Genomic DNA, 144,179 nt, shown 5'->3' with positions numbered 1-144,179 from the left:
TATACGTGGCTGTGCCTTGGCCCCGACACATCGCTCCTCTGTATACTTCTCCATATACGTGGCTGTGCCTCGGCCCCGACACATCGCTCCTCTGTATACTTCTCCATATACGTGGCTGTGCCTCGGCCCCGACACATCGCTCCTCTGTATACTTCTCCATATACGTGGCTGTGCCTCGGCCCCGACACATCGCTCCTCTGTATACTTCTCCATATACGTGGCTGTGCCTTGGCCCCGACACATCGCTCCTCTGTATACTTCTCCATATACGTGTCTGTGCCTCGGCCCCGACACATCGCTCCTCTGTATACTTCTCCATATACGTGGCTGTGCCTCGGCCCCGACACATCGCTCCTCTGTATACTTCTCCATATACGTGGCTGTGCCTCGGCCCCGACACATCGCTCCTCTGTATACTTCTCCATATACGTGGCTGTGCCTCGGCCCCGACACATCGCTCCTCTGTATACTTCTCCATATACGTGGCTGTGCCTCGGCCCCGACACATCGCTCCTCTGTATACTTCTCCATATACGTGGCTGTGCCTCGGCCCCGACACATCGCTCCTCTGTATACTTCTCCATATACGTGGCTGTGCCTCGGCCCCGACACATCGCTCCTCTGTATACTTCTCCATATACGTGGCTGTGCCTCGGCCCCGACACATCGCTCCTCTGTATACTTCTCCATATACGTGGCTGTGCCTCGGCCCCGACACATCGCTCCTCTGTATACTTCTCCATATACGTGGCTGTGCCTTGGCCCCGACACATCGCTCCTCTGTATACTTCTCCATATACGTGGCTGTGCCTTGGCCCCGACACATCGCTCCTCTGTATACTTCTCCATATACGTGGCTGTGCCTTGGCCCCGACACATCGCTCCTCTGTATACTTCTCCATATACGTGGCTGTGCCTTGGCCCCGACACATCGCTCCTCTGTATACTTCTCCATATACGTGGCTGTGCCTTGGCCCCGACACATCGCTCCTCTGTATACTTCTCCATATACGTGGCTGTGCCTTGGCCCCGACACATCGCTCCTCTGTATACTTCTCCATATACGTGGCTGTGCCTTGGCCCCGACACATCGCTCCTCTGTATACTTCTCCATATACGTGGCTGTGCCTTGGCCCCGACACATCGCTCCTCTGTATACTTCTCCATATACGTGGCTGTGCCTTGGCCCCGACACATCGCTCCTCTGTATACTTCTCCATATACGTGGCTGTGCCTTGGCCCCGACACATCGCTCCTCTGTATACTTCTCCATATACGTGGCTGTGCCTTGGCCCCGACACATCGCTCCTCTGTATACTTCTCCATATACGTGGCTGTGCCTTGGCCCCGACACATCGCTCCTCTGTATACTTCTCCATATACGTGGCTGTGCCTTGGCCCCGACACATCGCTCCTCTGTATACTTCTCCATATACGTGGCTGTGCCTTGGCCCCGACACATCGCTCCTCTGTATACTTCTCCATATACGTGGCTGTGCCTTGGCCCCGACACATCGCTCCTCTGTATACTTCTCCATATACGTGGCTGTGCCTTGGCCCCGACACATCGCTCCTCTGTATACTTCTCCATATACGTGGCTGTGCCTTGGCCCCGACACATCGCTCCTCTGTATACTTCTCCATATACGTGGCTGTGCCTTGGCCCCGACACATCGCTCCTCTGTATACTTCTCCATATACGTGGCTGTGCCTCGGCCCCGACACATCGCTCCTCTGTATACTTCTCCATATACGTGGCTGTGCCTCGGCCCCGACACATCGCTCCTCTGTATACTTCTCCATATACGTGGCTGTGCCTCGGCCCCGACACATCGCTCCTCTGTATACTTCTCCATATACGTGGCTGTGCCTCGGCCCCGACACATCGCTCCTCTGTATACTTCTCCATATACGTGGCTGTGCCTTGGCCCCGACACATCGCTCCTCTGTATACTTCTCCATATACGTGGCTGTGCCTCGGCCCCGACACATCGCTCCTCTGTATACTTCTCCATATACGTGGCTGTGCCTCGGCCCCGACACATCGCTCCTCTGTATACTTCTCCATATACGTGGCTGTGCCTCGGCCCCGACACATCGCTCCTCTGTATACTTCTCCATATACGTGGCTGTGCCTCGGCCCCGACACATCGCTCCTCTGTATACTTCTCCATATACGTGGCTGTGCCTCGGCCCCGACACATCGCTCCTCTGTATACTTCTCCATATACGTGGCTGTGCCTCGGCCCCGACACATCGCTCCTCTGTATACTTCTCCATATACGTGGCTGTGCCTCGGCCCCGACACATCGCTCCTCTGTATACTTCTCCATATACGTGGCTGTGCCTCGGCCCCGACACATCGCTCCTCTGTATACTTCTCCATATACGTGGCTGTGCCTCGGCCCCGACACATCGCTCCTCTGTATACTTCTCCATATACGTGGCTGTGCCTCGGCCCCGACACATCGCTCCTCTGTATACTTCTCCATATACGTGGCTGTGCCTCGGCCCCGACACATCGCTCCTCTGTATACTTCTCCATATACGTGGCTGTGCCTCGGCCCCGACACATCGCTCCTCTGTATACTTCTCCATATACGTGGCTGTGCCTCGGCCCCGACACATCGCTCCTCTGTATACTTCTCCATATACGTGGCTGTGCCTTGGCCCCGACACATCGCTCCTCTGTATACTTCTCCATATACGTGGCTGTGCCTTGGCCCCGACACATCGCTCCTCTGTATACTTCTCCATATACGTGGCTGTGCCTCGGCCCCGACACATCGCTCCTCTGTATACTTCTCCATATACGTGGCTGTGCCTCGGCCCCGACACATCGCTCCTCTGTATTCTTCTCCATATACGTGGCTGTGCCTCGGCCCCGACACATCGCTCCTCTGTATACTTCTCCATATACGTGGCTGTGCCTCGGCCCCGACACATCGCTCCTCTGTATACTTCTCCATATACGTGGCTGTGCCTCGGCCCCGACACATCGCTCCTCTGTATACTTCTCCATATACGTGGCTGTGCCTCGGCCCCGACACATCGCTCCTCTGTCTACTTCTCCATATACGTGGCTGTGCCTCGGCCCCGACACATCGCTCCTCTGTATACTTCTCCATATACGTGGCTGTGCCTTGGCCCCGACACATCGCTCCTCTGTATACTTCTCCATATACGTGGCTGTGCCTCGGCCCCGACACATCGCTCCTCTGTCTACTTCTCCATATACGTGGCTGTGCCTCGGCCCCGACACATCGCTCCTCTGTATACTTCTCCATATACGTGGCTGTGCCTTGGCCCCGACACATCGCTCCTCTGTATACTTCTCCATATACGTGGCTGTGCCTCGGCCCCGACACATCGCTCCTCTGTCTACTTCTCCATATACGTGGCTGTGCCTCGGCCCCGACACATCGCTCCTCTGTATACTTCTCCATATACGTGGCTGTGCCTCGGCCCCGACACATCGCTCCTCTGTATACTTCTCCATATACGTGGCTGTGCCTTGGCCCCGACACATCGCTCCTCTGTATACTTCTCCATATACGTGGCTGTGCCTTGGCCCCGACACATCGCTCCTCTGTATACTTCTCCATATACGTGGCTGTGCCTTGGCCCCGACACATCGCTCCTCTGTATACTTCTCCATATACGTGGCTGTGCCTCGGCCCCGACACATCGCTCCTCTGTATACTTCTCCATATACGTGGCTGTGCCTCGGCCCCGACACATCGCTCCTCTGTATACTTCTCCATATACGTGGCTGTGCCTTGGCCCTGACACATCGCTCCTCTGTATACTTCTCCATATACGTGGCTGTGCCTTGGCCCCGACACATCGCTCCTCTGTCTACTTCTCCATTGGAGCTCGGCAGGTTTCTCTGCTTTGAGGTGAGCGGGTTGGAGAGAAGCCATTCCAGGACGCAGCAGGGACAGAGGCGCCATTGAGCCCATGAATTCACCCACACAGGCATTTATCGGTCAATTACAGACCCAATGATTCATGGCCCAGAATAGGCCGGATTGCATCGCTGACCGCGGTTTTCCATGAGTAAGACCAGGACATTTCTCTGCGGTGTCGGTCACTTTTCCATAATCTGCTTTCAATGGTCAGGTAGGCCGTCAGCTGCTGAACCTGTGATGACAAAACAAAGATCCCACGTCTCCGTAGCTCGGTGTCCATTGCTTCCCCTCACATTGCTAATGCATGCCGTGGGAAAAACTGCGGTGTTTCTTAAAAAAAAAAAAAAAAAAAATGCATAAAATTAGTTTTTGTTTTTTTTTATCTCAAGAATCATCTTTGCAATTTGTTATGAAAGTCCTCTCTCTTCTGATCAATAGACTTTTTTTTTTTTTAATCTTTCCTTTCATTGCAGAGGTAGCCGCCTCCGCTGTGGCCGTTCTCCTAGGAGACGACTGCAGCGCTGACGGGCTCTTTGCTATATGGCTTGTCAGCGCTGCTCTGAAGCTGGCCGGATTCTGCTGCTTGTGTCCGCAGAGCTGCTCTTCCTCTTCTGGCCTGACTGCTGACATCTCCACAGCTGGGGAAACGGGCAGCCAGCTGTCAGTCAGCTGTCAGTCAGCGTGACATCGGCAGTCAGGCCCCGTCAACTAAGCAGAAGAGAAGCTGTCGCTCTGTTGGCATGACGTCCTCCGAATCACCGGCAGGAGCCACCTGTGGCCTCTGTGCATCGATCGAGACCTCTGCTGGGCAGAGCAGGCAGGTAGTAAGCAGTAGCCTGCCTGTTATTTCACAGATGCACAGTAAAAAAAAAAAAAAAAATCAAATCGTTCTGGAAAACTTTTTAAATCTTTCACATTCAGTGGATGTCACTGTGCAGTGCGGGCTCCAGAGCTGCGTCACTACATATGTGATGGGTGCCAGCTGTGCTATACAGCCAGCCCCTTATCTCAAGACACCAAATATAAAAAAAAATAATAATTAAACCCTCTTTGTACCACCATGGCACCAAAGTTCAATCTATAAAAATATAAAATTAACCCATATGATTTTTGTTAAAATAATCATTAGAACTACAATTCTACTTCACTGCAAAGTCCTTGGAAGGGGGATGAGTGAGTAGAGGGGCCGGGAGTTGAAGAGGAGGAAGACTCACGAAGGAAAGGAAGTTTAAATCAGGATTTAATGTTGCATACATTTTTGTTTTCATTTTTAAATGTAGTTTGGAATTTTTGGAGATTGTTTTTTTTTTATTAGAGGCAGAACAACAATGACTGATAACACCTCTATATACAGCTGACAACACAGGATCCACCATTCACAATAGGTGATGTCACAGCTCACCTCCTCCTCCTCCTGTACAATGACTGATAACACCCCTATATACAGTAGATAACACAGGATCCACCATTCACAATAGATGTCACAGCTCACCTCCTCCTCCTCCTATACAATAACTGACAACACCTCTATATACAGTAGATTAACCTAACGATCCCTGTGTGGCCTATTTATAATAAAAATAAAAAAAAAAAAAAAAAAAAAAGGTTCCTCGCATCATGTTCTCATACACTTTATGCAGTATTAGCCCTCTGTGTCTGTACTGCTACATACTTAGGCAGGTAACTGGTTCATGCAGCTTTACATGAACACCTGAGCCTTACACTATAGCCGGTCCGAATAACTAAAGCAATTGTTATCATCCACCTCTCGTGTCTCCCCTTTTCCCCATAGTTTGTAGCTTGCGAGCAGCAGGGCCCTCACTCCTCCTGGTATCTGTTTTGAACTGTGATTTCTGTTATGCTGTAATGTCTATTGTCTGTACAAGTCCCCTCTATAATTTGTAAAGCGCTGCGGAATATGTTGGCGCTATATAAATAAAATTATTATTATTATTATTATTATTATTGCACAGGATCCACCATTCACAATAGGTGATGTCACAGCTCACCTCCTCCTCCTGGACAATGACTAACACCTGTATATACAGTACATTCAGGGTCAGATTGGCACACTGGAGAATTCTCTGGTGGGCCCAGGCACTGACACCTGCTGGCACACAGGGTCGGCAGCTGCCTAGGGTCCTTGCTGCTCCAGGGGCCCCCAGCCAGTGGCGTGTCGCTAATAGCGGCACACCATGAAGCTGCTATTGGGCCCCTGGGTCAGGTGTGCCCGCCCGGTGCCAGCAGAGCAGCAGTGGGAGACAGGAGGCAGAAATGAACATTCACTCTTCCCCGCTCCCCCATGGGCGTGGAGAGGGGTGAATATTCATTTCACTGTCAGCAGCTAACATACCGCATGTAAAACCGGTGCTTCTAAACAAAAGATTGCGGTAAATGTGTAATTTCCTTAAACTGGAAGGTAGACTCTATAAAAACCGCAGTGGCCGTTGTGTGAAATTACAAGGTTTCCATTTTTACTGCACATAAATGTGACCCCCAAAACCTGATTTGTACAATTGTCCATGTGATGATGACTGTGGAGCAGCTGAGGATCCGGTGACTTCTTGATGTGAGATGTTCCCGATTCATCAGCACATGATACAAATGCAGAACTTGTTACTTTGGGTTCCGCGGCCACCACTGTGTCCACAGTCACGAGAATGCGACAATTGCAGGAAGAGTCCGATGAAGTGTTGGGAATTGTGAGATTCCGGGACCTCGCGAGCTGCCGGACGAGTAAAACCGGTTCACTTCAAGGACTCCAAAGGATCTAACGAAATCCTTATTCCTGTGCTTAAAGGGAACCTGTCCCCTCAGATATCGCTGGTTCACGGGTAAGCTGCTTTACAAGGCTCCGGGACCACCGTACTGACAGTGTGGCTACATGGGGAATGTGTCCGGTCAGTATACCGGGACCGTGCTGGCGCGCAGACTGACGGTGTGTACAGCTGCCGCACTCGGATGGCCTCTGACTGCAGCCTGATTCTCGTGGACTGACTGAATGGAGAAGGTGGAGAAAATGACTTATTTTAATTTTTTTTTTTTCTCTTCATTCTGAGAAAATCGTATTCCAGTCGGATGGAAAGAAAACCGCAGTGACCCCGGCTGCTGAGAGAGGAAGAGATAAGACAGGAAGCTAATTTCTGGGTAAAACCTCAGCGTGGACTCATCGTTATAAAAGGGGAACCACCAGGATGAGTCGTCATCAGCGCCACTATAGAGCCGCAGCTACAGGATGGGGGTCTCCTCCTTCCCACTGTCATGTGCTCCGGGACCTTCACTGCACGTCACATCGCAGTCGGGTTTTCGCCAATGTCCGGACAGAAAACGTTTTCCCTCCGAGCATGAGCAGAATCGCTGCAGGTTTCTATATTGTGTAAGTAATAATTCTCCGAGAAAGACAAACACGAGCGCCTGCTGCTTCCTGTAAATATCCGGCTCTGCGCAGCGCTTCTGGCTCCGTCACCTTTGCACAGAATAGGAGAGGCGATCGTCTGCGCCAAGATATTCCGGCCCTTTAACCCCTGAGATCTGCGCTCTCCTGGGAGTCTGTCCACGTCCCTGCCCAGAGATAACCCAGGATCCTGGGCATTCACTCTGCTCCGGGACTGGAACCATTAAGGACTTTCCACTGCTCCTGGACTGGAACCATTAAGGACTCTGCTCCTGGACTGGAACCATTAAGGACTTTCCTCTGCTCCCGGACTGGAACCATTAAGGACTTTCCTCTGCTCCGGGACTGGAACCATTAAGGACTTTCCTCTGCTCCGGGACTGGAACCATTAAGGACTCTGCTCCTGGACTGGAACCATTAAGGACTCTGCTCCTGGACTGGAACCATTAAGGACTTTCCTCTGCTCCTTGACTGGAACCATTAAGGACTTTCCTCTGCTCCGGGACTGGAACCATTAAGGACTTTCCTCTGCTCCGGGACTGGAACCATTAAGGACTCTGCTCCTGGACTGGAACCATTAAGGACTTTCCTCTGCTCCTTGACTGGAACCATTAAGGACTTTCCTCTGCTCCTGGACTGGAACCATTAAGGACTTTCCTCTGCTCCTGGACTGGAACCATTAAGGACTTTCCTCTGCTCCGGGACTGGAACCATTAAGGACTTTCCTCTGCTCCTTGACTGGAACCATTAAGGACTTTCCTCTGCTCCGGGACTGGAACCATTAAGGACTTTCCTCTGCTCCGGGACTGGAACCATTAAGGACTCTGCTCCTGGACTGGAACCATTAAGGACTCTGCTCCTGGACTGGAACCATTAAGGACTTTCCTCTGCTCCCGGACTGGAACCATTAAGGACTTTCCTCTGCTCCGGGACTGGAACCATTAAGGACTTTCCTCTGCTCCGGGACTGGAACCATTAAGGATTTTCCTCTGCTCCGGGACTGGAACCATTAAGGACTTTCCTCTGCTCCGGGACTGGAACCATTAAGGACTTTCCTCTGCTCCGGGACTGGAACCATTAAGGACTTTCCTCTGCTCCGGGACTGGAACCATTAAGGACTTTCCTCTGCTCCGGGACTGGAACCATTAAGGACTTTCCTCTGCTCCGGGACTGGAACCATTAAGGACTTTGCTCTGCTCCTTGACTGGAACCATTAAGGACTTTCCTCCGCAGCTGGAGCATGTTTGATTTCCCTTTAATGAACGGTTCGTCTCTTCCTGAAGACGATGAAATGCTGGAAATGTAAGTCAGAGAATCCACGGGTGGTCTTGTGATCACATGTGCAGGGGGCGACCGTCGGGTGCATGCCCGGGACACCGGTGAAGGCACTGATGTGCTAAACTGCTCTGGTCGGTGCGTTTTTTAAAGGGGTCTTCCAAGTGCATTACAGTGAGAGCAAAATTCCCATGATTAGAGAAGACCACCAGCAGAATATGTGCGCCCTCCTGGTGGTCTGGAATGGTTTAGCAACTATTATTATCTTCCATTTCCAATTATTACTGAGGTTAGTCGGTCCCCTGGGACCCCCTCTGACCCCTGGGACTCCTCCAATTCTGGGAATGTCTGCAGCCAGCAATGGTGTAATACTCTGAATTCTTCTAACATTTATTTATATGGCAGCACTTGTGGTCTCCTGAATGTGCAGGGAAATGACACTGTCCAGAATGGGGTCCATGGGGGTCCCAGAGGTTGGACCCCATTGATCATGAAATTATCTATCCTAATAATGGGCCCCGGCTTTATGAAAAATAAGAATAATATTATTTATATAACGCCAACATATTCCGCAGCGCTTTACATTATAGAGGGGATTTGTACAGACAATAGACATTACAGCATAACAGAAATCACAGTTCAATACAGATACCAGGAGGAGTGAGGGCCCTGCTGCTCGCAAGCTACAAACTATAAGGAAAAGGGGAGACACGAGAGGTGGATGGTAACAATTGCTTTAGTTATTCGGACCGGCCATAGTGTAAGGCTCGGGTGTTCATGTAAAGCTGCATGAACCAGGTAACTGCCTAAGTATGTAGCAGTACAGACACAGAGGGCTATTAACTGTATAAAGTGTATGAGAACATGATGCGAGGAACCCGATTATGGTTTAAGTTTTTTGAATGGGCCACACAGGGATAGTTAGGTTAATGCGTTGGGGCGGTAGGCTAGTCTGAACAAATGCGTTTTTAGGCCACACTTAAAACTGTGAGGATTGGGCATTAATCGTATTAACCTAGGTAGTACATTCCAAAGAATTGGCGCAGCACGTGTAAAGTCTTGGAGACAGGAGTGGGAGGTTCTGATTATTGAGGATGTTAACCTCAGGTCATGAGCGGAGGGTACGGGTAGGGTGGTAGACTGAGACCAGGGAGGAGATGTAGGGTGGTGCTGAGCTATGGAGGGCTTTGTGGATGAGGGTAATGGTTTTGTCCTGGATTCTGGAGTGGATGGGTAACCAGTGTAATGACTGGCACAAGGTAGAGGCATCGGTGTAACGGTTGGTGAGGAATATGACCCTGGCAGCAGCATTCAGGACAGATTGGAGGGGGGAGAGTTTAGTAAGAGGGAGTCCGAATAGTAGAGAGTTACAATAGTCCATGTGAGGATAATGTATAATATAAGTTTAGTTTCTCTTGCCAGCACATATAGGGTGGGCGTTGACCCTCCTTCACTCTGTGTTTTGCTGGGGTTATTGCTTCTAGCTGCAAATTCCACGTTCTGAGCAACTTACTCATTCCCTCCCACAAAAGGAATTTATACGACTGCTGTAGTTGCAATAGACAATTGTACCAGCTAAAACTGGTCTGATATCTCTCTCAAGACATGAAGTCCTTTGTCCCATTATAATAAGATATTGGGCCAACGATTTAGGCTAGGAAAATAATAAGTCCATTTTGCGAATCTCCATCGGCGGATCTATCAGCCACTGTAAGCGTGAGCCTCTAATTCCAACAGGTAAAGTACGGAATTCTCCGGAACTGTGTCCCAACTAGCCCAAATTTGGTACCAATAGAAAGCCAATTGTAAAATAAGAAGAATGAGGGGTGTGCTGGGAATGGGATTCTGACATGTTCTGGAGCGGAGATACGAGCATTATACAAATTTGTGTTAAATTTGGTAAGTCTTAGGAGAGGGGAGGGGCTGGGGAAACCAGCCCTGTTAGTGATGTCACAGGGCTGCAGTTTTTAAGTTTTCTGCCAGGCACCCAGCAGTGAGTCTTACCTAAGGAGCTGTTCCTATCCAGACCTCCTGATGCACTGGGACATTTGGGGTTCCGCCTACCAGCATGGTTTTGCCTGAAATGAACTGACAACATGTAAGTTTCACCTTTTCTCATTTAATCCCTTTATTTTATAATTACCTTGTACATATTTTCAATTGTCTCTTTTGTAACATCCTTGTAATATTTTTATAAACACTGCCTTCTTTCGGAGTAAAATATTCAAATTACTAGTTTTTGTTCTTCCTGCTCTAAAACGTACCCTAAGTCTTCTGAAGGGAATTGCGCTACTGTTTTGGGTTAGCTTCGGACCCGTTAATCGAAGCTGGTGGCAGCATACCGTGTTCTGTGCCTTTTGGGAGTCGTTGTACCGACTGCGGCGTTAATAATTTTGTTCCTGCCTGAGTGGGAGTAGTTATACCGCCTCGCTGCAGCGTGCCCAATAGCCAGTACATAGCAGGCAGCCTTTTTGGCGACTAATTACCCTCGGTGCAGTACCTAATCTGACCTGAGGGTAAGGGGGGCGCCAGAGAGCTGCAAGTTCAAGCGGAACTGTAATGCGGGATATACATAAATCCCAACAGTTCGTGGTATATTGAAGAGCAGTGGGATACCTAAAATAAGCCCCTGCTGTAAACTAAGAGGTCAATAGCCTTGTTTGTGTTTTCATCACAGTGTAGCAGTGGAGGGATAACTAAGATAAGCCCCCCTGCACATGTGACAGCCGTCTGCTGGCCTAAAGTCACCCCTATCTGTGACGTAGGGGTGACAGTCACGGTGTGAATCATGACAGTCCAGATGAGAATGAGTAAGTGAAACCGTAAGAGTTTTTGCAGAGTCGAAAGTAAGAAAAGGGCGAATTATAGAAATGTTTTTGATAAGCGAGAGCCAGTGATCGGATGTGGGGGTGAATGAAAGCTCGGAATTAAGTATGACCCCAAGGCAGCGGGCATGTTGCTGGAGAGTAATGGTGGAACCACACACAGAGATGGCAATGTCAGGCAAAGGTAGGTTAGTAGAGGGAGAAACACGAGGAGTTCAGTTTTTGACAGGTTCAGTTTCAGATAGAGGGAGGACATGATGATAAGGTAGCGTCACATTAAGCGACGCTGCAGCGATCTCGACAACGATGCCGATCGCTGCAGCGTCGCTGTTTGGTCGCTGGAGAGCTGTCACACAGACAGCTCTCCAGCGACCAACGATGCCGAAGTCCCCGGGTAACCAGGGTAAACATCGGGTTACTAAGCGCAGGGCCGCACTTAGTAACCCGATGTTTACCCTGGTTACCATTGTAAAAGTAAAAAAAAAAAACACTACATACTTACACTCCTGTCGCGTCCCCCAGCCTCAGCTTCCCTGCACTGTGTAAGCGCCGGCCGGAAAGCAGAGCGGTGACGTCACCGCTGTGCTTTGCTTTACGGCCGGCCGGCGCTGACGCTGAGGAACGTGACAGGAATGTAAGTACTCGTATGTAGTGTTTTTTTTGTTTTTTTACTTTTACAATGGTAACCAGGGTAAACATCGGGTTACTAAGCGCGGCCCTGCGCTTAGTAACCCGATGTTTACCCTGGTTACCAGTGAAGACATCGCTGGATCGGTGTCACACACGCCGATTCAGCGATGTCAGCGGGTGATCCAGCGATGAAATAAAGTTCTGGACTTTCCCCAGCGACCAACGATCTCCCAGCAGGGGCCTGATCATTGGTCGCTGTCACGCATAACGATTTCGTTAACGATATTGTTATGTATGACGGTACCTTTAGAGACAGCAGTAAGACAATCACTGGTGTTTTCTAAAAAAGGTCGGCGTGATAACAGGAGAAGAGGTGTATAATTGGGTGTCGTCAGCATAGAGATGGCACTGGAAACCAAATCTACTGATTGTTTGTCCAATAGGGGCAGTATATAGAGAGAAGAGTAGGGGGCCCAGGATTGAGCCTTGTGGAACCCTTACAGTAAGGGGAAGGTGAGAGGATGAGGAACCAGCAAAACATACAGTGAAGGATCGGTCAGAGATGGGAGGAGAACCAGGAGAGAACAGTGTCCTTGAGGCCGATGGAGCGGAGCATAGTGAGGAGGAGCTGATGATCCACAGTGTCGAATGCTGCAGAGAGATCCAAGAGAATTAGCATGGAGTAGTGACCATTAGATTTAGCTGTTAGTAGGTCATTAGAGACTTTAGTGAGGGCAGTTTCAGTAGAGTGTAAAGAGCGGAAACCAGATTGTAAGGGGTCGAGAAGAGTTATCTGAGATATAGCGGGTAAGACGGGAGTGGACCAGGCGTTCGAGGAGTTTAGAGATGAAGAGAAGATTAGAGAGCTTTCTAGGTAAGTTCCCACGATCTATGAACAGCCAGCAGAGGGCGCCTCACCGCAAATGAAGCTAAATATATATCATTGATCTATATTTAGCCTCATTCCCCGGGGTTTTGCAGCAAGGAGCAGCCTGCATTAGCGGAACTCCTTGCTGCAAAATGTTTTAACCCCTTCAGAAGGATTTACATCGTTGGACGTTACAGATCTGCGGAGGGTAAGGATATTGTTGGTTTATTATGTTTTTTTACTTGCAGAACGAGGGTCTTCAGTGACTGGATTGGGCGTAGAATAAAATACTCCAACAACCATTGTTTTTATTTCATTAAAATAATTTTAAATAATGTTTTGTGTTTTATTTAACCCTTTACTACAATTGGATTAATAATGGATAGGTGTCATAATTGACGCCTCTTCATTATTAATCTGGCTTAATGTCACCTTACAATAGCAAGGTGACATTAACCCTTAATTACCCCATATCCCACCGCTACACGGGAATGGGAAGAGAGTGGCCAAGTGCCAGAATAGGCGCATCTTCCAGATGTGCCTTTTCTGGGGTGGCTGGGGGCAGATATTTTTAGCCAGGGGGGGGGCAATAACCGTGGACCCTCTCCAGGCTATTAATATCTGCCCTCAGTCACTGGCTTTACTACTCTGGCGGAGAAAATTGCGCGGGAGCCCACGCCAATTTTTTCCGCCATTTAACCCTTTATTTTAAGAGCTAGAACGGCCAAATTTTGCAGATACACACTACTGACATTAGTAGTGTGGAATCTGCAAAAAAATGGAGAGAAGACATGGTTTACTGTATGTAAACCATGTCTCAAATCATGTCAGGTTTAGGAAGGAGAAAGAAAAAGCCGGTAATTGAATTACCGGCTTTCAAGCTGTATAGCGCTGGAAAAAATATTAATATATATACATATGTGTCTCACTGATATATATATATATATATATATATATATATATATATATATATAATCTCTATTCTATCTGCAGACATTTATTCTACTGGAAGCTGTCAGTGTGATTTTACTGTACACCGCACTGAATTACCGGCTTTTCTCTCTAACAGCGCTGCGTATTTCTCGCAAGTCACACTGCTTGTCCGTGTGTAATCCATATTTTTCACGCTTCCATAGACTTTCATTGGCGTATTTCTTGCGCAGTATGGTGACAAACGCAGCATGCTGCGATTTTGTACGGCCGTAGAAAGCCGTATAATACTGATCAGTAAAATGCGGCAGATAGGAGCAGGGGCATAGAGAATAATTGTGCCGTATTTTTTGCGAGTTTTACGGACGTAGTTTCTGCGCTCTTACGTCCGTAAAACTCGCAAGTGTGAAGCCGGCCTTAGGTACCTGGATGTAAATGTTATTTGTGATACTGACTAACTCATGTTTTTATTTGTTAGGAGCATTAAAGGGGATGTCCAGGTTTGTAATGAGTCTGCAGTCATTCTTTGTGACTGCAGACTTCTGACTTCTCGCAGTGCGCCCTGCACACTGTCAGGATTCTCGTGCTGGCGATTTACATACATGCGGTCACATGCTGACTAGATGTGTGGCCTCACTCTATGAAAATGAACTGAGAGAGTCTAGTCGGAATGTGGCCAGAGGTATACAAATCGCATACTTGTGCTGACATGACCGTCCACCGGCAAGGGAGAATCCTAAAAGTGTGCAATGCATTAGTTGTGAGAATTCAGAAGCTGCGATGTCAGGATTCAGCTCTGCAGGTTCCAGTAGTTGTCACATGGACACTTCACTCACATGTGACTTTCATACTTGTGGTCCTCTGACATCGAGCTTCTCTTCTGCTTCTCTGTTTTTCACTGAATATTGAGAGTATTAGGGAGAGGAGCTCGTGGGTACATGACTAAGTGTGCAAATCACATATGTCCTGGGGGGGCGCCAAAATGTATTCTTGCCCCAGGTGCCAGAAACCCTAGATACGCTTCTGAGAAGCAGCACCGCCATCTATCTGCAGTGTAGGGAAGTGCAGCACAGCCCCATGTATGTGACCGGAGCAGCTCCCTGTACAGCAGTGCCACTTTGAGAGTAAGGCCGGAGTCACACTACAGAGAGATACGGCAGAGTCTCGCAGGTTAAAACCAAGCTCTGGCACCACTCCGGAGCGGAGCGTGCGGCTCCATGTATTGCTATGCGGCCGCACGCTCCTCTCTGGAGTGCCGGTGCCAGAGCTTGGTTTTAGACTCTGCCGTATCTCGCTGTGTGATCCCGGCCTAAAAATGAGGAAAGAATTGACCCCATAACTGAGCGTATTTACACCATTGTATCATAATTGGGAATATCCCTTTTAAAAAAAAAAAAAAAAAAAAAAAGTAATATCTGCTGATTATTTTACACTTTTTTTTTTTTTTTCTCTACGGTTGGATTTTTTTTTTTTAATTTTTGCAAGGTTTTTTCCACCAATCTCTCCCATTGGGAAACAATGTACAGTCTGAGTTATGTCACCGCTGCAGTTTTTTACTTGGAACCAGAGGTGACTCTAGGTCACCAATAAGCTGCAACCTTAGAAGGAAGAGCGACTTTTCAATGACTGTCCAATAATACGGAAAATCTGATGGTTCAGAACCTGTCCGGTCCCTTTTAGGCTGCATTCATTTATATCTTCAGTTTTAAAGCTAAAGTCATAAACGGGTAAAGTTTTACTTTTATTCTGCTTCCACATATGTAGCAAATATTTTATATGTATCTGCCTGAAATTGGCTGGGCAAGGAGTTCGGCAAGCTGGAAAGCCCCCAAGGCAAATGTTAGGATTTGTTTCAGCTTTGTGGTATTGTGCTTTGGGGTAGTGTGGTGCCACCTGCAGGTCATTTTTCCTTACTGCAGATTTATGAAAATTAATGTTTAAAGTGTACCGTACTTTGTGATCACATCGTGGATGTGTGGTTTGTTTGGCTATTTTCTTGCTGAAGGGGACAAGTTTACCTTTCAAATGGTGTATCATTTGTGCGTGGGTGCAGTATGAACGGAGACACAAAGGAATCACCGAAAAAGAGTGTTTTGAAATAATATAGAAGGATTATGGGGTCCGGCCTCTGCTTTCTCCGTCACTTTCCTCAGTTCAGCCTCCAGTCACAGGAGACCCCCGGCCTGCAGAGACCATGGACTAGAGTCCTATGGGAGCTGAGGATAGAATAAGATAGAATTCTGTGGCCAAAAAATGTCAGACCGTCCGGCCCCCAACTGTGAGACCCTCTATAGAGAAACTGCCCGGTCTGTAAATTGGGAACAGACTTTTCTTCTGCCGTCGTATGGAAGATTCCGGAATATCTGTATTATTCCTGACCGGTCATGTACTCCTTCGCCTGACTTCAGACATTACGGAAAACATACTTTTATATTCCGACTTTGTGGCCAAGTTAAGGTCGTGTGTGCCGGGGGCAGGTTTATATTAAAGGGGATCTCTGACCTCCAGCAGCGGAGACGATAGAATGCAAAGGTCTCCCCACCCCGACAACGTCTGCACAGCTTCCATAGTCCAGATAATATTTTTAGTAATCAGAAATGGGTCAGTGCATGATAGTTGTCTATTGTCCCTGGTGGTGAGGGGGGAGGTTAATGGTACTATGGTGACGCCAGTGTCCCTAGTGGTGAGGGGGTAACGGTACCACGGTGACGCCAGTCAGGGCCGGCGTCAGCACCCGGCGCACCTGGGCAAATGCCGGGGCCCTAGAGAGAGAGGGGGGCCCACTCACGCTGTCATAGATACAGCTGGGAGAGCAGAGCAGGAGAACATGTTCTCTCCGCCCACAAAGTCACTGCTGGCTGAGTTCTCTTAACCCCTATGTGCCAGCTCTGACACAAGCATCTTCTCACTCAGTCAGTGCAGCCAGGCAGGCACACATAGGGGTTAAGAGAAAGCAGCCAGCGTGACATTGTTTGTGGGCGGAGAGAGCACGTTCTCTGCTCTGCTCTCCGCCCCTGGCTGGCTGCTGAAGTTATGAGGCAGATTCAGGAGGAGCTCCTAGTCCTACCAGTGCCTGAGTGAGTGGCGCTGCTATATACTACGTGGGCTGCGCTGCTATATACTACGTGGGCTGCGCTGCTATATACTACGTGGGCTGCGCTGCTATATACTACGTGGGCTGCGCTGCTATATGCTACGTGGGCTGCGCTGCTATATGCTACGTGGGCTGCGCTGCTATATGCTACGTGGGCTGCGCTGCTATATGCTACGTGGGCTGCGCTGCTATATGCTACGTGGGCTGCGCTGCTATATGCTACGTGGGCTGCGCTGCTATATGCTACGTGGGCTGCGCTGCTATATGCTACGTGGGCTGCGCTGCTATATGCTACGTGGGCTGCGCTGCTATATGCTACGTGGGCTGCGCTGCTATATGCTACGTGGGCTGCGCTGCTATATGCTACGTGGGCTGCGCTGCTATATGCTACGTGGGCTGCGCTGCTATATGCTACGTGGGCTGCGCTGCTATATGCTACGTGGGCTGCGCTGCTATATGCTACGTGGGCTGCGCTGCTATATGCTACGTGGGCTGCGCTGCTATATGCTACGTGGGCTGCGCTGCTATATGCTACGTGGGCTGCGCTGCTATATGCTACGTGGGCTGCGCTGCTATATGCTACGTGGGCTGCGCTGCTATATGCTACGTGGGCTGCGCTGCTATATGCTACGTGGGCTGCGCTGCTATATGCTACGTGGGCTGCGCTGCTATATGCTACGTGGGCTGCGCTGCTATATGCTACGTGGGCTGCGCTGCTATATGCTACGTGGGCTGCGCTGCTATATGCTACGTGGGCTGCGCTGCTATATGCTACGTGGGCTGCGCTGCTATATGCTACGTGGGCTGCGCTGCTATATGCTACGTGGGCTGCGCTGCTATATGCTACGTGGGCTGCGCTGCTATATGCTACGTGGGCTGCGCTGCTATATGCTACGTGGGCTGCGCTGCTATATGCTACGTGGGCTGCGCTGCTATATGCTACGTGGGCTGCGCTGCTATATGCTACGTGGGCTGCGCTGCTATATGCTACGTGGGCTGCGCTGCTATATGCTACGTGGGCTGCGCTGCTATATGCTACGTGGGCTGCGCTGCTATATGCTACGTGGGCTGCGCTGCTATATGCTACGTGGGCTGCGCTGCTATATGCTACGTGGGCTGCGCTGCTATATGCTACGTGGGCTGCGCTGCTATATGCTACGTGGGCTGCGCTGCTATATGCTACGTGGGCTGCGCTGCTATATGCTACGTGGGCTGCGCTGCTATATGCTACGTGGGCTGCGCTGCTATATGCTACGTGGGCTGCGCTGCTATATGCTACGTGGGCTGCGCTGCTATATGCTACGTGGGCTGCGCTGCTATATGCTACGTGGGCTGCGCTGCTATATGCTACGTGGGCTGCGCTGCTATATGCTACGTGGGCTGCGCTGCTATATGCTACGTGGGCTGCGCTGCTATATGCTACGTGGGCTGCGCTGCTATATGCTACGTGGGCTGCGCTGCTATATGCTACGTGGGCTGCGCTGCTATATGCTACGTGGGCTGCGCTGCTATATGCTACGTGGGCTGCGCTGCTATATGCTACGTGGGCTGCGCTGCTATATGCTACGTGGGCTGCGCTGCTATATGCTACGTGGGCTGCGCTGCTATATGCTACGTGGGCTGCGCTGCTATATGCTACGTGGGCTGCGCTGCTATATGCTACGTGGGCTGCGCTGCTATATGCTACGTGGGCTGCGCTGCTATATGCTACGTGGGCTGCGCTGCTATATGCTACGTGGGCTGCGCTGCTATATGCTACGTGGGCTGCGCTGCTATATGCTACGTGGGCTGCGCTGCTATATGCTACGTGGGCTGCGCTGCTATATGCTACGTGGGCTGCGCTGCTATATGCTACGTGGGCTGCGCTGCTATATGCTACGTGGGCTGCGCTGCTATATGCTACGTGGGCTGCGCTGCTATATGCTACGTGGGCTGCGCTGCTATATGCTACGTGGGCTGCGCTGCTATATGCTACGTGGGCTGCGCTGCTATATGCTACGTGGGCTGCGCTGCTATATGCTACGTGGGCTGCGCTGCTATATGCTACGTGGGCTGCGCTGCTATATGCTACGTGGGCTGCGCTGCTATATGCTACGTGGGCTGCGCTGCTATATGCTACGTGGGCTGCGCTGCTATATGCTACGTGGGCTGCGCTGCTATATGCTACGTGGGCTGCGCTGCTATATGCTACGTGGGCTGCGCTGCTATATGCTACGTGGGCTGCGCTGCTATATGCTACGTGGGCTGCGCTGCTATATGCTACGTGGGCTGCGCTGCTATATGCTACGTGGGCTGCGCTGCTATATGCTACGTGGGCTGCGCTGCTATATGCTACGTGGGCTGCGCTGCTATATGCTACGTGGGCTGCGCTGCTATATGCTACGTGGGCTGCGCTGCTATATGCTACGTGGGCTGCGCTGCTATATGCTACGTGGGCTGCGCTGCTATATGCTACGTGGGCTGCGCTGCTATATGCTACGTGGGCTGCGCTGCTATATGCTACGTGGGCTGCGCTGCTATATGCTACGTGGGCTGCGCTGCTATATGCTACGTGGGCTGCGCTGCTATATGCTACGTGGGCTGCGCTGCTATATGCTACGTGGGCTGCGCTGCTATATGCTACGTGGGCTGCGCTGCTATATGCTACGTGGGCTGCGCTGCTATATGCTACGTGGGCTGCGCTGCTATATGCTACGTGGGCTGCGCTGCTATATGCTACGTGGGCTGCGCTGCTATATGCTACGTGGGCTGCGCTGCTATATGCTACGTGGGCTGCGCTGCTATATGCTACGTGGGCTGCGCTGCTATATGCTACGTGGGCTGCGCTGCTATATGCTACGTGGGCTGCGCTGCTATATGCTACGTGGGCTGCGCTGCTATATGCTACGTGGGCTGCGCTGCTATATGCTACGTGGGCTGCGCTGCTATATGCTACGTGGGCTGCGCTGCTATATGCTACGTGGGCTGCGCTGCTATATGCTACGTGGGCTGCGCTGCTATATGCTACGTGGGCTGCGCTGCTATATGCTACGTGGGCTGCGCTGCTATATGCTACGTGGGCTGCGCTGCTATATGCTACGTGGGCTGCGCTGCTATATGCTACGTGGGCTGCGCTGCTATATGCTATGTGGGCTGCGATATGCTATGTGGGCAGTGTTATATACTACGTGGGCAGTGTTATATACTACGTGGCTAGTGTTATATACTACGTGGCTAGTGTTATATACTACATGGCTGTGTTTATATGCGATCATGAATCGGGGTATGTGTTAAAGGGGGGGCCCACTGAGACTCTTTCGCCCGGGGCCCTCAAAAACCTGGAGCCGGCCCTGACGCCAGTATCCCTGGTGGTGAGGGGGGGGGGGGAGGTTAATGGTACCATGGTGACACCAGTATCCCTGGTGTGTGTGTGGGGGGGGGGTTTGATGGTACTATGGTGACGCCAGTGTCCCTGGTGTGGGGGGAGGTTACTGGTACGATGGTGACGCCAGTGTCCCTGGTGGTGTGGGGGGGGGAGGTTACTGGTACGATGGTGACGCCAGTGTCCCTGGTGGGTTAATGGCCCCTTCTGGCGTCACCATAGTGCCCAGTCGCGCAGTGCGATCCTCTTGTCTGGGGATAATCATGGCGGTTTACATTTCTTCTTTGTTTCTGCCTAGAGGAGGCGCCGTGGAGTCGGAGGTGGAGAGAGAAGGCGTAGTGTCCCTGGTGGTGTGGCGGGGAGGTTAATTGTATGATGGTGACGCCAGTGTCCCTGGTGGTGAGGGGGGAGGTTACTGGTATGATGGTGACGACAGTGTCCCTGGTGGTGAGGGGGGAGGTTACTGGTACAATGGTGACGCCAGTGTCCCTGGTGGTGAGGGGGGAGGTTACTGGTACAATGGTGATGCCAGTGTCCCTGGTGGTGAGGGAGGGAAGGTTACTGGTATGATTGTGACGCCAGTGTCCCTGGTGGTGAGGGGGGAGGTTACTGGTATCATGGTGACGCCAGTGTCCCTGGTGGTGAGGGGGGAGGTTACTGGTATGATGGTGACGCCAGTGTCCCTGGTGGTGAGGGGGGAGGTTACTGGTATGATGGTGACGCCAGTGTCCCTGGTGGTGAGGGGGGAGGTTACTGGTATGATGGTGACGCCAGTGTCCCTGGTGGTGAGGGGGGAGGTTGCTGGTATGATGGTGACGCCAGTGTCCCTGGTGGTGAGGGGGGAGGTTGCTGGTATGATGGTGACGCCAGTGTCCCTGGTGGTGAGGGGGGAGGTTGCTGGTACGATGGTGACGCCAGTGTCCCTGGTGGTGAGGGGGGAGGTTACTGGTATGATGGTGACGCCAGTGTCCCTGGTGGTGAGGGGGGAGATTACTGGTACGATGGTGACCTCAGTGTCCCTGGTGGTGAGGGGGGAGGTTACTGGTATGATGGTGATGCCAGTGTTCATGGTGGGTTAATGGCCCCTTCTGGCGTCACCATAGTGCCCAGTGTATTCGCGCAGTGCGATCCTCTTGTCTGGGGATCATGGCGGTTTACATTTCTTCTCTGTTTCTGCCTAGAGGAGGCGCCGTGGAGTCGGAGGTGGAGCGAGAAGGCGTAAAGCTGCGCGAAGATCTGCAGTTTTATTTCATGAGTCCCTGTGACAAGTACCGAGCGCGGAGGCAGATCCCATGGAAACTCGCTCTCCAGGTCCTGAAGATCGTCATGGTGACCACGCAGGTACGTGGCTGTGTAGTCAGGTCCTGGTGGCCACATGGAGGTCTCCTTGCCTTCATGGTGGTGTCTGTGACTTCTTGTGCCCCTTCCTCTTTAACCCTTTCTTGCACCATCTGTATACTGCCCGGGAGGGTCCTGATGAGCGACTGGACATGTTGGTGCTTAGTCTGCCCCATCATCAGCAGGTATCGGCTGTTGTCAGAACCTGCCTCAACCCTGGCCGTTTAACCCCTTATGTGCTGCAGTGACGGCGGCACCTAAGCGGTTATACGGAGCACCCATCTGATCGGTTCCGGGCCCCATTGTCTTTCAGCTCGTTCTCTTCGGGTTGAGCAATCAGCTGGTCGTGTCCTTCAAGGAGGAGAACACGATGGCGTTCAAGCACCTGTTTCTTAAGGGTTACACCGGCGTTGATGAGGATGACTACAGCCGCACAGTCTACACCCAGAGAGACCTGTATGACAGCATCTACTATGTGATCGACCAGGTAAGAATGTGGTCCGACCCCCGTATACTCCGTGTCTGATCTCCTGGAGTAACCGAGGGGCTCTCCTGTACCGGACCCCCATTTGTGAGCAGTCGGAGGGCGTCTCCCGCTCTGGAGGACTCAGCACTTACTGATTTGTGTAATACTACATTTACCCTGTGGTGGCACTGCAGGGGGACTAAATATATTCCAGCCATTCTCTGGGGTCACAACGACTGACCGCTGCCTATAGTGGGAGACCTGGGGCAGAGCGGACGCTCTGGATCTGCTGACAACCCTGGGACAGACTCTTGTCAGAGCAGCCGCACCATCCAGTCTGGGGGTCTCCGCTCTGATACAGCCGGCATTTCTGTGTCTTTAGTTTTGTGGGGTTTTTTATCTTTTGTCACAAACTAAAAAAAAAAAGTGTTAAACTAAATTGTCGCTGTGCCGCGGCGGCTCGGTACATATTCGCTTTTCCTCATCAGCCTACAATATTATCCAGGTTGTTCCATTAATCGGGTGGAGAATCTCTGGTGTTAATCTACAGCTCAGATCAGTTAGCGGGAAGTCTCATCCATTCCTGCTTTTTTCTCCTGGCCTCATTGGGGGACACAGGACTGTGGGGGGTACGCTACTGCCGCCAGGAGGCTGACACAAAGTAAACATAAAACAGGTCAGCTCCTCCTCCGCCGTCTACACCCGGACACTGGCCGAAGGCGAACCCAGTTCATGTTTAGTGTCTGAACGAGGCACAAGTCTGGTTTCCAGACCTCCCATATTTTTCCTCTTCACCTTGGAAGCGAGACAGGGGCGACGGACCCTTTCGAAGGGGTCCGATCTCCCCAAACCATCAACGGGTGAGCACGTGGAGTGTCGCCTCCACGTATCTTTTCCCACAACGTGGGACCACTTGCCGGACATAGCCCTGACCACCCTAAGGTAACGAAACCCTAGGCTGTACAGGTGCATATGTGCTGTCCGTGCGGCCCCCACTGCATCACCAATGCTCAGAGAGCGGTGATGGAAGGAGGCGGATGTTCCCTCTCATCCCCTGAAAGGAAGATGGAGTTTGGGTGCCTGCACCGTCCTTTATACAGTTCCCCCCCCTAACCTTAAGATCCCTCGTGTGGGGGGGCGGGAGGGCTCCTGGTGCAGCGCGCATCATAGAAGGGCATCTGGAGAGCAGCGGGCGCCGCGGCCTTTCTGCTGCTGGCGGCGGCGCGTTTTTTTGGCTACTGGCGGCCCTACGCTGGAGATTCTGGCGTCAACTGCGGTTCGGACGGGTGCCGGATAATCCCTGGCTTCTGACAGGCTAGGCCGCGGGCGGAACCCCTGCCCTTTCCGGCCGTGTCATCTTTGGCGGGTCCGCTCCCTCATTCTCGCCGAACGCTGGAGAAGAAATTTAGGCCCTGGATTCAACCTCCTATAGGCCGCAAATCCGCCATTTCCGGCGCTACCGCCCACCAATGGAGCGCTCTTTATAAGAAGGTCAGCGCTGACACGTCGCCCTGTGACAGGTTCTACAGGACGGACCGGGACACAGGACTGGGGTAAGTTCTACTCTCCCCAGCCTGACAGCTGCAATATCTGTTTTTTTCTGCAGCCTATCTAGAAGCTCTGATTATAGCATTTGCAGGGCACCATGTCTAGAAGGACCAAATCTCAGACGGTTTTATATACCGCATGTGTAGCCTGTCGGTCCGCTTTTCCGCATGCCCAGAATAATTGTCTGTGAGGCCTGCGATTCCGAACGCGCTCAGGAGCCCCCCCTGCGACTCAGAAATTGTTGTTTCACCCTCAGAATAGGTCACGTCCTTGTCGCAATCTATGGCATCCCTAACAAAAGTGATCGAGTCCCTTCAGACCCCGGGGGGCCAGGGACAGCAGTTCATCTGCCTTAGAGAGGTCCTCCGACTCACAGGAGCCTTCGGCCTGCAGGGGCCGCACTCGCACTAGGCAGACGCGGGGGAAACGAACCCACACAGCGTCTCCCGGTCCATCAGGTGCATCCGCATCCTGGAGTTCCGCCTCTCGTTCACCCTCACCAGTGGAGAGTAGTGAACACGGTTCGGACTACGAGTCCGAGGGGTCCCTCAATTTAGAGGCACCTGATTACCAGGAGTCAGTAGACAGTTTAATTGAGGCCATCAACCAAACCCTGAGAGTAGAGTATGAATCCGCTTTGGCCTCTGGTCATAAGGTATCGTATAAGAGAATCAAGCAGCCTCATAGGGTGTTCTCCACTCATCCTGAGTTTAAGGACTTGGTCCAACGTCACAGGGAGCGTCCGGACAGGCGTTTCTCGGGACAAAATCCCCTAAATGCCAGATACCCTTTCACCCCTGAGTTGCGTAAGAAGTGGGCAGAATATCTTGTGGGCCATGATATCTTGGTCAGAATCTTTGACTTAGGTTCTACAGGAGAGGGATCTACCAGCAGAGTTGACAGAAATGTCAAATCGGATAGCTCCAGCTGGGAGCTACCTGATCAATGCGTCTTTAGATGCTGCGAACTGTGCGGCATTGTCGGCTGCAAACGCAATTGCCATTAGAAGGGCCCTTTGGTTGAGAACATGGCGGGTGGATTCTACCTCGCTGAAATCCCTTACAACTCTCCCATTTCAGGGGGGCCGATTATTTGGAGAAAAATTGGATCAGCTCATTTGATACCACAGGAGGGAAAAGCAATTTTCTCCCACAGCAAAAGATTAAACAGCCTTTTTGTCGCCAGTTCCAGACTCGTTTCAAGTCCTTTCGTAATACCAGGTGGAGCCCAGCGTCAAACCCCGTTGGCCTAGGTCGACCTAATCAGGACAGAGATCATCAGATCTCCTACAGGGCCAACCCCGTTGGAAAGAATGCGGTCCCAGCTGCCAAGATCAAGGGGATCTAGGTCCCATAGGTTTTTGGCCAAATGACTGGAGGCGGTCTCCGATCGCCACCGACAGAGTAGGCGGCCGTCTACTCTTTGTTTTATCAGTCCTGGCTCACAGTGGTTCACGACAGGTGGGTAAGAGAACTGGTGTCCTCAGGGTACAAGATAGTTTGTCAGCCATCCTCCATGCCGGTTCTTTCCCTCCCGCCTTCCCAGTTCAGAATCCCGGGTACAAGCCCTGTTCAAAAGTGTAGAATCCCTTCAGCTCCGCGGGGTCATCACTCCAGTTCCAAAGGAAGAGAGATTTCAGGGGTTCTATTCCAACCTGTTTATAGTTCCCAAAAAAGACGGAACTGTAAGTCCCATTTTGGACCTGAAATGTTTAAACAGGTTCGTCAACATAGTAACATAGTAACATAGTTAGTAAGGCCGAAAAAAGACATTTGTCCATCCAGTTCAGCCTATATTCCATCATAATAAATACCCAGATCTACGTCCTTCTACAGAACCTAATAATTGTATGATACAATATTGTTCTGCTCCAGGAAGACATCCAGGCCTCTCTTGAACCCCTCGACTGAGTTCGCCATCACCACCTCCTCAGGCAAGCAATTCCAGATTCTCACTGCCCTAACAGTAAAGAATCCTCTTCTATGTTGGTGGAAAAACCTTCTCTCCTCCAGACGCAAAGAATGCCCCCTTGTGCCCGTCACCTTCCTTGGTATAAACAGATCCTCAGCGAGATATTTGTATTGTCCCCTTATATACTTATACATGGTTATTAGATCGCCCCTCAGTCGTCTTTTTTTCTAGACTAAATAATCCTAATTTCGCTAATCTATCTGGGTATTGTAGTTCTCCCATCCCCTTTATTAATTTTGTTGCCCTCCTTTGTACTCTCTCTAGTTCCATTATATCCTTCCTGAGCACCGGTGCCCAAAACTGGACACAGTACTCCATGTGCGGTCTAACTAGGGATTTGTACAGAGGCAGTATAATGCTCTCATCATGTGTATCCAGACCTCTTTTAATGCACCCCATGATCCTGTTTGCCTTGGCAGCTGCTGCCTGGCACTGGCTGCTCCAGGTAAGTTTATCATTAACTAGGATCCCCAAGTCCTTCTCCCTGTCAGATTTACCCAGTGGTTTCCCATTCAGTGTGTAATGGTGATATTGATTCCTTCTTCCCATGTGTATAACCTTACATTTATCATTGTTAAACCTCATCTGCCACCTTTCAGCCCAAGTTTCCAACTTATCCAGATCCATCTGTAGCAGAATACTATCTTCTCTTGTATTAACTGCTTTACATAGTTTTGTATCATCTGCAAATATCGATATTTTACTGTGTAAACCTTCTACCAGATCATTAATGAATATGTTGAAGAGAACAGGTCCCAATACTGACCCCTGCGGTACCCCACTGGTCACAGCGACCCAGTTAGAGACTATACCATTTATAACCACCCTCTGCTTTCTATCACTAAGCCAGTTACTAACCCATTTACACACATTTTCCCCCAGACCAAGCATTCTCATTTTGTGTACCAACCTCTTGTGCGGCACGGTATCAAACGCTTTGGAAAAATCGAGATATACCACGTCCAATGACTCACCGTGGTCCAGCCTATAGCTTACCTCCTCATAAAAACTGATTAGATTGGTTTGACAGGAGCGATTTCTCATAAACCCATGCTGATATGGAGTTAAACAGTTATTCTCATTGAGATAATCCAGAATAACATCCCTCAGAAACCCTTCAAATATTTTACCAACAATAGAGGTTAGACTTACTGGCCTATAATTTCCAGGTTCACTTTTAGAGCCCTTTTTGAATATTGGCACCACATTTGCTATGCGCCAGTCCTGCGGAACAGACCCTGTCGCTATAGAGTCACTAAAAATAAGAAATAATGGTTTATCTATTACATTACTTAGTTCTCTTAGTACTCGTGGGTGTATGCCATCCGGACCCGGAGATTTATCTATTTTAATCTTATTTAGCCGGTTTCGCACCTCTTCTTGGGTTAGATTGGTGACCCTTAATATAGGGTTTTCATTGTTTCTTGGGATTTCACCTAGCATTTCATTTTCCACCGTGAATACCGTGGAGAAGAAGGTGTTTAATATGTTAGCTTTTTCCTCGTCATCTACAACCATTCTTTCCTCACTATTTTTTAAGGGGCCTACATTTTCAGTTTTTATTCTTTTACTATTGATATAGTTGAAGAACAGTTTGGGATTAGTTTTACTCTCCTTAGCAATGTGCTTCTCTGTTTCCTTTTTGGCAGCTTTAATTAGTTTTTTAGATAAAGTATTTTTCTCCCTATAGTTTTTTAGAGCTTCAATGGTGCCATCCTGCTTTAGTAGTGCAAATGCTTTCTTTTTACTGTTAATTGCCTGTCTTACTTCTTTGTTTAGCCACATTGGGTTTTTCCTATTTCTAGTCCTTTTATTCCCACAAGGTATAAACCGCTTACACTGCCTATTTAGGATGTTCATTCTTCACTTTCGAATGGAATCCCTCCGGTCGGTCATTGCGGCAATGGAAAAGGGAGAATTCTTAGCTTCAATAGATATTCAAGATGCCTATCTTCACATTCCCATATTTCCTTCGCATCAAAAATTTCTACGTTTTGCCGTAGGCAGTCTATGGAGCGCCCCCCAGTAGGGCAGTGGGGTACTCTGATCCGGGCCCTTCGGTTCTCTGCGGGGATGTCACGGTGGCTGACCCGGTCCATGGCCCTAGGGCACGTCCGTTAATAAATGGGAAAGGTCTTTAAAGGGATAGTGTTTGTGGTATTCGGTCAGGGTGACCGACGCTGCTTAGGGGTCCACTGGGGTGATGTTATGGCAGCTAGATGGTGTACCTTCCCACAGGTGAAGTGTATCCCCAGGGCTTCCCAGAGTGTAGATGGAGAATAGGGGATGTTGTAAGGCGCAGTGAATAACAAGGACACAAGGTTGCAGTCTCTTTTCCTTTACTGAAGGCTTCAGCGTCCACAGTCCAGAGCACCAGATCACAGGGCAGGCAGAGTCTGGTCGGTCTGAAGGCAATTCCAGAGTCCCCTTATCCAGGTGGAAATCAGTAGCCTTCCTCTAGCTCCTGAGTGTTGTAGTACCTCCCTGCTGAGCTTCTCGGTGAGGTCCTCACAACTGATGTTGGTGTTCTCGATGTTATGTCTTTCTCTCTCTCTCTCTCTCTGTCCCCCAGATGGTATGGATAGGACAAACCTGTATGACTGATGGCCTGAGGCTTTTTACAGGGACCCTACGACGCCCCAGCCCCCACAAGTTGCCACCGTGCCTCCTGAGTATATGGTCGGGCAGCTAACGTGGAGTTAACTGTCCTGCCAGTCTCTGAAGTAAAGCATAGAGTTGCTTACTCCCTCAGTGTTCTGGCTACCGGCTTCTGCGCCTCAGAGGGAGGCAGGCTATTGTAGAGCAGAACTCCCTCTGGATTCCTCTCCTTGTGCTATGACTTCGTTTCTCACTCTCAGCAACGCAATTCTCTGTGTCCTTTCTTGGGATGCTGCCGCGTGTAGGGCAGGCGCAGCTCCGTAACCCTCTATCTAGGCCTCTGACAGGATCCCACCCCTGTCAGGGACCTCTCTGTCTGCAGCTGTTTGATGTTCCTCCTTTCCCCTGTCTGCCTGACAGGTGCTGCCTGGGTGAAGCCCAGTCAGATTCTGCCTCGGTCAATCCCCAGCCAGCTTCTGCCTGGGTCAATGCCCAGTCAGCTTCTGCCTAACTTCCTATCCAGACCACCAGTTTTACCTAATTGTGAGGAGTGCCCTACTAGATAGGAGCATAGCTCCCCCTGGTGGACTGGAGTGTGTTGTGTGGTTTGTGATACCTGGTAAGGTGATCTCCTTTATTGTCATCAGACGTAATATCACTCCCCCTGGTGGAAGAACGACATTACTGCAACGACCTGGACCCTGGGGCGCTGCATCTACATTTCCAGTTCACAGCCTTACCTTTCGGGCTGGCCACCGCACCCAGAGTGTTCACAAAGGTCATGGCAGCAGTGGTGTCCATCTTGCATTCCCGGGGCATACTCGTCTTGGTATATCTAGACGACCTCCTTATCAAGGGGCCTTCTTGTCGGGGAGGAAAATGTCAGCATTACTCTGGATACTCTTTCTCGCCTAGGGTGGCTGGTGAATCTAAAGAAATCATCCCTTGTACCATCTCGGAAAATCTCTTTTTTCGGGATGATCTTCGACACCTCACAAGGTTTGACAATCCTGCCTCGGGACAAGGTCCTGACCCTCCGGCAAGAGGTGAGGGTCCTTCGCCGGCCGATCTACCATACAGTCCGGTTCTGCATGAGGGTCTTAGGAAGGTGGCCGCAATAGAGGCAGTGCCATTTGCGCAACTCCATCTTCGTCCTCTCCAACATGCACTTTTGGCAGCATGGGACAAAAATCCGTGCTCTCTCCACCTCAAGTGCCATCTGTCTCCCCAGGTAAGACAGGCTCTCGCATGGTTGTCAATGAGTCCTTCTCTACGACAGTGGAAGCTTTTGGCTTGTAATCACGACAGACGCCAGTCTTCTTGGCTGGGGAGCAGTGTTTTGCCACCACAGAGCCCAGGGACGCTGCTCCTCCCGGGATTCAACCCTCCCGATCAATCTTTTGGAGATTCGGGCTGTTCGGCTGCTTCTGCAGCATTTTCATAATCTTCTGGCAGGCCGCCCTGTCCGGATTCAATCGGACAATGCCACAGCGGTGGCATACATAAATCATCAAGGGGGTACCCGCAGCAGGGCGGCCATGCACGTGGTAAAACAGGTCATCTACTGGGCCGAGAAGAATCACACTGTGATTTCGGCAGTCCACGTCCCTGGCGAGGAAAACTGGGCTGCGGATATTCAGTCGTCAGGGCCTTGCATCTGAGGAGTGGTCTCTCCATCCCAAAGTTTTTGGGCAAATATGCCAGCGCTGGAGAAACTCGGACGTGGACCTGATGGCTTCCAGGATGAATGCCAAAGTACCCAGGTTTGTCGCCCGGTATTGAGATCCACAGGCGATCGCCGTGGACGCGTTAGTTCTACCTTGGAACCAGTTTCGTCTCCCATATCTGTTTCCCCCTCTGGCGCTGCTCCCGAAGGTAGTCAGGAAGGTCAAGACAGAGGAAGTCCCAGCAATCCTAGTTGTCCCAGATTGGCCTCGTCAATCATGGTACGCAGACCTAGTGCAGCTGCTCGCCGAGGTTCCTTGGCAGCTTCCAGAGCACTCCGATCTACTGTCTCAGGGCCCGATCTTCCAACAGAACTTAGGGGCCCTGTGTTTGACGGCCTGGCCATTGAATCTTGGATTCTGACGCAGGCCGGGTTTTCCCAAAAGGTAGCCGCTACCATGATTAGCGCCCGGAAATCCGTCTCAGCGCGTATTTATCATCACACCTGGAAGGTTTTCCTTTCATGGTGCAGAAAGCGTGAGCTTCCCCCCACTACAGTTCTCCATCCCTAACATTCTAGCTTTTCTCCAAGCCGGCTTGGATTCAGGGCTTGCACAAGTATCCTCAGAAGACAAATATCAGCCTTGTCAGTTCTTTTTCAGCGCAAGATCGCTACCAATCTACAGGTGAAGACTTTCTTACAGGGAGTCGCTCACATGGTACCGCCTTACAAGCCCCCCTGGATGCTTGGGACCTTTAATCTGGTTTTGAGTGCCTTGCAGGAAATTCCTTTCGAAGCTCTTCAGGATGTCTCTTTAAGTTGCCTTTCCTGGAAAGTCGTGTTCTTGGTGGCCATAACTTCCATTAGGCGGGTCTTGGAACTGGCAGCTCTATCCTACCGAGCTCTGTATTTACGGTTCCATCAGGATAAGGTGGTGCTCAGGCCAGCACCCTCTTTTTTGCCAAAGGTGGTTTTCTCGTTTCACATTAACGAGGACATTGTCTTACCTTCCTTTTGCCTGGCGCCAACACATCGTGTGGAAAAAGCTCTCCATACGCTAGACCTAGTGACAGCGCTCAGAAGGTACATTTCACAAACTGCACCTTTTCGGCAGACTGATTCGCTGTTCGACCTCCCTGAGGGTCGCAGGAAGGGATTCGCTGCATCAAGATCGACCATAGCCAGGTGGATACGATCGGCTATTCAGGAAGCCTACTGCGTCAAGGGCATGGTCGTTCCAGCCGGGATCAGAGCACACTCCACTCGGGCAGTGGGGGCTTCCAAGGCGCTTCGGCAGAGCAGGTTAGCAAGGCAGCAACCTGGTCTAGTTTGCATACCTTTTCCAAACACTATAATATTCATACTCTGGCTTCTGCGGATGCAAGTCTGGGTAGAAGGGTTCTTCAGGCAGCGGTAGGGCACCTATAGGCGGCAGATACCTGGATGTTATTCCGGTGAGTAAAATTCCCACCCAGGGACTGCTTTGGGACGTCCCACAGTCCTGTGTCCCCCAAAAAGGCGAAGGAGAAATAGGGATTGTTGTGTTATTCACTGTAAAATCCTTTTCTCCGAGACACTCATTGGGGGACACGGCTCCCTCCCTGTTAGCCGACTCCTTTTTTTTTTTTTTTTTTTTTTGTTTCATTTTTTTATTATTTGACTCTATTTGTCGGTGGGTTTGTTTCTAGACATGTTGTTTCTGTATTAATGCTGATTTATTTGTTTTTTTTCTTGTTCTTCTTCTCCTACTGCTTTTTACACCAAACTGGGTTCGCCTTTGGCCATTGTCAGGGTGTAGAGGTCGGAGGAGGATCTAAACTTTTTTTATGTTTACTTAGTGTCAGCCTCCTGGCGGCAGTAGCATACACCCACAGTCCTGTGTCACCCAATGAGCGTCTCGGAGAAAAGGATTTTACGGTGAATAATGCAAAAATCCCTATTTCTTTAGTACCACCATATCGGAAACCTGTCGCTTGGTACAGTCAGCTATGAAAATGAGGAAAAAAGAAAAGGTCTGAAGATCTGCAAACAGCATTACCACCGGGGCTTCATACACCCGTCTAACGACACCTTCTACGTGGACCCTACTGTGGAAACAGGTAGTGACAGGTTTCACCCTAGTGATGAAGGGAGTTGAGATGACTTTCCTAATCTGCTGCAGCAATGCGCCCAGAGGTGATCTCCGTTACCTTAGACCAGGGCATTATGTATGTTTTATCATCAATATATCACCGGCTTCTTTACAGTTACAGTAGTGGTAGTGTAATCCTGACATGAGCCACCCCAAGGCTTAGTAATGGCAGACACTCACTATTCTTACTACCAGCACTGAAGTAATAATGACCATCGCGCACAGTTTCCCTTATCCAGCTCTTGGGCGCCCCCTATGGAGGGAGTCTTTCCCACCCCCATGCTGACAGTCACTGGAGTGCCTTTCTTCCTTACCCTCCCATGGTATTCGATGATCTGTCCAGCTTAAATACCAGGAATGTTACTAGATTTGGGGAAACCAGAGGTGTATATACAATGGGTGCAGGGGCAGAAATTGTACCTGGAGGCTATGGGGGGTAGCGGGGGTGAGGTCACAATGGCCGTCTCCCTTTTTCAGAAGAACAATATTGAAGGCTGGTAGTTGTTGAGTCCCTGTTTTGAGATTGAGGCCTATAAGCTTCAAATGGGGGGAAAACCTGAGTTTTTTGGGGGGCAGCAATATGACTAGGGATTGGTTGTACCCTGCTGGAGCCAAATAATCCTCGCCATCATGGGACGTGGTAGATATAACTGGGACCGGCCCTGACTGACAGCTGGTGCACTGATCTGGTGATTTTTTTTTTTATTTTTTAATTTTTTTATTTTTTTCCTGTCTCTGGGTAGTGTGTGGGTGCATGGTCCGAGTGGCTGTCGGGCAGTGTCTCGGGCGCCACCTGTGGGAGTGCGCCACCTGTGGGAGTGCGCCACCTGTAGGAATGTGCCTGGCGGCTGCTGTACTCCAGGGACTGAGGAGCTCTTGTGTGTGGGTGCATGGTCTGAGTGGCTGTCGGGCAGCGTCTCATGCGCCATCTGTGGGAGTGCGCCATCTGTGGGAGTGCGCCACCTGTGGGAGTGCGCCACCTGTAGGAATGTGCCTGGCGGCTGCTGTACTCCAGGGACTGAGGAGCTCTTGTGTGTGGATGCATGGTCTGAGTGGCTGTCGGGCAGCGCCTCGGGATGCCACCTGTGGGAGTGCGCCACCTGTGGGAGTGCACCACCTGTGGGAGTGCGCCACCTGTAGGAATGTGCCTGGCGGCTGCTGTACTCCAGGGACTGAGGAGCTCTTGTGTTTTTAGAGTGTTTACACCTGGAGCCGGAGCTGCCGCCTCGGGACCGCGCCATAAATTCCTCTTTCTTCAATCTGGAGTTTTACAGGTAACCTTTTGTTGGGGCCGGAGATGATGTAACGTCTCGTTCTACGTCTTATTGTGGTTTTGCTCTTATTTTTCAGGCTTCTTAAGGTTGAAATTTCCTTTAGGCTGAAAGGAATCGATCTGCAAACGATCCGAGTCCGAGAGCTGCCCGACTGCTACGTGTTCCACAATAAGGCAAATAACGCAGCGTTACGCCGGCTCCTCGGCTGCACTTTCTGTTTTATGTTCTGATGATTAGTTGCGGGGAGATTACGGGCTCCGGAGTCTGTGGCGCTAAGCTCGTCCCATGAGGATGGAGCCATCACAGTCACACAGATCTCTCGCCTTCGTCCGTCTGCGCCGGGAACAATCCTGATTTATCGGTGTTGTCCTATAAATATAAGACTTGTGATGGTTTTATCTTGGGTCTTCGATGCGGTTATTGGATCGGATAAATCTTTTGTTTCCAGATCACGTTCAATAATCAGGCGCACAGCGGCAAAGTGAAGATTTTCTTTGAGAGCGATGCCACCATTCAGGACTGTAAGGACTGGCAGATATCTGGCTCCAGTAAGTCACCAGAACCCGGCACGTGCCGCACCGGTCCACGTTTACTTTCTTCTGTGGTTTTTTCATCTTTTCACTTGTGCAGATGTAATAATTGTAGGTTAGACATAAATGGCCGACAATGGACTCCGCAGGTTGTAGTTCACACCACCGATGGGGACGCGGTCTGGGGTAACAACGGCCATGTACTGTAAGTAGCGGCTCCCGGACTCCATCACTGAGGGGAAAGGGGCTTTTATTCCCCACCTGCTGGGGAACGACGTATTATATAGAATTTTTCTGCTCCGTACAAACAAGCTGCGGTTCTTCTGTTGCACAAATGCCGGTGACGTGTCAATTTTCAGTGTAGAAAAGGAAAAATCCCAATGAATCTGCAGCTTTGTCCGGCTCTGACGTGAGGACCTCCATACGGACTAGCTTACATTTACATGGTGCTCCTCGCCGAGCACTGCACTTGGCTTTTCATCTAAATCTCCGATAAATGGCAGGCATGATGGCATGGTGGACTATGTAATAAAAAAAGTCCTCCACCAGAAAGAAGGCGAAACGAACTCTACTCCAGTACCCTGCATGGTTTTGTCAAGGGACCTGTCTGGTTCCATTGTCTTCAGGGATTCAGATGAAAACCCAGTAGAGCGCCGTGTACGCGTGAATTTAGCCTTAGTGGCCAATGGTGGCCGTGACCCTTCTCCTCTTCAGAACCCTGGAAGTAACGAAATGTGACCGCTACAGCCCATGGCATGCTGATCAGTGTTGGTGGCGGCAAAATTGGGACCTTTAAGTCCTGGTTCTCTGACAGAACGCAACCAACAGACTGGGGCGCCTGCTTTTGGGCCGGGAGTGGGGCAGTTATGGCCGGGTGACACATTTCGTGGTGCGATTCGCCATTTACAGAGTAAAATGAAAGTTGTGCCTCATTACGACTCTGTGAAAAGAAATTTTGGGATGGAAAAGTTTCCCGACTCGAAAGGTCGCTCCAGGCAGAAATGTTTCAGTGCCGCGTGTGGATTAATGGTGGCACACAAGGTTTTGCTTCGCCCCTTCTTATTTCTGCGTGCTGAGACTCTTGTGTTTCTTCGCAGTTCAGAAGAACACTCATTACATCTTGGTCTTCGATGCGTTTGTGATCCTGACGTGTCTGACGTCGCTCATCCTCTGCTCCAGGTCCATCGTTCTGGCCATAAAGCTGCTGAGGGTGAGTGAATCATCGCCCGCCCTGCTATCTGTTGGGCACACATACGTAACACGGCCGCCCGCATCACCTGCTTTTCTGGTGACCCCTAATAGCTCTGGGCCAGGGGCACGGGCCCCTCTGTTCTCCTTTTGGGTACAGCCCCCGTAAAGAGATTGTGAGAGTCCTGATGTTTGAAGAGCCGTACGGCCACTCTGTCCTGTGAGGGCCCTTTAGTTTGGCCCTAATCATGGAAATTCCTCACATGGAGGAAGGACAAAATCTGCTGCAGAACCTCCATATTTCGCTCCGCCTTTACAAAGTATATGTGTATATAGTACCGTCTGTGACCTCTGACACATTCCCTAGCTTGGCCTCACACTGTCCCTGGACTTCCTCTGAGTCAGACCCACGCTCAGGGACTTTCTTCATCTTCTTGAAGACACCGTCACTCTCCCTTCTCCCCTCATCTGGGCAGTCTCACACTCTCCATCGGTCGGCAGCACTCGGGTGCTAAGTTCACGCTCGCCCTTCATGTGGCTCCATCTCTCCTCACTGCTGTTATGAACAGGTAATTCAGAACCACAATGGACCTTGAAGTTCAGAGCACACAAGGTGACCTGACATTTACCAAAAACATAGGACAAGCTCTGAGACGTGGAAACTCTGCTGACCGCAATCCCTAATCCTATCATACCACACTAGAGGTAGCCGTGGATTGCGCCTAACGCTCCCTATGCAACTCGGCACAGCCTGAGAAACTAACTAGCCCTGAAGATAGCAAAATAAGCCTACTTTGCCTCAGAGAAATTCCCCAAAGGAAAAGGCAGCCCCCCACATATAATGACTGTGAGTAAAGATGAAATACAAACACAGAGATGAAATAGATTTAGCAAAGTGAGGCCCGACTTACTGAATAGACCGAGGATAGGAAAGATAGCTTTGCGGTCAACACAAAAACCTACAAACAACCACGCAGAGGGGCAAAAAGACCCTCCGCACCGACTAACGGTACGGAGGTTCTCCCTCTGCGTCTCAGAGCTTCCAGCAAGCAAGAAAAAACCAATATAGCAAGCTGGACAGAAAATATAGCAAACAAAAATAACACAAGCAGAACTTAGCTTATGCAGGATAGAGAGGCCACAGGAACGATCCAGGAGGAAGCAAGACCAATACTGGAACATTGACTGGAGGCCAGGATCAAAGCACCAGGTGGAGTTAAATAGAGCAGCACCTAACAACTTAACCTCATCACCTGAGGAAGGAAACTCAGAAGCCGCAGTACCACTCTCATCCACCAAAGGAAGCTCACAGACAGAACCAGCCGAAGTACCACTCACGACCACAGGAGGGAGCTTGGCCACAGAATTCACAACACACTGCCTTCCTGAGACCCCGGAGCAGGCCTCTGTACGTGTGACTAATCTCCCCTCCTGGGTCAGTTACAGAAACCACCACCCCTCGGTGACCGATCCTGGACACTCTATTGGACTCTCCCTCTGTAATTGACCCCAAGAGTCGGGAATATGGGCCACATGTAGGAGGCCCATCTGCCGTACCCGACTCGCACACGTCTCTGCCCAGAGTGAGCTGAAACGATCCGGCTTGGCTGTGGCGAGGACCCCCTGACTGCTGTCACCCCATAGTCATACATCGGTAGAGGAGCCCCTGGTGCAATGTTCCCCTCGCTCGTTTGCCTTCATGTGACTTATGCAGCCTCGGTTCCTGTGCATCTACACGTAGGTGCTGATGTGTAATGTTCTGTGATTTTGGAGGACGTCTCCACATTGCAGTTTTTTAGGTCCTCACGTTATATGTAATTTTACAATTCTCCCCTCCACCACTTGGGGGCAGCGTGCCTCACACTGACGTTTCCTTCTTTCTTGCAGAGATTTGTACGGTTTTTCCTGAATAAATACAATCTGCATGTGAGCTCCGCCGATCGCTGGGAGTTCGTAAACGGCTGGTACGTCATGGTCATTATCAGTGATTTGATGACGATTATCGGATCTGTGATGAAGATGGAGATAAAAGCCAAGGTATCGCTCCAGTAAGGGGTATCTGGCGTTCTACAGGATTTATGGGGCAGACGTGTCAATAAGGGGGACTGATGTGAGAACGGCTGAATTTGGCAGGATTTGCCTTTTGTCTTAGTGGCATGCCCCTTTAAGTGACTTCACCATATTGCCTGCCCCTTTATCTGCGGGGTTTATCTCTGGGTGTACTAATTCTGCGCTCCCTCTTTGATTGCAGAACCTGACGTCTTATGATGTGTGCAGCCTCCTCCTCGGTACGTCCACGTTACTGGTCTGGGTCGGCGTCATCCGATATTTGGGATATTTCCAGAAGTATAACGTAAGTGTAAAAGACGTGACCGTGACCCAAATGTAGAGGGCCGACGAAGCCCCCCGTCTGCAGCACTAGGGAGAAGGCTGCCGGGGCGCCACATGTCCGCAGCGATCCCCAATTATCGGATGTCTACAACCATACGTTACATTAAAGGAGTATCCCAGCATGAGCCCATCATCCCCCGCTCGCCGCCCACCGCTCGTCACGCACCACTCGCCACCGACCGCTCGTCATTCACCGCTCGTCACGCACCATCTACCGCTCGTCACCCACCACTCGTCACCCATCATTCACCACTCGTCACCCACCCGACTCCCTCCTAATTCCTGCTCTGCTCCCAGTGGTGCTGTGTAAGGACGGCCTCTAACACATCAGATGAGTCGGGATCCTAAATACTGGCTATGGTGAGCTGGCAGCGCATCCGACGGGGAGGGGGAAGAGGTGTCTGATCAAGAGCCGATAGGATGTGTGCAGTGCTGTAGAACAACCATTGCATGAGCCCAAGAGCCAATCTACAGAAATGAAGGGGTGGGAGAAAGGTGGCCGAGATCAGGGGCTGGGGCGCACACTCCGGAGATCCCTGCTGGCCTCAGTGCACATGTTTGGCCACCTCTACAAGACAGCAGTGGCGGCCGGTCTCCTAGGCAATGAGCAGTAACATAGCTGAAAAGATCTCAAAGCAGGAGATCGGAGCAAGATGGAAGAAATAATTACAAGCTCGCTCACTTCCCACGGTCTTCCTGACTATTCCTATTACTATTTAACATGAGATTTGGGTTCTCACATCTGGGACAGTTATGGCAGTTCTGGGCTCTGTCAAACGCCGCCAGGACTGGGCGGGGGTTGGGGGAGATGGTCGTGCCGCCAGGATTGGGCGGGGGATGGGGGAGATGGTCGTGCCGCCAGGACTGGGCGAGGGATGGGAGTGATGGTCGTGCCGCCAGGACTGGGCGGGGGATGGGGGAGATGGTCGTGCCGCCAGGACTGGGCGGGGGATGGGGGAGATGGTCGTGCCGCCAGGACTGGGCGGGGGATGGGGGAGATGGTCGTGCCGCCAGGACTGGGCGGGGGATGGGGGAGATGGTCGCGCCACCAGAACTCAACAAGGTGTCGCGTCTGTGCTGCCTCCTTAATTTATTTTTACAGAAACTGGAAACTTCAAAGAAAGCAGCACATGCACGACCACTTGTCCACTTCGGGCAGCACGACGGGGCCCCATTCTCGACCTTAATGCGGGTCCCAGTGGTTGGGACATTTATTGCATGTCCTATCCACAAATTTCCCAGGTGGGAATACCCCTTTAAGGTGTGGACTTTGACTTGCCCACCAACATCTGATATCTGAGATATAAGAGAAGACTTCTGTCTTGTTTTTTCTTCTGCAGAAACAGCGCCACTCTTCTTCATGGCTGTGACTGGTATTGCACCACTAGTCTTCCGCTGCGGTCATGAACCTGAGCCCCCGATGTTTCTGGGGAGAAAGAACAAACTATTTTTGAAGATGAATGGATACTCCGATCTTCATTCTCTGTGATTTGAGCCAGTGATAATCTATTACTTTGCAGAAATGAATAAATCCTGCGCTTCCCTCCGTCTGTCTTCTAGGTTCTGATATTGACCATGCAGGCGTCTCTCCCCAAAGTGCTGAGGTTCTGCTGCTGCGCAGGGATGATCTACCTCGGCTACACGTTCTGCGGCTGGATCGTGCTCGGACCTTACCACGAGAAGGTAGCGCTTCCCTGTAGTCACACTTCTCTTCAATCGCAGCAGGAAATCTCCAAGCGTTTGTCATTAAAGGGGTTTTCCGGTTTCAGAAGACCTCCAGTTTGCTTTAAGAAGCATTCTCCCCAGGTCCAGCCACTGTTCAGTGCTGCAGACAATAATAAGCGCTAACATCATATGAACATTGCTTCAGCCAAACGATGAGCTCGGCGGCACTGCCCTAATAGACAGCACAAGTCACTCAGAGCTGCTGAGCTCACTGATTGGCTGCAGCAATGACATGTCAGCACTGCAGACAATAATAGACACTGGGAGCAGCAGAGACTCCGAGCTGGACCGGGGGAGGGTGAATAAACAACCATTGTTCCATGTTTTTTTAAATCAAACTGTAGCCAGGGAAGAGTGGTTTTCTGAAATCTGAAAAACCCCTTTAAGGCAATGATTTCCTGATTGCAGGAAGCACGTACTGTAAGATGATCCTCGGTCTGTTCAGATCCATGGTCTCATCCATAGGGGAGATGCTGCTGCTGATGCATAAGACAGTGCAATATGGCAGAGGATTATTTGTGGTTTCACATCACTGATCTGCCTGCAGCAGGCATCAAGCACGGCTCCGCTCTGCACTGTCTAGTAATTGTGGAGGATTGCAAGAGAGTTGAGCTCTGCTAGAAACCAGCTAATGTAAAACCAGTCTGCAGCTATAGTGCTGTAGATGACAGAAGATAAAACCGGCCAGGCAGGGTCCTGTACAAGAGCAGAAGGTGAATGCAACACCTAGAGCAGCTTGGTTATGGCTGAGAGTTGGGGCTTGTCTGCAGCACTGAGGAGGGGAAGGGGCTGCAGCACTGAGGAGGGGAAGGGGCTGCAGCACTGAGGAGAAGCAGGGGCTGCAGCACTGAGGGGAAGCAGGGGCTGCTGGAGATGTAGTGTTAGCAGTGTAAGAACCGAATCGTTCATTAGCCCTGTGACGCTGGATGCACGAGAGGCGGATAAAAATGAAAGGGGCTTTATATTGGGCTTAGAACAGTAAATCAAACCTATTGTTAATACACAGACTATGCGAAACATTGTGATTGTGAGAATAACCTTTTAACGTCTGTCCTCTATCATGTGAATGTCCGAGTTATCAGTGACCGAAATCTTTGTTACTGCTGCAGAAAATCAGCAACTGAAAACTCCATTTCCTTTACTGCACGGTAATTTGTTGCTAGTGTTCAATATACTGTGAATCTGTCCGAACAACCACTGCGAATCTTCCCCGTGTGCAGATTAGTGCTGGAAGCGGCTCGCAGAGTGAATACCGCCTGCAGCCGGGAAGAACAGCGCACACGTAACGGAAGAACATGGAACCCTGATATTCACCCCCAGACACAGAGATCTGTAAGGGTTAAACCCTGGAGCCCGTGTATTCTGGTGAAATCCCCTCCGTCCTCCTCGCGTGTCCATTACTGCAGTAATTAATGTCTAGGAGGAATGCTAAACCTTGCAGATCTATATCCTGACACTTAGTGATCCTCGCATTTCTTCCACCCGCTTAGCGCACAGATCATCACTAAGAGTCGACTCTTTGGGGACATTACAGGGGATTATAATGGTTCCTTAACAGAAATAAGAAACCAATAATGAGACGTTGTCTTCAATCTTCAGATCCAGAAACAAAAGGAGAGGAGAAAATAAGACGAGATGTAATTGGTTTACATATCTCAACATAGCATTGATATCAGCCCTAATTAATAACCTCCGGATCATGGACGAGGTTTGGTTGGAATTTCTGATTATAAAGGAAACCTTAAAGGGAACCTGTAACCCCCAAAAATCGTACCTGAGCTAAGCCCACGGCAATAGGGGCTTATCTCCAGCATTCTGTAATGCTGTAGATAAGCCCCCGATGTATCCTGAAAGATGAGAAATAAAGGTTAGATTATACTCGCCTACGCGGGCGGTCCGATCCGAGGGGCGTCACGGTCCGGGGCCTCCCATCTTCTTACGATGACGTCCTCTTCTTCAGGCTCCGGCGTACTGATCTGTCCTGTTGAGGCGCTGGGCCTCTCTGACCTTTCCCGACACCTGCGCACTGCAGTACTTTGCTCTGCCCTCAACAGGACAGATCAGTACGCATGCGCCGGAGCCGCAGCGTGAAGACAAGAAGAGGACGTCATCTGAGGAAGAAACGAGGCCCCGGACCGGACCGCCCCTGGGTGAGTGTAATATAACCTTTATTTCCAGGTCGTCCCTCATGACAGCACCACAGGAGGTTGCTCTTCATATCCTTGATAGGGACAGGAACACAGAAGAGGTTAAATAGCCCCTCCCCACCTCCACCCTTCAGTGTTTTTCCTGTCCCTATCGGGGACGGACGCAGGAGAGAGATCTCCAGGAAGATTGGATTTACCTGTGAAGTCAGGTCTCTCAGGTCTCGGTAGAGCAGGAGCTCCTGAGTGCGATCCCATCCTCCTGGAGGGGGCTCTGGCCGCGAGAGTCTGGAGACTCCCCAAGTCGCAGGATACCGATGAAGGTCCCTCCGCGACTAGATAGAGCTGTGTGCTCCCATGGGCTGCCTCATCCCCTCACAAAAGGGGCTCTGAGACAGCAGCTGCGGTGTCCGGAGCTCCCTCGGGCTCCACGTGTGGCCGGTGCTGGCGTCGTTCCCTGGACTTCTGGTGACGACTTCCGGGGGGCGTGGCTGGATTCCCGGGGTCGGCGGAGCCGATGCATCTCCGGGTGCACCGGGAAGCTGCGGGGGAAAACAGAGGCCAGAACAGCGACCGGGTTATGCGCCAGAATCTAGGTCCCAGGCTGGTCGGCGTGCGTTCCAGATGACGCATGCGCAGTACAGCTGGGGACCTGAAATCACCGTGGAAGCCAGCAGCTGAGCTCGGAAGGAGGACGAATCAGATGTCTTGAAGCTGGGTAAGGCTGACTACTTAATGATGGACAACTGACAGCACACTTGACTCAGTAAGATGGAAGGTGCTAGTCGTCCAGACGTCCAATCCTTAGAGCTACCCACGGACCACGTGAGTAGTACGTGGTATGGGATGCATTACAGAACTTTAGTCCTGTAGCTACAGGGATCTCCTTTACATTTACAGGATAAGGACATTCCCGAGAGGTCAACTTTTAAGAAAAGGACTATTAGATGTCCATTGGGCACCTCCAAGCTCCCAGATGGCTATAAAAAGAAATTATGCGAAAAATGCATCGCTAAACTTCTAAAGGACGAACAGGCTTCGTTGTTAGATAATATCAAATCTATGATTAGAGACGAAGTCCAAGCTATGGTGTCTACAATGGTGCCACCCCAGTCTCCGCGGCCTAAAAAGCCTAGATGGGATATGGACTTAAGTTCTGAGGAAGGAGAGGTCTCAGGTTATTCCGATCCGGGCTCAGATGAAGAGGGTAATACATCGGCTGTGCTTCCAGAAGAACGGAAGAGATACCTGTTCTCGTCCGAAAATACGGATGTGCTGCTAATAGCACTTGGGAGCACTATGAAAATAGAAGACTCGTCTGAGCCACTATCGGTTCAAGACGAGATGTTTGGGGGCCTGAGAACTCACAGAAATAGAGTTTTTCCGGTCAACAACCACATAACAGCAATGATAATGGAAGAGTGGGAAGGCGTGGGAAAAAAATTAGTAGTCCCGAGAGACTTCAAGTACCATCTTCCCTTTGATCCAGAAGAAACTAAGGTCTGGGAATCTGTTCCAAAAATTGATCTTCCTGTGGCCAAAGTCACAAGGAAAACAGCTATTCCCTTCGAGGACTCGTCGGGGTTAAAAGACCCAATGGATAAAAGGTCAGAAGATCTTCTTAAGAAAGCCTGGGAGTCATCAGCCGCCATTGAAGACGAACATAGCGGCTACCTCTGTAGCAAGGTCCATAAGTCCTTGGGTGGACGAGCTGGAGAGTCATATTAAAGACAGAGCTCGAAGGGAAGAAATCCTTAAATCTCTTTCAGTTCTGAAAATGGCGACTGATTTCATGGCAGATGCTTAAGCAGAATCAGTGCGTTTTGCTGCCAGGAATAATGCGCTGTCAAACGCAGCAAGAAGGGCCTTATGGCTGAGATCGTGGACGGGAGATACCCAATCCAAGAACAAGCTGTGTTCGATTCCATTCTCAGGATCTCATGTCTTTGGTCCAGTCCTTGACGAGCTACTCGAGAAAGCGTCCGATAAGAAAAAAGGCTTCCCTGAAGAGAAGCCAAAGAAAACACAATTCTTTCGGAAAACTCGCTCCCACCCAAGACAGGACTACAGAGTGAAAGGGAAGTCCGGTAAATGGAGCTACCCTAAAGGGGGCAGAGGAAGAGGTTCCTTTCGAGACCAGTCAACAGGACCCAACAAACAATGACGCCAACAATGTAGGAGGAAGACTACAATACTTCCTAGAAGGATGGCAGAACATTACTCAGAATCAGTGGATTCTACAGACAGTTGCACAGGGGTACAAGATAGCATTTACTCATCTACCCCCCAAGAGATTCTGTTTGACACAGACTGAGTTGTCCGCAGTACATCAAAGGCTGCTAACAGACATACAGGAACTCTTAGAATTACAGGTCATAATACCGGTACCCCATCATCAACATTTTCAGGGGCATTACTCCAGTCTGTTCTCCATAAAAATAAAAAAAACGGAGAATACCGTACAATAATAAACTTAAAACCATTAAACAAATGGCTGGCGTACAAACACTTCAAGATGGAATCTCTCAAATCAATTACACCGTTAATAAAAAAGAACTCGGTAATGTGCACGCTAGATCTCAAACATGCATATTATCATGTTCCCATCCATCCCTCAGATCAAAAATTCCTCAGATTTGCAATAAGAGACCACAAGAAGATACTTCATTTCCAGTTTGTGTCTACCATTCGGTCTCTCCTCTGCCCCAAGGATATTTACAAAGCTCATGACGGAGGTCATGGCCCATTTAAGAGAAAAGGAAGTTCTCATCGCACCATATCCGGACGATCTGTTGTTGATAGCAGATTCATCTCAACAGATGGAAGAATCCTTAAAAATTACCATGTCACTCCTGAAGCATCTAGTGTGGATAATAAATTCAAAAAAGTTGAGTCTCGAACCAGAAACACAGAAGATATTTCTGGGAGTACTACTAAATTCTGAACTGGAATACTCCTTCCTACCAGACCAAAAACAACGGTCAATAAAAAAAGAACTTCAATCAATAAAAAAACGGAAATACATTTCCATCAGGAAAGCTATGAGGATTCTAGGACTGATGACCTCATGCATTCCCAGTGTACAGTGGAGCCAGTTTCACTCCAGAACGCTTCAAAGGGAAGTTCTTTCGGTATGGAACGGAAGAAAAGATTCATTAGACAACAGGATGTGGTTACCCAGCGAGGTAAAGCAGTCCCTCTCATGGTGGATCAACATAAAAAAACCTCAAAAGAGGAAAACCATGGAAAATATCTCCATGCATAAACATAACCACCGATGCAAGCTCAAGGGGCTGGGGAGCCCACATAGAAGTATGATACCTTCAGGGGTCATGGCCACCATCGGTACGCGACAGTTCCTCCAATTACAGGGAACTCAGGGCGGTCTGGGAAGCACTAAAGAGGTGCCAACACGAGATTCAGGGACACCACATCCGAGTCTTCTCAGACAACTCGACCACGGTAGCTTTTCTCTTACATCAGGGAGGACCAAGGCACCGTCCACTTCAAGCACTAGCAGAAGCAATATTCTCCTGGGCGGAGGATACCGTGAAGTCCATCACAGCGGTACATCTAAAAGGTTCACAGAACCAAGTAGCGGACTTTCTCAGCAGAGAGAAAGTACAGCCGTCAGAGTGGTCTCTAAACGGAGAAGTCTTTACTCCGCTAATTCAACAATGGGGCACTGCGCAAATAGATTTATTCGCCTCAAAGGTCAATACAAAAACGAAAGAATTCTTTTCATTAAATCCAGGAGACAATCCAACTGGCATAGATACCTTGGCTCAACATTGGGACATGGAACTTGCATACGCATTCCCTCCACTAGCCCTAATTCCCAGAGTTTTGAGGAAAATTCAGGAAAGTCTAGCAGTAGTGATCCTAATAGTGCCATATTGGCCCAAGAGGAGCTGGTTTCCTCTGCTGAAGTGGATGGCGGTGGAAGACCCAGTGCTACTACCACTGAGGTGGGATCTTCTAATGCAGGGACCGCTGGTCCATCAAAATCTAAAGATGCTACAACTCTCAGCATGGATCTTGAAAAGGAGATCTTGAGATCAAAAGGACTGTCGGAGTCAGTCATCTCAACCATGAAAAAAAAGCAGAAAGCCGGTGACCTCGACTATATACCAGAAGATTTGGAAGAAATTTTGTGCACAAAGCAATACTCCAATATCCGTTCTCCAAGAACCAGATATTCCTCAAATCTTAAATTTCCTCCAAACAGGTTTTGATATGGGCTTGAGGCCTAGTACGCTAAAAGTACAAATCTCAGCTTTAACTGCCTTTTATGATTATCCACTAGCGAATCATACCTGGATAATGAGATACATCAAAGCTACACAACGTATCAGACCAACAATACGAAGCTCAGTACCCTCATGGAACCTCACTTTGGTACTAAATGAGCTACGGAAAGCTCCATACGAGCCACTTGATCAGGCAGACCTAAAGTCTGTAACATTCAAGACTGTTTTCCTCGTCGCAATAACGACAGCAAGGCGAATAGGCGAAATTCAAGCCCTGTCCAGAACAGATCCATACTTAAAGATACAAGAAGATTGCATCGTTCTAAAGTTGGATCCTTCATTTCTTCCAAAAGTTGTGACTGACTTTCACAGAAACCAGGAAATAATTTTGCCTACGTTCTGTCAGAACAACAATAATGATAAATAACGTTCTCTTCATTCCCTGGATGTTAAGAGAACAGTATTGCAGTATCTAAAACTTACAGACAGCTGGAGAATTGATTCAAACCTCTTTATCCAGATGTCTGGGAAGAATACAGGCAAAAAAGCCTCAAAAGCGACTCTGGCCAGATGGATTAAATCTACCATTTGCGCTGCGTATATTTCATCCGGTGAATCTCCTCCAGATCACCTAAAAGCCCACTCACTGAGAGCAGTATCTGCTTCATGGGCAGAGAGTGCGGGTGCATCCATGGGCCAAATTTGCCGGGCGGCAACTTGGTCTAGCTCAAATACCTTTTGCAAACACTACAAGCTGGACGTTCTGTCAAAACAGACTGGCTTTGGGAGGAAAGTCCTCCAAGCTGTAATCCCGCCCTAAATAGGAGTTATTTGGTATTTCTCCTGTGGTGCTGTCATGAGGGACGACCTGGAAACTAGGAGTTAGTCATACCGGTAACGTCATGATGGACTCCTGGAAATACCAGCACCCATTATTTACCCTCCCTTGAACTCCTGTCTGATGTGTGATATGAACATGTATAGAGAGGAAGTTCAATAAAATTGTGTTGTATCCATCCTGGTGTGGTACTTTGTAAAATCACTGAAGGGTGGAGGTGGGGAGGGGCTATTTAACCTCTTCTGTGTTCCTGTCCCTATCAAGGATATGAAGAGCAACCTCCTGTGGTGCTGTCATGATGGACTCCTGGAAATACCGTTACCGGTATGACTAAAGGTACCGTCACATTTAGCGACGCTGCAGCGATATAGACAACGATGCCGATCGCTGCAGCGTCGCTGTTTTAGGTCGTTGTGTGGTCGCTGGAGAGCTGTCACACAGACGGCTCTCCAGCGACCAACGATGCCGAAGTCCCCGGGTAACCAGGGTAAACATCGGGTTACTAAGCGCAGGGCCGCGCTTAGTAACCCGATATTTACCCTGGTTACCATTGTAAATGTAAAAAAAAAAAAAAAAAAAAAAAAAGCACTACATACTTACATTCGGTGTCTGTCGCGTCCCCCGGCGCTCTGCTTTCCTGCACTGTGTAAGCGCCAGCCATAAAGCAGAGCGGTGGCGTCACCGCTGTGCTCTGCTTTACGGCCAGCGCTGACACAGTGCAGGGAAGCTGACGCCAGGGGACGTGACAGACACCGGAATGTAAGTATGTAGTGCTTTTTTTTTTTTTTTACATTTACAATGGTACCCAGGGTAAATATCGGGTTACTAAGCGCGGCCCTGCGCTTAGTAACCCGATGTTTACCCTGGTTACAAGTGAACACATCACTGGATCGGCGTCACACACGCCGATTCAGCGATGTCAGCGGGTGATCGATCCAGCGACTAAATAAAGTTCTGGCCTTCTAGCTCCGACCAGCGTTCTCACAGCAGGATCCTGATCACTGCTGCGTGTCAAACACAACAATATCGCTATCCAGGACGCTGCAACGTCACGGATCGCTATCGTTCTAAAGTTGCTCAGTGTGAAGGTACCTTAACTCTTAGTTTCTCATCTTTCAGGATACATTGGGGGCTTATCTATATCTACAGCATTACAGAATGCATTACACAATGTGTAGATAATCCCCTGATGCCAGTGGGCTTAGCTCAGGTACGATTTTTGGGGTGACAGGTTCCCTTTAAGTATAAAAATATATAAGGCACTCTTTAACCCCTTAGTGACAGAGCCAAATTTTTGAAATCTGACCAGTGTCACTTTATGTGGTAATAACTCTGCAACGCTTCACCAAATCCCAGTGATTTTGAAACTGTTTTTTCGTGACACATTATACTTTATGATAATGGTAAATTTAGGTCAATATGTTTTGTGTTTATTTATAAAAAATATCAAAAATTTGAGAAAAATGTTAAAAAAATGGCAATTTTCTAAATTTGAATGATTATCCCTTTAATCCAGATAGTCATACAACAGCAAACCATTAATAAATAACATTTCCCTCGTGTCTGCTTTACATCAGCATCATTTGTAAAATGTTATTTTATTTCCTTAGCATTTTAGGAGGTTTAAAAATGTAGCAGCAATTTTTCATTTTTTTTCAAGGAAATTTACAAAATTAATTTTTTTAAGGACCTATCCATGTTTGAAGTGACTTTAGGGGTTCCATATATGGTGAAACACCCAAACGTGATACCATTTTAAAAACGGCACCCCTAGACATATTGAAAACTGCAGTCAGATAGTTTATTAACCCTTCAGGTGCTTTACAGGAATTAATGCAAAGTGACATGACAGAAATGACAATGTGTATTTTTACCACCTAAATGACGCAAACTTCTGAGCAGGTTACTACAGCCGTCAGACTCTAAGGCCACTATTGGTCGTGAATTGCCATCGCAAACATCAGGACCACAAAATCATGATCTGTGGGCACCAGTTTGGATAAAGAGGAAACCCTCACTCTCTGTTAACCATTTATAATGATGTAGTTACTATTGACAGCAGCATCTAAGGGGTTAAACAGATTTGGGAGGTGCAAACACTGATCTTGGCTGATACAGCAAGTTGTCAGCTATAGTGTACAGCCGACAGCTGCTGGATTGTCACCTGTATGGGGAGGCTATGCTCTTATATCTCAGGTCAGTTAAAAGACGTATTGGCGGTCATTAAGGGGTTAATACGTCTCATGCAGTTTTGGTTTTCCTTCTGCAACCAATAGAGGGAGCTCACTGCACTCTGATTTCAATGGGATTAGTATGTAGTGAGCTCCCTCTAGTGGCAGCTTTATGAATCTGTATGTAGTGAGCTCCCCCTAGTGGTGGCTGTATAATCTGTATGTAGTGAGCTCCTTCTAGTGGTGGCTGTATAATCTGTATGTAGTGCGCACCCCATGTTGGTGACTATAAATAAGGTGGGTTTTCCAAGAGGAGGGGGGTCGGCCATGCGGAGAGAGAGAGAGACGCAGCAGCTTGCACTGGCTGTAGAGAGAGAGAGAGAGAGAGACGCAGCAGCTTGCACTGGCTGTAGAGAGAGAGAGAGAGAGACGCAGCAGCTTGCACTGGCTGTAGAGAGAGAGAGAGAGACGCAGCAGCTTGCACTGGCTGTAGAGAGAGAGAGAGAGACGCAGCAGCTTGCACTGGCTGTAGAGAGAGAGAGACGCAGCAGCTTGCACTGGCTGTAGAGAGAGAGAGACGCAGCAGCTTGCACTGGCTGTAGAGAGAGAGAGAGACGCAGCAGCTTGCACTGGCTGTAGAGAGAGAGAGACGCAGCAGCTTGCACTGGCTGTAGAGAGAGAGAGAGAGAGACGCAGCAGCTTGCACTGGCTGTAGAGAGAGAGAGAGAGACGCAGCAGCTTGCACTGGCTGTAGAGAGAGAGAGAGAGAGACGCAGCAGCTTGCACTGGCTGTAGAGAGAGAGAGAGAGAGACGCAGCAGCTTGCACTGGCTGTAGAGAGAGAGAGAGACGCAGCAGCTTGCACTGGCTGTAGAGAGAGAGAGAGAGAGACGCAGCAGCTTGCACTGGCTGTAGAGAGAGAGAGAGAGAGACGCAGCAGCTTGCACTGGCTGTAGAGAGAGAGAGAGAGACGCAGCAGCTTGCACTGGCTGTAGAGAGAGAGAGAGAGACGCAGCAGCTTGCACTGGCTGTAGAGAGAGAGAGACGCAGCAGCTTGCACTGGCTGTAGAGAGAGAGAGAGAGACGCAGCAGCTTGCACTGGCTGTAGAGAGAGAGAGACGCAGCAGCTTGCACTGGCTGTAGAGAGAGAGAGAGAGAGACGCAGCAGCTTGCACTGGCTGTAGAGAGAGAGAGAGAGAGACGCAGCAGCTTGCACTGGCTGTAGAGAGAGAGAGACGCAGCAGCTTGCACTGGCTGTAGAGAGAGAGAGAGACGCAGCAGCTTGCACTGGCTGTAGAGAGAGAGAGACGCAGCAGCTTGCACTGGCTGTAGAGAGAGAGAGAGACGCAGCAGCTTGCACTGGCTGTAGAGAGAGAAAGACGCAGCAGCTTGCACTGGCTGTAGAGAGAGAGAGAGACGCAGCAGCTTGCACTGGCTGTAGAGAGAGAGAGACGCAGCAGCTTGCACTGGCTGTAGAGAGAGAGAGAGAGACGCAGCAGCTTGCACTGGCTGTAGAGAGAGAGAGAGAGAGACGCAGCAGCTTGCACTGGCTGTAGAGAGAGAGAGACGCAGCAGCTTGCACTGGCTGTAGAGAGAGAGAGACGCAGCAGCTTGCACTGGCTGTAGAGAGAGAGAGAAAGACGCAGCAGCTTGCGCTGGCTGTAGTGTGCACACGCCCTTACAGATTAGCTGATTTCCCACCTCTGGCTTTGTGAGCTTGTGACCCACCAACGTTTCAGTTACATTGGACTGAGTGCACGTTATTAGGGGGCACAGATGTCCTTCATGTTTCCTCTAGGCTTGATCTATCCTGAGATGAGCAGCTCTGGATAAAAACATGATTTTGTGATACTCTGTTGGGAGAGGTTTATGCTATGTGTCCTTGTAGCCGCCCAGTGGTTGAGATGTGAATTGCAGCCTGTACCGAGGCACTTCTGTAGTAGAACAGGTTTTGGACATTAACGAGGTTTTCCACTATTTGATTACCTATCCCTAAGATAAGTCGCCTATGTCTGATCGGTCGGGGTCTGGCACTCGCCGATCAGCGGTTCTTGGTGGCGGCCTGAAACGCTCACTTGTGGAGTGCGCCGTCTTCTGATAGTGGCCACATCTGGTACTACACAATCAGAAGACGGCGCACTCCACAAGTGAGCATTTCGGGACGCCGCCACCAAGATCAGCTGACTAGCGGGTGCCGGACCCCGACCGATCAGACATAGGCGACTTATCCTAGGGATAGGTAATGAAGTAGTGGCCAACCTCGTTAATGCCCCCAATAGAGGATCCGAATGTTGGGCGCCGTCTGCACCCGCAGTAAATTACTTCCTGCACCCTTGTCTCCTCCATGACGACCTGGACTTGTTTATTACAGTTCGAGGATCTGAACACTGTGGCCGAATGTCTCTTCTCACTAGTCAATGGTGACGACATGTTTGCTACTTTTGCTCAAATCCAGCAGAAGAGCACCCTGGTGTGGCTGTTCAGCCGACTCTACCTCTATTCCTTCATGAGCCTGTTCATCTACATGATTCTCAGTCTGTTCATTGCGCTCATCACCGACTCCTATGAAACCATTAAGGTGAGTTTATCATAACCTGGAATACAAAAAAAAAGAATTGCATGTAAACTGGATTACAGCTGGGGGCGCTGTTGCATAGGCTTCTATTGGTGATGGCAGTGGTGACAACCGGTACTGCAAGTCCTAAGCGTGGAACTTGTAATCATGTGGCGTAATCGTCTGCTGGGAATATTGGCCCCAAATTCTAATTATTAAGACTGGATGTGGAGCGTGATATAAATGAGTGACAGTACACACTGGATAACTTACTTTATTATACTTGTTTCATAGAATTACCAGCAGAACGGTTTTCCAACCACAGATCTTCATAAGTTTCTTCACAGTGGCGATGTCGTATTCGAAACACAGACTTGTGAAAAAAGATGGCTGGATGCGGTTCCTGTGATCTGCTGCTGTTCTCGGTGAGTTTTCCGCCTGGTCTTCCCATTACCTGTGCCTCTTTACGGCACCTGCGCTGCGCCTACGCGGCTTTGTAGCATAACCTGCGCGGAGGCTCTGCAGTGGGTAGCGGTGCCCTCCATCCCGGCCGTTTAGCCATTTGATGGCTGCTGTCGATAGGTGACTGGTGTGATAAATCTCGCCCTAACAATCGCCTGTGATTACAGCGCCACGTGTTATAATCCAGGAGTATAAGGGTATGTGCACACGATGCAGAATTAGTGCAGATCTGCAGCAGATTTTTCATTGATGTAAATCAATGTGAAAAAAAAAAAGAAGCTGTGCAGAAACGCTGCAGATTTCAAAGTGCATGTCACTTCTTTTGTGCGTTTCTGCACCCCTCCATGATAAAAATCCGCAGTGGTAAAAACTGCACTAAAATTGCACAAAAAATACACTAAAACCGCATAAAAAGCGCGTCAATAACGCACCTGCAGATTCTGCCAGGAGATGCAGATTTAGTGCAGAAAATCCTGCACCCCATTTCCTACGTGTGCACATAGCCTTAATGTACAATAAACACCGAAGCCACAAGCCCAAAAAAGAAGAATAAACCTTCTAAATATAATGTATGTAATTGGGCAAATATTATATAAAACAAAAACACCAAAGAAAATCACTTTATTCCCTATATTTGTTCCACAAAATCTATAATCTACACATAACATGGTAGAAATAGTATTCGTACAATCATATAGAAAAAGGGGGAAAGCTGGATATAAATGAGGAGCGGTCGCGCACCCAGTCTATTACGGATATGGTGTAAGAGCCGCCGTTCTCCTGAATCCAGCTTTGTTGTTTTTGTTCCTGGGAAATGATGTTCTTGTATATAAATTGTCTTTCTTTTTTTATCCAAGTGGGTGTGGTCTTTTAGGAGCATCATCTTGAGGACCATACCCATTTGGCTAATAAAATTAGATTTATATACAGGGAAGAAGGGGCCCGAGCTTGGGAGCTGGAGTGCTGGAACAAACAGGAAAATGGCGGCATTTTTATCGGGTGAAAAAGTAATATGCATTTACGGCAAACGACAGGTTAATATTACGGGGTTAATTCATAGCAAACCTTGCACGTGTCCGGCAGCTGAGCGCAGAGGGTCCGGGGTGGGCATAATGCATCTCCTATTGTGTGGGGATGTGTCTGGCACCAGGGGGACCCCAATAAGATCCAGGGAGGGCTACAGATGGTACCGATCATTCTATATTATTCTGCTGTATTTCCAGGACCCGAGGAGACGACGACTCCATCCTCATACACTGACGCCGGACCCCCTACACCGGACCCTTCTCTGGTCTTGTGCCTCGATCTAACTCCCGATCTTCTGTCCATGTGACGGCCGCGCTCCAGGAATACGCCGGCTGCTTTTCCCTTTGGAGCAGTGATGTTCGGTCGCTGCAGCGCTTCATCTGCCAGTAATGCGTTGTTCGCGGTTTCGCCGTGTCGTCCTCACTCCGGCTGCGCTCAGTATTGAATTCTGTCATTTACAGAGAAACCTCTTTATTTTTATGACATGAATTATTTATAAAAGTGGTTTATTTTCATATAATGTGTTTACCTCTGAAATAATAATAATAAAAGTGATTTATACTGACGGCGTGCGATGCGGCTGATTGCTACATTGTTACTTATACCGGCATTTCCTGGCTGGATGAAGGGTCCGACCTGGTCTTGATGGGCACCGTGCGGGGGATTATTGGGGCGCTACTGATCGCCTGCTTCCCCATAGGTCACACGTATAAATCTAATTCTCAGCAGTGGGGTCTTAGATCCTAGGTTACTGGTGGTCCCTCGCCAGCCCAGTCCGACACTGCAGTCAGCCGTGGCCTCCATTTCCCAGGAGCTCCGCACACTGCCTGGTTGGGTTTTAAAGGTTTTCTACATAACTATATGTAAGAATTCTCCTGTAAAATAATAAAAATAGAGAAAAGGCAAATTGTATTAAACCGCACGTTAAATGTAAAATACGACCGGACGGCGCTTCCTTCACTGGACGTCCTGGTTCCAGAACACCTTTGTGTGGCTAGTGCCGACCCAGCTCCCTTTACATGGTCCATGCAGTTCTGAAAATGTCACTTATATTTCACGAACTAATGGATGTCGCCGGCGCTCCTGGACTTCACAAACTGCCCCGAAGTTTTCAGAAACCATAAACTGCGTCCTCCAGGCCTGACATGTCGTGAGGTCGTCCAGCACAAGAGCCGCTGTCAGTAGCCAGTCCTGGACAGAGACCCCCTCGTATGATCACCGTATGCCACAGAGGGGGACACTGACCCTTGTAATCCAGAGACCACCATTAATCATTGTAATATTAATCTACATTCCAGAAATATCCCAGTTGTTGCTAAGTTCTCTCCACCCGTCCCCTCCTATCTCTTCACAGTATAATGTCTCATTGATTCTCAGTTTGTCATGTTGGCGGGGTGCGGGCGGCCCAGAACACGCTCAGGTTGTGGCGCGGGCGGCCTGGGTCTCGGTTGTGGTGCGGGCGGCCCGAATCTCGCTCGGTTTGTGGTGCGGGCGGACCGGATCTCGCTTGGGTTGGGGCGCGGTTGGCTTGCATGTTGCTCGATTTGGGGTGCGGGTGGCCCGGATCTCGCTTGGGTTGGGGTGCGGTTGGCTTGCATGTTGCTCGGTTTGGGGTGTGGGCGGCCCGGATCTAGCTTGGGTTGGGGCGCGGCTGGCCCTCATGTTGCTCGGTTTGGGGTGCGGGCGGCCCGTATCTCGCTTGGGTTGGGGCGCGGTTGGCCCGCATGTTGCTCGGTTTGGGGTGCGGGCGGCCTGGATCTCGCTCGGTTTGGGGTGCGGGCGGCCTGGGTCCCGGTTGTGGTGCGGGTGGCCCGGATCTCGCTTGGGTTGGGGCGCGGTTGGCCTGCATGTCGCTCGGTTTGGGGTGCGGGTGGCCTGGATCTCACTCGGGTTGGGGCACTGGCTGCCCAGAACACGCTCGGGTTGTGGTGCGGGCGGCCTGGGTCTCGCTCTGTTTGGGGTGCGGGTGGCCTGGATCTCACTCGGGTTGGGGCACTGGCTGCCCAGAACACGCTCGGGTTGTGGTGCGGGCGGACAGGATCTCGCTTGGATTGGGGCGCGGATGGCTTGCTTGTTGCTCGGTTTAGGGTGCGGGCGGCCTGGATCTCGCTTGGGTTGGGGTGTGGGTGGCCCAAATCTCACTCAGTTTGGGGTGCAGGCGGCCTGGGTCCTGGTTGTGGTGCGGGCGGCCCGGATCTCGCTCGGTTTGGGGTGCGGGTGGCCCGGATCTCGCTTGGGTTGGGGCGCGGTTGGCCTGCATGTCGCTCGGTTTGGGGTGCGGGTGGCCGGGATCTCACTCGGGCTGGGGCACTGGCTGCCCAGAACACGCTCAGGTTGTGGTGCGGGCGGACAGGATCTCGCTTGGATTGGGGCGCGGATGGCTTGCTTGTTGCTCGGTTTAGGGTGCGGGCGGCCTGGATCTCGCTTGGGTTGGGGTGTGGGTGGCCCAAATCTCGCTCAGTTTGGGGTGCAGGCGGCCTGGGTCCTGGTTGTGGTGCGGGCGGCCCGGATCTCGCTCGGTTTGGGGTGCGGGTGGCCCGGATCTCGCTTGGGTTGGGGCGCGGTTGGCCTGCATGTCGCTCGGTTTGGGGTGCGGGTGGCCGGGATCTCACTCGGGCTGGGGCACTGGCTGCCCAGAACACGCTCAGGTTGTGGTGCGGGCGGCCTGGGTCTCGGTTGTGGTGCGGGCGGCCCAAATCTCGCTTGGTTTGGGGTGCGGGGGGCCCGGATCTCGCTTGGGTTGGGGCGCGGTTGGCCTGCATGTCGCTCGGTTTGGGGTGCGGGTGGCCTGGATCTCACTCAGGCTGGGGCACTGGCTGCCCAGAACACGCTCGGGTTGTGGTGCGGGCGGCCTGGGTCTCGGTTGTGGTGCGGGCGGCCCAAATCTCGCTTGGTTTGGGGTGCAGGCGGCCTGGATCTCGCTCGGGTCGGGGAGCGGGCAGCGGGCAGCCTGGATCTTGCTGAGGTGCGACCACTGTCTGTCCAATTAACTTATTAACTGTGAATGACTGCACAATGTTGGGGGCTGCAGATGGACAAAGCCTCTGAGAGCGACCGCTGGGCCCCATCCAAGGACTGATGAATATTTAATGGCCCCTCTCTTACATTCAGCAAGTTCCACGTCGTCCATTATAAACCACCAATGTCTGGGAGAGCCGCGGCTGCAGACGGATCCATTATAAACCTGCAGATCCCAGCAGATTATTACCGCCTCGTCCTGCACAACATGCGTATAGCACATAAAGCGAGTCTGGTTATCCCGCGGCCGCAGCTGATGGATGCTGGGAAAGGACAAAGCTTTTACCTCGCACTTTGTTCCCTGATTTTGCTTTCCTGGTCACCGCTTGCTTTTGTTAGCGCTTTTCTTTTTATGCCTTTTTCCAGCAATATATATTTCTAGGGGGAGGGGAGAAGGGAGATTGGATTATTACTGCTTAACTGTAGACAATGCTAACACGAAAAACAGGATTCAGAGATCCTCCAACAATTCAAAAAATAGCAAAAAGGGCAGGAGATGCTTACCTGCCCAGGCCTCCAAACAAATGCACTCATGTGGTTAAGATGGCGGCAACACGGGTGCAGAAATCCCGATGAGGCAGCCGCTCACAACCTACCAAACTAATGGAGGGGCGGCTGCTGGCATAGGACTGCATGTTAGAGACTTGTATGTGGCGCTGTTCACACCATGGGAATGCCCAGCATCCAGGTTATCAGCCTAGTAGTGACCCCTTCTATTAGCTCAGGCCGGCTGCACCCCATGGGAACAGACACCACAGTTTACAAGACAGAATGGGCCCAACTGCACCCCGAAAAAAAGCAAAAAACACATATCTTTGAATCCTGTTTTTTGTGCTAGCATTGGCTAGAGTGGGACTCGTAAGGGTGGGGACCCGTGACGTTGGGTTACGAGCGTATATATTTTGGCCAGAATATAAGCTAATACCTCACATATTTTTTTATGGCGCATCTGAGCTGGGGGCCATGTGTCTGCTATGGCGCATCTGAGCTGGGGGCCATGTGTCTGCTATGGGGCATCTGAGGCTATGGTGCATCTGAGCTGGGGGCCATGTGTCTGCTATGGCGCATCTGAGCTGGGGGAAATGTACCTGCTATGGGGCATCTGAGCTGGGGGCCATGTGTCTGCTATGGGGCATCTGAGGCTATGGGGCATCTGAGGCTATGGTGCATCTGAGCTGGGGGCCATTTGTCTGCTGTGGTGCATCTGAGCTGGGGGAAATGTACCTGCTATGGGGCATCTGAGCTGGGGGCCATGTGTCTGCTATGGGACATCTGAGCTGGGGGCCATGTAGCTGCTGGGGGCTGTGTGTCTGCTGTGCTGCATCTGAGGCTATGGTGCATCTGAGCTGGGGGCCATGTGTCTGCTGTGGTGCATCTGAGCTGGGGGCCATGTGTCTGCTGTGGTGCATCTGAGCTAGGGGCCATGTGTCTGCTGTGGTGCATCTGAGCTGGGGGCCATGTGTCTGCTGTGGTGCATCTGAGCTGGGGGCCATGTGTCTGCTGTGGTGCATCTGAGCTGGGGGCCATGTGTCTGCTGGGGGCCATGTGTCTGCTGTGGTGCATCTGAGCTGGGGGCCATGTGTCTGCTGTGGTGCATCTGAGCTGGGGGCCATGTACCTGCTGTGGTGCATCTGAGCTGGGGGCCATGTGTCTGCTGTGGTGCATCTGAGCTGGGGGCCATGTGTCTGCTGTGGCGCATCTGAGCTGGGGGCCATGTACCTGCTGTGGCGCATCTGAGCTGGGGGCCATGTGTCTGCTGTGGTGCATCTGAGCTGGGGGCCATGTACCTGCTGTGGTGCATCTGAGCTGGGGGCCATGTACCTGCTGTGGTGCATCTGAACTGGGGGCCATGTGTCTGCTGTGGGGCATCTGAGCTGGGGGCCATGTACCTGCTGGGGGCCATGTGTCTGCTGTGGTGCATCTGAGCTGGGGGCCATGTGTCTGCTGTGGTGCATCTGAGCTGGGGGCCATGTGTCTGCTGTGGTGCATCTGAGCTGGGGGCCATGTGTCTGCTGTGGTGCATCTGAGCTGGGGGCCATGTACCTGCTGTGGTGCATCTGAGCTGGGGGCCATGTGTCTGCTGTGGTGCATCTGAGCTGGGGGCCATGTGTCTGCTGTGGTGCATCTGAGCTGGGAGCCATGTGTCTGCTGTGGGGCATCTGAGGCTATGGTGCATCTGAGCTGGGGGCCATGTACCTGCTGGGGGCCATGTGTCTGCTGTGGTGCATCTGAGCTGGGGGCCATGTGTCTGCTGTGGTGCATCTGAGCTGGGGGCCATGTACCTGCTGTGGTGCATCTGAGCTGGGGGCCATGTGTCTGCTGTGGTGCATCTGAGCTGGGGGCCATGTACCTGCTGTGGTGCATCTGAGCTGGGGGCCATGTACCTGCTGTGGTGCATCTGAGCTGGGGGCCATGTGTCTGCTGTGGCGCATCTGAGCTGGGGGCCATGTACCTGCTGTGGTGCATCTGAGCTGGGGGCCATGTGTCTGCTGTGGTGCATCTGAGCTGGGGGCCATGTACCTGCTGTGGTGCATCTGAGCTGGGGGCCATGTGTCTGCTGTGGCGCATCTGAGCTGGGGGCCATGTACCTGCTGTGGTGCATCTGAGCTGGGGGCCATGTACCTGCTGTGGTGCATCTGAGCTGGGGGCCATGTGTCTGCTGTGGGGCATCTGAGGCTATGGTGCATCTGAGCTGGGGGCCATGTACCTGCTGTGGTGCATCTGAACTGGGGGCCATGTGTCTGCTGTGGGGCATCTGAGCTGGGGGCCATGTACCTGCTGGGGGCCATGTGTCTGCTGTGGTGCATCTGAGCTGGGGGCCATGTACCTGCTGTGCTGCATCTGAGCTGGGGGCCATGTGTCTGCTGTGGTGCATCTGAGCTGGGGGCCATGTGTCTGCTGTGGCGCATCTGAGCTGGGGGCCATGTACCTGCTGTGGTGCATCTGAGCTGGGGGCCATGTACCTGCTGTGGTGCATCTGAGCTGGGGGCCATGTACCTGCTGTGGTGCATCTGAGCTGGGGGCCATGTGTCTGCTGTGGGGCATCTGAGGCTATGGTGCATCTGAGCTGGAGGCCATGTGTCTGCTGTGGCGCATCTGAGCTGGGGGCCATGTACCTGCTGGGGGCCATGTGTCTGCTGTGGTGCATCTGAGCTGGGGGCCATGTGTCTGCTGTGGTGCATCTGAGCTGGGGGCCATGTACCTGCTGTGGTGCATCTGAGCTTGGGGCCATGTGTCTGCTGTGGTGCATCTGAGCTGGGGGCCATGTGTCTGCTGGGGGCCATGTGTCTGCTGTGGGGCATCTGAGGCTATGGTGCATCTGAGCTGGAGGCCATGTGTCTGCTGTGGTGCATCTGAGCTGGGGGCCATGTGTCTGCTGTGGGGCATCTGAGGCTATGGTGCATCTGAGCTGGAGGCCATGTGTCTGCTGTGGTGCATCTGAGCTGGGGGCCATGTACCTGCTGTGGTGCATCTGAGCTGGGGGCCATGTGTCTGCTGTGGGGCATCTGAGGCTGTGGTGCATCTGAGCTGGGGGCCATGTACCTGCTGTGGTGCATCTGAGCTGGGGGCCATGTGTCTGCTGTGGTGCATCTGAGCTGGGGGCCATGTGTCTGCTGTGGTGCATCTGAGCTGGGGGCCATGTACCTGCTGTGGTGCATCTGAGCTGGGGGCCATGTGTCTGCTGTGGTGCATCTGAGCTGGGGGCCATGTGTCTGCTGTGGCGCATCTGAGCTGGGGGCCATGTACCTGCTGTGGTGCATCTGAGCTGGGGGCCATGTGTCTGCTGTGGGGCATCTGAGCTGGGGGCCATGTGTCTGCTGTGGTGCATCTGAGCTGGAGGCCATGTGTCTGCTGTGGCGCATCTGAGCTGGGGGCCATGTGTCTGCTGGGGGCCATGTGTCTGCTGTGGTGCATCTGAGCTGGGGGCCATGTGTCTGCTGTGGTGCATCTGAGCTGGGGGCCATGTACCTGCTGTGGTGCATCTGAGCTGGAGGCCATGTGTCTGCTGTGGTGCATCTGAGCTGGGGGCCATGTGTCTGCTGTGGTGCATCTGAGCTGGGGGCCATGTGTCTGCTGTGGTGCATCTGAGCTGGGGGCCATGTACCTGCTGTGGTGCATCTGAGCTGGAGGCCATGTGTCTGCTGTGGTGCATCTGAGCTGGAGGCCATGTGTCTGCTGTGGCGCATCTGAGCTGGGGGCCATGTGTCTGCTGTGGCGCATCTGAGCTGGGGGCCATGTGTCTGCTGTGGCGCATCTGAGCTGGGGGCCATGTGTCTGCTGTGGTGCATCTGAGCTGGGGGCCATGTGTCTGCTGTGGTGCATCTGAGCTGGGGGCCATGTACCTGCTGTGGTGCATCTGAGCTGGGGGCCATGTACCTGCTGGGGGCCATGTGTCTGCTGTGGTGCATCTGAGCTGGGGGCCATGTGTCTGCTGTGGTGCATCTGAGCTGGGGGCCATGTGTCTGCTGTGGTGCATCTGAGCTGGGGGCCATGTGTCTGCTGTGGTGCATCTGAGCTGGGGGCCATGTACCTGCTGTGGTGCATCTGAGCTGGGGGCCATGTGTCTGCTGTGGTGCATCTGAGCTGGGGGCCATGTACCTGCTGTGGTGCATCTGAGCTGGGGGCCATGTGTCTGCTGTGGTGCATCTGAGCTGGGGGCCATGTACCTGCTGTGGTGCATCTGAGCTGGGGGCCATGTACCTGCTGTGGTGCATCTGAGCTGGAGGCCATGTGTCTGCTGTGGTGCATCTGAGCTGGGGGCCATGTGTCTGCTGTGGTGCATCTGAGCTGGGGGCCATGTACCTGCTGTGGTGCATCTGAGCTGGAGGCCATGTGTCTGCTGTGGTGCATCTGAGCTGGAGGCCATGTGTCTGCTGTGGTGCATCTGAGCTGGGGGCCATGTACCTGCTGTGGTGCATCTGAGCTGGGGGCCATGTGTCTGCTGTGGTGCATCTGAGCTGGGGGCCATGTGTCTGCTGTGGTGCATCTGAGCTGGGGGCCATGTACCTGCTGTGGTGCATCTGAGCTGGAGGCCATGTGTCTGCTGTGGTGCATCTGAGCTGGGGGCCATGTACCTGCTGTGGCGCATCTGAGCTGGGGGCCATGTGTCTGCTGTGGTGCATCTGAGCTGGGGGCCATGTACCTGCTGTGGTGCATCTGAGCTGGGGGCCATGTGTCTGCTGTGGTGCATCTGAGCTGGGGGCCATGTGTCTGCTGTGGTGCATCTGAGCTGGGGGCCATGTACCTGCTGTGGTGCATCTGAGCTGGGGGCCATGTACCTGCTGTGGTGCATCTGAGCTGGAGGCCATGTACCTGCTGTGGTGCATCTGAGCTGGAGGCCATGTGTCTGCTGTGGTGCATCTGAGCTGGGGGCCATGTACCTGCTGTGGTGCATCTGAGCTGGGGGCCATGTGTCTGCTGTGGTGCATCTGAGCTGGGGGCCATGTGTCTGCTGTGGTGCATCTGAGCTGGGGGCCATGTACCTGCTGTGGTGCATCTGAGCTGGAGGCCATGTGTCTGCTGTGGTGCATCTGAGCTGGGGGCCATGTACCTGCTGTGGGGCATCTGAGGCTATGGTGCATCTGAGCTGGAGGCCATGTGTCTGCTGTGGTGCATCTGAGGCTATGGTGCATCTGAGCTGGGGGCCATGTACCTGCTGGGGGCCATGTGTCTACTGTGGCACATCTGAGCTGGGGGGGCTGATGCTGATAGGCCACGCCCATGCCTGGGGTCCACAGGGGCCTTTCCACCACATACTCCCACCCGCCGGTCGCTGCAGTGATTGGAGCTGGTAAACCCCTCAGATGCCGCGGTTGGTGATCGGCACAGCATCTAAGGTGTTATATTGGGGGCCTTTCTGTCAGTATGATGTGACCCTGAGGCCGATCTCCGGCGCCTGCATCCAATATCTGCATTTTCTTGCCTGTGAATAGTAATTTCCCGCCCGCTGTCGTATCCGGATGTTTTGTCGCCGTATACTCGCTCATCTTATTATCTACACGCCGTCTCCTCGTTGTCTGTAAATGGAGCCATTACTGCATGTTATAATGTATTATCAGGACATTACGGAGCCTCCCTGGGGCCGATCCACAGCCGCAATCAGGACGGGAAATGGATGATAAATGAAGCCTAATTGCCGTAACGTTCTGCAGCTAATAGACTTCGTGTGGCGATTCCTGACAAGATCTCTGCTTGCTGTCAGTCACTGCGGCTTCGCACAGCTGAGGGTTTGCTACATTTGTATGCAGTGCTGGCTTTCTAAACAACTTAGACACCACTGCTGATACATTGTAGCAAAATATTAGGACATTTGTAGGAAGGTTTGCCTAGACCAGATGCAACTGTGACGAACTGTCAGCTGTGGAAGGTCTCGGTCTTTACAAGGTCTCATGATCTGAAATGTAAAGGAAACTGGCGCATCGTGTTTTACTGGTGGCGAGTACAGACCTGCTCCGTGAGTAATCCCAATCCTTCCCTGCCGCCTGCATCCGTCGTCCCCTCCACCTTTCTGAGGGCTCAGACTATATAACGATTTTTCTAGGGCTAATTTTTTTTAATTAAAAAAATGAAAATGTAAAAGGGACGTAATGATGGGCGGGGAATCGTGAAAGATCAAGTAGTGCAACAATTATGGGGCCCCATAGCAAAACCATCCTGCATAATATAGCCGCGTAGAGGAGATCTGAGATAATCTGTAATCTACTGAGGAGCTCATATGTAATAATGTCATATACAGAGAAGCTCAGATATAATACTAATAACGTATTTCTATAGCGCCGACATATTCTGCAGCGCTGTACATTAGAGGGGACTTGTACAGACAATAAAGACATCAGAGAGTAACAATCATCACAAAAATCAATGGATACAAGAGGAATGAGGGCCCCGATCACAAGCTATAATCTATGGACTATAATATATAGAGAGGAGATCATATATAATCTATAGAGACTCAGATATAATATAGAGAGGGGCTCATATATAATATATACAGAGGAGCTCATCTATAATATAATATATAGAGAGGAGATCATATATAATCTATAGAGACTCAGATATAATCTATAGAGGAGATCATATATAATAGAGAGGGGCTCATGTATAATATATAATCTATAGAGGAGATAATCTATAATATAGAGAGAGGAGCTCATATATAATATATAGAGGAGCTCATCTATAATATAGAGAGGAGCTCAGATACAATATATAGAGGCGGTCATATATAATATATACAGAGGAGCTCATATATAATATAATCTATAGAGGAGCTCATATATAATATAGAGAGGGGCTCATGTATAATATATAATCTATAGAGGAGATCATCTATAATATATAGAGAGGAGCTCATATATAATGTATAGAGGAGCTCAGATACAATATATAGAGGTGGTCATATATAATATATACAGAGGAGCTCATATATAATCTATAGAGGAGCTCATATATAATCTATAGAGACGCTCAGATATAATCTATAGAGGAGCTCATATATAATATAGAGAGGGGCTCATGTAAATATATAATTTATAGAGGAGATCATCTATAATACCGTATATAATCTATATATATATATATATATATAGAGGAGCTCATATATAATCTATACAGACGCTCAGATATAATCTATAGAGACGAGCTCATCTATAATATAATATATACAGAGGAGCTCATCTATAATATAATATATACAGAGGAGCTCATCTATAATATAATCTATAGAGACGCTCATATAATCTATAGAGGATCTCATATATAATGTATAGAGAGGGGCTAAGATACAGTACAATATATAGAGGCGGTCATATATAATATATACAGAGGAGCTCATCTATAATATAATATACAGAGGAGCTCATATATAATATAATATAATATATAGAGGAGCTCAGATACAATATATAATACATGAGCCACTCTCTATATTATATATTGTATCTGAGCTCCTCTATACATTATATATGAGCTCCTCTATATATTATATTATAGATGAGCTCCTCTATATATTATTATAGATGAGCTCCTCTGTATATATTATATTATAGATGAGCTCCTCTGTATATATTATATTATTGTATATATTATATATGAGCTCCTCTCTATATATTATATGCAGTATTATATATGATCTCCTCTATAGATTATATATGAGCTCCTCTCTATATATTATATATGAGCTCCTCTGTATATATTATATATGACCTCCTCTCTATATTATATATGATCTCTATAGATTAGAGAGGGGCTCATGTATAATATATAATCTATAGAGGAGATCATATATAATATAGAGAGGAGCTCATCTATAATATAATATATAGAGGAGCTCATATATAATCTATAGAGGAGATCATATATAATACTGCATATAATATATAGAGAGGAGCTCATATATAATATATACAATAATATATACAGAGGAGCTCATCTATAATATAATATATACAGAGGAGGTCATATATAATATATACAGAGGAGCTCATCTATAATATAATATATACAGAGGAGGTCATATATAATGTATAGAGGAGCTCAGATACAATATATAATATACAGAGGAGGTCATATATAATATATAGAGAGGAGCTCATCTATAATATATACAGAGGAGCTCATCTATAATATATAGAGAGGAGCTCATCTATAATATAATCTATAGAGAGGAGCTCATCTATAATATAATCTATAGAGAGGAGCTCATCTATAATATATACAGAGGAGCTCCTCTATAATATAATCTATAGAGAGGAGCTCATCTATAATATAATCTATAGAGAGGAGCTCATCTATAATATAATCTATAGAGAGGAGCTCATCTATAATATAATCTATAGAGAGGAGCTCATCTATAATATAATCTATAGAGAGGAGCTCATCTATAATATATACAGAGGAGCTCCTCTATAATATAATCTATAGAGAGGAGCTCATCTATAATATAATCTATAGAGAGGAGCTCATCTATAATACATACAGAGGAGCTCATCTATAATATAATATATAGAGAGGAGCTCATCTATAATATATACAGAGGAGCTCATCTATAATATAATCTATAGAGAGGAGCTCATCTATAATATAATCTATAGAGAGGAGCTCATCTATAATATATACAGAGGAGCTCATCTATAATATAATATATAGAGAGGAGCTCATCTATAATATATACAGAGGAGCTCATCTATAATATAATCTATAGAGAGGAGCTCATCTATAATATATACAGAGGAGCTCATCTATAATATAATATATAGAGAGGAGCTCATCTATAATATATACAGAGGAGCTCATCTATAATATAATATATAGAGAGGAGCTCATCTATAATATATACAGAGGAGCTCATCTATAATATAATCTATAGAGAGGAGCTCATCTATAATATAATCTATAGAGAGGAGCTCATCTATAATATATACAGAGGAGCTCATCTATAATATAATCTATAGAGAGGAGCTCATCTATAATATAATCTATAGAGAGGAGCTCATCTATAATATATACAGAGGAGCTCATCTATAATATAATATATAGAGAGGAGCTCATCTATAATATATACAGAGGAGCTGATCTATAATATAATATAATCTATAGAGAGGAGCTCAGATATAATATAGAGAGGAGGTCATATATAATATATACAGAGGAGGTCATCTATAATATAATCTATAGAGAGGAGGTCATCTATAATATAATATATAGAGAGGAGCTCACCTATAATATAATCTATACAGAGGAGCTCATCTATAATCTATAGAGAGGAGGTCATCTATAATATAATATATAGAGAGGAGCTCACCTATAATATAATATATACAGAGGAGCTCACCTATAATCTATAGAGAGGAGGTCATTTATACAGTAATCTTTGATCCATTCTGGCCGCCTGCACTTACCACCAGGGGGCGCTCCCTGCAGACATGAATACAGCCTGCACATTTTATCCGCCGCTCCCCTCATGGCGCTCTCGCTCTGCTCCTGCCTCTGTGTGACATCCACCACTTCTTCCTGTCACGGAATGAACGCACCGCTCCCTCATATTAGCCCTTATCACTGAGGACCTGGGTCAGGGGCACATTGGGGGGTTATTTGCCCAGTCCTGAGTGCAGCCCCCACCTATGACCTGTACGGTGGGCATACACTGCTCATCTACGGCTGCTCACTATTCCTCAGCCCCCAAGTGCCCCCCAATCTATACATGTGAGTATGACGGGGTCAGACGATGGTACAGTGTAACCGATGAGACGATATATATCACTGGACCTGCAGATGGGTGAAGAATGCTATGGGATGTTGGGGGTTGTAGTGGTAGGAGGGGCTGAATGTGGGCAGCAGAGTACAGCATGATATATGATGGCGGTGCGGGGTCTTCGGAGCGGTAAATATGGCGATAAATATCTGATTGTATATATTGTAACCAAACAGGAGGACGAGAAGCTCCAAGAGTGTTTACAATGGAGGCGGCGGTGTATATAAGAGGCGATAATGTACCGCGTCATGTACAGGGTATAGCAGCACAAGAAATACCGCCGTGTATAAACTACAACCCAATGTAAGGACGTAAACCGGCAGCGGTACCGCAGGAATGATGGGTCACTAGGCTGTACCGTCCATACAGAGCAATGGACATGAGCGGGCTGTCATGTGGACCCTCTATGCCACTGTCAGACCCCCACTGTAATTTATGAAGATGAGGAGAGCGATGACAACAAGCGCAAAGATTCATCTACCTGAAGAACTACAGACTCCAGAGCTCCCGCGTCTGTGGATGATCCTGTTCTACTGCCCTGAGCTCCACTTATACCAGCAGCAGTACGTGCTCCAGAGCTGCACTTCCTTCATGTATAGCGAGGCCCTGATCAGCTCTATAGGGGGAAATGAATGTCAGACGTTAGCCCTGTAATATAGCGCTGCCCGGAGCCCCTATAGATCCATACATTATATCCATACACTGGAGCAATAGGCCTGGCCTCGTATTATGGCGGATCCTCTCCCAATACGATCAGTAGGGGAACAATCAGGAGAAGTCTAATAACTCGTCGCCATGTCTGTGTTGTCACCATCCTGGTTTTAGCTACAAATACTGATGTAAAATACTGACCCCATACTGAAGGTGTGAACGAGGCCTAAGTGTTAGGACCACTGCTCCAATATAGGATCCAATGGCACATGCCAGGAAAAAGAGCAATGTGGGACCATATATATCTATAGGCGCTGTGTTACAGCCACATATATCGGTACAGAGCTGTGATACGGGTCTGTGCATGAACCTTAACGGTTATTCCCCCCTTACTGATTACTTGGGGTCCGACCACTGGGGACCCCCCAGCAATCCCAAGAACAAAGCTCTAAATGCGGCCTCCACTCCATTCATTACATATGGGAGCTGCGAGTGCTCCTCGATTTCCATCAGTCCCATAGACAATGAATGGAGCCAAGGTCGCACATGCGCACCACCACTCCATTCTCGTGGTGGCTGCGGAGACGTTTCTTGAAATCCCCGAGGATCCCCCAGTGATCAGCAAGTTATTCCCCATCATTTGGATAGAGGGGATATTTTGGAGAATGACCCAGTAAGCTGCCCATACACCGTGCACTGAACACCCCTCCAAGATTTCAAGGAACAACTTCTCAATAACTTTTCGTGGGAGGTACGCCGCCGTCGGACGTGTTTGGCAGCTGGTTTTCCCCTCTTCCCTTGAAAACACATGCATGCTCATAAGAACTGATCATACATGTAAAGATTTATTGAACAAACAAGAGTTCAGCCCCGAGCCAATGAATGTGCATGGCCATTGTCAGACTGGGGTGCTAAGGGCCCACCAGTAACTGATTGTGGGGGCCACTTTTCACCTGCATACAAATATTATACTACCCTCGTTCACAAATTTACCTATATCTCTATATATTAATAAACTGGGTAGTTTGGTTAATGAATGATGAGATGCTGCTTTTTTTATCTACAGAGTGAATCAATTTTAATTATGCCAAATAATGCCCATATAGTGGGGTTAGGGGCCCACCGGGGGATTCCCCTGTTACCCTGTGGGCCAGTCCGAGCCTGTGTATGGCCACCCATGGACCTGAATGTCGCCTGCAGCGGATTGCATGGTGCATGTGGGATTGGCGGATGCGCAGCGCAGTGTATGGATGCTCCTGGTAATTTATAGGGCTGAGCATATGATGAGTTAATCTGGGAGGGAGCGGAATGCTCTTCTTTGCGTGGGGTGGGACAAGAAGAAAGCATGAAGCTGCCTGCAAGTTGTAACCAGCCAGTCTCCCCTGTTCTGTAACCTGCTTCTTCTCACACAGGCGGGATCCTATCTGCACCATGAGCAGGGCTGCTGACCCCACAGTCCCCATGCTGCCTGCGCGGGACACCTATAGGGACCACCAGGGCATCTGAGCAGACCCCAGCCCAGTGGTGAGTACCTGCCGCCATATTCCATTTCATGGGGAGTACTCACTAATAGTAGTCAGCCCTCAGTCTCTAGGCTTCCATGTCTGCATTGTTTCACTGTAGGGAGAAACTTTTGTAAAAACTTGTTTGGAAGTGATCACAGCTCCTAAGACGGGAATATTTGGCAGTGTAGGGCATCGCCGTGCCCCGCAGGCACCACGCCGGGAATCCCATCCATATTTGCCCCTGCAACATCATCCCACGCATTTTAGGGAATGATGGTCGTTGGACCTCAACGATGGAGAATCAATTATTGGGTATTTTTGAGGAGAAGGTGGAACGGCGAGAAAAGCTGAAATAATAATAATAATAATAATAATGATACAATAATGATATTGATAATGATATGAAATAATGATACAAGAGCAGAGATCGGAGCAGATCACCCCAATGATTCGGAAATCTAGCTGTGATCAATCGATCAATAATCTAGAGATTCCCCGAATCATCCACTTCTATGGATGAATTATATGAGGGCGACTAATACATCATATAGATGAGAAACATATGAGGAGGCGAGTGACAGATCCATCACTGTGACTTAGATCCGCAATGCTGGGATGTCAGGATTGTCCTCCCCGTAGATTGCTGCTATATACAGGTATATACTATATACAGGTCACTTCCTGAGGCATCGCAGGAGGAACATCGACAAATGTGAGGTTACCCACGTGCGGCGGGAAATATAATGACACCAACCAGAGGTTCCGCGTGGGCTGTCAGCGCCCGGGCAAGGCAAGAACTCTGTGCCCCGAACCCAGGAACCGTTAACGTTCCCCCCAGCAGTCCAGTGCTGACCCTCGTATCCCCGAGCACCCGGATTGTGATTTGAGGAAAATACTGCAGTAATTACAGTTTGTGCTTTGACTTTCTACTTCTTTGCCTTTTTTTTTTCAAATCAGACATTTTACAGATAGTTTTATGTTGTTATATTTTTACTTTCTTATTAATACTTATGTAACAATTTTATTAGCCTGGCCCTAACTATAACCATATACAGTGGGTACGGAAAGTATTCAGACCCCTTTACATTTTTCACTTTGTTTCATTGCAGCCATTTTTCTCATTAATGTTCACTCTGCCCCCATCTAGACTGAAAAAAACCCAGAAATGTAGAAATTTTTGCAAATTTTAATAAAAAAAAGAAAACCTGAACTATCCCATGGTCATAAGTCTTCAGCCCCTTTGCTCAGTATTGGGTAGAAGCCCCTTTTGAGCTAGTGCAGCCAGGAGTCTTCTTGGGAATGATGACACAAGTTTTTCCCCCCTGGATTTGGGGATCCTCGGCCATTCTTCCTTGCAGATCCTCTCCAGTTCCGTCAGGTTGGATGGTGAACGTTGGTGGACGCCATTTTCAGGTCTCTCCAGAGATGCTCCATTGGGTTTAGGTCAGGGCTCTGGCTGGGCCGGTCAGGAATGGTCACAGAGTTGTTCTGAAGCCGCTCCTTTGTTATTTTAGCTGTGTTCTTAGGGTCATTGTCTTGTTGGAAGGTGAACCTTCGGCCAAGTCTGAGGTCCAGAGCACTCTGGAAGAGGTTTTCATCCAGGATATCTCTGTACTTGGCCGCATTCATGTTTCCTTCAATGACAACCAGTCGTCCTGTCCCTGCAGCTGATAAACACCCCCATAGCATGATGCTGCCACCACCATGCTTCACTGTGGGGATTGTATTGGACAGGTATGTGCCAGTCTATATTGCAGCCTGTGTGCCAGTCTATACTTCAGCCTGTGTGCCAGTCTATGTTGCAGTCTGTGTGCCAGTCTATATTGCAGCCTGTGTGCCAGTCTATATTGCAGCCTGTGTGCCAGTCTATGTTGCAGTCTGTGTGCCAGTCTATATGGCAGCCTGTGTGCCAGTCTATATTGCAGCCTGTGTGCCAGTCTATGTTGCAGTCTGTGTGCCAGTCTATATGGCAGCCTGTGTGCCAGTCTATATTGCAGCCTGTGTGCCAGTCTATATTGCAGCCTGTGTGTCAGTCTATGTTGCAGTCTGTGTGCCAGTCTATATGGCAGCCTGTGTGCCAGTCTATATTGCAGCCTGTGTGCCAGTCTATGTTGCAGTCTGTGTGCCAGTCTATATGGCAGCCTGTGTGCCAGTCTATATTGCAGCCTGTGTGCCAGTCTATATTGCAGTCTGTGTGCCAGTCTATATTGCAGTCTGTGTGCCAGTCTATATTGCAGTCTGTGTGCCAGTCTATATTGCAGCCTGTGTGCCAGTCTATATTGCAGTCTGTGTGCCAGTCTATATTGCAGTCTGTGTGCCAGTCTATATTGCAGTCTGTGTGCCAGTCTATATTGCAGCCTGTGTGCCAGTCTATGTTGCAGTCTGTGTGCCAGTCTATATGGCAGCCTGTGTGCCAGTCTATATTGCAGCCTGTGTGCCAGTCTATATTGCAGCCTGTGTGTCAGTCTATGTTGCAGTCTGTGTGCCAGTCTATATGGCAGCCTGTGTGCCAGTCTATATTGCAGCCTGTGTGCCAGTCTATGTTGCAGTCTGTGTGCCAGTCTATATGGCAGCCTGTGTGCCAGTCTATATTGCAGCCTGTGTGCCAGTCTATATTGCAGTCTGTGTGCCAGTCTATATTGCAGTCTGTGTGCCAGTCTATATTGCAGTCTGTGTGCCAGTCTATATTGCAGCCTGTGTGCCAGTCTATGTTGCAGTCTGTGTGCCAGTCTATATTGCAGCCTGTGTGCCAGTCTATATTGCAGCCTGTGTGCCAGTCTATATTGCAGTCTGTGTGCCAGTCTATATTGCAGTCTGTGTGCCAGTCTATATTGCAGCCTGTGTGCCAGTCTATATGGCAGCCTGTGTGTCAGTCTATATTGCAGCCTGTGTGCCAGTCTATATTGCAGCCTGTGTGCCAGTCTATATGGCAGCCTGTGTGCCAGTCTATATTGCAGCCTGTGTGCCAGTCTATATGGCAGCCTGTGTGTCAGTCTATATTGCAGCCTGTGTGCCAGTCTATATTGCAGCCTGTGTGCCAGTCTATATGGCAGCCTGTGTGTCAGTCTATATTGCAGCCTGTGTGCCAGTCTATGTTGCAGTCTGTGTGCCAGTCTATATGGCAGCCTGTGTGCCAGTCTATGTTGCAGTCTGTGTGCCAGTCTATATTGCAGCCTGTGTGCCAGTCTATATTGCAGCCTGTGTGCCAGTCTATATTGCAGCCTGTGTGCCAGTCTATATTGCAGCCTGTGTGCCAGTCTATATTGCAGCCTGTGTGCCAGTCTATATGGCAGCCTGTGTGTCAGTCTATGTTGCAGTCTGTGTGCCAGTCTATATGGCAGCCTGTGTGCCAGTCTATATTGCAGCCTGTGTGCCAGTCTATGTTGCAGTCTGTGTGCCAGTCTATATGGCAGCCTGTGTGCCAGTCTATATTGCAGCCTGTGTGCCAGTCTATATTGCAGCCTGTGTGCCAGTCTATATTGCAGTCTGTGTGCCAGTCTATATTGCAGTCTGTGTGCCAGTCTATATTGCAGCCTGTGTGCCAGTCTATATGGCAGCCTGTGTGTCAGTCTATATTGCAGCCTGTGTGCCAGTCTATATTGCAGTCTGTGTGCCAGTCTATATTGCAGTCTGTGTGCCAGTCTATATTGCAGCCTGTGTGCCAGTCTATATGGCAGCCTGTGTGCCAGTCTATGTTGCAGTCTGTGTGCCAGTCTATATTGCAGCCTGTGTGCCAGTCTATATTGCAGCCTGTGTGCCAGTCTATATTGCAGCCTGTGTGTCAGTCTATATTGCAGCCTGTGTGCCAGTCTATATTGCAGTCTGTGTGCCAGTCTATATTGCAGCCTGTGTGCCAGTCTATATTGCAGCCTGTGTGCCAGTCTATATTGCAGCCTGTGTGCCAGTCTATATTGCAGCCTGTGTGCCAGTCTATATTGCAGCCTGTGTGCCAGTCTATATTGCAGCCTGTGTGTCAGTCTATATTGCAGCCTGTGTGCCAGTCTATATGGCATACAAGACAATTCCAATAAGCATAATTGGTGGTGCAGAGATGTGCTGGAAAATAAAGTGATGGTATATATATAGTCAGCATACACCATCCAAGCATGGACAATATGGATAACTGCCAAAAACCATAAAGAGAGCAAGCAAAGAACATGCAGTCACTGAATCCAATAAAACAGTATATCTTTATTACAAAAAATTTAAAAATACATACATAAGGCCAGACAAATGGCGAAAAGCAGGGCCAGCAGATGACACCAAGATATCTGCCTCAGGCAACAAAAAGAGCAGTCACCCAAGGTATAGTGACCCCGGCAACACCCCAGAACCATACAACTGGCATAACAAAGCACACATCGCGTCACATGTCAATCAACCATTACAACTAAGATGTCGGCAGTGCTGCCACAAAGGGCTATATAATAACCTCTATGGTATACAATGGTGATATAAAATACATGTGAGCGCTAAAAATCACTGTGCTAAATACCTTCTTAAAGGTCCAGACCGATGCAGGGGACACGGGACACCCCACAGTCTATATGGCAGCCTGTGTGCCAGTCTATATTGCAGCCTGTGTGCCAGTCTATACTGCAGCCTGTGTGCCAGTCTATACTGCAGCCTGTGTGTCAGTCTATATGGCAGCCTGTGTGCCAGTCTATATGGCAGCCTGTGTGTCAGTCTATATGGCAGCCTGTGTCAGTCTATATGGCAGCCTGTGTGCCAGTCTATATGGCAGCCTGTGTGCCAGTCTATGTTGCAGCCTGTGTGCCAGTCTACACTGCAGCCTGTGTGCCAGTCTATATGGCAGCCTGTGTCAGTCTATGTTGCAGCCTGTGTGCCAGTCTATATGGCAGCCTGTGTGCCAGTCTATATGGCAGCCTGTGTGTCAGTCTATATGGCAGCCTGTGTGCCAGTCTATGTTGCAGCCTGTGTGCCAGTCTATATGGCAGTCTGTGTGCCATTCTATACTGCAGCCTGTGTGCCAGTCTATATGGCAGTCTGTGTGCCAGTCTACACTGCAGCCTGTGTGCCAGTCTATGTTGCAGCCTGTGTGCCAATCTATATGGCAATCTGTGTGTCATCAGTATATTTGGCAGCCTGTGTGCCAGTCTATATGGCAGTCTGTGTGTCAGTCTATATTGCAGCCTGTGTGCCAGTCTATATGGCAGCCTGTGTGCCAGTCTATATGGCAGCCTGTGTGCCAGTCTATATGGCAGCCTGTGTGCCAGTCTATATTGCAGCCTGTGTGCCAGTCTATATGGCAGACTGTGTGCCAGTCTACATTGCAGCCTGTGTGCCAGTCTATATGGCAGACTGTGTGCCAGTCTATATTGCAGCCTGTGTGCCAGTCTATATGGCAGACTGTGTGCCAGTCTACATTGCAGCCTGTGTGCCAGTCTATATGGCAGACTGTGTGCCAGTCTACATTGCAGCCTGTGTGCCAGTCTATATGGCAGCCTGTGTGCCAGTTTATATATGGCAGCCTGTGTGCCAGTCTATACTGCAGCCTGTGTGCCAGTCTATATTGCAGCCTGTGTGCCAGTCTATATGGCAGACTGTGTGCCAGTCTACACTGCAGCCTGTGTGCCAGTCTATATGGCAGCCTGTGTACCAGTCTATATGGCAGCCTGTGTGCCAGTCTATATTGCAGCCTGTGTGCCAGTCTATATGGCAGACTGTGTGCCAGTCTATGTTGCAGTCTGTGTGCCAGTCTATATTGCAGCCTGTGTGCCAGTCTATATTGCAGCCTGTGTGCCAGTCTATATTGCAGCCTGTGTGCCAGTCTATATTGCAGCCTGTGTGCCAGTCTATGTTGCAGTCTGTGTGCCAGTCTATATTGCAGCCTGTGTGCCAGTCTATATGTCAGCCTGTGTGCCAGTCTATATGGCAGCCTGTGTGCCAGTCTATATTGCAGCCTGTGTGCCAGTCTATATTGCAGCCTGTGTGCCAGTCTACACTGCAGCCTGTGTGCCAGTCTATATTGCAGCCTGTGTGCCAGTCTATATTGCAGCCTGTGTGCCAGTCTATATTGCAGCCTGTGTGCCAGTCTATATTGCAGCCTGTGTGCCAGTCTATATTGCAGCCTGTGTGCCAGTCTATATTGCAGCCTGTGTGCCAGTCTATATTGCAGCCTGTGTGCCAGTCTATATTGCAGCCTGTGTGCCAGTCTATATTGCAGCCTGTGTGCCAGTCTATATTGCAGCCTGTGTGCCAGTCTATATTGCAGCCTGTGTGCCAGTCTATATTGCAGCCTGTGTGCCAGTCTATATTGCAGTCTGTGTGCCAGTCTATATTGCAGCCTGTGTGCCAGTCTATATGGCATACAAGACAATTCCAATAAGCATAATTGGTGGTGCAGAGATGTGCTGGAAAATAAAGTGATGGTATATATATAGTCAGCATACACCATCCAAGCATGGACAATATGGATAACTGCCAAAAACCATAAAGAGAGCAAGCAAAGAACATGCAGTCACTGAATCCAATAAAACAGTATATCTTTATTACAAAAAATTTAAAAATACATACATAAGGCCAGACAAATGGCGAAAAGCAGGGAAAGCAGATGACACCAAGATATCTGCCTCAGGCAACAAAAAGAGCAGTCACCCAAGGTATAGTGACCCCGGCAACACCCCAGAACCATACAACTGGCATAACAAAGCACACATCGCGTCACATGTCAATCAACCATTACAACTAAGATGTCGGCAGTGCTGCCACAAAGGGCTATATAATAACCTCTATGGTATACAATGGTGATATAAAATACATGTGAGCGCTAAAAATCACTGTGCTAAATACCTTCTTAAAGGTCCAGACCGATGCAGGGGACACGGGACACCCCACAGTCTATATGGCAGCCTGTGTGCCAGTCTATATTGCAGCCTGTGTGCCAGTCTATATGGCAGTCTGTGTGCCAGTCTATACTGCAGCCTGTGTGTCAGTCTATATGGCAGCCTGTGTGCCAGTCTATATGGCAGCCTGTGTGCCAGTCTACACTACAGCCTGTGTGCCAATCTATATGGCAGCCTGTGTGTCAGTCTATTTGGCAGCCTGTGTGCCAGTCTATGTTGCAGCCTGTGTGCCAGTCTATATGGCAGCCTGTGTGCCAGTCTATGTTGCAGCCTGTGTGCCAATCTATATGGCAGTCTGTGTGTCATCAGTATATTTGGCAGCCTGTGTGCCAGTCTATATGGCAGCCTGTGTGCCAGTCTATATGGCAGCCTGTGTGCCAGTCTATATGGCAGCCTGTGTACCAGTTTATATATGGCAGCCTGTGTGCCAGTCTATACTGCAGCCTGTGTGCCAGTCTATATTGCAGCCTGTGTGCCAGTCTATATGGCAGACTGTGTGCCAGTCTACACTGCAGCCTGTGTGCCAGTCTATATGGCAGCCTGTGTACCAGTCTATATGGCAGCCTGTGTGCCAGTCTATACTGCAGCCTGTGTGCCAGTCTATATTGCAGCCTGTGTGCCAGTCTATATGGCAGACTGTGTGCCAGTCTACACTGCAGCCTGTGTATCAGTCTATATGGCAGTCTGTGTGTCAGTCTATATGGCAGTCTGTGTGTCAGTCTATATGGCAGCCTGTGTGCCAGTCTACACTACAGCCTGTGTGCCAGTCTATGTTGCAGCCTGTGTGCCAGTCTATATGGCAGCCTGTGTGCCATTCTATACTGCAGCCTGTGTGCCATTCTATACTGCAGCCTGTGTGCCAGTCTACACTACAGCCTGTGTGCCAGTCCATGTTGCAGCCTGTGTGCCAGTCTATATGGCAGTCTGTGTGCCATTCTATACTGCAGCCTGTGTGCCAGTCTACACTACAGCCTGTGTGCCAGTCTATGTTGCAGCCTGTGTGCCAGTCTACACTACAGCCTGTGTGCCAATCTATATGGCAGCCTGTGTGCCAGTCTATATGGCAGCCTGTGTGCCAGTCTACACTACAGCCTGTGTGCCATTCTATACTGCAGCCTGTGTGCCAGTCTATATGGCAGCCTGTGTGCCAGTCTACACTACAGCCTGTGTGCCAGTCTATATGGCAGCCTGTGAGCCAATCTATATGGCAGCCTGTGTGCCAGTCTATACGGCAGTCTGTGTGCCAGTCTACACTGCAGCCTGTGTGCCAGTCTATATTGCAGCCTGTGTGCCAGTCTATATGGCAGCCTGTGTGCCAGTCTATATGGCAGCCTGTGTGTCAGTCTATGTTTCAGCCTGTGTGTCAGTCTATATTGCAGCCTGTGTGTCAGTCTACACTGCAGCCTGTGTGCCAGTCTATATGGCAGTCTGTGTGCCAGTCTATGTTTCAGCCTGTGTGTCAGTCTATATTGCAGCCTGTGTGTCAGTCTAACATAGTTAGTTAGTAAGGCTGAAAAAAGACATTTGTCCATCCAGTTCAGCCTATATTCCATCATAATAAATCCCCAGATCTACGTCCTTCTACAGAACCTAATAATTGTATGATACAATATTGTTCTGCTCCAGGAAGACATCCAGGCCTCTCTTGAACCCCTCGACTGAGTTCGCCATCACCACCTCCTCAGGCAAGCAATTCCAGATTCTCACTGCCCTAACAGTAAAGAATCCTCTTCTATGTTGGTGGAAAAACCTTCTCTCCTCCAGACGCAAAGAATGCCCCCTTGTGCCCGTCACCTTCCTTGGTATAAACAGATCCTCAGCGAGATATTTGTATTGTCCCCTTATATACTTATACATGGTTATTAGATCGCCCCTCAGTCGTCTTTTTTCTAGACTAAATAATCCTAATTTCGCTAATCTATCTGGGTATTGTAGTTCTCCCATCCCCTTTATTAATTTTGTTGCCCTCCTTTGTACTCTCTCTAGTTCCATTATATCCTTCCTGAGCACCGGTGCCCAAAACTGGACACAGTACTCCATGTGCGGTCTAACTAGGGATTTGTACAGAGGCAGTATAATGCTCTCATCATGTGTATCCAGACCTCTTTTAATGCACCCCATGATCCTGTTTGCCTTGGCAGCTGCTGCCTGGCACTGGCTGCTCCAGGTAAGTTTATCATTAACTAGGATCCCCAAGTCCTTCTCCCTGTCAGATTTACCCAGTGGTTTCCCGTTCAGTGTGTAATGGTGATATTGATTCCCTCTTCCCATGTGTATAACCTTACATTTATCATTGTTAAACCTCATCTGCCACCTTTCAGCCCAAGTTTCCAACTTATCCAGATCCATCTGTAGCAGAATACTATCTTCTCTTGTATTAACTGCTTTACATAGTTTTGTATCATCTGCAAATATCGATATTTTACTGTGTAAACCTTCTACCAGATCATTAATGAATATGTTGAAGAGAACAGGTCCCAATACTGACCCCTGCGGTACCCCACTGGTCACAGCGACCCAGTTAGAGACTATACCATTTATAACCACCCTCTGCTTTCTATCACTAAGCCAGTTACTAACCCATTTACACACATTTTCCCCCAGGCCAAGCATTCTCATTTTGTGTACCAACCTCTTGTGCGGCACGGTATCAAACGCTTTGGAAAAATCGAGATATACCACGTCCAATGACTCACCGTGGTCCAGCCTATAGCTTACCTCTTCATAAAAACTGATTAGATTGGTTTGACAGGAGCGATTTCTCATAAACCCATGCTGATATGGAGTTAAACAGTTATTCTCATTGAGATAATCCAGAATAACATCCCTCAGAAACCCTTCAAATATTTTACCAACAATAGAGGTTAGACTTACTGGCCTATAATTTCCAGGTTCACTTTTAGAGCCCTTTTTGAATATTGGCACCACATTTGCTATGCGCCAGTCCTGCGGAACAGACCCTGTCGCTATAGAGTCCCTAAAAATAAGAAATAATGGTTTATCTATTACATTACTTAGTTCTCTTAGTACTCGTGGGTGTATGCCATCCGGACCCGGAGATTTATCTATTTTAATCTTATTTAGCCGGTTTCGCACCTCTTCTTGGGTTAGATTGGTGACCCTTAATATAGGGTTTTCATTGTTTCTTGGGATTTCACCTAGCATTTCATTTTCCACCGTGAATACCGTGGAGAAGAAGGTGTTTAATATGTTAGCTTTTTCCTCGTCATCTACAACCATTCTTTCCTCACTATTTTTTAAGGGGCCTACATTTTCAGTTTTTATTCTTTTACTATTGATATAGTTGAAGAACAGTTTGGGATTAGTTTTACTCTCCTTAGCAATGTGCTTCTCTGTTTCCTTTTTGGCAGCTTTAATTAGTTTTTTAGATAAAGTATTTTTCTCCCTATAGTTTTTTAGAGCTTCAATGGTGCCATCCTGCTTTAGTAGTGCAAATGCTTTCTTTTTACTGTTAATTGCCTGTCTTACTTCTTTGTTTAGCCACATTGGGTTTTTCCTATTTCTAGTCCTTTTATTCCCACAAGGTATAAACCGCTTACACTGCCTATTTAGGATGTTCTTAAACATTTCCCATTTATTATCTGTATTCTCATTTCTGAGGATATTGTCCCAGTCTACCAGATTAAGGGCATCTCTAAGCTGTTCAAACTTTGCCTTCCTAAAGTTCAATGTTTTTGTGACTCCCTGACAAGTCCCCCTAGTGAAAGACAGGTGAAACTGCACAATATTGTGGTCGCTATTTCCTAAATGCCCAACCACCTGCAGATTTGTTATTCTGTCAGGTCTATTAGATAGTATTAGGTCTAAAAGTGCTGCTCCTCTGGTTGGATTCTGCACCAATTGTGAAAGATAATTTTTCTTGGTTATTAGCAGAAACCTGTTGCCTTTATGGGTTTCACAGGTTTCTGTTTCCCAGTTAATATCCGGGTAGTTAAAGTCCCCCATAACCAGGACCTCATTATGGGTTGCAGCTTCATCTATCTGCTTTAGAAGTAGACTTTCCATGCTTTCTGTTATATTTGGGGGTTTGTAACAGACCCCAATGAGAATTTTGTTACCATTTTTCCCTCCATGAATTTCAACCCATATGGACTCGACATCCTCATTCCCTTCGTTAATATCCTCCCTTAAAGTGGACTTTAGACAAGACTTTACATAGAGACAAACCCCTCCTCCTCTCCGATTTTTACGATCCTTTCTAAACAGACTGTAACCCTGTAAGTTAACTGCCCAGTCATAGCTTTCATCTAACCATGTCTCGGTTATTCCCACTATGTCAAAGTTACCTGTAGATATTTCTGCTTCTAGTTCTTCCATCTTGTTTGTCAGGCTTCTGGCGTTTGCGAGCATGCAGTTTAGAGGATTTTGTTTTGTTCCAATCTCCTCACTGTGGATTGTTTTAGAAATGTTCTTACCTCCCTTCTGAGTATGTTTTCCTGGGTCGTCTTTGTTCGAGTCTAATGTTTTTCTTCCCGTCCCCTCTTCTTCTAGTTTAACGCCCTCCTGATGAGTGTAGCGAGTCTTCTGGCGAATGTGTGTTTCCCAGGTTTGTTGAGGTGTAGTCCGTCTCTGGCGAGGAGTCCATCATACCAGTAATTCACACCGTGGTCCAGGAATCCAAATCCTTGTTGTCTGCACCATCGTCTTAGCCAGTTGTTTGCATCAAGGATCCTGTTCCATCTCCTGGTGCCATGCCCGTCTACTGGAAGGATAGAAGAAAAAACTACCTGTGCATCCAGTTCCTTTACTTTCTTCCCCAACTCTTCAAAGTCCTTGCAGATTGTCGGTAGGTCCTTCCTTGCCGTGTCATTGGTGCCAACATGTATCAGAAGAAATGGGTGGACGTCCTTGGAGCTGAAGAGCTTTGGTATCCTATCGGTCACATCCTTGATCATCGCACCTGGAAGGCAGCATACTTCTCTTGCAGTTATGTCTGGTCTGCAGATGGCTGCTTCTGTGCCTCTCAGTAGTGAGTCTCCCACCACCACCACTCTTCGTTGCTTCTTGGCTGTACTTTTTGCTGTCACTTGTTGCTGTGTGCCCTTTTCTTTTTTGCTTGCTGGTATTGCTTCATCCTTAGGTGTGCCATCTTCATCCTCTACAAAGATTTGATATCGGTTCTTCAGTTGTGTGGTTGGTGATTTCTCCATGGTCTTCTTGCTTCTTTTGGTCACATGCTTCCACTCATCTGCTTTTGGAGGTTCTCTGACACTTTTTTCACCTTCTGTGACCAGTAGAGATGCTTCTGTTCTGTCTAGAAAGTCTTCATTCTCTTTGATGAGTTTCAAAGTTGCTATTCTTTCTTCCAGACCCCGCACCCGCACAGTCTACACTGCAGCCTGTGTGCCAGTCTATATTGCAGCCTGTGTGCCAGTCTATATGGCAGCCTGTGTGCCAGTCTATATGGCAGCCTGTGTGTCAGTCTATGTTTCAGCCTGTGTGTCAGTCTATATTGCAGCCTGTGTGTCAGTCTACACTGCAGCCTGTGTGCCAGTCTATATTGCAGCCTGTGTGCCAGTCTATATGGCAGCCTGTGTGCCAGTCTATATGGCAGCCTGTGTGTCAGTCTATGTTTCAGCCTGTGTGTCAGTCTATGTTGCAGCCTGTGTGTCAGTCTATATTGCAGCCTGTGTGTCAGTCTATATTGCAGCCTGTGTGCCAGTCTATATGGCAGCCTGTGTGTCAGTCTATGTTTCAGCCTGTGTGCCAGTCTATGTTGCAGCCTGTGTGCCAGTCTATGTTGCAGCCTGTGTGTCAGTTTATATTGCAGCCTGTGTGCCAGTCTATATTTCAGCCTGTGTGCCAGTCTATATGGCAGCCTGTGTGTCAGTCTATATGGCAGCCTGTGTGTCAGTCTATGTTGCAGTCTGTGTGCCAGTCTACACTGCAGCCTGTGTGCCAGTCTATGTTGCAGTCTGTGTGCCAGTCTACACTGCAGCCTGTGTGCCAGTCTATGTTGCAGCCTGTGTGCCAGTCTATACTGCAGCCTGTGTGTCAGTCTATATGGCAGCCTGTGTGCCAGTCTATATTGCAGCCTGTGTGCCAGTCTATGTTGCAGTCTGTGTGCCAGTCTACACTGCAGCCTGTGTGCCAGTCTATGTTGCAGTCTGTGTGCCAGTTTACACTGCAGCCTGTGTGCCAGTCTATGTTGCAGTCTGTGTGCCAGTTTACACTGCAGCCTGTGTGCCAGTCTATGTTGCAGTCTGTGTGCCAGTTTACACTGCAGCCTGTGTGCCAGTCTATGCTTCTCAAGGGCACAGGAATGTGCGCTGTTTCTTTACACTATTATTATCCTCCACATTGTATCTTTTCCTGCTACATTCCTGGCACTGGAGCAGGTAACTCTTGACACATTTTGGCCTCTTGCTTCAGACTGTGGGAATTGTGTCACTGTGCATCCATCTGCGCAATGAACTGAAAACATAATGATCAGCCTGGCTGGCAGTGGCAGCTCCTGACATGTCCCTGATAGGATCGAGAAGCCTGAAGCTGGCGGATGACGATGTAGTATGACCCCAAGATATTCCTAGAGTTCAGTATCAATAGTCTGTAAGAAAAGAAAGACAAAAGACACAGATCATGCGACTACTATGGGGTCTGAGAGGGGCGATCCAGCCATACACAGTTCTGTCCACATTGAATATTAGGAGATAAGATCATATTCAGGAATCTAGATAAAAAGGGAATGAATAGGAAAACTCTCAAAGAGCTCAGCACTAGGATCTGGTAGTTCAATCCTAGTCCTACTGTTCTCAGAAAACGTATCTCAGCACCTGGTCTACATCCTTGTGTACTCACAGAACTTAGCTCTGTGTCTGATGGTTTACATCCTTGTGAACTCTCAGAACTTAGCTCTGTATTTGGTTGTTTACATCCTTTTGTTCTCACAGACCTTAGCTGTGTGTTTGGTGGTTTGGTGGTTTACATACTTGTGAACTCTCAGAACTTAGCTCTGTTTTTGGTGGTTTACATCCTTGTGTACTCACAGAACTTAGCTCTGCGTCTGATGGTTTACATCCTTGTGAACTCTCAGAACTTAGCTCTGTATTTGGTTGTTTACATCCTTTTGTTCTCACAGACCTTAGCTGTGTGTTTGGTGGTTTGGTGGTTTACATACTTGTGAACTCTCAGAACTTAGCTCTGTTTTTGTGGTTTACATCCTTGTGTACTCACAGAACTTAGCTCTGCGTCTGATGGTTTACATCCTTGTGAACTCTCAGAACTTAGCTCTGTATTTGGTTGTTTACATCCTTTTGTTCTCACAGACCTTAGCTGTGTGTTTGGTGGTTTGGTGGTTTACATACTTGTGAACTCTCAGAACTTAGCTCTGTTTTTGGTGGTTTACATCCTTGTGAACTCTCAGAACTTAGCTCTGTATTTGGTTGTTTACATCCTTTTGTTCTCACAGACCTTAGCTGTGTGTTTGGTGGTTTGGTGGTTTACATACTTGTGAACTCTCAGAACTTAGCTCTGTATTTGGTTGTTTACATCCTTTTGTTCTCACAGACCTTAGCTGTGTGTTTGGTGGTTTGGTGGTTTACATACTTGTGAACTCTCAGAACTTAGCTCTGTTTTTGGTGGTTTACATCCTTGTGAACTCTCAGAACTTAGCTCTGTATTTGGTTGTTTACATCCTTTTGTTCTCACAGACCTTAGCTGTGTGTTTGGTGGTTTGGTGGTTTACATCCTTGTGTTCTCACAGAACTTAGCTCTGTGTTTGGTGGTTTACATCCTTGTGTACTCACAGAACTTAGCTCGGCAATTGGTGGTTTATATCCTTGTGTTCTCACAGAACTTAGCTCTGCGTTTGGTGGATACATCCTTGTGTTCTCACAGAAATTAGCTGTGTGTTTGGTGGTTTGGTGGTTTACATCCTAGTGTTCTCACATAAATTAGCTCTGCGTTTGGTGGTTTACATCCTTGTGTTCTCACAGAACTTAGCTCTGCATCTGATGGTTTACATCCTTGTGAACTCTCAGAACTTAGCTCTGTATTTGGTTGTTTACATCCTTTTGTTCTCACAGACCTTAGTTGTGTGTTTGGTGGTTTGGTGGTTTACATACTTGTGAACTCTCAGAACTTAGCTCTGTTTTTGGTGGTTTACATCCTTATGTTCTCACAGACCTTAGCTGTGTGTTTGGTGGTTTGGTGGTTTACATCCTTGTGAACTCTCAGAACTTAGCTCTGTATTTGGTGGTTTACATCCTTGTGTTCTCACAGAACTTAGCTCTGCATCTGATGGTTTACATCCTTGTGAACTCTCAGAACTTAGCTCTGTATTTGGTTGTTTACATCCTTTTGTTCTCACAGACCTTAGCTGTGTGTTTGGTGGTTTGGTGGTTTACATACTTGTGAACTCTCAGAACTTAGCTCTGTTTTTGGTGGTTTACATCCTTATGTTCTCACAAACCTTAGCTGTGTGTTTGGTGGTTTACATCCTTGTGAACTCTCAGAACTTAGCTCTGTATTTGGTGGTTTACATCCTTGTGTTCTCACAGAACTTAGCTCTGTGTTTGGTGGTTTACATCCTTGTGTTCTCACAGAACTTAGCTCTGTGTTTGGTGGTTTACATCCTTGTGTTCTCACAGAACTTAGCTCTGCGTTTGGTGGATACATCCTTGTGTTCTCACAGAAATTAGCTCTGTTTTTGGTGGTTTACATCCTTATGTTCTCACAGACCTTAGCTGTGTGTTTGGTGGTTTGGTGGCTTACATCCTAGTGTTCTCACAAAACTTGGCTCTGCATTTCGTTTACATCCTTGTGTACGCACAGATCTTAGCTCTGCATTTGGTGGTTTACATCCTTGTGTTCTCACAGAACTTAGCTCTGCATTTGGTGGTTTACATCCTCGTGTTCTCACAGAACTTAGCTCTGCATTTGGTGGTTTACATCCTTGTGTTCTCACAAAACCTAGCTCTGTGTTTGGTGGCTTATATCGTGTACTCACAGAACTTAGCTCTGCGTTTGGTGGTTTAAATCCTTGTGTACTCACAGGACTTAGCTCTGTATTTGGTGGTTTACTTCCTTGTATTCTCACAGAACTTAGCTCTGTGTTTGGTGGTTTACATTCTTTTTTTCTCACAGAACTTAACTCTGTGTTTGGTGGTTTACATCCTTGTGTACGCAAAGAACTTAGCTCTGCATTTGGTGGTCTACACCATTGTGTTCTCACAGAACTTAGCTCTGCGTCTGGTGGTTTACATTTTTGTGTTCTCACAGAACTTAGCTCTGTGATTGGTGGTTTAGATTCTTGTGTTTTCGCTGAGCTTATCTCTGTGCTTGGTGGTTTACATCCTTGTGTTCTCACAGAAGTTAGCTCTGCGTTTGGTGGTCTACATCCTTGTGTACTCTCAGAACTTAGCTTTGTGTTTGGTGGTTTACATCCATTTGTTCTCACAGAACTTAGCTCTGTGGTGGTTTACATACTTGTGTTCTCACAGAACTTAGCTCTGCATTTGGTGGTTTACATCCTTGTGTTTTAACAGAAATTAGCTGTGTTTGGTGGTTTACATCCTTGTGTTCTCACAGAACTTAGCTCTGTGTTTGGTGGTTTACATCCTTGTGTTCTCACAGAACTTAGCTCTGCGTTTGGTGATTTACATCCTTGTGTACTCACAGAACTTATCTATGCGTTTGGTGGTTTATATCCTTGTGTTCTCACAGTCTTTAGCTGTATGTTTGGTGGTTTACATCCTTGTGTACTCACAGAACTTATCTCTGCGTTTGGTGGTTTATATCCTTGTGTTCTCACAGTCTTTAGCTGTGTGTTTGGTGGTTTGGTGGCTTACATCCTTGTGTTCTCACAGAAATTAGCTCTGTGTTTGGTGGTTTACATCATTGTTCTCTCACAAAACTTAGCTCTGCATTTGGTTGTTTACATCCTTATGTTCTCACAGACCTTAGCTGTGTGTTTGGTGGTTTGGTGGTTTACATCCTTGTGAACTCTCAGATCTTAGCTCTGCATTTGGTGGTTTATATCCTTGTGTTCTCACAAAACTTAGCTCTGCATTTGGTGGTTTACATCCTTGGGTACTCACAGAACTTAGCTCTGCGTTTGATGCTTTACATCCTTGTGTTCTCACAGAACTTTGCTCTGCGTTTGGTGCTTTACATCCTTCTGTTCTCACAGAACTTAGCACTGCCTTTGGTGCTTTACATCCTTGTGTTCTCATAAAACGTACATCAGCATTTGATGATTTACTTCCATGTGTTCTTAGAAAACTGGCATTTCTCATTGATCCTGCTCTTTAAAAAGCATATTCAAAGGATAAAAAGAACTTTCATGTACTATATGAGCATTTAATGTTATCTCTCTCATTTTCACCCTCTTTAAGCTTAGACCGCATTATCTTCTTGGGTAAATGCAACCTTCGCCTTCTGCTTAGCTGCAATAACACAAACAAAGGTAAATTATCTCTTATCTTAATACCCATTTTTATAATGAAGTTACCCTGGTGATCAGCTAATATAGGCATTTAAAGTTGCGGATGGCAGTGTTTGCTGTTTTTTTTGTCACTCTATTCTAGATTTACTTTTCAATTACGTATGTAGATGGGTGATGAATGACTCTGGGTGAGCAGAGCTGCAGTGTAAAGCTGGGAATAGGACAGCGCAGAGACATAAGAACTGGTGAGGACGGGGATGTCACAGCAGTTAATGTAATTAAGGCACGGTCTATATCTACCCTAATGGAAAAGGCAAAAAAATTGTCAAGAAAATAAGTGGCGGTGAGAATTACATCGCCTCACTTTTACTTATTTTACAGTAATATGGAGCAAATGGCCGGGGATTTCTCTTCCTCTAATGTAACCCACAAGGTGATTCTTGGACGTGTCATTAATATTCATTGTTTAATTGTGAAACATTATAATATGATTCTAATAGAAGTCATGAGCTTCAGACTAGATGGCACCATGCATGATAATACTGCGCCATCTGCAAATATAACCAACAGGACCCAGCGGTCGCAGCTTGTACCAACATGGGGGGCAGGGGGTACAAATCTGGGATATAACAGTACTAAAAGGGGTTTATCATCAATACCCAAGAAATAGTGGAAGGCGAGCTGGAGAAATGGATGATAGTTATACTAGAGAGAACCCTCCGATTAAAGGGGACCCACCGGAGAGAAAGACCCTGGATAATGTAGAGCGGGTGATTCAAATCTATGGTGCTGACGTTCCTAAACTAGACATATTGAAAGATTTGTCCCCTTTAAAACAAAGGAATATTTCACTATTTAGCATGAATAGAACATACAATAATGTCCGAGGTGTCACAAAGTCCCGGGGCCCCAGTATAAAACCTGTACCAGGGCCCCCAGCTATCATGGGCCTTTTCTAACCCTGGTGTCTGATGTGGCATACGGGCATTTCTCAGCCATTCAGGCCAAGGTCTTTCCTAGTGTAAATTCTGTATTTCTTCAGCTTTTTTTTGCAGAAAATCTCCTGCATTTAACAGTTTAATAAAGTGGAAGTGATTTCATGAAAACTAGTTCCCAGTTGCTGTTGATCTGTACGTTTTTTGGTGCGTTTTTTTCCCAGTTGGCTTTTATGGGAAGCCTGAAGAAACACATGGAAATCTGCAGTTGTATTGAGTCTAAAGCCCAGATCCACTGTTTGTGATTTATTGAAGTAATTTTTCTTCTTTTTTTGTCTTGTTGTATTCGCTGATACATTTTTCATCAAATTCTTCAAAGCAGTGCACATAGTTCATGACTTTGGCGCAAATGAAAAACCGTTCTTTATTTTTTTGTCTTTAACCATCATTTTAACCATTCATTTAAAAAGTCGCATGTTTGTCTAAAAATGCTCCAAATTAAAAACCCAGTCAGAAACTGGAGGGAGACGCGCCAACAAAATGCGACATTTGGTAAAAAGTTACATTTACTGAATCTGTTTAAAACCTCTGGATAAGTGAATTTGTCAAACAAAAATAATTTAAAAAAATACTTAAAAAAGAAGACAGCAATGTAAAAAAAGGAAATAGAGAAGAAGGCGCCAATGCTAAAGATGGTAATTAACAGCATTCAATAATGGTGACGGGGCTTAGGCGTTTCTGCGCATAAAAAACTGTTAAATCTACACCAAAAAAAACAACAAAAATGCAGTAAAGAATGCAAAATTCAAAGCAGATTGTTATTGTGTATTTTGGCGCAGACACTTGCAGGAAAAAAAATCAGCTGAAAAATGTGAGAACATGACTTTTATGGCAATAATGGTTTTTAGCCCCAAACACTCACATTTAAGGTTTTTATAAATAAATAAGTAAATAAATAAAAAGTTGGCACCAAAGGTGGATACCCGTTTATCGTACCCAGGATTTGTGGTGTCGGGGAACTAAGCTCTCTAAAGCATGCGATGGTTAAGCAGAAGTCTCATTGGTCAGTGAAGCAATCAGATTACCCGAAAATTACAGCACAGAGGATTTCAGGAGATTTTTGCTTAGATTTTTGATCATGGTCTGATAATGACAATGTAAGATAAGATAACAGAGCAGGGACCCCTCACATGATGACGTTTGGTGTCCTTTTGTCCATGTGACGATGATCTCCTTCTCTCACCTCCAGGACGCGGGCCCCTTTCAGGATGAACACTTGTCACTACGATAAACGGATGGACTTTTTCTACAATCAGAGCAATTCGCAGACAGAGGACGACTGGACCGGGACCAAGCTGATTCTGCTGTTCTGTTTCGGGGCTTGCTGCTGTCTGTTCATCTTCATCTCCAACATGTTGGTCATTGCGGCGGTGGTCAGGAATAAGAGATTCCACTATCCCTTCTACTACCTGCTGGCCAATTTAGCGGCTGCCGACTTGTTCTCGGGGATCGCCTATGTCTATCTGATGTTCCATACGGGGCCGGTGTCGAAAACTCTGACCGTGCACAAATGGTTCCTGCGCCAAGGCCTCCTGGACACGAGCATGTCGGCCTCGCTGGCCAACCTCCTGGTCATTGCTGTGGAGAGACATATCTCCATTGTCCGGATGAGAATTCACAGCAATCTGACCAAGCGGAGAGTGACCTGTCTCATTCTGCTCATCTGGGGTGTGGCCATTTTTATGGGTGCTGTCCCCACCTTAGGCTGGAATTGCATCTGTGACATAACCACATGCTCCTCTCTTGCCCCCATCTACAGTCGGAGCTACCTCACTTTTTGGACGGTTTCCAACCTGGCTGTTTTTCTAATCATGGTTGTGGCCTATCTAAGGATCTACACGTATGTACAATACAAGACCAATGTGCTCTCTCCCCACACCACCGGCTCCATAAGTCGACGGCGGACCCCAGTAAAGTTGATGAAGACTGTCATGACTGTGTTAGGTAAGACTGGTCCCAGGCTTCAGCTCTTAATCTAGTATCTCCATATTAAGGGGGCACTTACATAATTGGGTGACTTTAGAGGAATCTCATTGACGTAAACCATGCTGTCTGGAGAAGGCACCAAACATGGGGCTCTGTACATTCTCCTTGCTGCTTTTCCACCAGGAGTAAGAACCAAGTCATCATGTCTTCCTCATTTAATCAAAGCTTAACCCTGTATGTTTTCCTAAATATTCAGGTTATTACAAATACCTGCATTCTCAATATCACAAGACACGTGCAGGCGTGCCAGCATTGGGAGAGTTTCTAATGCTACTAAGTTCAGAAACTAAAAATTATTGTGCACCTATAGGGGGGGAAGCTATAACATTAACCCCACAGTGACATCACAGTGACATGTATGGCAGATATATGTATGGAGCACACTTACATAGTGACATCTGGTGCACATGTACGGTGGAGGTACAGCGGATGTCTGTATGGAGCACACTTACATAGTGACATCTGGAGCATATGTATGGTGGAGGTATGGCGGATGTCTGTATGGAGCACACTTACATAGTGACATCTGGCGTACATGTATGGTGGAGGTACGGCGGATGTCTGTATGGAGCACACTTACATAGTGACATCTGGTGCACATGTACGGTGGAGGTACAGCGGATGTCTGTATGGAGCACACTTACATAGTGACATCTGGCGTACATGTATGGTGGAGGTACGGCGGATGTCTGTATGGAGCACACTTACATAGTGACATCTGGAGCATATGTATGGTGGAGGTACGGCGGATGTCTGTATGGAGCACACTTACATAGTGACATCTGGAGCACATGTACGGTGGAGGTACAGCGGATGTCTGTATGGAGCACACTTACATAGTGACATCTGGCGCACATGTACGGTGGAGGTACGGCGGATGTCTGTATGGAGCACACTTACATAGTGACATGTGGTGCACATGTATGGTGGAGGTACGGCGGATGTCTGTATGAAGCACACTTACATAGTGACATCTGGCGCACATGTACGGTGGAGGTACGGCGGATGTCTGTATGGAGCACACTTACATAGTGACATGTGGTGCACATGTATGGTGGAGGTACGGCGGATGTCTGTATGAAGCACACTTACATAGTGACATCTGGCGCACATGTACGGTGGAGGTACAGCGGATGTCTGTATGAAGCACACTTACATAGTGACATCTGGAGCACATGTATGGTGGAGGTACGGTGGATGTCTGTATGGAGCACACTTACATAGTGACATCTGGCGCACATGTATGGTGGAGGTACGGTGGATGTCTGTATGGAGCACACTTACATAGTGACATCTGGTGCACATGTACGGTGGAGGTACGGCGGATGTCTGTATGGAGCACACTTACATAGTGACATCTGGAGCACATGTACGGTGGAGGTACGGCGGATGTCTGTATGGAGCACACTTACATAGTGACATCTGGAGCACATGTACGGTGGAGGTACAGCGGATGTCTGTATGGAGCACACTTACATAGTGACATCTGGCGCACATGTACAGTGGAGGTACGGCGGATGTCTGTATGGAGCACACTTACATAGTGACATCTGGCGCACATGTACGGTGGAGGTACGGCGGATGTCTGTATGGAGCACACTTACATAGTGACATCTGGAGCACATGTACGGTGGAGGTACAGCGGATGTCTGTATGGAGCACACTTACATAGTGACATCTGGTGCACATGTACGGTGGAGGTACGGCGGATGTCTGTATGGAGCACACTTACATAGTGACATCTGGCGCACATGTACAGTGGAGGTACGGCGGATGTCTGTGTGAAGCACACTTACATAGTGACATCTGGAGCACATGTACGGTGGAGGTACAGCGGATGTCTGTATGGAGCACACTTACATAGTGACATCTGGAGCACATGTACGGTGGAGGTACGGCGGATGTCTGTATGGAGCACACTTACATAGTGACATCTGGAGCACATGTACGGTGGAGGTACAGCGGATGTCTGTATGGAGCACACTTACATAGTGACATCTGGCGCACATGTATGGTGGAGGTGCGGCGGATGTCTGTATGGAGCACACTTACATAGTGACATCTGGAGCACATGTACGGTGGAGGTACAGCGGATGTCTGTATGGAGCACACTTACATAGTGACATCTGGCGCACATGTACGGTGGAGGTACGGCGGATGTCTGTATGGAGCACACTTACATAGTGACATCTGGAGCACATGTACGGCGGAGGTACGGCGGATGTCTGTATGGAGCACACTTACATAGTGACATCTGGCGCACATGTACAGTGGAGGTACGGCGGATGTCTGTATGGAGCACACTTACATAGTGACATCTGGAGCACATGTACGGTGGAGGTACGGCGGATGTCTGTATGGAGCACACTTACATAGTGACATCTGGAGCACATGTACGGTGGAGGTACAGCGGATGTCTGTATGGAGCACACTTACACAGTGACATCTGGAGCACATGTACGGCGGAGGTACGGCGGATGTCTGTATGGAGCACACTTACATAGTGACATCTGGAGCACATGTACGGTGGAGGTACGGCGGATGTCTGTATGGAGCACACTTACATAGTGACATCTGGAGCACATGTACGGTGGAGGTACAGCGGATGTCTGTATGGAGCACACTTACATAGTGACATCTGGAGCACATGTATGGTGGAGGTACAGCGGATGTCTGTATGGAGCACACTTACATAGTGACATCTGGAGCACATGTACAGTGGAGGTACGGCGGATGTCTGTATGGAGCACACTTACATAGTGACATCTGGCGCACATGTACAGTGGAGGTACGGCGGATGTCTGTATGGAGCACACTTACATAGTGACATCTGGAGCACATGTACGGTGGAGGTACGGCGGATGTCTGTATGGAGCACACTTACATAGTGACATCTGGTGCACATGTACGGTGGAGGTACCGCGGATGTCTGTATGGAGCACACTTACATAGTGACATCTGGTGCACATGTACGGTGGAGGTACGGCGGATGTCTGTATGGAGCACACTTACATAGTGACATCTGGAGCACATGTACGGTGGAGGTACAGCGGATGTCTGTATGGAGCACACTTACATAGTGACATCTGGAGCACATGTATGGTGGAGGTACAGCGGATGTCTGTATGGAGCACACTTACATAGTGACATCTGGAGCACATGTACAGTGGAGGTACGGCGGATGTCTGTATGGAGCACACTTACATAGTGACATCTGGAGCACATGTACGGTGGAGGTACGGCGGATGTCTGTATGGAGCACACTTACATAGTGACATCTGGAGCACATGTATGGTGGAGGTACAGCGGATGTCTGTATGGAGCACACTCACATAGTGACATCTGGTGCACATGTATGGTGGAGGTAAGGCGGATGTCTGTATGGAGCACACTTACATAGTGACACCTGGTGAACATGTACGGTGGAGGTACGGCGGATGTCTGTATGGAGCACACTTACACAGTGACATCTGGAGCACATGTACGGCGGAGGTACGGCGGATGTCTGTATGGAGCACACTTACACAGTGACATCTGGCGCACATGTACGGCGGATGTCTGTATGGAGCACACTTACATAGTGACATCTGGCGCACATGTACGGCGGAGGTACGGCGGATGTCTGTATGGAGCACACTTACATAGTGACATCTGGAGCACATGTACGGTGGAGGTACGGCGGATGTCTGTATGGAGCACACTTACATAGTGACATCTGGCGCACATGTACGGCGGATGTCTGTATGGAGCACACTTACACAGTGACATCTGGCGCACATGTACGGCGGATGTACGGCGGATGTCTTTATGGAGCACACTTACATACTGACATCTGGCGCACATGTACGGTGGAGGTACGGCGGATGTCTGTATGGAGCACACTTACATAGTGACATCTGGCGCACATGTACGGTGGAGGTACGGCGGATGTCTGTATGGAGCACACTTACATAGTGACATCTGGAGCACATGTACGGTGGAGGTACGGTGGATGTCTGTATGGAGCACACTTACATAGTGACATCTGGCGCACATGTACGGTGGAGGTACGGCGGATGTCTGTATGGAGCACACTTACATAGTGACATCTGGCGCACATGTACAGTGGAGGTACGGCGGATGTCTGTATGAAGCACACTTACATAGTGTCATCTGGCGCACATGTACAGTGGAGGTACGGCGGATGTCTGTATGAAGCACACTTACATAGTGACATCTGGCGCACATGTACGGTGGAGGTACGGCGGATGTCTGTATGGAGCACACTTACATAGTGACATCTGGTGCACATGTACGGTGGAGGTACGGCGGATGTCTGTATAGAGCACACTTACATAGTGACATCTGGAGCACATGTATGGTGGAGGTACAGCGGATGTCTGTATGGAGCACACTCACATAGTGACATCTGGTGCACATGTATGGTGGAGGTAAGGCGGATGTCTGTATGGAGCACACTTACATAGTGACACCTGGTGAACATGTACGGTGGAGGTACGGCGGATGTCTGTATGGAGCACACTTACACAGTGACATCTGGAGCACATGTACGGCGGAGGTACGGCGGATGTCTGTATGGAGCACACTTACACAGTGACATCTGGCGCACATGTACGGCGGATGTCTGTATGGAGCACACTTACATAGTGACATCTGGCGCACATGTACGGCGGAGGTACGGCGGATGTCTGTATGGAGCACACTTACATAGTGACATCTGGCGCACATGTACGGCGGATGTCTGTATGGAGCACACTTACACAGTGACATCTGGCGCACATGTACGGCGGATGTACGGCGGATGTCTGTATGGAGCACACTTACATACTGACATCTGGCGCACATGTACGGTGGAGGTACGGCGGATGTCTGTATGGAGCACACTTACATAGTGACATCTGGCGCACATGTACGGTGGAGGTACGGCGGATGTCTGTATGGAGCACACTTACATAGTGACATCTGGAGCACATGTACGGTGGAGGTACGGTGGATGTCTGTATGGAGCACACTTACATAGTGACATCTGGCGCACATGTACGGTGGAGGTACGGCGGATGTCTGTATGGAGCACACTTACATAGTGACATCTGGCGCACATGTACAGTGGAGGTACGGCGGATGTCTGTATGAAGCACACTTACATAGTGACATCTGGCGCACATGTATGGTGGAGGTACGGCGGATGTCTGTATAGAGCACACTTACATAGTGACATCTGGAGCACATGTACGGTGGAGGTACGGCGGATGTCTGTATGGAGCACACTTACATAGTGACATCTGGAGCACATGTACAGTGGAGGTACGGCAGATGTCTGTATAGAGCACACTTACATAGTGACATCTGGAGCACATGTACGGTGGAGGTACGGCGGATGTCTGTATGGAGCACACTTACATAGTGACATCTGGAGCACATGTACGGTGGAGGTACGGCGGATGTCTGTATGGAGCACACTTACATAGTGACATCTGGAGCACATGTACAGTGGAGGTACGGCGGATGTCTGTATGAAGCACACTTACATAGTGACATCTGGCGCACATGTATGGTGGAGGTACGGCAGATGTCTGTATAGAGCACACTTACATAGTGACATCTGGCGCACATGTACGGTGGAGGTACGGCGGATGTCTGTATGGAGCACACTTACATAGTGTCATCTGGCGCACATGTACGGTGGAGGTACGGCGGATGTCTGTATGGAACACACTTACATAGTGTCATCTGGCGCACATATACGGCGGAGGTACGGCGGATGTCTGTATGGAGCACACTTACATAGTGACATCTGGCGCACATGTACGGTGGAGGTACGGCGGATGTCTGTATGGAGCACACTTATATAGTGACATCTGGCGCACATGTACGGTGGAGGTATGGCGGATGTCTGTATGGAGCACACTTACATACTGACATCTGGCGCACATGTACGGTGGAGGTACAGCGGATGTCTGTATGGAGCACACTTACATAGTGACATCTGGCGCACATGTACGGTGGAGGTACGGCGGATGTCTGTATGGAGCACACTTACATAGTGACATCTGGCGCACATGTACGGTGGAGGTACGGCGGATGTCTGTATGGAGCACACTTACATAGTGACATCTGGCGCACATGTATGGTGGAGGTATGGCGGATGTCTGTATGGAGCACACTTACATAGTGACATCTGGAGCACATGTACGGCGGAGGTATGACGGATGTCTGTATGAAGCACACTTACATAGTGTCATCTGGAGCACATGTACGGTGGAGGTATGGCGGATGTCTGTATGGAGCACACTTACATAATGACATCTGGCGCACATGTACAGTGGAGGTACGGCAGATGTCTGGATGGAGCACACTTACATAATGACATCTGGCGCACATGTACGGCGGAGGTACGGTGGATGTCTGTATGGAGCACACTTACATAGTGACATCTGGCGCACATGTACAGTGGAGGTACGGCGGATGTCTGTATGGAGCACACTTACATAGTGACATCTGGCGCACATGTACAGTGGAGGTACGGCGGATGTCTGTATGGAGCACACTTACATAGTGACATCTGGAGCACATGTACGGTGGAGGTATGGCGGATGTCTGTATGGAGCACACTTACATAATGACATCTGGCGCACATGTACAGTGGAGGTACGGCAGATGTCTGGATGGAGCACACTTACATAATGACATCTGGCGCACATGTACGGCGGAGGTACGGTGGATGTCTGTATGGAGCACACTTACATAGTGACATCTGGCGCACATGTACAGTGGAGGTACGGCGGATGTCTGTATGGAGCACACTTATATAGTGACATCTGGAGCACATGTACGGTGGAGGTACAGCGGATGTCTGTATGGAGCACACTTACATAGTGACATCTGGCGCACATGTACGGTGGAGGTACGGCGGATGTCTGTATGGAGCACACTTACATAGTGACATCTGGTGCACATGTATGGTGGAGGTACAGCGGATGTCTGTATGGAGCACACTTACATAGTGACATCTGGCGCACATGTACGGTGGAGGTACGGCGGATGTCTGTATGGAGCACACTTACATAGTGACATCTGGTGCACATGTACGGTGGAGGTACGGCGGATGTCTGTATGGAGCACACTTACATAGTGACATCTGGTGCACATGTATGGTGGAGGTACAGCGGATGTCTGTATAGAGCACACTTACATAGTGACATCTGGTGCACATGTACGGTGGAGGTACGGCGGATGTCTGTATGGAGCACACTTGCATAGTGACATCTGGTGCACATGTATGGTGGAGGTACAGCGGATGTCTGTATGGAGCACACTTACATAGTGACATCTGGCGCACATGTACGGTGGAGGTACGGCGGATGTCTGTATGGAGCACACTTACATAGTGACATCTGGAGCACATGTACAGTGGAGGTACGGCGGATGTCTGTATGGAGCACACTTACATAGTGACATCTGGAGCACATGTACGGTGGAGGTATGGCGGATGTCTGTATGGAGCACACTTACATAGTGACATCTGGTGCACATGTACGGTGGAGGTACGGCGGATGTCTGTATGGAGCACACTTACATAGTGACATGTGGTGCACATGTACGGTGGAGGTACGGCGGATGTCTGTATGGAGCACACTTACATAGTGACATCTGGCGCACATGTACGGTGGAGGTACGGCGGATGTCTGTATGGAGCACACTTACATAGTGACATCTGGAGCACATGTACGGTGGAGGTACGGCGGATGTCTGTATGGAGCACACTTACATAGTGACATCTGGTGCACATGTACGGCGGAGGTACGGTGGATGTCTGTATGGAGCACACTTACATAGTGACATCTGGCGCACATGTACGGCGGAGGTACGGCGGATGTCTGTATGGAGCACACTTACATAGTGACATCTGGTGCACATGTACGGCGGAGGTATGGCGGATGTCTGTATGGAGCACACTTACATAGTGACATCTGGAGCACATGTACGGTGGAGGTATGGCGGATGTCTGTATGGAGCACACTTACATAGTGACATCTGGAGCACATGTACGGTGGAGGTATGGCGGATGTCTGTATGGAGCACACTTACATAGTGACATCTGGAGCACATGTACGGTGGAGGTATGGCGGATGTCTGTATGGAGCACACTTACATAGTGACATCTGGAGCACATGTACGGTGGAGGTATGGCGGATGTCTGTATGGAGCACACTTACATAGTGACATCTGGCGCACATGTACAGTGGAGGTACGGCGGATGTCTGTATGGAGCACACTTACATAGTGACATCTGGAGCACATGTACGGTGGAGGTACGGTGGATGTCTGTATGGAGCACACTTACATAGTGACATCTGGCGCACATGTACGGCGGAGGTACGGCGGATGTCTGTATGGAGCACACTTACATAGTGACATCTGGTGCACATGTACGGCGGAGGTATGGCGGATGTCTGTATGGAGCACACTTACATAGTGACATCTGGAGCACATGTACGGTGGAGGTACGGCGGATGTCTGTATGGAGCACACTTACATAGTGACATCTGGTGCACATGTACGGCGGAGGTATGGCGGATGTCTGTATGGAGCACACTTACATAGTGACATCTGGAGCACATGTACGGTGGAGGTACGGCGGATGTCTGTATGGAGCACACTTACATAGTGACATCTGGTGCACATGTACGGTGGAGGTATGGCGGATGTCTGTATGGAGCACACTTACATAGTGACATGTGGTGCACATGTACGGTGGAGGTACGGCGGATGTCTGTATGGAGCACACTTACATAGTGACATGTGGTGCACATGTACAGTGGAGGTACGGCGGATGTCTGTATGGAGCACACTTACATAGTGACATGTGGTGCACATGTACAGTGGAGGTACGGCGGATGTCTGTATGGAGCACACTTACATAGTGACATCTGGCGCACATGTATGGTGGAGGTACGGCGGATGTCTGTATGGAGCACACTTACATAGTGACATCTGGTGCACATGTACGGTGGAGGTACGGCGGATGTCTGTATGGAGCACACTTACATAGTGACATGTGGTGCACATGTACAGTGGAGGTACGGCGGATGTCTGTATGGAGCACACTTACATAGTGACATCTGGCGCACATGTATGGTGGAGGTACGGCGGATGTCTGTATGGAGCACACTTATATAGTGACATCTGGTGCACATGTACGGTGGAGGTACGGCGGATGTCTGTATGGAGCACACTTATATAGTGACATCTGGAGCACATGTACGGTGGAGGTACGGCGGATGTCTGTATGGAGCACACTTACATAGTGACATCTGGCGCACATGTACGGTGGAGGTACAGCGGATGTCTGTATGGAGCACACTTATATAGTGACATCTGGAGCACATGTACGGTGGAGGTACGGCGGATGTCTGTATGGAGCACACTTACATAGTGACATGTGGAGCACATGTACAGTGGAGGTACGGCGGATGTCTGTATGGAGCACACTTACATAGTGACATCTGGTGCACATGTATGGTGGAGGTACAGCGGATGTCTGTATGGAGCACACTTACATAGTGACATCTGGTGCACATGTACGGTGGAGGTATGACGGATGTCTGTATGGAGCACACTTACATAGTGACATCTGGCGCACATGTACGGTGGAGGTACGGCGGATGTCTGTATGGAGCACACTTACATAGTGACATCTGGTGCACATGTATGGTGGAGGTACAGCGGATGTCTGTATGGAGCACACTTACATAGTGACATCTGGTGCACATGTACGGTGGAGGTACGGCGGATGTCTGTATGGAGCACACTTACATAGTGACATCTGGCGCACATGTACGGTGGAGGTACAGCGGATGTCTGTATGGAGCACACTTACATAGTGACATCTGGTGCACATGTACGGTGGAGGTACGGCGGATGTCTGTATGGAGCACACTTACATAGTGACATCTGGCGCACATGTATGGTGGAGGTACAGCGGATGTCTGTATGGAGCACACTTACATAGTGACATCTGGTGCACATGTATGGTGGAGGTACAGCGGATGTCTGTATGGAGCACACTTACATAGTGACATCTGGCGCACATGTACGGCGGATGTCTGTATGGAGCACACTTACATAGTGACATCTGGCGCACATGTACGGCGGATGTCTGTATGGAGCACACTTACATAGTGACATCTGGTGCACATGTACAGTGGAGGTACGGCGGATGTCTGTATGGAGCACACTTACATAGTGACATCTGGCGCACATGTACGGTGGAGGTACGGCGGATGTCTGTATGGAGCACACTTACATAGTGACATCTGGCGCACATGTACGGTGGAGGTACAGCGGATGTCTGTATGGAGCACACTTACATAGTGACATCTGGTGCACATGTACGGTGGAGGTACGGCGGATGTCTGTATGGAGCACACTTACATAGTGACATCTGGCGCACATGTATGGTGGAGGTACAGCGGATGTCTGTATGGAGCACACTTACATAGTGACATCTGGTGCACATGTATGGTGGAGGTACAGCGGATGTCTGTATGGAGCACACTTACATAGTGACATCTGGCGCACATGTACGGCGGATGTCTGTATGGAGCACACTTACATAGTGACATCTGGTGCACATGTACGGTGGAGGTACGGCGGATGTCTGTATGGAGCACACTTACATAGTGACATCTGGTGCACATGTATGGTGGAGGTACAGCGGATGTCTGTATGGAGCACACTTACATAGTGACATCTGGTGCACATGTACGGCGGAGGTATGGCGGATGTCTGTATGGAGCACACTTACATAGTGACATCTGGCGCACATGTATGGTGGAGGTACAGCGGATGTCTGTATGGAGCACACTTACATAGTGACATCTGGTGCACATGTACGGCGGAGGTATGGCGGATGTCTGTATGGAGCACACTTACATAGTGACATCTGGCGCACATGTACGGCGGAGGTATGGCGGATGTCTGTATGGAGCACACTTACATAGTGACATCTGGCGCACATGTATGGTGGAGGTACAGCGGATGTCTGTATGGAGCACACTTACATAGTGACATCTGGTGCACATGTACAGTGGAGGTATGGCGGATGTCTGTATGGAGCACACTTACATAGTGACATCTGGCGCACATGTATGGTGGAGGTACGGCGGATGTCTGTATGGAGCACACTTACATAGTGACATCTGGCGCACATGTATGGTGGAGGTACGGCGGATGTCTGTATGGAGCACACTTACATAGTGACATCTGGCGCACATGTATGGTGGAGGTACGGCGGATGTCTGTATGGAGCACACTTATATAGTGACATCTGACGCACATGTACGGTGGAGGTATGGCGGATGTCTGTATGGAGCACACTTACAGTGGGGCAAAAATGTATTTAGTCAGTCAGCAATAGTGCAAGTTCCACCACCAAAAGATGAGAGGCGTCTGTAATTTACATCATAGGTAGACCTCAACTATGGGAGACAAACTGAGAAAAAAAAATCCAGAAAATCACATTGTCTGTTTTTTTAACAATTTATTTGCATATTATGGTGGAAAATAAGTATTTGGTCAGAAACAAACAATCAAGATTTCTGGCTCTCACAGACCTGTAACTTTTTCTTTAAGAGTCTCCTCTTTCCTCCACTCATTACCTGTAGTAATGGCACCTGTTTAAACTTGTTATCAGTATAAAAAGACACCTGTGCACACCCTCAAACAGTCTGACTCCAAACTCCACTATGGTGAAGACCAAAGAGCTGTCAAAGGACACCAGAAACAAAATTGTAGCCCTGCACCAGGCTGGGAAGACTGAATCTGCAATAGCCAACCAGCTTGGAGTGAAGAAATCAACAGTGGGAGCAATAATTAGAAAATGGAAGACATACAAGACCACTGATAATCTCCCTCGATCTGGGGCTCCATGCAAAATCCCACCCCGTGGGGTCAGAATGATCACAAGAACGGTGAGCAAAAATCCCAGAACCACGCGGGGGGACCTAGTGAATGAACTGCAGCGAGCTGGGACCAATGTGACAAGGCCTACCATAAGTAACACACTACGCCACCATGGACTCAGATCCTGCAGTGCCAGACGTGTCCCACTGCTTAAGCCAGTACATGTCCGGGCCCGTCTGAAGTTTGCTAGAGAGCATTTGGATGATCCAGAGGAGTTTTGGGAGAATGTCCTATGGTCTGATGAAACCAAACTGGAACTGTTTGGTAGAAACACAACTTGTCGTGTTTGGAGGAAAAAGAATACTGAGTTGCATCCATCAAACACCATACCTACTGTAAAGCATGGCGGTGGAAACATCATGCTTTGGGGCTGTTTCTCTGCAAAGGGGCCAGGACGACTGATCCAGATACATGAAAGAATGAATGGGGCCATGTATCGTGAGATTTTGAGTGCAAACCTCCTTCCATCAGCAAGGGCATTGAAGATGAAATGTGGCTGGGTCTTTCAACATGACAATGATCCAAAGCACACCGCCAGGGCAACGAAGGAGTGGCTTCGTGTCACGATATGGTATGAAATATCATATAAGTTTAGTTGCTCGTCAGCTCATGAGGTGGGCTAAACCCCCCCTTCACTAGCTGACTCTACTTGGTTCTCTCTGGGCTATGGACTGTATGCTAGAAGGGGGTTTTATTGCTCTGGGGTCGTAAATTCCAGGCTCAGAGGAAAGTCCCTCACCCCTCCCACATTCTCTAGTTCAAACTGGAAAAGTGGCTCCAAGATTCAGGAAAGGTTCTTTGTTTAGTTTTTGTTAGATATTAGGCAAACGATTTAAGCTAGGAACATGAAAATATATATTCGTAGTCTCACTCGGTGTATCTACACATCCCATGAATCTCGGGCTTCTAACTCCGTCTGGTAAAGAAGTAGGGTTTTCTCTGTAAATATGTATCCCAGATAGGACATATTTGATCTCATTAGAATGCTCATGTTAATACGAGATGAATTATGAGTATGTTAGGACTCTGACATGTTTTGTAGTGAAGTTATAGAAATCAGAGGAAATAGTTTAAAGTTTAGGCAGAATGTAGAGAGAGGAGGGTCTGGATAAGCCAGCCTTTCTGTGATGTCACAGCCTGGAAAGTATAACTGGCTGCACACATCCCCAGCTGTGTCTCTGCTAGATTTCTTCCTGACTTCTTGTCCTCTCCTGAAGCCAGCAGCATCCCATGGACTGGGATATATGGAAACTGCCCTAGCCTGATTGCCTGCAATGTTTTTAACATGTGAGTGTTATCTTTTCTCTTTTATTCCCTTTATGTTATAATTACCCATGTACATATTTGCAATTGTCTCATTTGTAACTTCTTTATAAAATATTTTTGGTAAAGCACTGCCTAATTAATTTCAATGGAATATACTATTATATATTAGTTCGTTCATCCATGCTCTAAACTTACCCTGTCTTCTGAAGGGAAAATACGCTACTGTTACTGTTGTGTTGGGTTAGCTTCGGACCCGTTTAATCGAAGCTGGTGGCAGCGAAAGTGTGCTGACTGTTGGATTATGCTGAAGCAACTGCGGGTTTGATAATTATTGTTCCTGCCTGAGTGGGAGTAGTTATCGCGTCGCTGCAGCGTGCCCAATAGCCAGTACATAGCAGGCAGCCTTTCTGGCGACTAATTACCCAGGGTGCAGTACCTAATCTGACCTGAGAGTAAGGGGGGCGCCAGAGAGCTGCAAGTGTTAAGTGGAACTGTAAGCGGGATATACATAAATCCCTGCAGTTCGTGGTATATAGAAAGCAGTGGGATACCTAGAATAAGCCCCTGCTGTAAACTAAGAGGTCAATAGCCTTGTGTGTGGTTTTTCATCACATCGTGGAGTGGAGGGATAACTAAGATAAGCCCCCTGCACATGTGATAGCCGTCTGTTGGCCTAAAGTCACCTCAATCCGTGACGTAGGGGTGACGGTCACGGTGTGAATCCTGACCCATTGGTGACAGTGGTCAGGGGAATCGTGACAATTGGTGGCAAGGCGGTGGGATATCTTAGAGCATTAGTGATTTGGTTTGAGTAATCATTCCTCTCACTAAAAACTTGCAGAAAGTTCTTGCGAGGACTCTGCGCAAATAAGTTTGGAGAACGAACTCAGTGCTTTTTAGTTGTGAGACAATTGTGTACGGGTAATTATCCCCTCCCTTTCTCTTCGTTTTTCTATCCTATCTTTTATTTGGCAACCATGGTTGTGCTGGGAGAAACCTTCTATGAGCAGCAGACCAGAGACACCCTTGTCGCCTTATGCAAGTCACAGCACATTGACTTTGCAAGCAAAAACAAAGCCCAACTGGTCGCAGATCTGGTGCAATGGGAAGCCGCTCGAGACCAATCTCAGAGCTCAGAGGCCGCAGAAGCCAGCACCAGCGAACATGAGGCTGCAGCAGAGGTCCAACCACTGAATACGGGCCCTACTGGCAACCAGGGGGGCGCAGACCTCCTCCTGCAGCTGGCTCTGCAACAATGCTCCGCAGATGACCTAGAGAGACGTCTGCAGCTGATCCAGCAATACCAGGAGCAAGCCGAGAGAGAGGCCCGAGCTGATAGAGAGGCCCAGGCCCAGCGAGCCGAGAGAGAGGCCCAGCGAGCCGAGCGAGAGGCCCAGGCCCAGCGAGCCGAGCGAGAGGCCCAAGTGGAGCGGGAGTACCAGCTGCAGATGGCCCGACTGCAAATGCAGGGGTCGTCCCAGTCCAGCCGTGAGCCCAGCAGCGCTCAGATGCCTAAACCCCGGCCCGATCACTTCCCTGTTATGGAGAAGGACGGAGACTTGGACACTTTTCTGCGGGCCTTTGAGAAAGCCTGCAGACAGTACCGGCTGCCTACAGATGAATGGGCCCGATACCTGACCCCAGGGCTGAGAGGTAAAGCTCTGGAGGCGTTTGCTGCCCTCCCTCAAGAACAAGATGGAGACTATGAGGCCATCAAGCAGGCCCTGATAGCAAAGTACCAGCTTACTCCCGAGGTGTACCGTAGAAAGTTCCGGACCCTCCAACGTGGCCCACACGACAGTTACAGTGATGTGGTGCATGGACTGGGGACCCAATTTGACCAGTGGACCCAAGGACTGTCAGTGACCACCTTTGCACAGCTGCGAGACCTGATGATCAAAGACCAGTTCTTTCATCTTTGCCCAGCTGAGGTGCGACAGTTCGTGATGGACAGAGAACCCAAAGATGTGACGAAAGCAGCGCAGATTGCCGATGCCTATGAGGCCAACCGTAGATCGGAAGGGCGGAAGCCAGTCACCACCAGCTGGAGAGGGGGTAAGCCTGCAACCAACGCCAATACCCCTGCCAGCCAACACACCAGAGGTCCTGGCCCCGTGGCCAACAGCACCAGACGTACCACCGAACCTCGCACGTGTTACACCTGCAATCAGACTGGTCATATCAGTCTCTCCTGCCCAACCAAGCAGAAGAACACCCCAGCCAAGGCCCCAGGGCCTAATGCAGCAGTTCTTTTGGTGGGTGGTGTGGTTGGGAGGGTGTGTGACAACGTACAGCCCGTCACTGTGGGAGGCCATGTTGCTACAGGCCTCAAGGACACCGGGGCTGAACGAACCCTCATCCGACCCGAACTGGCGGCCCCTGAAGAAATCATTCCGGGGAAAACCCTAACTGTCACTGGGATTGGGGGCATCAGCTGTCCCTTACCGATGGCCCAGGTTTTTATTGATTGGGGTGCCGGGAGCGGGGTGAGGGAAGTGGGGCTGTCTGATAATTTGCCCACTGATGTTTTGTTGGGGACTGATTTGGGGAGGATGTTTGCATACTACGTCACTGATACCCCTCCCCAATCTACTAATAAGGGTAACGTTAACCCTGATGATGATGATGATGATGATGCGAAATCGCATGTGTTACCTGACCATGCTTTATCTTGTAATGATGCATCTAATAACCAGTTTTTTCCTAGGATTGATGGTGAAAATGTTGTACCTGTGCCAGCTGAACCTGATAATGATTTTTCTGTGAAGGTTAATGTGTCCATAGGTACAGGCGTGCCCAGCCACGTCGCTCTGCGGAGTGAGACGGCTGAGGAACCCCTAGCAAGGGCAAATGTCGGTGCTACAGGAAATGGGGAGAAGCATGGGAACCGTGAGAAAGGTGATGCCATTAAATTGACCAGTGCCACCGAGGAAGGTAACTGGCCCATAAGTAGCACTGCCCCTGGAGTGTTGGGGGTGGAGGGGGAGGTAGAGCCCATAGCAGCGCCGGCTGATGGGACTGTAGAAATCCCCGGGGAGACAGCCTACGTAGCTGCTGTCACCCGCAGTCAGAGTGCCCGGAACGCAGATAACTGTCAGCCTTCCGGACCCTCCTCAGTCATCACTGTGACTGAACCAGAGGTGGACCCAGAGCAGGTCCAAGAGGGTTCCCGTGGGGAAGGGACCCTGACATCGCTTCTGGCTTCCCCTAGCCAGGAGTTTCAGGCCGCTCTGCACACAGATGCGAGCCTAGAGAGTTTGAGACAACTTGCCGGGACGCACTTCTCCGAGGCTGATAAGGAGAAGGTGTTCTGGGAACAAGGAAGGCTGTACCGGGAGACAGTACCCGGAGAATCACAAAAGGAGTGGTTGAGGGAAAGACAGCTGGTCGTCCCACAGCAATTCCGGGGTGAGTTGTTGCGGATTGCCCATGAGATCCCGCTAGCTGGACACTTGGGGATCAGCAAAACTAAGGCCCGGCTGTCTCAACACTTCTATTGGCCTAAGATGGGGACAGATGTGTCAAACTACTGCTGCTCCTGTGTCACCTGTCAAAGAGTGGGGGAGGCGGGGCCTGCTCTTAAGGCTCCCCTGATCCCTTTGCCAGTGATAGAGGAGCCTTTCCAGAGGATCGCGGTGGACATTGTGGGCCCGCTGGCCGTCCCCAGCAGCTCTGGAAAGCAATACATCCTTACTGTGGTAGACTATGCTACCCGGTACCCAGAGGCAGTAGCTCTGTCGTCAACTAGGGCAGATAAGGTGGCGGATGCCCTGTTGGCCATCTTTTCACGTGTAGGATTTCCCAGGGAAATGCTTACTGATCAAGGGACCCAATTTATGTCTCGCCTAATGGAGGCTCTCTGTAAGAGAATGCAGGTGAAGCACCTGGTATCGAGTGCGTATCACCCACAGACCAATGGCTTGTGTGAACGCTTCAATGGTACCCTCAAACAGATGCTACGCATGCTGGTTGAGACTCAAGGGCGCGACTGGGAGCGGTACCTCCCACACCTGCTGTTCGCTTACCGAGAGGTTCCGCAGGCCTCGACGGGGTTCTCACCCTTCGAGCTCCTGTACGGCAGGCGAGTCCGGGGACCCCTTGGGTTGGTAAGAGAATCCTGGGAAGAGGAGCCGAACCCTTCTGAAGTGTCCATAGTGGAGTATGTCATGCGCTTCCGTGACAAGATGCAGACCTTGACGCAGTTGGTGCATGACAACATGACGCAGGCTCAGGCTGACCAGAAGCACTGGTACGACCAGAACGCCTGGGAGCGGACCTACCACGTGGGTCAAAAGGTGTGGGTGCTGGTCCCCGTACCAACGGATAAGCTTCAGGCAGCCTGGGAGAGCCCGTACGTCGTCCACCAACAGCTCAACCCGGTCACGTACGTGGTCACGCTTGACCACGCTCGGGATAGGCGAAAGGCCTTTCACGTCAACATGATGAAGGCTCATCACGAACGTGAACCTTTCGTCCTACCGGTCTGCAGCTTGCCCGAAGACGGTGAGGAAGACACCCTCCTGGACTTGCTGGCCCAAGCCAAGGCCAATGGGTCCATTGAGGACGTGGAGGTAAGCGCCTCGTTAACTGAACCCCAGCGGTTGCAGTTGCAAACCACACGGGAACCTTTCCGGGTCGTGTTCTCCAACCGACCTGGGAGGACTGAGTTAGCAGTCCACGAGGTGGACACCGGGAATCACGCCCCACTACGGCGAACACCCTATCGAATCTCTGACCAGGTGCAGCAGATTATGCGCCAAGAGATTGATGAGATGTTACAGCTGGGGGTGATTCGACGGTCAAAGAGTGCGTGGGCCTCACCTGTAGTTCTCGTGCCAAAGAAGGACCGGACCACCCGGTTCTGCGTGGACTACAGGGGACTCAACGCCATCACCGCCTCTGACGCGCACCCCATGCCGCGCATCGAGGAGCTGCTTGAGAAGTTAGCTGGCGCAAAATACCTGACAATAATGGATTTGAGTAGAGGATACTGGCAGATTCCCCTGAGCCCCGAGGCGCAGGAGAAGTCCGCCTTTATCACGCCCTTCGGACTGTACGAGTCCACGGTCATGCCCTTCGGCATGAAGAATGCCCCTGCCATTTTCCAGCGGATGGTCAACCTCCTGCTTCAGGGACTGGAGACGTACGCCGTGGCGTACTTGGATGACATTGCCATCTTCAGTCCCTCCTGGAAGGAACACCTGCAGCATCTCGAGGAGGTGCTCAGGCGAATTCACCAAGCAGGACTGACTATCAAGCCGGGAAAGTGCCAGATGGGCATGAGGGAGGTTCACTACCTGGGGCACCGGGTAGGCGGGAACACCCTGAAGCCAGAGCCTGACAAAGTGGGAGTGATCGTGAACTGGCCCACTCCCGTGACCAAGAAACAGGTGATGTCCTTCTTGGGCACTGCAGGGTACTATAGGCGCTTCGTAAAGCACTATAGTAGGCTGGCAAAACCATTGACGGACCTCACCAGGAAGAAGCTACCTCACATTGTCAACTGGACAGATGGCTGTGAGGGGGCCTTCCAGGTGTTGAAAACCGCACTGTGCAACGCCCCTGTGTTGAAAGCAGTCGACAGCAGTCGACCGTTCTTGGTACAGACCGACGCCAGCGAGTTTGGCCTTGGTGCTGTACTCAGCCAGGTTGACTCGGAGGACCAAGAGCACCCCGTGTTATACCTGAGCCGGAAACTTTTGCCGAGGGAAGTGGCCTACTCCACAATTGAGAAGGAGTGCCTGGCCATAGTCTGGGCCCTGCTGCGCTTGCAGCCCTACTTGTATGGTCACACTTTCACTGTGGTGACCGACCACAACCCTCTTCGCTGGCTAAATGCCATGTGTGGAACCAACGGCAGGTTGCTACGCTGGAGCCTTGCCCTTCAGCAGTTTGACTTCACCATTGAACATAAAACGGGCAAAGAGCATGGGAATGCAGATGGACTCTCCCGCCAGGGTGAACCTACTGAGGTGCCCATGGAGGCATACCGTGGGGTACTGCCTCCCTAGCGCACACCAAAAGGGGGAGGTGTCACGATATGGTATGAAATATATAAGTTTAGTTGCTCGTCAGCTCATGAGGTGGGCTAAACCCCCCCTTCACTAGCTGACTCTACTTGGTTCTCTCTGGGCTATGGACTGTATGCTAGAAGGGGTTTTTATTGCTCTGGGGTCGTAAATTCCAGGCTCAGAGGAAAGTCCCTCACCCCTCCCACATTCTCTAGTTCAAACTGGAAAAGTGGCTCCAAGATTCAGGAAAGGTTCTTTGTTTAGTTTTTGTTAGATATTAGGCAAACGATTTAAGCTAGGAACATGAAAATATATATTCGTAGTCTCACTCGGTGTATCTACACATCCCATGAATCTCGGGCTTCTAACTCCGTCTGGTAAAGAAGTAGGGTTTTCTCTGTAAATATGTATCCCAGATAGGACATATTTGATCTCATTAGAATGCTCATGTTAATACGAGATGAATTATGAGTATGTTAGGACTCTGACATGTTTTGTAGTGAAGTTATAGAAATCAGAGGAAATAGTTTAAAGTTTAGGCAGAATGTAGAGAGAGGAGGGTCTGGAAAAGCCAGCCTTTCTGTGATGTCACAGCCTGGAAAGTATAACTGGCTGCACACATCCCCAGCTGGGGGTCTGCTAGATTTCTTCCTGACTTCTTGTCCTCTCCTGAAGCCAGCAGCATCCCATGGACTGGGATATATGGAAACTGCCCTAGCCTGATTGCCTGCAATGCTTTTAACATGTGAGTGTTATCTTTTCTCTTTTATTCCCTTTATGTTATAATTACCCATGTACATATTTGCAATTGTCTCATTTGTAACTTCTTTATAAAATATTTTTGGTAAAGCACTGCCTAATTAATTTCAATGGAATATACTATTATATATTAGTTCGTTCATCCATGCTCTAAACTTACCCTGTCTTCTGAAGGGAAAATACGCTACTGTTACTGTTGTGTTGGGTTAGCTTCGGACCCGTTTAATCGAAGCTGGTGGCAGCGAAAGTGCGCTGACTGTTGGATTATGCTGAAGCAACTGCGGGTTTGATAATTATTGTTCCTGCCTGAGTGGGAGTAGTTATCGCGTCGCTGCAGCGTGCCCAATAGCCAGTACATAGCAGGCAGCCTTTCTGGCGACTAATTACCCAGGGTGCAGTACCTAATCTGACCTGAGAGTAAGGGGGGCGCCAGAGAGCTGCAAGTGTTAAGTGGAACTGTAAGCGGGATATACATAAATCCCTGCAGTTCGTGGTATATAGAAAGCAGTGGGATACCTAGAATAAGCCCCTGCTGTAAACTAAGAGGTCAATAGCCTTGTGTGTGGTTTTTCATCACATCGTGGAGTGGAGGGATAACTAAGATAAGCCCCCTGCACATGTGATAGCCGTCTGTTGGCCTAAAGTCACCTCAATCCGTGACGTAGGGGTGACGGTCACGGTGTGAATCCTGACCCATTGGTGACAGCGGTCAGGGGAATCGTGACACTTCGTAAGAAGCATTTCAAGGTCCTGGAGTGGCCTAGCCAGTCTCCAGATCTCAACCCTATAGAAAACCTTTGGAGGGAGTTGAAAGTCCGTGTTTCCAAGCGAAAAGCCAAAAACATCACTGCTCTAGAGGAGATCTGCATGGAGGAATGGGCCAACATACCAACAACAGTGTGTGGCAACCTTGTGAAGACTTACAGAAAACGTTTGACCTCTGTCATTGCCAACAAAGGATATATTACAAAGTATTGAGATGAAATTTTGTTTCTGACCAAATACTTATTTTCCACCATAATATGCAAATAAAATGTTAAAAAAACAGACAATGTGATTTTCTGGATTTTTTTTTCTCAGTTTGTCTCCCATAGTTGAGGTCTATCTATGATGTAAATTACAGACGCCTCTCATCTTTTTAAGTGGTGGAACTTGCACTATTGCTGACTGACTAAATACTTTTTTTCCCCACTGTACATAGTGACATCTGGCGCACATGTACAGTGGAGGTACGGCGGATGTCTGTATGGAGCACACTTACATATTGACATCTGGAGCACATGTATGGCGGAGGTACGGCGGATGTCTGTATGGAGCACACTTACATAGTGACATCTGGCGCACATGTACAGTGGAGGTACGGCGGATGTCTGTATGGAGCACACTTACATAGTGACATCTGGAGCACATGTACGGTGGAGGTACAGCGGATGTCTGTATGGAGCACACTTACATAGTGACATCTTGTGCACATGTACGGTGGAGGTACGGCGGATGTCTGTATGGAGCACACTTATATAGTGACATCTGGTGCACATGTATGGTGGAGGAACGGCGGATGTCTGTATGGAGCACACTTACATAGTGACATCTGGTGCACATGTATGGTGGAGGTATGGCGGATGTCTGTATGGAGCACACTTACATAGTGACATCTGGCGCACATGTACGGTGGAGGTATGGCGGATGTCTGTATGGAGCACACTTACATAGTGACATCTGGCGCACATGTACGGTGGAGGTACGGCGGATGTCTGTATGGAGCACACTTACATAGTGACATCTGGTGCACATGTACGGCGGAGGTATGGCGGATGTCTGTATGGAGCACACTTATATAGTGACATCTGGCGCACATGTATGGTGGAGGTACGGCGGATGTCTGTATGGAGCACACTTACATAGTGACATCTGGTGCACATGTATGGTGGAGGTAAGGCGGATGTCTGTATGGAGCACACTTATATAGTGACATCTGGTGCACATGTACGGTGGAGGTATGGCGGATGTCTGTATGGAGCACACTTATATAGTGACATCTGGTGCACATGTACGGTGGAGGTATGGCGGATGTCTGTATGGAGCACACTTATATAGTGACATCTGGTGCACATGTACGGTGGAGGTACGGCGGATGTCTGTATGGAGCACACTTATATAGTGACATCTGGTGCACATGTACGGTGGAGGTATGGCGGATGTCTGTATGGAGCACACTTATATAGTGACATCTGGTGCACATGTACGGTGGAGGTACGGCGGATGTCTGTATGAAGCACACTTACATAGTGACATCTGGTGCACATGTACGGTGGAGGTACGGCGGATATCTGTATGGAGCACACTTACATAGTGACATCTGGCGCACATGTACGGTGGAGGTATGGCGGATGTCTGTATGGAGCACACTTATATAGTGACAACTGGAGCACATGTACGGCGGAGGTACGGCGGATGTCTGTGTGAAGCACACTTACATAGTGACATCTGGCGCACATGTATGGTGGAGGTACGGCGGATGTCTGTATGGAGCACACTTACATAGTGACATCTGGTGCACATGTATGGTGGAGGTATGACGGATGTCTGTATGGAGCACACTTACATAGTGACATCTGGTGCACATGTACGGTGGAGGTACAGCGGATGTCTGTGTGAAACACACTTACATAGTGACATCTGGCGCACATGTATGGTGGAGGTACAGCGGATGTCTGTATGGAGCACACTTACATAGTGACATCTGGTGCACATCTACGGTGGAGGTACGGCGGATGTCTGTATGGAGCACACTTACATTGTGACATCTGGCGCACATGTACGGTGGAGGTACGGCGGATGTCTGTATGGAGCACACTTACATTGTGACATCTGGCGCACATGTACGGTGGAGGTACGGCGGATGTCTGTATGGAGCACACTTATATAGTGACAACTGGAGCACATGTACGGCGGAGGTACGGCGGATGTCTGTGTGAAGCACACTTACATAGTGACATCTGGCGCACATGTATGGTGGAGGTACGGCGGATGTCTGTATGGAGCACACTTACATAGTGACATCTGGTGCACATGTACGGTGGAGGTACAGCGGATGTCTGTATGGAGCACACTTACATAGTGACATCTGGAGCACATGTATGGTGGAGGTACAGCGGATGTCTGTATGGAGCACACTTACATAGTGACATCTGGCGCACATGTATGGTGGAGGTACGGCGGATGTCTGTATGGAGCACACTTACATAGTGACATCTGGTGCACATGTATGGTGGAGGTACGGCGGATGTCTGTATGGAGCACACTTACATAGTGACATCTGGCGCACATGTATGGTGGAGGTACAGCGGATGTCTGTATGGAGCACACTTACATAGTGACATCTGGAGCACATGTACGGTGGAGGTACAGCGGATGTCTGTATGGAGCACACTTACATAGTGACATCTGGAGCACATGTACAGTGGAGGTACGGCGGATGTCTGTATGGAGCACACTCACATAGTGACATCTGGCGCACATGTACGGTGGAGGTACGGCGGATGTCTGTATGGAGCACACTTACATAGTGACATCTGGAGCACATGTACGGTGGAGGTACAGCGGATGTCTGTATGGAGCACACTTACATAGTGACATCTGGAGCACATGTACGGTGGAGGTACAGCGGATGTCTGTATGGAGCACACTTACATAGTGACATCTGGCGCACATGTATGGTGGAGGTACGGCGGATGTCTGTATGGAGCACACTTACATAGTGACATCTGGTGCACATGTACAGTGGAGGTACGGCGGATGTCTGTATGGAGCACACTTACATAGTGACATCTGGTGCACATGTACGGTGGAGGTACAGCGGATGTCTGTATGGAGCACACTTTTATAGTGACATCTGGAGCACATGTACGGTGGAGGTACAGCGGATGTCTGTATGGAGCACACTTACATAGTGACATGTGGTGCACATGTATGGTGGAGGTACGGCGGATGTCTGTAAGGAGCACACTTACATAGTGACATCTGGAGCACATGTACGGTGGAGGTACAGCGGATGTCTGTATGGAGCACACTTACATAGTGACATCTGGTGCACATGTACGGTGGAGGTATGGCGGATGTCTGTATGGAGCACACTTACATAGTGACATCTGGAGCACATGTACGGCGGAGGTATGGCGGATGTCTGTATGAAGCACACTTACATAGTGACATCTGGTGCACATGTACGGCGGAGGTACGGCGGATGTCTGTATGAAGCACACTTGCATAGCCGACACCCGAGAGTCACTGATGTCATCAGTACTAGCTCTGACTGGAACAGTTTAAACTCTTAGTGTATGTGCACACGTAGAAAGCTCCTCTACGGATTTTTCCTGAGGATTTATCGCGGTTTCTATTGCGGATTCCGCTGCGGCTTTACATCTGCAGTTTTCTATTGGAGCAGGTGTAAAAACGCTGCGTATTCCGCACAAAGAACTGACATGCTGCGGAAAATAAAACGCTGCGTTTCCGCGCATTTTTTTCTGCAGCATATGCACTGCAGATTTCGTTTCCCATAGGTTTACATTGTACTGTAAACTCATGGGAAGCTGCTGCGGATCCGCAACAAAATATGCATTGTGTGCACATAGCCTTAGACGCTGCCGATGACGCCTTTGTGACAAGTTCATGGTATAATTGGTTTTGTTGCGTGCATAATTGACAAAACTAATAAAATATCTAAATATTTATTCCATTGTCTGAGTAGTAAAAAATAAAATTAAAAACACCATAATTAATATTTCTCAGTTGCTGCACTACCTCAAAAAATGCAATTAAATGCGATCAAAACATTGTATGTGTCCAAATATTAATAAAAACTACAGCTCGACACAGTAAAAACCAAACCAAACCCAGCTCTATCTACAGAAGACTAAAGTGTTATGTGTCTCAGAAAATGGCAACACAAACCATATATTTTTTTTTACAAATTGTAGAATTGTTTTGACCACACATTATATACAGGTCCTTCTCAAAAAATTAGCATATAGTGTTAAATTTCATTATTTACCATAATGTAATGATTACAATTAAACTTTCATATATTATAGATTCATTATCCACCAACTGAAATTTGTCAGGTCTTTTATTGTTTTAATACTGATGATTTTGGCATACAACTCCTGATAACCCAAAAAACCTGTCTCAATAAATTAGCATATTTCACCCATCCAATCAAATAAAAGTGTTTTTTAATAACAAACAAAAAAACCAACAAATAATAATGTTCAGTTATGCACTCAATACTTGGTCGGGAATCCTTTGGCAGAAATGACTGCTTCAATGCGGCGTGGCATGGAGGCAATCAGCCTGTGACACTGCTGAGATGTTATGGAGGCCCAGGATGCTTCAATAGCGGCCTTAAGCTCATCCAGAGTGTTGGGTCTTGCGTCTCTCAACTTTCTCTTCACAATATCCCACAGATTCTCTATGGGGTTCAGGTCAGGAGAGTTGGCAGGCCAATTGAGCACAGTAATACCATGGTCAGTAAACCATTTACCAGTGGTTTTGGCACTGTGAGCAGGTGCCAGGTCGTGCTGAAAAATGAAATCTTCATCTCCATAAAGCATTTCAGCCGATGGAAGCATGAAGTGCTCCAAAATCTCCTGATAGCTAGCTGCATTGACCCTGCCCTTGATGAAACACAGTGGACCAACACCAGCAGCTGACATGGCACCCCACACCATCACTGACTGTGGGTACTTGACACTGGACTTCAGGCATTTTGGCATTTCCTTCTCCCCAGTCTTCCTCCAGACTCTGGCACCTTGATTTCCGAATGACATGCAAAATTTGCTTTCATCAGAAAAAAGTACTTGGGACCACTTAGCAACAGTCCAGTGCTGCTTCTCTGTAGCTCAAAAGTGGCTTTACCTGGGGAATGCGGCACCTGTAGCCCATTTCCTGCACACGCCTGTGCACGGTGGCTCTGGATGTTTCCACACCAGACTCAGTCCACTGCTTCCTCAGGTTCCCCAAGGTCTGGAATCGGTCCTTCTCCACAATCTTCCTCAGGGTCCGGTCTCCTCTTCTCGTTGTACAGCGTTTTCTGCCACATTGTTTCCTTCCAACAGACTTACCATTGAGGTGCCTTGATACAGCACTCTGGGAACAGCCTATTTGTTGAGAAATTTCTTTCTGGGTCTTACCCTCTTGCTTGAGGGTGTCAATGATGGCCTTCTTGACATCTGTCAGGTCGCTAGTCTTACCCATGATGGGGGTTTTGAGTAATGAACCAGGCAGGGAGTTTATAAAAGCCTCAGGTATCTTTTGCATGTGTTTAGAGTTAATTAGTTGATTCAGAAGATTAGGGTAATAGGTCGTTTAGAGAACCTTTTCTTGATATGCTAATTTATTGAGACAGGTTTTTTGGGTTATCAGGAGTTGTATGCCAAAATCATCAGTATTAAAACAATAAAAGACCTGACAAATTTCAGTTGGTGGATAATGAATCTATAATATATGAAAGTTTAATTGTAATCATTACATTATGGTAAATAATGAAATTTAACACTATATGCTAATTTTTTGAGAAGGACCTGTATACAGACCCTTAAGCTTGGTGTCGCTGTAATCGTGCTGCCCTGGAGAATCACTTTGCCAGATCATGTTGACACTATATTTGCAGCCAATTTTCATTTTTCTGCTTTCATTTTTTCCTCTCCGTCTTCTAATAGCCATAGATTTTTTATTTTTGCGCCAGCATAGCCACATGAGGGTTTTTTTTTGCAGTGACTTCATTCATTTCGCCATATAAAGTAAGGGAAAATCGCAAAAAAAAAATCCAGGTGAAATTATGAAAAAAAAGAAATAATTCCGCCCTTGTTTTTTGGGTTTATTCTCCAGTTCGGTACAATTAAAGAGATGAGAGATACCAAATGTATACTTTTTTTCTACTATTTTATTTGCTTTAAAAAAAAAAAAATCAAAATTTTATTAGAAGAAGTTTTAGCTTTTGTCGCCATTTTCTAAGACCCAAAACTGTTTTGTATTACCATCAATGGAGCCGCATGAGGGTTTGAGGGTTTTTTGCATAGCCAGTTGGTATTTCTATTTATACAATTTTGGGGTACACACTATGTTTTGATCCCTTCTTATTGCATTTTTTACTGTTGTTGCGTCAAAAAAAACAAAACAAGCAACTCTTGGGTTTTTAAAATTCTTGCTTCCTTACAGCATATACTAATTAGCTTAATACGTATAATTTTTATATTTCTTTATTGTTAATTTGGGAAAAACGTGATTAATCAAATTTTTAGAATTTGTTTTATTTTTAAAACTTTATTTTTCTTTTTAGTTTATTTGTTAGTCTCCTTAGGAGACTTGAACTTGTGATCATTGGAATAGCAATCTATGATGCCACAGGCTGGATGTCATAGGAGAGATCACATGACCGTCACGGGGGCCATCAGCAGACCCCTGGCTATCACAGCAAACCATTGGCTGGCGGGTGCCTGAACCGATGTCTGGAATGGATTGCGGCATTTTAATGCCACTATCAGTGATTGACGGCAGAATTTAAGAGGTTAACAGCAGTGATCAGGGTGCTCACCGATCTCTGCTGTAAGAGGCAGATGCTAGCTGTATAATAAGGCTGGCATCTGCCCCTTGTGCTGCCATCTCTGCTTCTGAGCCCGCTCCAAAGTCCTGCTCCTTCTCCGATCCATTATTGGTTGTGCCGGGCCTGCAGCTCAGTACAACCCATATGAATGGGATGACACCGCAGTAGCGGTCACAACATATGAGCGCCGTGGTCCCGTAGTGTAGCTGATTGTCAGCAGTGTCAGGAATCGGACCCCTGCGGTTCGATATTCATGGCCTAAGTGCAGACTATAGTATGGGAAAGGTTTCAGGTGTTAGCCATGTATGATGCTAAATTAGTCTATAAAGCTCATATTTGGCTGCACCCCATATTGGGAGAGGTAGGAGCTCAATCAGTCGTTTGTTCATAGGGTATTATTATTTATTATTGTAGCGCCATTTATTCCATGGCGCTTTACATGTGAGGAGCGGTGTACATAATAAAAACAAGAACAGTAGTCTTATACAATACTAGTCAATGACCAGAATAGGAGGCTAGCGTATCCTGCCCGCGAGGGCTCACAATCTACAAAGGATGGGTGAGGATACAGGAGGAGAGAGGACCCTGCCCACGAGTGCTCACAATCTACAAGGGATGGGTGAGGATACAATAGGAGAGAGGACCCTGCCCGCGAGGGCTCACAGTCTACAAGGGATGGGTGAGGATACCGGAGGAGAGAGGACCCTGCCTGCGAGGACTCACAATCTACAAGGGATGGGTGAGGATACAGGAGGAGAGAGGACCCTGCCCACGAGGGCTCACAATCTACAAGGGATGGGTGAGGATACAATAGGAGAGAGGACCCTGCCCACGAGGGCTCACAATCTACAAGGGATGGGGAGGATACAGTAGGAGAGAGGACCCTGCCCGCGAGGGATCACTATCTACAAGGGATGGGTGAGGATACAATAGGAGAGAGGACCCTGCCCGCGAGTGCTCACAATCTACAAGGGATGGGTGAGGATACAATAGGAGAGAGGACCCTGCCCGCGAGGGCTCACAATCTACAGGGGATGGGTGAGGATACAGGAGGAGAGAGGACCCTGCCTGCGAGGGCTCACAGTCTACAAGGGATGGGTGAGGATACAGGAGGAGAGAGGACCCTGCCCGCGAGGGCTCACAATCTACAAGGGATGGGTGAGGATACAGGAGGAGAGAGGACCCTGCCCGAGAGTGCTCACAATCTACAAGGGATGGGTGAGGATACAGTAGGAGAGAGGACCCTGCCCACGAGGGCTCACAATCTACAAGGGATGGGGAGGATACAGTAGGAGAGAGGACCCTGCCCACGAGGGCTCACAATCTACAAGGGATGGGTGAGGATACAGTAGGAGAGAGGACCCTGCCCACGAGGGCTCACAATCTACAAGGGATGGGGAGGATACAGTAGGAGAGAGGACCCTGCCCGCGAGGGCTCACAATCTACAAGGGATGGGTGAGGATACAGGAGGAGTGAGGACGCTGCCCACGAGGGCTCACAATCTACAAGGGATGGGTGAGGATACAATAGGAGAGAGGACCCTGCCCGCGAGTGCTCACAATCTACAAGGGATGGGTGAGGATACAATAGGAGAGAGGACCCTGCCCGCGAGGGCTCACAATCTACAGGGGATGGGTGAGGATACAGGAGGAGAACGTATCCTGCCTGCGAGGGCTCACAATCTACAAGGGATGGGTGAGGATACAGTAGGAGAGAGGACCCTGCCCACGAGGGCTCACAATCTACAAGGCATGGGTGAGGATACAATAGGAGAGAGGACCCTGCCCACGAGGGCTCACAATCTACAAGGGATGGGGAGGATACAGTAGGAGAGAGGACCCTGCCCGCGAGGGCTCACAATCTACAAGGGATGGGTGAGGATACAATAGGAGAGTGGACCCTGCCCGCGAGGGCTCACAATCTACAAGGGATGGGTGAGGATACAAGAGGAGAGATCCCTGCCCGCAAGGGCTCACAATCTACAAGGGATGGGTGAGGATATAGTAGGAGAGAGGACCCTGCCCGCGAGGGCTCACAATCTACAAGGGATGGGTGAGGATACAGGAGGAGAGAGGACCCTGCCCGCAAGGGCACACAATCTACAAGGGATGGGTGAGGATACAGTAGGAGAGAGGACCCTGCCCGCGAGGGCTGACAATCTACAAGGGATGGGTGAGGATACAATAGGATAGAGGACCCTGCCTGCGAGGGCTCACAGTCTACAAGGGATGGCTGAGGATACAGTAGGAGAGAGGACCCTGCCTGCGAGGGCTCACAATCTGCAAGGGATGGGTGAGGATATAGTAGGAGAGAGGACCCTGCCCGCGAGGGCTCACAATCTACAAGGGATGGGTGAGGATACAGTAGGAGAGAGGACCCTGCCTGCGAGAGCTCACAATCTGCAAGGGATGGGTGAGGATATAGTAGGAGAGAGGACCCTGCCCGCGAGGGCTCACAATCTACAAGGGATGGGTGAGGATACAGGAGGAGAGAGGACCCTGCCCGTAAGGGCACACAATCTACAAGGGATGGGTGAGGATACAGGAGGAGAGAGGACCCTGCCCGCGAGGGCACACAATCTACAAGGGATGGGTGAGGGTACAGGAAGAGAGAGGACCCTGCCTGCGAGGGCTCACAATCTACAAGGGATGGGTGAGGATACAGTAGGAGAGAGGACCCTGCCCGCGAGGGCTCACAATCTACAAGGGATGGGTGAGGATACAATAGGAGAGAGAACCCTGCCTGCGAGGGCTCACAATCTACAAGGGATGGGTGAGGATACAATAGGAGAGAGGACCCTGCCTGCGAGGGCTCACAATCTACAAGGGATGGGTGAGGATACAGTAGGAGAGAGGACCCTGCCCGCGAGGGCTCACAATCTACAAGGGATGGGTGAGGATACAATAGGATAGAGGACCCTGCCTGCGAGGGCTCACAGTCTACAAGGGATGGCTGAGGATACAGTAGGTGAGGGTAGAGCTCGTTGTGCAGCGGTTTGGTCGATCGGTGGTTACTGCAGGTTGTAGGCTTGTCGGAAGAGGTTGGTCTTCAGGTTCTTTTTTACAGTTTCCACGGTAGGTGACAGTCTGATATGATGGGGTACAGAGATCTAGAGATGGGGTGATGCGCGGGAGAAATCTTGTATGTGGGAAGAGGAGATAAGAGGGGAGTAGAGAAGGAGATCTTGTGAGGATCGGAGGTTGTGTGCAGGTAAGTACCGGAAGACGAGGTCACAGATGTATGGAGGAGACAGGTTGTGGATGGCTTTATATGTCATGGTTAGGGTTTTGAACTGGAATCTCTGGGTAATGGGGAGCCAATGAAGGGATTGACAGAGCGCAGAGGCTGGGGAATAGCGGGGGGACAGGTGGATTAGTCGGGCAGCAGAGTTTAGAATAGATTGGAGGGGTGCGAGAGTGTTCGAGGGGAGGCCACAGAGCAAGAGGTTGTAGTAGTCGAGGTGGGAGATGATGAGGGCGTGCAGAAGGGTTTTTGCAGATTCTTGATTTAGGAATGTATGGATCAGGGAGATATTTTTGAGTTGAAGTCGGCAGGAAGTGGAAAGGGCTTGGATATGGGACTTGAAGGAGAGATAAACTGATATCTTCCCTGATGACCAATATGACGGCTATCAAAGCTTCATCTGAAGTTGTCTATGTAGCCAAAATATTCCAGACTTGCATCAATGCAAAACCAGAGCAATTTTAGGTTCAGGATTTCTGGGTCACAGTCTCTAGTGGCGGCCATGTTTCTGTGGCCTAGCAGTGCCAGAAACTGATATACAGCGAGTCCCTGTGAGATAGACACCCCTCTGTTCGGACCAGATTTCCTGTGACAGCTATTTTCCTTGACAGGACTTCAGCACTGCTTCACAGAACCTAAGAAATGCGCGATAGAATACAAAAACTTATGGTGGATTTATGGATCTGTCTGAATGGAAACCTGTCTCCACAGCCCATAGCAACCAATCACTGCCCAGCTTTCATTTTGTATCGTGCTGCTGAGAAATGAAAGCTATGCTGTGATTGGTTGCTATGGACAACAATAGCAGATGTACTTGTGGACAGTCTTCATGAATCTGCTTCAGTTACATATTTAGTGGGATTTCTGGGGGACACAGAGGGGGTCATTAACTGCCAGCGTCAGCCCCAGTGCACACATTCAGTCCTAGTACTGTATATAGAGATGGCTGTCCAGATGGAGGGCCGCCACCACTCTCTTATCATTGCTTACATGTGGTGAGCACAGGCCCGTCCTGTCATGAAGGGCCACGGAGGAGCGGGGTCCATGACAGCTGCCAGTGCGGCGTCTTGTAAGGAGGTTTTGTTTATTCACAGACAAGGCACCAGTCCGGTTCAGGTCCATGTTCTTTTTGCAGATCATATCTAGACAAAATTGAAGGATACATGTCCGTTATTGATCTGAGCCATGGATCACAATTACCCATACAGGTCTATGGGGCTGTGAACATCACGGGCAGCACACGGACGCCATCCACGCGCTGACCGTTATTAAGACTGTCATGGCGAGGAGAATTGTTCTTCTTTTGGCAGACAAGGAGGTAACGGACACAAGGAGTAAACACTGATGATATGAATGTCTTAATGAGGCCTGAATATCATTATCCTTTGGGGTCTTGAGTAATGAAGAGGTTTCCCCCAACCCTATAACAGGCCCTTGTTCTGGTCTCAGACATCCCCTTTACCATGGGGGTGACATGAGGCTCTCATTTACTTCTTGCCCTTTATGTCCATACTAAGATGAAACAAAGAGCAGAATATTCACATTGTGTTATCTTCTATTTCTGCTCTCAGGGTCAGAGATGGCACAGACTGGCGCCTTTTTAAAGTATGGGGGTGAGGGGGACAGAAACTCCAGCAATCCAGACAAAACCATGTTTTCTGCAGACATATACCAAACAGGTCTGTCCGCTGTACGCATGCTGAGATGTCTGACTGCTCGTACAGTAAAGAATCCCTTCCTTGGCTTATTGTGAAGCCCTTTTAGCACAAGTAGTGCATGCTCCATGTAATGATTCTAGTCACAGGCATAAAAGATGATGTGATGGATCTTTGTACTTTCCATTCTACAGGGAAAACATCCACTGTATATTTTTAAGCATTTCATTATTTTAGCGGCTTGGTAGCAGCTGCCTGGCACTGAGCGCTAAATTCAAGTTTGCCACACATTGAACAATATCTACAATGCATACTGAGCTTTGCTGACCTGATTGGTTGCTAATGAGAACTTCTGCACCTTTTGTAAAAGGATATAAAGCAGGTCTTGTGGGGTGTCACCGGTATTCAGCGGATATTGTTTAGTGTTCTCAGTATAGACCCCCCCAAGACCTGCCGTATATACCGGGAATACCCCGCAAGATCTCCCATATACTTGGAACACCACGCAAGACTTGTATACTGAGAACACACCAAAAGACTCCAGAAGACCCACGATACAGTACAGACCAAAAGTTTGGACACACCTTCTCATTTAAAGATTTTTCTGTATTTTCATGACTATGAAAATTGTACATTCACACTGAAGGCATCAAAACTATGAATTAACACATGTGGAATTATATACTTAACAAAAAAGTGTGAAACAACTGAAAATATATTTTATATTCTAGGTTCTTCAAAGTAGCCACCTTTTGCTTTGATGACTGCTTTGCACACTCTTGGCATTCTCTTGATGAGCTTCAAGAGGTAGTCACCGGGAATGGTTTTCCAACAATATTGAAGGAGTTCCCAGAGATGCTTAGCACTTGTTGGCCCATTTGCCTTCACTCTGTGGTCCAGCTCACCCCAAACCATCAGGTCATCTGGCGTAGCACCCCATCACTCTCCTTCTTGGTCAAATAGCCCTTACACAGCCTGGAGGTGTTTGGGGTCATTGTCCTGTTGAAAAATAAATGATGGTCCAACTAAACGCAAACTGGATGGAATAGCATGCCGCTGCAAGATGCTGTGGTAGCCATGCTGGTTCAGTATACCTTCAATTTTGAATAAATCCCCAACAGTGTCACCAGCAAAGCCCCCCCACACCATCACACCTCCTCCTCCATGCTTCACGGTGGGAACCAGGCATGTAGAGTCCATCCGTTCACCTTTTCTGCGTCGCACAAAGACACGGTGATTGGAACCAAAGATCTCAAATTTGGACTCATCAGACCAAAGCTCAGATTTCCACTAGTCTAATGTCCATTCCTTGTGTTCTTTAGCCCAAACAAGTCTCTTCTGCTTGTTGCCTGTCCTTAGCAGTGGTTTCCTGGCAGCTATTTTACCATGAAGGCCTGCTGCACAAAGTCTCCTCTTAGGCTACTTTCACACTTCCATCGTTTGGGCTACATCACAATGCGTCGTTTTGGAGAAAAAACGCATCCTGCAAAGTTGCCAGCAGGATGCGTTTTTTCTCCATAGACTTGCATTAGCGATGCATTGCGACGTATGGTCACACGTCGCATCCGTCGTGCGACGGATGCGTCGTGTTTTGGCAGACCGTCGGCACAAAAAAAGTTCAATGTAACGGTTTTTTTTGTGCAACATGTCCGCTATATTTGACCGCGCTTGCACGGCTGAAACTCCGCCCCCTCCTCCCCGCTCATCACAATAGGCAGCGGATGCATTGTAAAACTGCATCCGCTGCCCACATTGTGCTAAATTTAGCACAACGTCTGTCGGTACGTCGGGCCGACGGTTTGCGACGGCCCCATACCGATGGAAGTGTGAAAGTAGCCTTAACAGTTGTTGTATAGATGTGTCTGCTGCTAGAACTCTGTGTGGCATTGACCTGGTCTCTAATCTGAGCGGCTGATAACCTGCGATTTCTGAGGCTGGTGAGTCGGATAAACTTATCCTCAGAAGCAGACGTGACTCTTGGTCTTCCTTTCCTGGGGCGGTCCTCATGTGAGCCAGTTTCTTTGTAGCGCTTGATGGTTTTTGCCACTGCACTTGGGGACACTTTCAAAGTTTTCCCAATTTTTCGGACGGACTGACCTTCATTTCTTAAAGTAATGATAGCCACTCGTTTTTCTTTACTTAGCTGCTTTTTTGTTGCCACAATACAAATTCTAACAGTCTATTCAGTAGGACTATCAGCTGTGCATCCACCAGACTTCTGCACAACACAACTGATGGTCCCAACCCCATTTATAAGGCAAGAAATCCCACTTATTAAACCTGACAGGGCACACCTGTGAAGTGAAAACCATTCCCGGTAACTACCTCTTGAAGCTCATAAAGAGAATGCCAAGAGTGTGCAAAGCAGTCATCAAAGCAAAAGGTGGCTACTTTGAAGAACCTAGAATATAAGACATGACTTCAGTTGTTTCACACTTTTTTGTTAAGTATATAATTCCACATGTGTTAATTCATAGTTTTGATGCCTTCAGTGTGAATGTACAATTTTCATAGTAATGAAAATACAGAAAAATCTTTAACTGAGGTGTGTCCAAAATTTTGGTCTGTACTGTATGGTGGGTCTTCTTGAGTCTTTTGGTGTGTTCTCAGTGTATACAGGAGGTCTTGTGTGGTGTCTCCTGTATACGGCAAGTCTTGCGGAGTTTTCCAAGTATACGGGAGATCTTGTGGGGTTCTCCTGGTATACAGCAGGTCTTGTTTGGTGTTCCTGGTATATTGCGGGCTTTGTGGGGTGCTCATGATGGTATACGGCAGGTCTTGTGGGGTGTTCCCAATATACATCAGGTCTTGTTTGGTGTTTCCAGTATACAGCAGATCTTCTGGGGTGTTCCCAGTATACGGCAGATCTTTTTTGGTGTTCCCAGTATACGGCAGAACTTGCGGGGTGTTCCAAGTATATGGGAAATCGGCATTCCCGGTATATACAGCAGGTCTTGGGGAGTCCTGGTATATGTCAGGTCTTGTGGGGTGTTCTCGGTATACGGCAGATCTTGTGGGGTGTTCCAGGTATACGGCAGATCTTGTGGGGTGCTCCCAGTATATGGCAGGTCTTTTGGGGTGTTCCAAGTATACAATGGGTCTGGGTGGGGTGTTCTTGATATAAGATGGGATTTTAGGGTTTTTCCAGTATAAGATGGGTATTGTGGGGTGTTCCCAATATATGGCGGGTCTTGTGGGGTGTTTTCGGTATATGGCAGATCTTAAGGGGGTTTCTGGTATATGACGGGTCCTGTGGTGGATTCCTGGTATATAGCAGTTATTGTAGGGTGTTCTCGATATACGGCAGGTCTTATTGGAGCTTTTCAGTATACGTTGGGTCTTGTGGGGTGTTCCCAGTATATGGCGGATCTTGTGGGGTGTTCCTGGTATGTGTCACGGCCACTCCTTCCGCTCATTCTTACCCGCTGCGGCGCGCTCCTTCTGCAGGAGTGCGTCCTCTCCTTCATTCTTGTCGGGTGCACGTGCGCACCGCCCACTCCAGCACTTCCTCTTTCTGATTTGCAGGCGCTCTGTATCTCCTCTCTGTGATCCTGGAGGACCGTGACCCGGAAGTTCTCCAGCACTCCATGTATATAAGGCGATTCCTTCCTCTGCTCCTTGCCTGTCCGTCATTTGTGCTTCTGTGACTCAGGTCCACCTTTGTCTTTGCTCTGCCTGTTCTGAGTCTCTGCTCTGTCCAGCCAGTCCAGCTTCTCTGTCTTTCCCAGGCTTCCTTGTCTCCTCGTCCAGTCCAGCCTTCCCAGTGTCCGCTCCGTACTCTGTTAGTCTGGTGTCTCTGTCCTGTCCCGCTTCCTTTGTGTCTTCCCCTTCCCAGTGCTCCTTTGGTCTCGCCTGTACCCAGCTCTTACCTAACTGTACTTCATCTTACCCCGCTCTGTCCGTCCTACGCCTAGCTTCTCTATTTTGTACCTCCTACTACCTGTCTCCGGGTTCCAGCTTCTGCGGCAATAGTCTCCCTTGGGTCTGCCCCTAACGCTCCCTGTATAGGGGGTGGTCTACCTGGTCAGCTCACCCTTGGGAGGTTCGTTGTCGTGGATCTGCGGGTCCACCCCAGGTATTCCAATAGGACTGCACTTGGATGACATCTGAGTGCAGTCTGATTCTCACAGTATGCGACAGGTCTTATTTGGTGTTCCAAGTAAACAGTGGGTTTTGTGGCGAGTTCAATATATACGGCAGTTCTTGTGGGGTGTTCTCTGTATACAGCTGGTCTTATTTGGTGTTCCTAGTATACGGCAGGTTTATTGGGGTGTTCTTGGTATACAGAAAGTCTTGTGAGGTGTTCCCAGTATACAGCAGGTCTTGTGGGGTGTTCTCTGTCTATGGCGGGTCTAATTGGGTGTTCCTAGTATACAGTGGGTCTTGTGGGGTGTTCTCGGTTTACAGAAGGTCTTGTGGGGTTTTCCCGGTATATGGCGGGTCTTGTGGGGTATTCCCGGTATACAGCAGTTCTGGTGGGTTGTTCTCAGTATACAGCATGTCTAGTGGGTCTGTGGGGGTTATCCGTCTACATCGGGTCTTGTGAGGGGTTTCCGGTATATGGAAGGTCTTGTGAGGTTTCTCAGTATACAGCATGTCTTGTGGGGGGGTTATCCGTATACATCTTGTCTTGTGAGGCGTTCCCGGTATATGGCAGGTCTTGTGGGGGGGTATCAGTATACATAGGGTCTTGTGAGGGGTTCCCGGTATATGGCAGGTCTTGTGGGGGGTATCAGTATACATAGGGTCTTGTGAGGGGTTCCCCGTATATGGCAGGTCTTGTGGGGGGTATCAGTATACATAGGGTCCTGTGAGGGGTTCCTTGTATATGGCAGGTCTTGTGGGGGGTATCAGTATACATAGGGTCTTGTGAGGGGTTCCCAGTATATGGCAGGTCTTGTGGGGGGTATCAGGATACATAGGGTCTTGTGAGGGGTTCCCGGTATATGGCAGGTCTTGTGGGGGGTATCAGTATACATAGGGTCCTGTGAGGGGTTCCCAGTATATGGCAGGTCTTGTGGGGGGGTATCTGTATACATCGGGTCTTATGAGGGGTTCCTTGTATATGGCAGGTCTTCTGGGGGGTATCCTTATGCATCGGGTCTTGTGAGAGGTTCCCAGTATATGGCAGGTCTTGTGGGGGGGTATCAGTATACATAGGGTATTGTGAGGGGTTCCCGGTATATGGCAGGTCTTGTGGGGGGTATCAGTATACATAGGGTCTTGTGAGGGGTTCCCAGTATATGGCAGGTCTTGTGGGGGGGTATCTGTATACATCGGGTCTTGTGAGAGGTTCCCGGTATATGGCAGGTCTTGTGTGGGGGGGTATCCTTATGCATCGGGTCTTGTGAGGGGTTCCCAGTATATGGCAGGTCTTGTGGGGGGTATCAGTATACATAGGGTATTGTGAGGGGTTCCCGGTATATGGCAGGTCTTGTGGGGGGTATCAGTATACATAGGGTCTTGTGAGGGGTTCCCAGTATATGGCAGGTCTTGTGGGGGGGTATCTGTATACATCGGGTCTTGTGAGAGGTTCCCGGTATATGGCAGGTCTTGTGTGGGGGGGTATCCTTATGCATCGGGTCTTGTGAGGGGTTCCCAGTATATGGCAGGTCTTGTGGGGGGTATCAGTATACATAGGGTATTGTGAGGGGTTCCCGGTATATGGCAGGTCTTGTGGGGGGTATCAGTATACATAGGGTCTTGTGAGGGGTTCCCAGTATATGGCAGGTCTTGTGGGGGGGTATCTGTATACATCGGGTCTTGTGAGAGGTTCCCAGTATATGGCAGGTCTTGTGGGGGGGTATCTGTATACATCGGGTCTTGTGAGAGGTTCCCAGTATATGGCAGGTCTTGTGGGGGGGTATCTGTATACATCGGGTCTTGTGAGAGGTTCCCAGTATATGGCAGGTCTTGTGGGGGGGTATCCTTATGCATCGGGTCTTGTGAGAGGTTCCAGGTATATGGCAGGTCTTGTGGGTTTCTCAGTATACAGCATTTCTTGTGGGGGTTCCTGATTAGTAATGACCAATAATGATCCATGGAAGGATATCAAGCGAACTGTCCTCTTCAAACAGCCAGTTGTTGGGGTGCTGCCAGTTTAGTCTTGATGGCTTGGTCGGCATAAGGCAGCAGGAAACACTTGTTCCGAATGACCAAGTACAGGGATATAGAGCTGCATAGAGGAACGTTCACTTTTTATTAGAGACTATTACATTATATTGTCTTGTATTATCGTTTCTGCATTTATTTCTCATTCTTACCAAGATGTCGGGTTTTGTGCATGTTGGGAGCGCACTGTCATCTCGTGGGCTGGGTGTTTATGTTCTGTCATTTCCTGCCCGTTGATCTCGCCTCATGTTGGAACCTGCAGAGTTTTGCTGCTTTCTTCATCAAAGTCATTATACAAAAGAGCAGAAACTGGAAAAACTCCCTTTTCTCAGGGAGCTCAGATTAAAGCAGCGGTTGCATGGCCGGACGTAGCAATGACGTTTGTTCAAGCTGCGATGAGCTGAGCGTTGTGTGTCCTTCAAACCTGAAGCAAGGACTTCAGCCGTCAATTAAATATTGGTTATGTTAACCCCTTCCATGCTGTGAAACCCCTTCCACTTGGTAAAAACTAGCGGCAGGTTATTTTCAGATCTCCTCTAATATCGACGTTAAAAAATGGGGGTCCCCTTGTTCTGAACCCTCGTGTACGGGCCAAAGCAAAAACAGCTACACCGAGCATATTGCTCTCTACAGAGCCATGTCTGTGGGTTAAATGGACAGGTCAGTCAGTTTATGGGGCACTGTGTAATTCTTCATTTTCACTGTGGGGGCGCTGTAGGGAACCTGAACACCTGCTGGTGACCATCTTATTAATGGTCCTTTCTAATAAAAAAAAGCAAAAAAAAAAAAACAGAAAGCTATTCTTACAGCACCCAAGCACTTCTATTATTTTTTTAATTATTGTTTTGTGTCTGTTTTTTTACATTGTCTCCTTGGGGGATGATCCGCGACCCGGAATACTGTTCTTCCTCCTTTTCTCCATGGCAGCCTGTACATAGTTTTGTCTTTCATCTTCATCCAATTTTTAAAAACTCGCAACCTTTCAATTGTGCCCTCCATCCGTCCTCCATTCACTAAATGGAGCAGAGAGCTCCCAGTAATACCAGTATCATGTGCAGATTGCAGGCAGGGGGTGGACTGGGCAGGAAGCTTCAGCCAATAGCTGCAGAGCAGGAAGTGATATCATAGTGGGGGCGTATTGGCGCCCAGTAATATGATTTGTTATCTCATGTTGCGTCACATTGCCATATTAATGTCACGGGTGTGTCAGAGGCTGCAGACCGTCACTCTGCATCTGACTGCAGAAGTTCTTAGCGGCTGGCTATGCAGACTTCTTCCTGGTCCTTCTGACTCTAGGACCCAGTGTCAGCCTTCTCCTGGCTCTAGCTGACACACCTGGACCGCTTGCTGCTGGGAGTTGCCGGTGATATTTCCATTTCCCTGTTGAGGCTTGGAGATATAGCAGTTGGCTATCTTCCTCTTTGGTGTTTGGAGAATGTCTGTGTTTCTCTCTGAGTCTACTCAGGCTAAGTGTTCCCCTTGTTTGTGCATCCCACCTGTCTTTAGTTTTAGTTGGGATTGACTAGTGCTCATGCTGTCCTTCCCTATACAGGGCTTATGTATCCTGCTCGGCGATAGGTGCGGAACCTATATAGGGATGCTTAGGGCAGACAGGGTGACGTTAGATCTGCCTAAATGTCGCCACTCCTCGCTTCCCTAGTGTTGGGCTCCCTTTCCCTCATCCTTGTGTTGGGTTTAGCCTTTCCTACACTGTGCTTGACAATTAGACAGGACAGCTTGGATTTCACCTTTGAAGGATCATAATAGAAGAATTATAGGTGCAAATTGTGCAAAATATTTAATGAAAACAAATTTCAAAAATAATTATTAGGCTCAAATAAATGCATTTAAGTAAAAAAAATAAAAACTATCCTCAGAAGAAGACAACCCCATTAATCATGTTCCATGGACAATGTGTAAATCTGGTTCTGGTGTTCTGCTACTGACCGCCTGTCTTCTATCTCCAGGTGCGTTCGTCGTGTGCTGGACCCCGGGGATGGTCGTCCTTCTTCTCGATGGCCTGAACTGCACTACCTGTGGTCTTCAACAGGTCAAGCGTTGGTTTCTTCTCCTCGCCCTGATGAATTCTGTAATGAATCCCATTATCTACTCGTACAAGGATGAGGAGATGTGGAGGACTTTCAAGAGCATGATCTGCTGCTTCATATATAGTGGGAAACGCCGATCATCCAGGTTTCCATCCACAGTACACAGCACAAGAAGCACCGACACCACCAGTTATTATCTAGAGGACCTCGCCAATCAACTACCACCAGAAAAAGTACCCTAGCGGTACGAGCAGACGCCGACACCCCGGCCCTTACCCCGTATTTATATACTGCGTATTGTATTGTGTCACAGCAATGTGATGTAAAGCCGCCCTCTGAGGACAATGACGTGTACACACAGCACCTGCTCAGTGAAAGTCTTAGAAATGGCATTTTTGTGGGTAATGCGTTTCCTTATTTGTATGTGTATTTGATATTTTACGTGTTTGATCTCAGGTAGAGAATGTGCATTTTGCTGACTGTACACTTATGACCCCACCGTATGGCGGCATACCGTTGGGTTGGCCATACGATTTCATAGGTTAGCCGGTGTAGGCACTGCAGAAGTCGGCAGTAGGGACCACAGTTACCAGCTGTGTTGCTTATTGTCTTGGTCAGGGGTGTACGTATAACTGTAGGCTCCTTCATGGCTGCTGCAATGTCATCTGAGAAAGGACACAAAGAGGTAAGAAGCACCAGGCCCTTCGTCTTGGGTGGTAGAACTCAACAAGTACCATAAGAGGATAGGGGACATTATGACCTTTGCTGTGCGCCCCATCTCTTATATCTACATCATTAATTAATGCCATAGAAATGAAGTTTTGATTGGTGAGGGTCCTGGTTCTAAGACCCCCTAAAACAAAAGAGAAAGTGCTTTGCTGAGCACTGTGGCCCTTTGGTTGTGTTTGGCTCTGCTCGGCTCATCCTTAAAAAGGCCGGGTCACCAATTTACAGCCTCATAGATTCTCATGGACCCAAACACGGCTCCATTGGGAAACAGCAAGGAACATTTATTGCCTCGGTCCCCCGAGAAAAGAATGGCAAATTTTCTGACATTTTTAGAACCACATGTAAAGTATTTGGAAGATTACTGTAAATCAGCGGGTGCATGGAGCTACTATGGGCCTCCAGTGACTCGGTGTAAGAGTTCATGGTGGTCTTATCCACTTTTCCAGGAGTGGAGAAAATCTTTAGAGTTTGTTATTACTATAGGGTTTGCAATGTAAGTGGAAACATGAAGAGGGAACTCAGGCGTTGTCCTTGCCGACTCTCCTGCTGGAGACAGGAATGAGGGGCATAGCGATTGGACTTGGGGAGAGAATGTGCCGGACCCCTGTTATAGGATGGCACTGAAATGAATCAGCACCAGATGGGAGGCTCCATCGTAACCTCTGATGGAGCCATTAACTAGAATGAGGCAGATGGAGTCATTTTTAGGCGGACCATCAGATGGAGTACAACAGTGACTCATAATATTGAATGACCCCATCAGGGGTGATGCCCGAATCCCTTTTTTCAGGGGTTCAGATGATGATGGCGTTCCACATGTGGGGTTATATGTGATGTGAGCATAGCCTTACAATGACACAATTCCTGTCTATTCCTGGCTGTATAGGTTATGGGGCAGATTGTATAAATTTACATACATGAACTAAACGTCGTGAAGTCTCGTGTCTGAGCGACAACAGGTCCTACGACTCCAATTTAACACATTTTGCAGTAAATTTTGAGTCAAGTGTCCATATGTGTCCAGTGTAATAATTAATGTGAGCATGGAAATATTTGTATGCATGACTGAAGATTTTACATCTGCACACTCATGGTGGGGTGTTGATATAAAGTAGGAGACATTAGTTGGTCCACATCTATGTCATACAAATCTTCAATAAGTCCTAACTCTATTTCTTTAGGATTAACAGAGGGATCTCTTAATTTGTAAGCCACAGAGGATTCTCTGGAGGACCCGATTATTTCAGTTGTGTAATACTTCATTCCACCTGCGGAGGAGCTGCAGAGAACATAAACACCTGATACCCATGTTCCTTCACAGATTTCAGCTTGGGGAAATGTAGTGGAACAACCTCCATTTTTGACAATTTTATCTTTATGATATCAGTATACGACTATTGTTCCCAGGTGATCGTGTAGATGATTGTGCCGTCGCTGCCCATCTGGTGCCATGCCTACAAACAAATCTAATATTTTACAGATGTGTTCCCATTGCATAACATAATAATATGCGGATTATAGTTACCCAGAGATGTCACTGAATTTGGCACGATGACACTTAAGACTTAGAAAACCCGTTTCCATATCCTGAGTCAGGGAACTTTGAGTTCAGGATCCTCATTCTTTATTCGGCAGTTACAAGGAGCATTTCTCGCTTTGGAGGACCCGTCCTGTCCTGTGTTTCATAGATAACTCACAAATTAATTTGGAGATTGTGCTGTGCACCCGAGTATACTCAAAAAAGGGTCAAGGATCGGAAGCTTGGGTTGAGCCGGTCGTGCTCCCTGCATCCACCCCAGCGGAACGAGAAGCTTCGGGAATCGGCAGGGGCGAGCAGAACCTGATGGCCACACACAGCCCCTACACCACTCAGGAGAGAACCTATAAAGGAACCGCACCCTGAAAAGTGCTCATCACAGACACACATACAAAGGGTGACTCACAGTGAATAGTAAAAATAAAAAGTCGAGGCTTTACAGCAAAAAAACCTGACTAAACCATCCACCTGGAAATTTAAATAGTCCCCATCCTAACCAAAAGGCACAAAATAAGGGTGTGGGCTTAAAAGAGTGAAAGTGGAGTGCTGTGCAAAAGTGGCAAAAACTTAAGTGGGGGCCACACCCTGCGAGCTCAGAAACTGCAGGGTCACCACTCCTGGGCAACTCAAACTCCTCTGCCCACAACATTGAACCTGTTGGTCAGGGTCACATAAGCGGATGACAATATTAGCACTCGGATTACACCCCAAAGCGTCTGCCCAGTTAACATTACTGTGTCAGCCTAATCCCCAGGTAATACACTGATAAATATTGTAGTGCACTATGTGTCCCGTGGTGGCACTGAAGGGAAATTTTACATCGACTGCAAGTATACAGAAATACAGGATAAGATCCCGTCTGCAGCCACCACTAGGGGGAGCTCCCCGTATACAGAGATACATGATAAGATCCTGTCTGCAGTCACCACTAGGGGGAGCTCCCTGTATACAGAGATACATGATAAGATCCTGTCTGCAGTCACCACTAGGGGGAGCTCCCTGTATACAGAGATACATGATAAGATCCTGTCTGCAGCCACCACTAGGGGGAGCTCCCTGTATACAGAGATACATGATAAGATCCTGTCTGCAGTCACCACTAGGGGGAGCTCCCTGTATATAGAGATACAGGATAAGATCCTGTCTGCAGTCACCACTAGGGGGAGCTCCCAGTACATAGAGATACATGATAAGATCCTGTCTGCAGCCACCACTAGGGGGAGCTCCCTGTATACAGAGATACATGATAAGATCCTGTCTGCAGCCACCACTAGGGGGAGCTCCCTGTATACAGAGATACATGATAAGATCCTGTCTGCAGCCACCACTAGGGGGAGCTCCCTGTATACAGAGATACATGATAAGATCCTGTCTGCAGTCACCACTAGGGGGAGCTCCCAGTACATAGAGATACATGATAAGATCCTGTCTGCAGTCACCACTAGGGGGAGCTCCCTGTATACAGAGATACATGATAAGATCCTGTCTGCAGCCACCACTAGGGGGAGCTCCCTGTATACAGAGATACATGATAAGATCCTGTCTGCAGCCACCACTAGGGGGAGCTCCCTGTATACAGAGATGATAAGATCTTGTCTGCAGCCACCACTAGGGGGAGCTCCCTGTATACAGAGATACATGATATGATCCTGTCTGCAGCCACCACTAGGGGGAGCTCCCTGTATACAGAGATGATAAGATCCTGTCTGCAGCCACCACTAGGGGGAGCTCCCTGTATACAGAGATACATGATAAGATCCTGTCTGCAGCCACCACTAGGGGGAGCTCCCTGTATAGAGAGATACATGATAAGATCCTGTCTGCAGCCACCACTAGGGGGAGCTCCCTGTATACAGAAATACATGATAAGATCCTGTCTGCAGCCACCACTAGGGGGAGCTCCCTGTATACAGACATATATGATGAGATTCTGTCTGCAGCCACCACTAGGGAGAGATCCCTATATACAGAGATACATGATAAGATCCTGTCTGCAGCCACCACTAGGGGGAGCTCCCTGTATACAGAGATACATGATAAGATCCTGTCTGCAGCCACCACTAGGGGGAGCTCCCTGTATACAGAGATACATGATAAGATCCTGTCTGCAGCCACCACTAGGGGGAGCTCCTGTATACAGAGATACATGATAAGATCCTGTCTGCAGCCACCACTAGAGGGAGCTCCCTGTATACAGAGATACATGATAAGATCCTGTCTGCAGCCACCACTAGAGGGAGCTCCCTGTATACAGAGATACATGGTAAGATCCTGTCTGCAGCCACCACTAGGGGGAGCTCCCTGTATACAGAGATACATGATAAGATCCTGTCTGCAGCCACCACTAGAGGGAGCTCCCTGTATACAGAGATACATGATAAGATTCTGTCTGCAGCCACCACTAGAGGGAGCTCCCTGTATACAGAGATACATGATAAGATTCTGTCTGCAGCCACCACTAGAGGGAGCTCCCTGTATACAGAGATACATGGTAAGATCCTGTCTGCAGCCACCACTAGGGGGAGCTCCCTGTATACAGAGATACATGGTAAGATCCTGTCTGCAGCCACCACTAGGGGGAGCTCCCTGTATACAGAGATACATGATAAGATCCTGTCTGTAGCCACCACTAGGGGGAGCACCCTGTATACAGAGATACATGATAAGATCCTGTCTGCAACCACCACTAGGGGGAGCTCCCTGTATACAGAGATACATGATAAGATCCTGTCTGCAGCCACCAGTAGGGGGAGCTCCCTGTTTATAGAGATACATGATAAGATCCTGTCTGCAGCCACCAGTAGGGGGAGCTCCCTGTTTATAGAGATACATGATAAGATCCTGTCTGCAGTCACCACTAGGGGGAGCTCCCTGTATACAGAGATACATGATAAGATCCTGTCTGTAGCCACCACTAGGGGGAGCACCCTGTATACAGAGATACATGATAAGATCCTGTCTGCAGCCACCAGTAGGGGGAGCTCCCTGTTTATAGAGATACATGATAAGATCCTGTCTGCAGCCACCACTAGGGGGAGCTCCCTGTATACAGAGATACATGATAAGATCCTGTCTGCAGCCACCAGTAGGGGGAGCTCCCTGTATACAGAGATACATGATAAGATCCTGTCTGCAGTCACCACTAGGGGGAGCTCCCTGTATACAGAGATACATGATAAGATCCTGTCTGTAGCCACCACTAGGGGGAGCACCCTGTATACAGATACATAAGATCTTGTCTGCAGCCACCACTAGGGGGAGCCTAGGGATTTAGCACATACTTGTTTTACATTAAAATCAATAGTAAAAAGCTCCCTCTAGTGGTGGCTGCAGGTAGATACATTTTTTTTAAATGTTCCATTATGTTTGTGCAGAAGGTTTTGCGTTTTTTATAAGGACTATCGCATTAACTGCACAAATGTATTTTATGTTAATAAAAAATTATCCCGGGGTGTGACAGGAGGGACACTCTAAATTAAAAAGTATATAGCAACCCTACATAAATAAAATCCTATGTAAATAAAATGTGCATAGCAGGTTACATCTTTACAGCATCATTGATATTGATTCCCTGCAGACAGGTGTCCGATTATCTGACTCCAGTCACACTGTCAGTGACCTAAGAGGAAATGTAAAGAGATCGGGATTGTTGCCATTCCCCTGCTCTACAGACATCCGCACATTTCAGATATAGGAGCGGCTTTGTACATCACTGCGGCATATGTCGCCCCGCTGCACTGGACGTCGCTATGGTTTGCTGGTCAGATCAGGACATTTTCCTGATTTCTGCGTCTGCCGTGATTATTAACCCCTAGGGTATGTGCACATGTTAAGTATTTTCAGCAGACAGTTCTGCACCAAAGACGTGTGTTTTGGCAGGAAAAACGCTACATAAAATATTCCATTTTTAGTGCATATTTGCTGTTTTTTTCCTCTTTTGTTGGAATGGGTGAAAAACGCAACAAAATCGCTGAAATAAGGGACGAATGGACGCTCCAGACAAGGAACACAGAAGGAGCGAGTGCAGGAGATTTAAAAAATCGCATTCAGTTTGCTGGTACAGTAATAACGCTGCGTTTTTTTGTGGGGGGGGGGGTAATAAAAATGCTGTATACAGTAATGGAGACGAGCAGCCGCCAGACATGTATGGCAGCGCCTTGCTCTTTGGTTTAATCTATGGTATCTCCAAACAGCAGCAGCAAAGATCTGCCGGGTCACATAGAGAGATTATTGGTGGATCCCATCAGTAATCCAGGTGAATGGTCCGACTGATGATCGGCGGCTGGAAGTCACCAGTGCAGAAGGGCCACACATCTCCCAATCACTGGGAAACTGTCAGCAGGATGAACCGCTCCCATCACCGGCTGTGACCGCCGAAAGTTACAGCCATTAGTCAATTGTGAGATAACAACTGTGAAAAACTTCAGAGTCGTTTGCAAATGAAGAGGCTGAAGAGTCCATAGGGCGTGTCCGGGCGTCTAAGTGTCCTGGTAGCCTTCATTGAGCCCACCCCGTCTGCTGATTGACAGGCGCATGCGCATTGGATTTCCCGTCATGTGGGCAGAGATCACTGATGAACCATTGAGAGCTACCCGGGGCCCATCCTCTGCGCATGCGCCACCGCACAGCACCCAGGTGTCGTCCATTCTGTGAATCCACGTCAATCAGCGCCCTAGAGGCGGGATCAGAGGAGATTGACCCGGACACTTAGACATCTGGACACGCCCAGTGGACACTTGAGCCTTCAGGAGTTTTTATATAGAACTATTTATAAGATTCAGGAAGCTACAATTCACTATTGTGTCATTTCAGGGCGGTAGGAGCGGTTTATAGGGGTGCAGGTTCCGGCACTGCTGCGGTCTATGTAACACAAGGATTGGCAGGATTCAGCAAAGCAAGAAAACATTCTTTGTTGTGATCCCCCCTCCCCTATAATGTCCATAGAAAACAGAAAAAAACAATCAGATTTGTCCTAACCAGCTAAATCCTATTACGTGCCCACAACAGTCCCGGAGCACGGACTCCGGAGCGAGCAGCTGCCGGATCAGCGCTGATTTCCCCTAATGTCACACTTAAGAGCCTTTATTCTCTCCGCGGTATCATTACAGACAGCGGCTTACAGTAATCTGGGCATTCACATCATCCCAGAATAAATCAGGAGAACGAAGATGGAAACCTCGAAATAAGGCAAAGATCTGAGCGGAAAGTGACGCAACGAGAGAAACGTTACATGGAGAACATGCGGGGAAACAGGGAGGAGCAGGAGCTCACCGGCCGGGGCCAACTGGAAGGGCAAGAGACGTGCCACACACCGGGTATACTGATCACATGAGGATTCGGGGAATTTATCAGAGGGGTTTTGTGACCAAATCCTAACAAGTGCAATATGCACACAGTCAGGATTCCCCGCAGTCACATGTCGTCAGGATCTCATCCTCTTCTCTAGAACATTGAGAATGTAGTCTGCACACTTGTCACATGACCGCCCACTCCCACTGGTGCACACTTGTCACATGACCACCCACTCCCACTGGTGCACACTTGTGTCACATGACCGCCCACTCCCACTGGTGCACACTTGTGTCACATGACCGCCCACTCCCGCTGGTGCACACTTGTGTCACATGACCACCCACTCCCGCTGGTGCACACTTGTGTCACATGACCACCCACACCTACTGATGTACACTTGTGTCACATGACCACCCACTCCCGCTGGAAATAGAGGGAAATCCTGACAGCATGCACAGTGCACATTGTCCCCATTTGGCAATTTGTAATCCTGCAGAGTGACTGCAGTACGTTCTCTTGAGCCCAGGAAACCTGTCTGGCTTCCTTCACACGTCAGTGTCTCTGGTACGTGTGGTGACAGTCTTCACACACGTAGGCCCATTAAAGTCAATGGGTGTGCGCGCATGTCAGTGTGTCCGTGGGCAAAACACGCTGACATGTCCATCAGCAGCACCGGCCTTAAAACGTCCCGCACATCTGTGTATCATCAGTGTGTCACGTAGCGGCGCCTGGGAAAAAGTGGGACAGTTTGCGCCCGGTGCTGAAGGCAGCGCTCATCATTGTCACCTGGTCTCTCTGAGATCAACACAACCAGGTGACAATGATGGGAGTTGTATTTAGCAGCCGGCGCCTGGGAACAGAGTGAACTGTAACGCGTTTCCCAGGAGGCGGAACGTGTCACACTGATGCCGCACACGGATGCCACACGTATGTAACACACGGATAGCTCAGGTACTGGTTTTTCCAGTAGCAGAAATATCAGGACATGTGAAGGGTTCTCAATAAGTTCTTGGTCTGGACATTGACCTCAGCTTCAGGTGGCTGCAATAAAGCCACTTATTACTGAGCACTGCGTGACTGCAATATCTTGAGAAATAGTTTTGCGAGCAAATGCAACAAAAATGTCCTTGGTTCTTATCATGGAAGCCAGAAGTGATAACGTAGATGTGAATTGACTCAGAGCCAGAGTGTCAGTCTTCACTGTAGTACTGAAATTTTATTAGCACACCAGCAGGAACTGGATGAACAGAGCTACCGGTCTCTCCTGTATGAGGATGTGTATACAGCTGTAGCTCATAAACACGTTTTCACACTGATCAATCAGCCAGAATGGAGCCGTTTCTCTGTCTCTGGTGGATTCAAGTTCTTCTATTATATTGCAGGCATATTAATGGAAGAAAGTACGTAACTCGAATGAAAGAAACAATAAGATCCTTCTTATTCAAATTTTCCCCAAAATTTATTGAATGGCTATTCCCACTCGGTCATTTATGGCATTTTCAAAGAATATTTGAATTTTCTCGAAATAGTTTGGTCTTTTCTGTGGTAACATACGGATGTGAAGCCTGGACGATAAAAAAAAACAAGACAGAAGAAGAATCGAAGCCTTCAAAATGTGGTGGAGAAGGAGGTTGTCAATAACATGGATGACAAGGAGAAATCAAGCCAGACATGTCACTGGAAGCAAGGATGACCGAGTTACCACCTGTGGACACATCGTAGGGGGAGAGCGATCACTGGAGACGGACATCATGGTGGGGAGAATAGAAGGAACAAGGTGAAGAAGAAGACCAGCAGCCTAATGGCTCGATACTATCAAGATAATGGTGGAGAAGACCCTGCTGGACCTATCTAGGTCTACACAGTGTTCATCCATCAAGTCGCCATGGCTTGAGATTGAGCGAAGGCAAGTCCCATTGGTGGCTTCTGAATTTACCATATATTTATGGAATAGCATGTGGATATGCCTTAAATGTATGAGATGGGATAACCCCCCAAGATATTTCATCCAAACCCCCCAAAAAATAAGAAATGATGATATGACAAGCGCGGTAATCCTGGTGCAATGCTCCATGACATAATGTGGAAATGAAATGAAGAAATTAAAGATCTGGTCTTAAGCACAGGAGATAGCAGTTGGCGATGGTTTCATGGCTCTTGTGTCCACTGGGATTGCTAATCCTCATCTAGTCATTATAAAAGGTTGGATGCTAATTGTGAATTATAATCCTAGAAGACAGATCCCGCCGTGTTCACATCTACTAGATATCCATCCTACATTGATGTCTCTACCTCGGGAACATCAAGACATTGCTTCCTGTTCATCTCCTTTGTAACCTCCATCCTCCTAAACTAGTAAAGCACTTCGAAGATACAGATATTGGAAATGAAGCCCCTCTGAAGGGCCTAAGCTGAAGGAACTTGTGGATCAGGCTCCTCTTGGCTTCTAGTATGACTGAAGGTTCCTCATCTCGTGTGAAGGCTTCATTTCTTCATGAACTTGACCTGCAGCATTTATCATATGACCTTTATTGACCTTGATCTTTGGGTTTAAGAATAAAAAGAAACCTGACATCAAGAGAATTTTCAACTTGAGAACTGGGCACAAGTTTTTTTTGAAGTTTCACTAACTGAGCCTTAAAATCAAGTTTGCTCACCACCTGCAACACTGACTTGTCTTTATGACACAGTGACACTGATTGTTTTAAGAATATTTCTTTTGCCCTCAGGTTGTTGAATAATAGACGTCTGATCCAAATACAGATGTCTTTTTTGTTCAGCTCACACCTTCTTATTTTCTTCCAGGTAAGTGAGGACATCAATGGGCACAATGTGAAATGTACTTTTAAGCCTTGCAATTGATACTTAATTTCCAAGATGAGCATTGCAAGGTTTAAAACTTTCCTAAAATTGGCATGCCAATCTTGGCATGTCACTCTCCACAAGGAAAGATATTACCCCTTGGATCCCGTATAAAAACCAATGACACACAAACTAACACATGTGTAATTATATTCTTAACAAAAAACTGTGAAACAACTGAAAATATATTTTATATTCTAGGTTCTTCAAAGTAGCCACCTTTTGCTTTGATGACTGCTTTGCACACTCTTGGCATTCTCTTGATGAGCTTCAAGAGGTAGTCACCGGGAATGGTCTTCCAACAATCTTGAAGGAGTTCCCAGAGATGCTTAGCACTTGTTGGCCCTTTTGCCTTCACTCTGCGGTCCAGCTCACCCCAAACCATCTCGATTGGGTTCAGGTCTGGTGACTGGAGGCCAGGTCATCTGGAGTAGCCCCCATCACTCTCCTTCTTGGTCAAATAGCCCTTACACAGCCTGGAGGTGTTTGGGGTCAGAGTCCTGTTGAAAAATAAATGATGGTCCAACTAAACGCAAACTGGATGGAATAGCATGCCGCTGCAAGATGCTGTGGTAGCCATGCTGGTTCAGTATGCCTTCAATTTTGAATAAATCCCCAACAGTGTCACCACCAAAGCCCCCCCCCACACCATCACACCTCCTCCTCCATGCTTCACGGTGGGAACCAGGCATGTAGAGTCCATCCGTTCACCTTTTCTGCGTCGCACAAAGACACGGTGGTTGGAACCAAAGATCTCACGTTTGGACTCATCAGACCAAAGCACATATTTCCACTGGTCTAATGTCCATTCCTTATGTTCTTTAGCCCAAACAGGTCTCTTCTGCTTGTTGCCTGTCCTTAGCAGTGGTTTCCTAGCAGCTATTTTACCATGAAGGCCTGCTGCACAAAGTCTCCTCTTAACAGTTGTTGTAGAGATGTGTCTGCTGCTAGAACTCTGTGTGGCATTGACCTGGTCTCTAATCTGAGCTGCTGTTAACCTGCGATTTCTGAGGCTGGTGACTCGGATAAACTTATCCTCAGAAGCAGAGGTGACTCTTGGTCTTCCTTTCCTGGGGTGGTCCTCATGTGAGCCAGTTTCTTTGTAGCGCTTGATGGTTTTTGCCACTGCACTTGGGGGCACTTTCAAAGTTTTCCCAATTTTTCGAACTGACTGACCTTCATTTCTTAAAGTAATGATGGCCACTCGTTTTTCTTTACTTAGCTGCTTTTTTCTTGCCATAATACAAATTCTAACAGTCTATTCAGTAGGACTATCAGCTGTGTATCCACCAGACTTCTGCACAACACAACTGATGGTCCCAACACTATTCATAAGGCAAGAAATCCCACGTATTAAACCTGACAGGGCACACCTGTGAAGTGAAAACCATTCATGAAGTGAAGTGAAAACCAATCATGAAGCTCATCAAGAGAATGCCAAGAGTGTGCAAAACAAGCATCAAAGCAAATGGTGGCTACTCTGAAGAACCTAGAATATAAGACATATTTTCAGTTGTTTCACACTTTTTTGTTAAGTATATAATTCCACATGTGTTAATTCATAGTTTTGATGCCTTCAGTGTGAATGTACAATTTTCATAGTCATGAAAATACAGAAAAATCTTTAAATGAGAAGGTGTGTGCAAACTTCTGGTCTGTACTGTATAAAACAGAAATGTGTGAAATATGGATTTGAAAAATTGACACCCAAATGACACAGAAGAAATACGAATGACCATACACATGAACATCGTGTTTTTTTTTTTAATGAAAAATAGATGATTTTTCATGCAGAAAAATAGAAAAAGTGTCAATTCAGCTCAGCACTTGTGTTAGAGATTGGTGTCCCAGGAGACTTCCAGGGCAGACGGTCTGTGGTCCAGGTGAGGTGCACGGAGTTTGCACTTATCAAATAGCAGTCACTGATCCAACAGGGATGTTCTACAGCACCAAAGGAAAGTCGTTACAATGTAGCCTTTAATCGTAGAAGATAAAAGAAATTGGGAAAATGCGCACATACTCAAAAAGAAAACCCATAATTCCCACGCGTTTCTGGTAGAAAGACCCTTAATCATAGATAACAAAGGGTTCTTCTACCCAAAACACGTAAGCTTTATGGGTTTCTTTTTTAATGTCACGGTGGCTCAGTGGATAGCACTGCAGCGCTGGGGTCCTGGATTCAAATCCCACCAAGGACGACATCTGCAAGGAGTTTGTATGTTCTCTCCGTGTTTGTGTGGGTTTCCTCTGGGTTCTCCAGTTTCTTCCCACATTTAAAAAAAAGACATACTGATAGGGAATTTAGATTGTGAGCCCCATCGGGGACAGCGATGATAATGTGTGCAAACTGTAAAGTGCTGCGGAATATGTTAGTGCTATATAAATATAAAGATTATTATTATTATTAATGTCTTTCTTGCAGATTCTCCCAATTTCTTTATTCCTGTACGATTAAAGGCTAAGTTGTATCGTCTTTCCTTTGATGCTGGAGAACATTTATTATGATGGAATATAGGCTGAACTGGATGGACAAATGTCTTTTTTCGGCCTTACTATGTTACTATGTAACATCTGTTGGACCATGGAGAGCTATTTGATTCTCGGTGTCCTCGTCAGATCTCAGCCTTTCCAGGGCCAATGTTCTATTTGTTGTCTCAGCCCTGTATCTAAATACCATGGCCAAGGCAAAGTGTATGGTTGCTGTCCCGGGCCCACAGTACCGGAGTTGGGGTCTGCCTGAACCATTCAATCACCCATACCTGTGGGATGTCCTGGAAGATTAAGCCAATGTGGCCCCCGAGTGTGAGTGTCCGCGGGCAGAGCGGCGGTGGGGAATCACAGTGTCCTGTGGAGGTGCGATGGTCACTCGGGGTACTGATGTCTTCCATTCTCTGCAGGTGGCTTCTGCGTGGCACGACCTGGATAATACGCAGTTTGACTGCTGGCCAAATGATCAGCCCAACGAGCAGAACATGATAGACTGTATGGGTAGGTATAGGCGTCCTTCAAGAGCTGCTCCCATCTACCCCATGTTACTGTGATGGAGGAGCTCTCTCTGACCATCATCACCACAATGTGTCTGTGTCCCATCTCCCTGCGCAGTAGGGGGCTCGGAGCATCGCTGCGCGGGGGGATAATGTAAAGGACGGCGGCACTTACCACTGCGGCTCCTTCATTCTGAGCAATGTGCCATCACTAAATATCATGGGAAGAGGTTATAAGGAGCGTCCACTACAGGAGAAGTGCGGTACTACATGGCACCCAGTCAGAGATGTGCATCTTCTCCCGCAGGGCTGGAGATGGCCTGGATCCACAGACCCCCGGAGAAGGTGATTACCGGACAGGACTTCAACGTTAGCTACTCCGTGTCTGTGCCCGACAGCTTTTATCACAAGGCAGTGGCACAAAGTATCCTGAATTTCAGGTACCAGACTTCACTTACTCGTTTAGTTAATTAATTGATGAATTATTGATTTCTCTTCTCAAATAGTAATTGCATTCTGCTCACCATCACTTTATGAATGGTGGGCCTGACCCCTGGGACCCCCGCCCAATACCTAGTATGAAAGGGAGGAAATGCTGAATAGAGTAGTGCCCCCTTTTATTATTTACCTGCTCACTGGCGCCCCTTACCACCTGGTTAAGCATAGAATTACAGCACAAAAGGAGCTAAAAAGCCGGACTGGACGATTCTGAGCCAGGTTACACCCCTAACAAATATATCTCTAGAGTATTCATTACTTTATAATTACGTTCCAATAAATTGTGACAAATAGAAGTGAAGTTATAAAGGATTATATCCCAAAATGATGGTTATTAATGTAGGAAAGTAATATCTCTACATGATATTGAGGCAATAGATTATAATAATTGAAATTCTTAGCGTTTGTCTGCAGCCACCACTAGAAGGAGCTCACTACATAGATTTATACAGTCACCACTAGGGGGAGCTCACTACATACAGATTTATACAGTCACCACTGGAGGGAGCTCACTACATAGATTTATACAGTCACCACTAGGGGGAGCTCACTACATACAGATTTATACAGTCACCACTGGAGGGAGCTCACTACGTACAGATTTATACAGCCACCACTAGAGGCAGCTCACCACATACAGATTTATAAAGCCACCACTAGGGGGAGCTCACTACATACAGATTATACAGCAACCACTAGAGGGAGCTCACTACATACAGATTATACAGCAACCACTAGGAAGAGGTCACTACATACAGATTATACAGCAACCACTAGAAGGAGCTCACTACATAGATTTATACAGTCACCACTAGGGGGAGCTCACTACATACAGATTTATACAGTCACCACTGGAGGGAGCTCACTACATAGATTTATACAGTCACCACTAGGGGGAGCTCACTACATACAGATTTATACAGTCACCACTGGAGGGAGCTCACTACGTACAGATTTATACAGCCACCACTAGGGGGAGCTCACCACATACAGATTTATAAAGCCACCACTAGGGGGAGCTCACTACATACAGATTATACAGCAACCACTAGAGGGAGCTCACTACATACAGATTATACAGCAACCACTAGGAAGAGGTCACTACATACAGATTATACAGCAACCACTGGAGGGAGCTCACTACATACAGATTTATACAGCCACCACTGGAGGGAGCTCACTACATACAGATTATACAGCAACCACTGGAGGGAGCTCACTACATACAGATTATACAGCCACCACTAGGGGGAGCTCACTACATACAGATTATACAGCAACCACTGGAGGGAGCTCACTACATACAGATTATACAGCCACCACTGGAGGGAGCTCACTACATACAGATTATACAGCAACCACTAGGGGGAGCTCACTACA

The 144,179-nt window shown here is 48.6% G+C and overlaps 3 protein-coding genes across 4 annotated transcripts in view; 2 read left to right on the top strand and 1 right to left on the bottom strand.

Annotated features, from left to right (window-relative positions):
- Positions 1-53,123, top strand: part of MCOLN2 (mucolipin TRP cation channel 2) — a 58,618-nt gene extending 5,495 nt beyond the window's left edge. The window contains exons 1-14 of one of the 2 annotated variants that reach the window (XM_069735826.1): positions 6,718-8,607; positions 21,470-21,629; positions 21,940-22,113; positions 31,824-31,974; positions 33,202-33,280; positions 33,357-33,453; positions 33,729-33,828; positions 34,908-35,020; positions 36,886-37,035; positions 37,250-37,351; positions 38,950-39,072; positions 50,888-51,094; positions 51,365-51,495; positions 52,756-53,123. In XM_069735826.1, the coding sequence (XP_069591927.1) occupies positions 8,546-8,607; positions 21,470-21,629; positions 21,940-22,113; positions 31,824-31,974; positions 33,202-33,280; positions 33,357-33,453; positions 33,729-33,828; positions 34,908-35,020; positions 36,886-37,035; positions 37,250-37,351; positions 38,950-39,072; positions 50,888-51,094; positions 51,365-51,495; positions 52,756-52,792 (1,686 nt within the window). In that variant the 5' untranslated portion in view covers positions 6,718-8,545 and the 3' untranslated portion in view covers positions 52,793-53,123. Of the gene's footprint in view, positions 1-6,717; positions 8,608-21,469; positions 21,630-21,939; positions 22,114-31,823; positions 31,975-33,201; positions 33,281-33,356; positions 33,454-33,728; positions 33,829-34,907; positions 35,021-36,885; positions 37,036-37,249; positions 37,352-38,949; positions 39,073-50,887; positions 51,095-51,364; positions 51,496-52,755 lie in introns of those variants that run through there. The other variant, XM_069735828.1, reaches the window with a different exon arrangement.
- Positions 53,124-53,974: 851 nt separating this feature from the next.
- On the bottom strand, positions 53,975-55,320 carry LOC138648154 (serine/arginine repetitive matrix protein 1-like). The gene is made up of 2 exons (XM_069737657.1): positions 54,856-55,320; positions 53,975-54,667 (listed from the first exon to the last, which is right to left on the bottom strand). Exons 1-2 carry the CDS (start codon positions 55,318-55,320, stop codon positions 53,975-53,977), a joined length of 1,158 nt encoding a protein of 385 aa, XP_069593758.1.
- A 12,473-nt stretch (positions 55,321-67,793) lies between these two features.
- LPAR3 (lysophosphatidic acid receptor 3) lies at positions 67,794-130,637 on the top strand. Its single transcript, XM_069735825.1, has 3 exons — positions 67,794-68,003; positions 87,440-88,194; positions 128,817-130,637. Exons 2-3 carry the CDS (start codon positions 87,459-87,461, stop codon positions 129,137-129,139), a joined length of 1,059 nt encoding a protein of 352 aa, XP_069591926.1. The 5' UTR covers positions 67,794-68,003; positions 87,440-87,458; the 3' UTR covers positions 129,140-130,637.
- Positions 130,638-144,179: the final 13,542 nt, after the last annotated feature.

The sequence above is a fragment of the Ranitomeya imitator genome, chromosome 8 (genome assembly GCF_032444005.1).
Source record: "Ranitomeya imitator isolate aRanImi1 chromosome 8, aRanImi1.pri, whole genome shotgun sequence".
Lineage (NCBI taxonomy): Eukaryota > Metazoa > Chordata > Amphibia > Anura > Dendrobatidae > Ranitomeya > Ranitomeya imitator.
This window is presented reverse-complemented; position numbering and strand designations above follow the sequence as displayed.

Coding starts and splice junctions, on each gene's coding strand:
- LOC138648154 (XM_069737657.1), bottom strand. CDS start 55,320: ATGCAGGCCAACCGCGCCCCAACCCAAGCGAGATCCGGGCCCCCCGCA. Junction 54,668..54,855: donor CAGCCAGTGCCCCAGCCCGA/GTGAGATCCCGG, acceptor CCCCAACCCAAG/CGAGATCCAGGCCGCCCGCA.
- LPAR3 (XM_069735825.1), top strand. CDS start 87,459: ATGAACACTTGTCACTACGATAAACGGATGGACTTTTTCTACAATCAG. Junction 88,195..128,816: donor GACTGTCATGACTGTGTTAG/GTAAGACTGGTC, acceptor TTCTATCTCCAG/GTGCGTTCGTCGTGTGCTGG.